The sequence below is a fragment of the Bos grunniens genome, chromosome 12 (assembly GCF_055505025.1).
Source record: "Bos grunniens cultivar Pamir isolate PY7600 chromosome 12, Bosgru_T2T1.0, whole genome shotgun sequence".
Classification (NCBI taxonomy): domain Eukaryota; kingdom Metazoa; phylum Chordata; class Mammalia; order Artiodactyla; family Bovidae; genus Bos; species Bos grunniens.
Window position 1 is genome coordinate 78,598,679 of NC_141176.1, and position 121,896 is coordinate 78,720,574.

The window sequence follows — 121,896 nt, forward strand, 5'->3', positions numbered from 1 at the left end:
CTTTACTATAGTCATTGATTAGTTCTAGTAATTTTCTGGTGGAGTCTTTAGGGTTTTCTATGTAGAGGATCATGTCATCTGCAAACAGTGAGAGTTTTACTTCTTCTTTTCCAATTTGGATTCCTTTTATTTCTTTTTCTGCTCTGATTGCTGTGGCCAAAACTTCCAAAACTATGTTGAGTAGTAAAGGTGAAAGTGGGCACCCTTGTCTTGTTCCTGATTTTAGAGGAAATGCTTTCAATTTTTCACCATTGAGGATAATGTTTGCTGTGGGTTTGTCATATATAGCTTTTATTATGTTGAGGTATGTTCCTTCTATTCCTGCTTTCTGGAGAGTTTTTATCATAAATGGATGTTGAATTTTGTCAAAGGCTTTCTCTGCATCTATTGAGATAATCATATGGCTTTTATTTTTCAATTTGATAATGTGGTGTATTACATTGATTGATTTGTGGATATTGAACAATCCTTGCATCCCTGGGATAAAGCCCACTTGGTCATGATATATGATCTTTATAATGTGTTGTTGGATTCTGATTGCTACAATTTTGTTAAGGATTTTTGCGTCTATGTTCATCAGTGATATTGGCCTGTAGTTTTCTTTTATTGTGGCATCTTTGTCAGGTTTTGGTATTAGGGTGATGGTGGCCTCATAGAATGAGTTTGGAAGTTTCCCTTCCTCTGCAATTTCCTGGAAGAATTTAAGTAAGATAAGTGTTAGCTCTTCTCTAAATTTTTGGCAGAATTCAGCTGTGAAGCCATCTGGACCTGGGCTTTTGTTTGCTGGAAGATTTCTGATTATAATTTCAATTTCCGTGCTTGTGATGGATCTGTTAAGATTTTCTATTTCTTCCTGGTCCAGTTTTGGAAAGTTGTGCTTTTCTAAGAATTTGTCCATTTCTTCCATGTTGTCCATTTTATTGGCATATAATTGATGATAGTAGACTCTTATGATCTTGTGTATTTATGTGTTGTCTGTTGTGATCTACCATTTTCATTTCTAATTTTATTGATTTGATTTTTCTCCCTTTGTTTCTTGATGAGTCTGGCTAATGGTTTGTCAATTTTATTTATCCTCTAAAATAACCTGTTTTTGACTTTGTTGAGTTTTACTATGGTCTATTTTGTTTCTTTTGCATTTACTTCTGCCCTAATTTTTAAGATTTATTTCCTTCTACTAACCCTGGGGTTCTTCATTTCTTCCATTTCTCGTTGCTTTAGGTGTAGAGTTAGGTTATTTATTTGACTTTTTTGTTGTTTCTTGAGGTATGCCTGATTGCTATGAACCTTCTCCTTAGCACTGCATTTACAGTGTTCCACATGTTTTGGGTTGTTGTGTTTTCAGTTTCATTCGTTTCATTGCATATTTTGATTTCTTTTTTGATTTCTTCTGTGATATGTTGGTTATTCAGCAGCATGTTGTTCAGCCTCCATATGTTGGAATTTTTTAATAGTTTTCTCCTGTAATTGAGATCTAATCTTACTGCATTGTGGTTAGAAAAGATGCTTGGAATGATTTCAATTTTTTTTTAGTTTACCAAGGCTAGATTTATGGCCCAGGATGTGATCTATCCTGGAGAAAGTTCCGTGTGCACTTGAGAAAAAGGTGAAATTCATTGTGTTGGGGTGAAATGTCCTATAGATATCAATTAGGTCTAACTGGTCTGTTGTATCATTTAAAGTTTGTGTTTCCTTGTTAATTTTCTGTTTAGTTGATTTTTCCACAGGTGTGAGTTGGGAATTAAAGTCTCCCACTATTATTGTGTTATTGTTAATTTCCCCTTTCATACTTGTTAACATTTGTCTTACACATTGCAGTGCTCTTACGTTGGGTGCATATATATTTATAATTGTTACATCTTCTTCTTGAATTGATCTTTTGATCCTTATGTAGTGTCCTTCTTTATCTCTTTTCACAGTATTTGTTTTAAAGTCTATTTTATCTGATATAAGTATTGCTCTCCTGCTTTCTTTTGGTCTCTATTTGCATGGAATATCTTTTTCCAGCCCTTCAGTTTCAGTCTGTATGTGTCCCTTATTTTGAGATGGGTCTCTTGTAGACAACATATATAGGGGTCTTATTTTTGTATCCACTCAGCAACTCTTTGTCTTTTGATTGGGGCATTCAACTCATTTATGTTTAAGGTAATTATTGATAAGTATGAACCCATTATGAAGGAGATCAGTCCTGGGTGTTCTTTGGAAGGAATGATGCTAAAGCTGAAACTCCAGTACTTTGGCCACCTCATGCGAAGAGTTGACTCATTGGAAAAGACTCTGATGCTGGGAGGGATTGGGGGCAGGAGGAGAAGGGGACGACAGAGGATGAGATGGGTGGATGGCATCACTGACTCGATGGACGTGAATCTGGGTGAACTCCAGGAGTTGGTGATGGATAGGGAGGCCTGGCGTGCTGTGATTCATGGGGTCACAAAGAGTCGGACATGACTGAGTGACTGATCTGATCTGATCTGATCTGATGAACCCGTTGCCATTTACTTTATTGTTTTGGGTTTGAGTTTATACACCCTTTTTGTGTTTCCTGTCTAAACAAGATCCTTTAGCATTTGTTGGAGAGCTGGTTTGGTGGTGCTGAATTCTCTCAGCTTTTGCTTGTCTGTAAAGCTTTTGACAGAGTGCCTGATGAACTATGGATGGAGGTTCATGACACTGTACAGGAGACAGGGATCAAGACCATCCCCATGGTAAAGAAATGCAAAAAAGCAAAATGGCTGTCTAAGGAGGCCTTATAAAAAGCTGTGAAAAGAAGAGAAGCGAAAAGCTAAGCAGAAAAGGAAACAAGATATAAGCATCTAAATGCAGAGTTCCAAAGAAGAGCAAGGAGAGATAAGAAAGCCTTCCTCAGCAATCAATGCAAAGAAATAGAGGAAAACAACAGAATGGGAAAGACTAGAGATCTCTTCAAGAAAATTAGAGATACCAAGGGAACATTTCATGCAAAGTTGGGCTCAATAATGTTGATGTATGACAAAACCAATACAATATTGTAAAGTAAAAAATAAATACATAAATAAAATAAAAAAAATTTTTTAATGGCACAAAGGAAAAAAAATAAAAACAAAACAGTTCTTTCTAAAATAAATAAATAAAAGACAGAAATGGTATGGTCCTAACAGAAGCAGAAGATATTAAGAAAAGGTGGCAAGAATACACAGAAGAACTGTACAAAAAAGAGCTTCACTATCCAGATAATCACTATGGTGTGATCACTTATCTAGAGCCAGACATCCTGGTATGTGAAGTCAAGCAGGCCTTAGAAAGCATCACTACGAACAAAGCTAGTGGAGGTGATGCAACTCCAGTTGAGCTATTTCAAATCCTGAAAGATGATGCTGTGAAAGTGCTGCACTAAATATGCCAGCAAATTTGGAAATCTCACCAGGGGCCATAGTATTGGAAAAGTTCAGTTTTCATTTCAATCCCGCAATCCCAAAGAATGCTCAAACTACCGCACAATTGCACTCATCTCACATGGCTAGTAAAGTAATACTTAAAGTTCTCCAAGCCAGGCTTCAGGAATATGTGAACCATGAACTTCCAGATGTTCAAGCTGGTTTTAGAAAAGGCAGAGGAACCAGAGATCAAATTGCCAACACCTGCTGGATCACAGAAAAAGCAAGAGAGTTTCAGAAAAACATGTATTTCTGCTTTATTGACTATGCCAAAGCCTTTGACTGCGTGGATCACAATAAACTGTGGAAAGTTCTGAAAGAGATGGGAATACCAGACCACCTGACCTGCCTCTTGAGAAACCTATATGCAGGTCAGGAATCAACAGTTAGAACTGGACATGGAACAACAGACTGGTTCCAAATAGGAAAAGGAGTACGTCAAGGCTGTATATTGTCACCTTGCTTATTTAACTTATATGCAGAGTACATCATGAGAAAACCCTGGATTGGAAGAAGCACAAGCTGGAATCAAGATTGCCAGGAGAAATATCAATAACCTCAGATATGCAGATGATACCACCCTTATGGCAGAAAGTGAAGAGGAACTAAAAAGCCTCTTGATGAAAGTGAAAGAGGAGAGTGAAAAAGTTGGCTTAAAGCTCAACATTCAGAAAACAAAGATCATGGCATCTGGTCCCATCACTTCGTGGAAAATAGATGGGGAAACAGTGGAAACAGTGTCAGACTTTATTTTGGGGGGCTCCAAAATCACTGCAGATGGTGATTGCAACCATGAAATTAAAAGACGCTTACTCATTGGAAGGAGCATTATGATCAACCTAGATAACATATTCAAAAGCAGAGACATTACTTTGCCAACAAAGGTCTGTCTAGTCAATACTATGTTTTTTCCAGTAGTCATGTATGGATGTGAGAGTTGAACTGTGAAGAAAGCTGAGCAGCAAAGAATTGATGCTTTTGAACTGTGGTGTTGGAGAAGACTCTTGAGAGTCCCTTGGACTGCAAGGAGATCCAACCAGTCCATTCTAAAGGAGATCAGTCCTGGGTGTTCTTTGGAAGGACTGATTCTAAAGCTGAAACTCCAGTACTTTGGCCACCTCATGCGAAGAGTTGACTCATTGGAAAAGACTCTGATGCTGGGAGGAATTGGGGGTAGGAGAAGGGGACTACAGAGGATGAGATGGCTGGATGGCATCACCGATGGACATGAGTTTGAGTGAACTCTGGGAATTGGTGATGGACAGGGAGGCCTGGCATGCTGCAATTCATGAGGTCGCAATGAGTCTGACATGGCTGAGTGACTGAATTGAACTGAACTGAACTGAGCATTACTTCCCAACCACAAAAGACTCTTGAACTGGGAAGGAATGGATCTGCGACCCATCTGTGAATAAGCCAGGTGAATCGAGTTTGTTTGTGCTAGAAAGGGAATCAACTTGTTGAGATTGTAAATTATGATGACCTAAAAAGTATGTTTGAGACAACTTCAAATTTCTATATGTTCTGGATTAAAGTCAAGGCAGAATATCCTGAGATTGCCACAAAGCACTGAAAATCCTGCTTCCACTTCCAATAAGCTATCTTTGTAAAGCAGAGTTTTCTGCAGTGACAGCAACCAAAAGAAGATCACAGAGTAGATTAGACATAAGCAACACACTTCGGGTGTCACTCTCTCCCATCAAACCCTGGATGAGACCATCTAGTTGTAGAAAAACAAGCTCAGGGCTCCCTGATTCTTCAGTATGGTGAGTTGTATAATTATTTCATTATATATCAAAGTGTATAATAATAGAAATAAAGTGCACAATAAATAAAGTGATTGAATCATCTCAAAATCATCCCACTCTCCCTGGTCCGTGGAAAAATTGTCTTCCATGAAACTGGTCCATGGTTCCAAAAAGGTTGAACGCGACTGATCTACAGGATCTCTTTCAAATAGTCAAAGCTTTAAGTTTTAAATCTGCAGCAGGTATAAGAGCAGTACTAAAATGTTTCAGCTGAAATAATGCTGGTCCTCAAGCGTTTTCAACCAAGACATATAGGAAAATGGGATTCACAATTTAAACATAATCCTGTGGCTATCCATAGTTCTGAATATAGTGAAAATTTCTCTATCACTCCTCCTAGTAATATATCCACCTCTGTAAACTCAGGAGTGGGCACCTAACTGAAATCTAGCCAATCATATGCCATGTCTTGTCCAAAGGGCTTGGCTGACAGATAACCTCATGGCTAACCAAGCCAACTGGATTTCTTCCTTGAGAATGTTGAGCGGTGGTGGTAGGGGATGGGGGAGGTGGGGTGATTTTTGTTGTGTTTTGTTTTGTTTTGCTGGAGCTAGAAAGGGAAAACCTCTCTTTCCTTTCTGATGAGGGAGTTTCAAGGACATGACCCATGATTGTAACCATGTGCCCCATTTACATGGAGAGCCTGAAATAATAAAGCAGGCACTCAGGGAAAGTCATACAGTCAACAACTATTTATTAAATATCTACTCTTCCAGGAGCTAGGGAAACATGAGTGAACAGGATGAGTGCTATAAAGTAGAGTTTAGTAAAATCAAGTCCCTAGGGCTCCTGAGGCTAACAGGATCCCTCCTTGTGAAAGGTTGTTGTTGAATCACGCGAATACACAGGGATTCTTGGCCCCTGGAGGAGAAGAATTCAATCCAGGGCCAGAGTCGAGGCTTGATCGCTCAGAGCTTTTGTGTAATAAAGTTTTATTGAAGTATAAAGGAGATAGAGAAAGCTTCTGACATAGGCATCAGAAGGGGGCAGAAAGAGTACCTGCCTGCTAGTCTCCAGCTGGATGTTAAGTAATCACTAGCAGTCTGTTAATGAAAGAAAGGAATGTCTTAAAATTCAGAACGGCACCAGGCCCCTCAGCCATAAGATGCATTTTGGGATAGTCTTGGCGCCAAATGGTTTATCCTGGGCCATAAAATGATTAACTTGAATCTTGAAGAAGGACAGATCACCATACAAATAGTTTCATTTACATGGATTAGGAGAACAATATCCATACTGGTTTGTCAAGTAGGTTCTGGGCCAAGAGGCGGAACCAACTTGGAGACAGAGTTTGGGGTAAAGGCATAGTACATTAGCATAGCTTAAGACAAACATTTCCATAAGAAAAAGGCATTGGTTATCTCTAGGCTCAAGAATAGCTAACTTCAGGCGCAACCAGGTGTCATTATGGCCACACAGTATTTTAAGAGAAACCTCCCTTTAAATTTGTATAGAGAAGGAAAAAAATATTGCTAGTTTGTTTCCTCCTGCCGCTTAAGAGAGATAAAAATGTCTGACACTTGCAGGCTATTTCCTCCATTTGGAGAACCCTGGCCTTCCTGCCTGTTACCCTCTCATTCCCCTCTTTTCTTTTAGGAGAATTATGTTGCCTAGGGAAAAGGGGCATCGTTCTCATTCCATAACTACTTCTGAGCTGACAAGGGGCGTTGTCCCTAAATTGGTGAGGCAACATATTCTCCTAATCCTCATATTGAGGATATCTGATCCAGGGGCCCCAAATAGTAGTTGGAGGAAGCTACAGCAGTAGCAGGATTTTGAGCAACCATTTGTAACTTAAAAGCTTTCATGCGGCTAGAAACAAATCCAGTTATACAATTACAGATGCAGGGAGCAAACAGCAAGAACAAAACAACCAGAATTATTGTAATTAAGATAGTTGTCCACCATGGGGAACTAGTTAACGTTTCCCAAAGTGAAGCAATTGAGGCTTCAGGAGTATCCATGGCCCTAATCATCTTGTTCATGTGGTTAGTAAAATAAGTAACATTCGTGCTCATATCAGGTATATATGTACAGCATTGGGTATGAATAATGGCACAAGTTCCTTCTTGTGCAGCTGTCAGAATATCTAGAGCCAATCTGTTTTGTAAAACCACCTTTCTAATTTGTGCTTGTTCAGCATTAAGAGCTGAAAAAGCCTTTTGAGAATCTTGTAATGCCTGTTGAGTAAAATTAGTCAAAGCATCCACTCGTAACATAACATCTGTAGTTCCCAAAGAGGGAACAAACGCTGTAGCCAAATAATCATACCAATAAAATACAGACCTTGCCCACCGAGTTTTAAGGTGGGGTAAATTAGCAGGCTTTTCTGGAAGCTCTGAAAATATAAAGCCATGAGTAAAGGCTAGACCCAGGGTGCATCTCCTTATCCAACCAGGGGGAAGCCATGCCCATAGGTAAGAGCCACATATCCAGTAAGTCCCGTTTGGAGCAAGCCAGCGCGACTGAGATATCCAGTCCCAATTCGTGCCTTGCCAGACAAAGAGAGAACCTGAACTGGGATTGGAAAACACGGGAATGATTACATTGCATGTTTCCTGAGACAAATACCCCACTTGTTTCCAATCATTGTAATTAAGTTGTTGGCTAACTTTTGGGGACGGCTCTGTTTGTTCCCAGCATATAGAGGCAGTAGATATTAAACGTCCTTTTTCAGGAGTTAGCCATGTAACCTCATCCCATATTTGATAAACGTCAGGTAAAAAACCATTAGATCTAGACCTATTTACCTTATATGTGGCAAAATAGTCATTGAACCGAGACAATGTATAAGCAAAATTAAAAGTCACATTATGTCCATAGTTAGAGTACAAAGTGTTTCACCAGTCCATTTTAGGGTTGGTAGATGTCATCAGATGAAGAAGAGGCATCGCATGTGATTGTTGTCAAAGGTATTCGCAGACTTGGAGAAAGTCTTTTCCTTGAAGTGGGGATGTCCACCACGGGAAGCCTTCCACTGACGAAGAGGGGAGTGCTCCACAGACCCAGCAGTTAGACCGATTGTGGAATGCAGCATAAGAGTGAGCCCAGGACAGGATGACATTGTCTTGAGGATCCAACGGCAGACTCAGGATATTTGGAGTCAGCAGAAGTAAGCTCACATAGGTTATCAGGCCCATCTAAAAGGTACAAAGTCAGAGCATAGAAAGTAAAGACATAAAATGAAGTCACTTAATTTTGGTCAGGGTGCCACCTCTTAACTCGAGTATGATGTACCCACGAATCAATTCCTGGCACTTTGACAGCTGTGGGAGAAGAAAGAATAACCTGGTAAGGACCTTCCCAGAGAGGCTCGAGGGATGGGCCCCCAGATCCCAATGTTTTTATGAGGACCTCGGTTCCTGGCTCAAATAGAGGCTTGCTTGTCTGGGAGGCTGGGTCAGAAGTAGTCTCCCGGAGTTCTGTTAATGCCTGCTGAAAAGCTGAGAGCTGAGTTACGTAATTAGTTAATTCCAAGGCTTCAGGGTCTATAACAATGTCTGTGCGTAAGAAAGGCCTTCCATAAATACATTCAAAGGGGGACAGTCCCTTCTTTTTGGGGGTAGTTCGAGCCCTCATTAAAGCTATGGGTAGGACTTTAATCCATTTGTCCTGCGTCTCTTGAGTTAATTTGCGCAGATGTCTTTTGATAATGTCATTAGCTTTTTCAACTTTTCCGGAGGATTGGGGTCTCCAGGAACAGTATAAGTGATATTCTACTCCTAGAGCTTTAGATACCCCCTGAGTTACAGCAGCTTTAAAGGAGGAGCCATTGTCACTCTGAAGGCTCCGTGGCAGCCCAAACCTGGGGATAATTTCATGGATTAAAATCTTTATAACCCCCTTAGCCTGTTCACTATGACAGAGAAAAGCCTCAATCCATCCAGTAAAGGTATCTACCCAAACTTGTAAGCAAGAATATCCATTAGCTTTTGGCATATGAGTAAAATCAATTTCCCAATCCTCTCCAGGATACTTCCCACTTCGTTGTAATCCAGATTTTGCTAGCTTTTCAGTCTTTGGGTTATTTATTTGACAAATCTCACACCTTTTGATAATATTCTTTAAAGTTTTCATTACATTTTTACCTTCAAACAAACGAGAAACCATTTGGTAAGTACTCTCGGCACCCAAATGAAAACTCTGATGTAAACCCTTAAGAATTTTCCACTGAGCATTTTCAGGAATTATTAATCGTCCATCTTCAGACTGTAACCATCCTTTATCAGTAATCTTTGCTCCTCATTTCTCACATCTTTCTAATTCTTCCTCAGTATATTGTGGTCTTTCCTGTTCCACAGGACCCGTCCAGATCAAAGGCGTCTGTAGTGAAGGGGTTTCGTAAAGTGCCGCTTTCCTAGCTTGACAGTCAGCCAGATGATTACCTTCGGCTATTTTACTCCCATCCCTGCTGTGCCCTTTGCAGTGCATAACAGCTACTTCTTTAGGACAATATATAGCAGTTAAAAGTCTCTCGATTTCTCTGAAATGCTTAATAGGTTCTCCTGTTGCTGTTTTAAAGTGTCTCTGTTTCCATATTGCAGCATGAGCATGTAAAGTCAAATAAGCATACTTAGAATCTGTGTAGATATTTACCCGCTGCCCTTTGCTTAACTCTAGAGCTCGGGTCAGGGCCACAAGCTCCGCTAACTGAGCACTGGTTCCCTGGGGGAGAGATTTTGCTTCCAAAACCTGTTCAGCAGTCACCACGGCGTAACCTGCTTTACGCTTTCCATCCTGAACAAAAGAACTGCCATCTGTAAATATTTCCATGTCAGGATTGTCTAATGGGGTATCCTTTAGATCCTCCCGAGCTGCATAGTTCAAAGTTAGGAATTGAGAACAATCGTGATCAGGTGTTTCATTTTCCTTCTCAGGAAGGAAAGTGGCAGGATTTAAATTTCCACAAACTTTAAGCTTAGTTACTGGTCCTTCTAACAACAATGACTGATACTTAAGAAGCCTACTGTCTGTCATCCAAATATTAACCTTAGAATTTAAGATTCCACTCACATCATGAGAAGTCAGTACAGTAAGGTTTCGTCCATTAATTATTTTTAAAGCTTCAGGTGCTAATAAAGCCGCTGCCCCAATTACTCTTAGGCAGTGGGGCCACCCACATGAAACTACATCTAATTCTCTGCTTAGATAAGCAATAGGTTGCTGGTGAGGCCCTCGGGGTTGTGTCAAAACTCCCAATGTCACACCTTTTCTTTTTCTTTTTTTTTTAATTTATTTTTTTTTAAATTTTATTTAATTTTTAAACTTTACATAATTGTATTGGTTTTGCCAAATATCAAAATGAATCCACCACAGGTATACATGTGTTCCCCATCCACACCTTTTCTTTCAGTGACAAACAAATTAAATTCTGACCCTGTGGGCAAGCTCAGAGCTGGAGCTTGCAGGAGAGCAGTCTGAAGAACCTTAAAAGCCTTTTGAGTTTCTGGAGACCAAACCAGTTTGTCGGTTTGGGCCTGCTGAGTTTCAGCTATAAGTTTATATAAAGGTCAGGCAAGTTCCCCGTAACCTGGAATCCAAATGTGACAGTAACCTGTGATTCCCAAAAATCCTCTCAATTGTCTTAAAGTCATAGGTAGGGGGTGATTTAGTATAGGTTTAATTCTCTCAGGGCCTATGGCCCTAGTCCCTTCTGATATGATTAGGCCCAGATATCTAACCGATTGTTGACAAAGCTGAGCCTTTTCTCTTGATGCCTTGTAACCACAGTCTGCCAGAAAGTTTAAGAAATCTTCTGAGGCTCGCAAACAAGCTTCCTCTGTCTCAGCACAGAGCAAAATATCATCTACATATTGTAACACCACTGCTTCAGAGCTATTAAAGTTTAGTAGATCCCGTGACAAACTGTCCGAATAAGTGAGGACTGTCACGAAATCCCTGGGGCAAAACTGTCCAGGTTAACTGAGAAGCTGCCTGCGTAGGGTCTTCAAAGGCAAATAGGAATTGACTTTCTTCCGCCAAAGGCACTGAATAGAAGGCATCCTTTAAATCAATTACTGAGAAATATTTGGCCCGTTCAGGAATTTCAGATAATAGAGTATAAGGATTAGGCACCACGGGGTGTAAAGGAACTACAGCTTCATTTATTATCCGTAAATCTTGAACTAGTCTCCATTTACCATTCGATTTCTTTATACCCAAAATAGGAGTGTTGCAAGGACTGTTACAGGGAATTAATAGTCCCTGCTCCTTTAAATTTTCCATGATGGGTTTTAACCCTTCCTTAACTTCAGGTTTCAGTGGATACTGCTTTTTATGTGGAAATACGTGTGGGTCTTTGAGCTTAACAACTACAGGAATAGCATTTTGTGCTCGACCCACAGATTTTCCATCAGCCCCTACTCTAGGATTTACATTTTGTTCAACTAAAGGGAGAGAAAGGGAAGGCTCCATATTCATGAAAACAGAGGCATGGACCTTGCTCAGTATATCCCTTCCCAAAAGGGGTGAGGGAGATTCTGGCACAATCAGAAACTCGTGTGAAAACAGCACAGAATCCCGGTTGCAAGATAAAGAATAACTGAAATAATACCTTTTGGCTCGTCCATACAGTCCCATTATGGAAGCGGATCGGGAAGAAAGTGGGCCAGGGGCTTCAGTAAGCACAGAATAAGTTGCCCCAGTATCTAAAAGGAAATCGACGGATTGGCTCCCCACAACTATTAATACCCAGGGTTCCTCAGGTGTAATTAGGACGGGAGCTTGTGTGGGCACCCCCGGGCACCTTCAGTCCTGATTGTCTTGAGAGTCCGACCCGGGAGACCTACGCCTCTGGGGGCAGTCTCTCTTCCAGTGTGGTCCTTTGCAGACCGGACATGGAGCCGGGGGCGGCTTAAATGCCTGAGGGCAATCCCGCTTGAGGTGCCCCTCCTTTCCACAGTACTAGCAAGCCCATCCCTTTTCACCTGGGCCCCTCTGGGTATTTTTCTCAGGCTGTTTAAGAACGTTTTTCATAGCCATGGCGAAGGCTTCCACCTTTTCCTTTGTCTTTTTTTGCCTTTCTTTCTTTTCCTCATATTCCCTACCATAATAGACTGTCTGAGCCAGTTGTAACAGAGTATCTAAAGACTGATTTGGTCCATACGCCTGTTTTAATAGCTTATGGCAGATATCTGGAGCCAACTGAGTGAGAAATCTATCCTTTAAGATCACTTTTCCCTCTTCACTTTCGGGATCAATCTCAGTGAATCTGCGAAGGCCTTCTCTCAGTCTATCTAGGAATTTACCAGGAGCTTCTTTCTCCTCCTGTTCTATATCTGCCAATTTGCCATAGTTTAAAGGCTTAGAACGCGCCTGCCTAAGTCCCTCAAGAATACATCTAACAAAATGACTCTGATCCCATCTTCCTTTAGCTGTGTTGTAGTCCCAGTCTGGTTCTATAGTTGGGACCACCTGATTCCCAGTGGGGAGGGCCGCTATCTCATTCTCCCTCTTCCCTACTGATTCATTACCAAGCCACTCATCTCCATAAGCAACCGCTTTTCCCAAAACTCGAGTCTTTGACTCAGGAGTCAGCTTTTGTCCCAAGATATACATCACATCCTTCCAAGTGAGGTCATAAAGCAGAGTAACACCTTTAAAAGCTCTAATATATTTTTCTGGGTCCTCTAAATAGTCTCCCAGATCCTCCTTGATTCTTTGTATTTCTTGATAAGAAAAAGGCTTATTAACTCTCACAGACTGATTATTTCTCCTGGTGGGTGTTTCATAAAGAGGCAACAGCTTGTGTGGCTGTTCCTCAGTCTCTCTGGCTGCTCTGCGCATATGATCCCAGGGATAGATTGGAGAAACCTGTTTTTCCTCTTCTCTTTGTCTCCTGTCCTCCATCTCCTCTCTTACTTCGATGGTCTGAGTTTCTACTGAAACCAGAGTAGTCTGAGGTTGTACTGAGACAGGAGTTGTTTGGACCTCCATGTGGGCAGTTTGAATCCCAGTTTGGAGTCCCAGGTACAGGGGCAAAGTAAGAGGACAGGAGGGAGCTGAAGGTTTCACGCCCAAATCTATACCCTTAGGACATAAGTCTGGCATATTTCGCAGAGAGAAAAAGGGCAACACATATGCTACTTCTACCCATTTCCCTTGTTCCTTACAGAACCGGTCTAATTGTAGAACAGTATTATACTTAAGAGACCCTCCAACTGGCCACTGTTCGCCATCCTCCAATGGATACCGTGGCCATGCAGTATCACATAGGAAGACCAGGTGTGTCTTCTTTAAGCCCTGGGGATCAAATCTATCCCAGTTTTTCAGGATACAGTTCAAAGGGGTGAGGCTGGAATTGTTAGCTCCTATCTGTAAGAGAGAAAAAAAGCGACCAGCGCCATTTTTTCTACCAGAGGCGTCCCTCCCTGCTCTAGATGGGGGTGTAGACAGACGTTACACCAAAAGCTTTTCCTTCCTGGTCGGACTTAGTCTGTCCCTTACTGACACAGGCGCCGTACTCGTCCCCCCCGGTTCTACCACCAAGATGGGGTGGGGATGTACCAGGGGTAGACTTGATAGCATCCCTACTTGACGTCCAGCTCTTCACCCTTAACCTTGCTTGCCTCTGATGTCACCCAGGGTGAATCAGAGTAACCTTCCGGGATGCCTCCCAAACTAAGACTTCCGGGGGAAACATTCGTCACCTGAGTACCTGTGCACGACCCTGAGTATTTCCTGACCACAATAAGACCGACGCGAACATAAAACTGAGATGTTCTTTCCAAGCATCACCACACCAGTATAACAGCCTCCTCTGATCCACTAAGAGCCGGCGTTACCAAAGAAAAAAAAAACCCATTGCAGTCCCAATCTGAGTAACCTTTAACCTCAGAGATGTTCTGGGAGCTAGAGCTCCATCTAGCTTCCGAACTTTTGATTCCTAGTGAGGCTAGACACTTTCTTGACTACCAATCCAAGTTTGGGACCTAAGCCACAGTACACAATAACAGTATAGATCACAAGTCCCTTGAAAGTCTATGATCCGATAGATTAGGTTAGTACTTCTAATTCCCAAGGAGTTATGAAATGGTCAAAGAGACAGAAAAGTTTGACGGAGAAAGGAGAGTTCGGTCCACACGCTTTGCCCATTTCTGGTCTGTTCCTGAAGGAGACATTGGGTGCCTCTTGGCATTGGCAGGTCGGTATAACACCCCGACAGGTTTCTGCCATAAGCCGTATGAGATCACCGTGGAACCGCAGAGCAGGGCCCCTTACTTGCTTCACGCAGGGCATGCCATTCATTCACACAAGCACACTGTAGAGTTAGTAAAGCATGGCAGAAAACGTGTTCGCTAAAAGAACAAAGAACTAAAGCTCCAAGCATCCTTACCTTGTCCTGAAGGATCCTGGACGAGCCCCCAAGATGAAAGGTTGTTGTTGAATCACGCGAATACACAGGGATTCTTGGCCCCCGTAGGAGAAGAATTCAATCCAGGGCCAGAGACGAGGCTTGATCGCTCAGAGCTTTTGTGTAATAAAGTTTTATTGAAGTATAAAGGAGATAGAGAAAGCTTCTGACATAGGCATCAGAAGGGGGCAGAAAGAGTACCCTCCTGCTAGTCTTCAGCTGGATGTTATATAGTCACTAACAGTCTGTTAATGAAAGAAAGGAATGTCTTAAAATTCAGAATGGCACCAGGCCCCTCACCCATAAGATGCATTTTGGGATAGTCTTGGCGCCAAATGGTTTATCCTGGGCCATAAAATGATTAACTTGAATCTTGAAGAAGGACAGATCACCATACAAATAGTTTCATTTACATGGATTAGGAGAACAATATCCATACTGGTTTGTCAAGTAGGTTCTGGGCCAAGAGGCGGAACCAACTTGGAGACAGAGTTTGGGGTAAAGGCATAGTACATTAGCATAGCTTAAGACAAACATTTCCATAAGAAAAAGGCATTGGTTATCTCTAGGCTCAAGAATAGCTAACTTCAGGCGCAACCAGGTGTCATTATGGCCACACAGTATTTTAAGAGAAACCTCCCTTTAAATTTGTATAGAGAAGGAAAAAAATATTGCTAGTTTGTTTCCTCCTGCCGCTTAAGAGAGATAAAAATGTCTGACACTTGCAGGCTATTTCCTCCATTTGGAGAACCCTGGCCTTCCTGCCTGTTACCCTCTTACTTGGACGGTGTGACCTGCTGGAGCAGAAGCTGTCATTTTCCAGCTCGTGTCCTCTGACTCTTGTCCAGGACTAGGGAGTTCACGGCTTATCACCAACTCTCCACTTAGGGCCTCTTTCTAGCTATGGAAGCATACTGGGGCCATATGAAAAGCAAGCCAAAAACCTTGGATTCAACCCTTAACCACTAATGGATGAGGAATGGGTAGATAAATGACCCAGTGCCCTTGCCTGTGAGTTGGAATAATTCTGTCTCCCAAGGTGACTCCGAGAGAAGGAGCCCAGTTGCAAAAGCAGTAACTTTCTTGCTAACACACTTTTTATTGGTTTCTTTCCTATTTTTGTCTCACTTCACTCCCTACATGTGTTTTCCTAGGATCTCTTCTAGAATAAACCAATTTCACTCAAATGTTTGCCTCAGGGTCTGCAACTGGGGAACCCAAACTATGAAACCTATGAGGAACATCCTCCCAATTATTGAAAACACATTGACTCCCTTGGCCCATGAAAATCCATATTAATATTATAAACCCTGGGTTTCTAAATACAGTAGCACTATTCACATGATGATTTTGAGAACTTTAAATGTATCTGATCCAAATTGAGGTGTGCTTTAACTGTACAATACACCACAGATTTCAAAGATAGAATAAAACTTTTGTCTCAAAGATTTTTTTACATTTATTACATGTTGATAGAGTATTTTTGACACACTGGTTTAAAAATGTCTTACTAATTAATATTATTTTTCCCTATTAACTTTTTCACATGGCTACTACAAATTCATATTTATAGATGTGGGTCACTATATATTTCTATGGACAGTACTGCTGTAACCAGTGGAAAGGCTTTAGCACCAAAAATTTCTCTCCCACTCAAGAAAGCAAATAAGTAAGAATCATGTTAGTATACAAATCTTGCTGCTGCTGCTGCTGCTTTGCTTTAGTCGTGTTCCACTCTGTGCGACCCCATAGACAGCAGCCCACCAGGCTCCCATCCCTGGGATTTTCCAGGCAAGAACACTGGAGTGGGTTGCCATTTCATGGAAAGAAGTCACACTCACATTTCAGAACTTTGTTATTAGTGATGAGTTCCCATGTCACTTTCCACTGGCCCTCAGTCATATTTGCATTATTTCTCTATCATATAGAGCCCTGATGTAAAAAATTAAGCAAATCTTCTCAATTTGGGCCAATGGCTTCCCTGGGGGCTCAGTGATAAAGAACCTGCTTGCCAATCAGGAGACCCGGGTTTGATCCCTGGATCAGGAAGATACCCTGGAGAAGGAAATGGCAACCCACTCCAGTATACTTGCCTGGGAAATCCCATGGATAGAGGGGCCTGGCAGGCTACTGTCCACAAGGTTGCAAAAGAGGATGACTAAGTGACTAAGCAATAACATTAAGATATTATAATAATACTGGGAGCTTCAGTTATTTTGCTTCAGCCTTTTGGAAAACTAGTCCATTACTGAGATAAGTTGTCCAGAAACTGCTGAGTTAATAAGGGTATGCTCAGAAAAGAATACACCTAAAAAAGATGAAAACCCTGCTTTCATTAGGCTCATAATCTAGAAAAAGAATAGGTAAAAAGAAAATTACAGCAAAATAATATAAACATATGAATGTATTCATTCTCACCTGTAAAATTAACAACACTCTTTAAAAACCAGAATACCCCATGCTAATTAAAAGTGTGCTAGGCACTGTAATTTATTATTGGTAAATTATAAATTAGAAAAGCCTTTTCAGAATATAATCTGCAATATTTATTAAGAGCTTTAAAAATGTTCATCTTCTTTGACTAAATAGGAGTTTTACTTATAAGATAATCAAGGCAAAAAAAAAATTCATTTATAGAAAACTGTTTATGTACAACTTTATTTATATACAAATGTTCCTCAGAGCAGTGGTTATTATTAAATTGTAATAACATTTAGAAATATCCTAACTTCTAAGTTTAGCAATAGCAACATGATTAAACAACTTATAAATTATTTTTAAACAAGTGCTTTTGAATGTCTACCATACATCTACCCTTCAAAGAAATGAGAATCAATGGCCACAAGATATGTAAGGTTTATCTTCTCATGGTGTTTACATTGAAGTAGTGGGAGATAGATGGTAAAAAACTAAATGGATAAACAAGATAACACCAAGTTGATGAGGAATATGAAGAATAGGAAGTGAGAGTGGCTGGAGATGGCTGGCAAGCCCTGATTAAAATTGGGTAGTCAAGAAGGCTGCTCAGAGGAGAAACTTAGCCAAAACCAGGGAGTCAGTCTTCTGTAAACCTGGGAGAAAAAAAAAAACAAACCATGGTATTGGATAAGACAGCTTAGATGAGTGTAGATTAAAAAAAAAAAAAGGAAAGGGAGACCTCCTCTTGCATCTGTAAGTGGAGACAAACTGCCACCGACAAGACTGGCAAGGCTCACAGGTGAACAGAGGAAGTTGAGGCTTCTTTATGGTGAAAACCACCATGGGAACCTGAGCTTGGGGAGAAAACCAGAGCCATAACTGACAGACTGCTGGAGGCTCAATGTGAACAATCTGAGAGTAAAAACTCTGGGGGATGCAGTCATGCGGGGACTCACAATATAGTGAGGTTTACCTCCAGAAACTTCACCAGGATCCTACAGGAAATACCATGGAAAATCCCCTCAGCCTTCCTGCTGGGAGTGGGGCAATGAGGGAATAGCCAATTTGAAATAGATCAGAACACCCTCTTAAGAAGTCCTCTTGAAATGTGACTCCTGCAAATGGAGATGTGCTCAAAGTACAAATTACACACCAGATCGCGAAGGCTTTGTGTGAAAGAAAAGGAATGCAAAATCTCAATTTTGTATATTGATTATATGTTGACATAATAATATTTGAATAATTGGGTTAAATGAAATCTATTCATAAAATTAAAAAAAAAAAAAAAAAAAAAGAAGTCCTCTTAAGAAGGCCTCCCCTAGAGGAAAACTAGTACTCTAACCCTCTAGCATATTCAGTTCAGTTCAGTCGTTCAGTTGTGTCTGACTCTTTGGGACCCCATGAATCACAGCACACCAGGCCTCCCTGTCCATCACTAACTTCCAGAGTTCAACCAAACTCATGTGCATCGAGTTGGTGATGCCATCCAGCCATCTCATCTTCTGTCATCCCCTTCTCCTCCTGCCCTCAATCCCTCTCAGCATCACGGTCTTTTCCAGTGAGTCAACTCTTCGCATGAGGTGGCCAAAGTACTGGAGTTTCAGCCTCAGCATCAGTCCTTCCAATGAACACTGAGGACTGATCCCCTTTAGAATGGACTGGTTGGATCTCCTTGCAGTCCAAGGGACTCTCAAGAGTCTTCTCCAGTACCACAGTTCAGAAGAACCAATTCTTCGACACTCAGCTTTCTTCACAGTCCAACTCTCACATCCATACATGACCACAGGAAAAACCATAGCCTTGACTAGACAAACCTTTGTTGGCAAAGTAATATCTTTGCTTTTGAATATGCTATCTAGGTTGGTCATAACTTTCCTTCCAAGGAGTAAGCATCTTTTAATTTCATGGCTGCAATCATCATCTGCATATTAACTGAGCCCAAATGACCTAGGAGAAGGAAAATACACAGCTCCAGCTGGCTCAGGCCATTATATCCAACATAAGGGATGGGGTAGGGGAGAGAAAAATTAGAAACAATTGTGTGATTCACAGTCCAGAGGAAGATGCTCACTGAGGGGCCGAGACCTAATCATGGGAATCTGCCTGCCTTCACACCTCACCTCATCATTACTAAAGCCCTCGTACAGTAGTGCCTTTAATCCAGGACATCATGTCTGAATTTCAAGAGAAATTTACAAGGCACACCAAAAGGCAAAAGAAAAATGTTTTTGAAGAGACAAAGCGTCATCAGAATGAGGCATGTCAGCAATGTTGGAAATATCAGATGAAGATTCAAAAGCAACTATGGCTTCCCTGGTGGCTCAGTGGTAAAGAATCTGCCTGCCAATGCAAGAGACCTGGGTTTGATCCCTGGGTCAGGAAGATCCCCTGGAGAAGAAAATGGCAATCCACTCCAGTATTCTTGCTTGGGAAATCCTATGGAGAGAGGAGCCTGGCAGGTTACAGTCTATGGGGTCGCAAAAGAGTTAAACACTATGGAAAGACTAAACAACAATGACAATAACATGATTAATATGGCAAGGGCTCTAATGGATAAAGTATACAGCATATAAAAATAGATGGGCAATAGAAGCAGAAAGACGGAGATTCTAAGAAAGAACCAAGAGTAAAAGCTAGAGATGAAAAGCAGTGTAACAGAAATGAAGAAAAAGAACCCTTACAGCTGGGCTTATTATTTTCTTTTTTTAAATATAAATTTATTTATATTAATTGGAGGCTAATTACTTTACAATATTGTAGTGGTTTTGCCATACATTAAAATGAATCTGCCACAGGTGTACATGTGTTCCCCGTCCTGAAACTTTCTCCCAACTCCTTCCCCATCCTATCCCTCTGAGTCATCCCAGTGCACCAGCCCAAAGCACCCTGTCTCATGCATCGAACCTGGACTGGTGATTCATTTCACATATGATAATATACATGTTTCAATGCCATTTTCCCAAATCATCCCACCTCGCCCTCTCCCACAGAGTCCAAAAGACTGTTCTATACATCTGTGTCTCTTTTGCTGTCTTGCATATAGGGTTATCATTACCATATTTCTAAACTCCATATATATGCTTTAGCATACTGTATTGATATTTTTCTTTCTGGCTTACTTCAGTCTATATAATAGGCTCCAGTTTCATCCACCTCAGTAGAACTGATTCAAATGTGTTCTTTTTAATGGCTGAGTAATACTCCATTGTGTATATGTACCACTGCTTTCTTATCCATTCATCTGCTGATGGACATCTAGGTTGCTTCCATGTCCTGGCTATTATAAACAGTGCTGCGATGAACATTCGGGTACACGTGTCTCTTTCAATTCTGGTTTCCTCGGTGTGTATGTCCAGCAGCGGGATTGCTGGGTCATACGACAGTTCTATATCCAGCCTTTTAAGGAATCTCCACACTGTTCTCCATAGTGGCTGTACTAGTTTGCATTCCCACCAACAGTGTAAGAGGGTTCCCTTTTCTCCACACCCTCTCCAGCATTTATTGCTTGTAGACTTTTGGATAGCAGCCATTCTGACTGGCGTGAAATGGTACCTCATAGTGGTTTTGATTTGCATTTCTCTGATAATGAATGATGTTGAGCATCTTTTCATGTGTTTGTTAGCCATCTGTATGTCTTCTTTGGAAAAATCTATGTTTAGTTCTTTGGCCCATTTTTGATTGGGTCGTTTATTTTTCTGGAATTGAGCTGTAGGAGCTGCTTATATATTTTTGAGATTAATTCTTTGTCAGTTGCTTCATTTGCTATTATTTTCTCCCATTCTGAAGGCTGTCTTTTCACCTTGCTTATAGTTTCCTTTGTTGTGCAGGAGCTTTAAAGTTTCAGTTCAGTTCAGTTCAGTTCAGTAGCTCAGTCGTGTCCGACTCCTCGTGACCCCATGAATCACAGCACGCCAGGCCTCCCTGTCCATCACCAACTCCCGGAGTTCACTCAAACTCACGTCCATTGAGTTGGTGATGCCATCCAGCCATCTCATTCTCTGTTGTCCCCTTTTCCTCCTGCCCCCAATCCCTCCCAGCATCAGAGTCTTTTCCAATGAGTCAACTCTTCGCATAAGGTGGCCAAAGTACTGGAGTTTCAGCTTTAGCATGGTCCTATTTGTTTATTTTTGCTTTTATTTCCAATACTCTGGGAGGTGGCTCATAGAGGGTTATGCTGGAGAGTGTTTTGCCTATGTTTTCCTCTAGGAGTTTTATAGTTTCTGGTCTTATATTTAGATCTTTAATCCATTTTGAGTTTATTTTTGTGTATTGTGCCAGAAAGTGTTCTAGTTTCTTTCTTTTACAAGTAGTTGACCAGATTTCCCAGGACCATTTGTAAAAGAGATTTTCTTTTCTCCATTGTATATTCTGGCCTCCTTTGTCAAAGATAAGGTGTCCATAAGTGTGTGGATTTATCTCTGGGATTTCTATTTTGTTCCATTGATCTGTGTTTCTGTCTTTGTGCCAGTACCATACTGTCTTGATGACTGTGGCTTTGTAGTAGAGCCTGAAGTCAGGCAGGTTGATTCCTCTACTGCCATTATTCTTTCTCAAGATTTCTTTGGCTATTCGAGGTTTTTTGTATTTCCATACAAATTATGAAATTATTTGTTCTAGTTCTCTGAAAAATATGGTTGGTTGCTTGATAAGGTTTGCATTGAATCTATAGATTGCTTTGGGTAGGATACTCATTTACACCATATCGATTCTTCTGATCCATGAACATGGTGTATTTCTCCATCTGTTTGTGTCCTCTTTGACTTCTTTCACCAGTGTTTTATGCAGACTTCCCTGGTGGCTCAGAGGATAAAGCATCTGCCTGCAATGCGGGGGACCTGGGTTTGATCCCTGGGTGGGAAAGATTCCCCTGGAGAAGGAAACAGCAACCCACTCCAGTATTCTTGCCTGGAAAACCCCACGGATGGAGAAGCCAGTATTTTATAGTTTTCTATATATAGGTCTTTTGTTTCTTTAGGTAGATTTATTCCTAAGTATTTTATTCTATTCATTGCAATGGTGAATGGAATTTTTTCCTTAATTTCTATTTTCTCATTGTTAGTGTATAGGAATGCAAGGGATTTCTGTGTGTTAATTTTATATACTGCAACTTTACTATAGTCATTGATTAGTTATAGTAATTTTCTGGTGGAGTCTTTAGAGTTTTCTATGTAGAGGATCATGTCATCTGCAAATGGTGAGAGTTTTAGTTCTTCTTTTCCAATTTGGATTCCTTTTATTTCTTTTTCTGTTATAATTGCTGTGGCCAAAACTTTCAAAATTATTTTGAATAGTAGTAGTGAGAGTGAGCACCCTAGTCTTGTTCCTGACTTTAGGGGGATTGCTTGCAATTTTTCACCATATAGGTTAATGTTTGCTGTGGGTTCATCATATATGCCTTTTATTATGTCGAGTTATGTTCCTTCCATGCCTGCTTTCTGGAGGGTTTTTTAATCATAAATATATGTTGAATTTTGTCAAAGGCTTTCTCTGCATCTATTGAGATAATCATATGTTTTTTTATCTTTCAATTTGTTAATGTGATGTATAACATTGATTGATTTGAAGATATTGAAGAAATCTTGCATCCCTGGGATAAAGCCCACTTGGTCAAAATGTATGAGCTTTTTAATATGTTGTTGTATTCTGTTTGCTAGAATTTTGTTGAGGATTTTTGCATCTATATACATTATTAATATTGGCCTGTAATTTTCTTTTTTTGTGACATCTTCGTCTGGTTTATGTATTAGGGTGATGGTAGCCTCATAGAATGAGTTTAGAACTCTACCTTCCTCTGCAATTTTCTGGAAGAGTTTGAGTAGGATAGGCATTAGCTCTTCTCTAAATTTTTGGTAGAATTCAGCTGTGAAGCTGTCTGGCACTGGGCTTTTGTTTGCTGGAAGATTTCTGATTACAATTTCAATTTCCGTGCTTGTGATGGGTCTGTTAAGATTTTCTATTTCTTCCTGGTCCAGTTTTGGATAGTTGTACTTTTCTAAGAATTTGTCCATTTCTTCCAAGCTGTCCATTTTATTGGCATATAGTTGCTAATAGTAGTCTCTAATGATCTCTTGTATTTCTGTGTTGTCTGTTGTGATCTCTCCATTTTCATTTCTAATTTTGTTGTTTTGATTCTTCTCCTTTGTTTCTTGATGAGTCTGGCTAATGGTTTGTCAATTTTATTTATCTTCTCAAAGAACCAGGTTTTGGCTTTGTTGATTTTTGCTATGGTCTCTTTTGTTCTTTTTTTTTTTTTTTTGCATTTCTTTCTGCCCTAATTTTTAAGATTTCTTTCCTTCTACTAACCCTGGGTTTCTTCATTTCTTCCTTTTCTAGTTGCTTTAAGTGTAGAGTTAGGTTATTTATTTGACTTTTTTCTTGTTTCTTGAGGCAAGCTCATATTGCTATGAACCTTCTCCTTAGCACTACTTTTACAGTGCCCCATAGGTTTTGAGTTGTTGTGTATTCATTTTCATTCATTTCTATGCACATTTTTATTTCTTTTTTGATTTCTTCTGTGATTTCTTTGTTATTCAGCAGCATGTTGTTCAGCCTCCATATGTTGGAATTTTTAATAGTTTTTGTCCTGTAATTGAGATCTAATCTTACTGCATTGTGGTTAGAAAAGATGCTTGGAATGATTTCAATTTTTTTGAATTTGCCAAGGCTAGATTTATGGTCCAGGATGTGATCTATCCTGGAGAAGGTTCCGTGTGCACTTGAGAAAAAGGTGAAATTCATTGTGTTGGGGTGAAATGTCCTATAGATATCAATTAAGTCTAACTGGTCTGTTGTATCATTTAAAGTTTGTGTTTCCTTGTTAATTTTCTCTTTGGTTGACCTATCCATAGATGTGAGTTGGGTATTAAAGTCTCCCACTATTATTGTGTTATTGTTAATTTCCCCTTTCATCCTTGTTAGCATTTGTCTTACATATTGTGGTGCTCCTATGTTGGGTGCATATATATTTATCATTGTTATATCTTCTTCTTGACTTGATCCTTTGATCAGTATGTAATATCCTTCTTTGTCTCTTTTCACAGCCTTTATTTTAAAGTCTACTTTATCTGATATGAGTATTGCTACTCCTGCTTTCTTTTGGTCTCTATTTTTGTGGAATATCTTTTTCCAGCACTTCATTTTCAGTGTGTATGTGTCCCTTGTTTTGAGGTGGGTCTCTTGTAGACAATATAAATAGGGGTCTTGTTTTTGTATCCATGCAGCCAGACTTTGTCTTTTGGTTGGGGCATTCGACCCATTTACATTTAAGGTAATTATTGATGAGTATGATCTCATTGCCATTTACTTGGTTGTTTTGGGTTCGAGTTTATACACTCTTTCTGTGTTTTCTGTCTAGAGAAGATCCTTTAGCATTTGTGGGAGAGCTGGTTTGGTGGTGCTGAATTCTCTCAACTTTTGCTTGTCTGTAAAGCTTTTGATTTCTCCTTTCATATTTGAATGAGATCCTTGCTGGGTACAGTAATCTGGGCTGTAGGTTTTTCTCTTTCATCACTTTAAGTATGTCCTTCCATTCCCTCCTGGCCTGAAGAGTTTCTATTGATAGATAAGCTCTTATCCTTATGGGAATCCCCTTGTGTGCTATTTGTTGTTTTTCCCTTGCTGCTTTTAGTATTTGTTCTTTGTGTTTGATCTTTGTTAATTTGATTAATATGTGTCTTGTGGTGTATCACCGTGGGTTTATCCTGTTTGGGACCCTCTAGGTTTCTTGGACTTGGGTGGCTATTTTCTTCCCCATTTTAGGGAAGTTTTCAACTATTATCTCCTCAAGTATTTTCTCACGGTCTTTCTTTTTGTCTTCTTCTGGTACTTTTATGATTCGAATGTTGGGGTATTTAACATTATCCCAGAGGTCTCTGAGGTTGTCCTCATTTCTTTCTAATCTTTTTTCTTTTTTCCTCTTTGCTTCATTTATTTCTACCATTCTATCTTCTACCTTACTTATCCTATCATCTACCTCCTTTATTCTACTGCTGATTCCCTCCAGAGTGTTTTTTTTATCTCATTTATTGCATCATTCATTATTGATTGACTCTTTTTTATTTCTTCTAGATCCTTGTTAAACATTGCTTGCATCTTCTCAATCCTTGTCTCCAGGCTATTTATATGTAACTCCATTTTGTTTTCAAGATTTTGGATCATTTTCGCTATCATTATTCTGAATTTTTTATCAGGTAGATTCTGTATCTCTTACTCTTTTGTTTGGTTAGGTGGGCATTTATCCTGTTCCTTTGCCTGCTGAGTATTTCTCTGCCTTTTCATCTTGTTTATATTGCTGTGTTTGGGGTGGCCTTTCTGGCAGTTTGTAGTTCCTCTTTATTGTGGAGGTTCCTCACTGTGGGTGGGGTTGGATGGGTGGCTTGTCAAGGTTTCCTGGTTAGGGAAGCTCGTGTTGGTGTTCTGGTGGGTAGAGCTGGATTTCTTCTCTCTGGAGTGCAATGAAGTGTCCAGTAGTGAGTTTTGAAATGTCAGTGGGTTTGGTGTGAATTTGGGAAGCCTGTATATTGAAGCTTAGGACTATGTTCCTGCATTGCTGGAGAATTTGCATGGTGTGTCTTGCTCTGGAACTTCTTGGCCCTTGGGTGGTGCTTGATTTCAATATATGTATGGAGGCTTTTGATGAGCGCTTATCGATTGATGTTCCCTGGAGTCAGGAGTTCTCTGGTGTTCTCAGATTTGGGACTTAAGCCTCCTGCCTCTGGTTTCCAGTCTTATTCTTACAATAGCCTCAAGACTTCTCCATCTATACAGCACCTATGATAAAACATCTAGGTTAATGACGAAAAGTTCCTCCACAGTGAGGGACACCTGGAGAGATACACTGATTTACATGGAGAAGAGAAAAGCAGGGAGAGAGATAGAGGTGACCAGGAGGAGAAGAGGGGGAATCAAGAGGGAAGAGAGCAAGCTAGCCAGTAATCATTTCCCTATGTGCTGTCCACATCTGGACCCCTCAGAGATGTTCACAGAATTACACAGAGAAGAGAAGAGAGAGGAAAGAGACAGAGGTGGCCAGGAGGATCAAAGCCAGAATCAAAAGGAGAGAGACAGATCCAGCCAGTAATCAGGCACTGATGAAGCATTCACAAGCAAAGCCCATCAACAATTCCCTGGAGTAGAAGTAGAATCTGAGACTTCCCAGGTGGCTCAGTGGTAAAGCTCCCACCTATATTCAGGAGACACAGGAGATGAGGGTTTGATCCCTGGTTGGGAAGATACCCAGGAGAAGGAAATGGCAACCCACTCCAGTATTCTTGCCTGGAAAATCTCAGAGACAGAGAAGCATGGTGGGCAACAGTCACAAAAGAGTTGGACTTGACTGAACAACTAAACAACAAAAAGTAGAATCTGGGTCATAAAATAAAAAATCTTTTTTCTTTCTTTCCCTTCCTTCTTTCTTCCTTCCTTCCTCTTTCTTTCTTCTCTTACCTTTTTTTTTCCCCCTTGTGCTGAGTCAACATTCACTTGCTCACAGGTCACCTCCTGCAGAGGCCTCGCATCCCTGACCCTTCAGTCCAGACTCCCTGGGGAGAAATCACTCCACTGACACCTCAGTTCTGAGGGCCGTGTGCAGAGATGCTGCTCCCGGGGCTGTGATTCAAGATGACGGCCAGGGGGCCTTGGGAAGAGATGATGCACCTGGCACTGTGATCTAGGTACACAGCTACACAGCTGAGCCCCGCCATCTCAGCTCACATGAGCCACAAGCAGCAGCCCTGCAGAGGGCTTTTAGGGAAGAGCATGTGGTCCAGAGCAAGTTCTATTGAAACAAGCCACACCTGGCAAAGAATGCTTGTGGTGTCTGACGTGGCAGGGGCATAACAGAATAGGAAGAAATCAAACCCTCTTCTGCTCAATAACAGAATGTGATTCTCCTAGAGACCTAGATAAGGGAAAAGCAGAAGACTAGTTAAGAAAATTATTTAATACCAGTGTAGTCTGCATCGTTCCCTTTAAAAATGATGTTTACTCTTGGAAATCTGTACCTCCGCTCCTGATAGAAGCCAGGTGAGACTTGTAGATCTTTCTGTTCCATCAGGTCAAAGACTTAAAGAACCAGAAACTCAGAAACCTATCAGAGTGGGATTCTTGAGGGAAATCCATTGTCCAAGAGACCCAGAGACACACTAGACCCAGAAGTCAACAGCATCAGAGCATTTTCTCCTTCAGACACCACACCCTTCCTGACCTGAGCCCCAGGAAAAGCCCTGTCATGCTAAACTGAGGATTTAAACTCGAGATTTGGTGACTGGCCAGGGAATGTAGCCTGATTCAAGTGATGAGACCTTCATGGGGATGAGGTTTTCCTATGAGGATGAGTCTCCTGAAGGAGGCAGGTAGAGGTTCATGTGAAGAGAGAGGAAGGGGGCCCTCAATAAAGAAACAGGTTCAAGAGGGATGGTGTTGCCATGGGGAGTTATCCCAAAAGAAATGAAGAAAGTGTAGTCTCTCAGTCGCATCCAATTCTTTGCAATCCCATGAAATATAGCCTTCCAGGCTCCTCTGACCCTGGAATTCTCTAGTCAGGAGTACTAGAGTGGGTTGCCATTCCCTCTCCAGGGGATCTTCCCAACTCTGGGATAGAACCTGGGTCTCCAGCATTGCTCGCAGATTCTTTACCATCTGAGCCACAAGGGAAGCCAAAAGACTCACTTGTTTTAAGTGATTTCCCCTTTAGAATATGGGAAAAGACAAGCTGTGAAAAATTTTAGCTATTTCTCTGCCTACTGAAATGGATACCTACATTTTTTAACTTATTCTGGGGAACATCTCTGCCCAGTGCAGGGCTGCAGTTCCATGGAGGCTGATGGGACAAGAAGGTGAGATGGAAATGGGACCAGTCTCCCCACCTCCACTCACTGACATACTGTAGAGAGAGCATCATCCTGTCAAGTAGACCATGATTCAGAAACTCAGGTCCTGAGAGCAGTTCTGGGAAAGGGACAGAGCAGGAGGTGAGGGGGGAATTCCCTACAGTAGCAGGGAGTTCTCTTTATTGCACAGTCAGAAACACCAGGGAGAATGAATCTGCTGTCTGTCACTACATCAGCCACCTGATACGTAAGTGGCTTAAAACAGTGGTTACTTATTACTCAGTACAGTTGTGAGGACAGACTCTTCTGTCCTTCACTGTCTCCCAGAGTTTGCTCAAATTCATATCCATTTAGTCGATGAAGCTATCTAACCATCTCATCCTGTGCCACCGCCTTCTCCTTTGCCAGCATCAGTCGTTTCCAATGAGTTGGCTCTACGCATTAGGTGGCCAGAGTATTGGAGTTTCATCAACAGTCCGTCCAATGAATATTCAGGGTTGCTTTCCTTTAGGATTGACTGGTTTGATATCTTTGCTATTCAAGGGATTTGCAAGAGTCTCCTCCAGACCACAATTCGAAAACATCTGTTCTTTGGCCCTCAGCCTTCCATACCCGGCTATGGGAAAAACCCTAGCTCTGACTATACAGAACTTTGTCAGCAACGTAATATCTGCTTTTTACTACACTATCTAGTTTGTCATAGCTTCCCTTCCAAGGAGCAAATTTCTTTTAATTTCAAAACTGCAGTCATTGTCTGCAGTGATTTTGGAGCCTAAGAAAATAAAATCTGTTACTGCTTTCAATTTGCCTTTTCTGTTTGTCATGAAGTGATGGGATCATATACCACAATCTTAATTTTTTGCATGTTCAGTTGCAAGCCAGCTTTTTCACTCTCCTCTTTTACCCTCATCATGAGGCTCCTTATTTCCTCTTCACTTTCTGCCATTAGAGTGGTATTATCCACATGTCTGAGCTTGTTGATTTTCCTTCTGGAAATCTTGATTCCAACTTGTGTTTCATCCAGCCAGGCATTTTGCATGATGTACTCTGCATAGAAGTTAAATAAGCAGGGTGACAATATATAGCCTTGACGTACTCCTTTCCCAAATTTGAACCAATCCGTTGTTCCACATCTGGTTCTAACTTTTGCTTCTTGACCCTCATACAGGTTTATCTTTACATAATGAATAGTAATTCTCTATCCTGTGCCTGACGGTTAAGGAAGTATCATGAGGAATTATGAGTTCCCAACCCTAAAACACTGGGAGTTCATCTGATCAAAGACCCTGACCTTAGTTCTTATTTGTTCATATCCTATCATGGGAAGTAGGTGTTTAAACTTTTTATTATGGAAATTTTCAAACATATAGAAAAGTAGAATACCACATTGAACTTCCACAAAACAAGCTTCAACAATTATCTACATGTTGTCCATCTCATTTCATTAAACTCTGCTTTTTTTGCAGCAGAGCCACCAGTATTTAGCATGATTCCCAGATTCATATATTTTCACCCACTGATACCCCAGTACACATTTCTAAAAGTTAAAAACTAGGATCTCGGAAGATGGCGGAGGAGTAGGACGGGGAGAACACTTTCTCCCCCACAAATTCATCAAAAGAGCATTTAAACGTCGAGTAAATTCCACAAAACAACTTCTGAATGCCGGCAGAAGACATCAGGCACCCAGAAAAGCAATCCAACTCTTCGAAAGGAGCGCGACTGAACAAAGAGAAGAAATACAGCTTCACCCATCAGAACACCGACACAAGCTTCCCTAACCAGGAAACCTTGACAAGTCACCTGTACAAACCCATACACAGCGAGGAAAAGCCACAATAAAGAGAACTCCACAAACTGCCAGAATACAGAAAGGACACCCCAAACTCAGCAATTTAAACAAGATGAAGAGACAGAGGAATAGCCAGCAGATAAAGGAACAGGATAAATGCCCACCAAACCAAACAAAAGAGGAAGAGATAGGGAATCTACCTGATAAAGAATTCCGAATAATGATAGTGAAATTGACCCAAAATCTTGAAATTAAAATGGAATCACAGATAAATAGCTTGGAGACAAGGATTGAGAAGATGCAAGAAAGGTTTAACAAGGACCTAGAAGAAATAAAAAAGAGTCAATATATAATGAATAATGCAATAAATGAAATTAAAAACACTCTGGAGGCAACAAATAGTAGAATAACAGAGGCAGAAGATAGGATTAGTGAATTAGAAGATAGAATGGTAGAAATAAATGAATCAGAGAGAATAAAAGAAAAACGAATTAAAAGAAATGAGGACAATCTCAGAGACCTCCAGGACAATATTAAACGCTACAACATTCGAATCATAGGGGTTCCAGAAGAAGAAGACAAAAAGAAAGACCATGAGAAAATACTTGAGGAGATAATAGTTGAAAACTTCCCTAAACTGGGGAAGGAAATAATCACCCAAGTCCAAGAAACCCAGAGAATCCCAAACAGGATAAACCCAAGGCGAAACACCCCAAGACACATATTAATCAAATTAACAAAGATCAAACACAAAGAACAAATATTAAAAGCAGCAAGGGAAAAACAACAAATAACACACAAGGGAATTCCCATAAGGATAACAGCTGATCTTTCAATAGAAACTCTTCAAGCCAGGAGGGAATGGCAAGACATACTTAAAATGATGAAAGAAAATAACCTACAGCCCAGATTATTGTACCCAGCAAGGATTTCATTCAAGTATGAAGGAGAAATCAAAAGCTTCTCAGACAAACAAAAGCTGAGAGAATTCTGCACCACCAAACCAGCTCTCCAACAAATACTAAAGGATATTCTCTAGACAGGAAACACAAAAATGGTGTATAAATTCGAACCCCAAACAATAAAGTAAATGGCAACGGGATCATACTTATCAGTAATTACCTTAAACGTAAATGGGTTGAATGCCCCAACCAAAAGACAAAGACTGGCTGAATGGATACAAAAACAAGACCCCTACATATGTTGTCTACAGGAGACCCACCTCAAAACAGGGGACACATACAGACTGAAAGTGAAGGGCTGGAAAAAGATTTTCCATGCAAATAGGGACGAAAAGAAAGCAGGAGTAGCAATACTCATATCAGATAAAATAGACTTTAAAACAAAGGCTGTGAAAAGAGACAAAGAAGGTCACTACATAATGATCAAAGGATCAATCCAAGAAGAAGATATAACAATTATAAATATATATGCACCCAACACGGGAGCACCGCAGTATGTAAGACAAATGCTAACAAGTATGAAAGGAGAAATTAACAATAACACAATAATAGTGGGAGACTTTAATACCCCACTCACACCTATGGATAGATCAACTAAACAGAAAATTAACAAGGAAACACAAACTTTAAATGATACAATAGACCAGTTAGACCTAATTGATATCTATAGGACATTTCATCCCAAAACAATGAATTTCACCTTTTTCTCAAGCGCACATGGAACCTTCTCCAGGATAGATCACATCCTGGGCCATAAAGCTAGCCTTGGTAAATTCAAAAAAAAAAAAAAAAAATAGAAATCATTCCAAGCATCTTTTCTGACCACAATGCAGTAAGATTAGATCTCAATAACAGGAGAAAAACTATTAAAAATTCCAACATATGGAGGATGAACAACACCCTGCTGAATAACCAACAAATCACAGAAGAAATCAAAAAAGAAATCAAAATTTGCATAGAAACGAATGAAAATGAAAACACAACAACCCAAAACCTGTGGGACACGGTAAAAGCAGTCCTAAGGGGAAAGTTCATAGCAATACAGGCACACCTCAAGAAACAAGAAAAAAGCCAAATAAATAACCTAACTCTACACCTAAAGCAACTAGAAAAGGAAGAAATGAAGAACCCCAGGGTTAGTAGAAGGAAAGAAATCTTAAAAATTAGAGCAGAAATAAATGCAAAAGAAACAAAAGAGACCATAGCAAAAATCAACAAAGCCAAAAGCTGGTTCTTTGAAAGGATAAATAAAATTGATAAACCATTAGCCAGACTCATCAAGAAACAAAGGGAGAAAAATCAAATCAATAAAATTAGAAACGAAAATGGAGAGATCACAACAGACAACACAGAAATACAAAGGATCATAAGAGACTATTATCAACAATTATATGCCAATAAAATGGACAACGAGGAAGAAAAGGACAAATTCTTAGAAAAGTACAACTTTCCAAAACTCGACCAGGAAGAAATAGAAAATCTTAACAGACCCATCACAAGCACGGAAATTGAAACTGTAATCAAAAATCTTCCAGCAAACAAAAGCCCAGGTCCAGACGGCTTCACAGCTGAATTCTACCAAAAATTTAGAGAAGAGCTAACACCTATCCTGCTCAAACTCTTCCAGAAAATTGCAGAGGAAGGTAAACTTCCAAAATCATTCTATGAGGCCACCATCACCCTAATACCAAAACCTGACAAAGATCCCACAAAAAAAGAAAACTACAGGCCAATATCACTGATGAATATAGATGCAAAAATCCTAAACAAAATTCTAGCAATCAGAATCCAACAACACATTAAAAAGATCATACACCATGACCAAGTGGGCTTTATCCCAGGGATGCAAGGATTCTTCAATATCCGCAAATCAACCAATGTAATACACCACATTAACAAATTGAAAAACAAAAACCATATGATTATCTCAATAGATGCAGAGAAAGCCTTTGACAAAATTCAACATCCATTTATGATAAAAACTCTCCAGAAAGCAGGAATAGAAGGAACATACCTCAACATAATAAAAGCTATATATGACAAACCCACAGCAAACATTATCCTCAATGGTGAAAAATTGAAAGCATTTCCTCTAAAGTCAGGAACAAGACAAGGGTGCCCACTTTCACCATTACTATTCAACATAGTTTTGGAAGTTTTGGCCACAGCAATCAGAGCAGAAAAAGAAATAAAAGGAATCCAAATTGGAAAAGAAGAAGTAAAACTCTCACTATTTGCAGATGACATGATCCTCTACATAGAAAACCCTAAAGACTCCACCAGAAAATTACTAGAACTAATCAATGAATATAATAAAGTTGCAGGGTATAAAATCAACACACAGAAATCCCTTGCATTCCTATACACTAATAATGAGAAAACAGAAAGAGAAATTAAGGAAATAATTCCATTCACCATTGCAACGGAAAGAATAAAATGCTTAGGAATATATCTACCTAAAGAAACTAAAGACCTATATATAGAAAACTATAAAACACTGGTGAAAGAAATCAAAGAGGACACTAATAGATGGAGAAATATACCATGTTCATGGATTGGAAGAATCAATATAGTGAAAATGAGTATACTACCCAAAGCAATTTATAGATTCAATGCAATCCCTATCAAGCTACCAACAGTATTCTTCACAGAGCTAGAACAAATAATTTCACAATTTGTATGGAAATACAAAAAACCTCGAATAGCCAAAGCGATCTTGAGAAAGAAAAATGGAACTGGAGGAATCAACCTACCTGACTTCAGGCTCTACTACAAAGCCACAGTTATCAAGACAGTATGGTACTGGCACAAAGACAGAAATATAGATCAATGGAACAAAATAGAAAGCCCAGAGATAAACCCACGCACATATGGACACCTTATCTTTGACAAAGGAGGCAAGAATATACAATGGATTAAAGACAATCTCTTTAACAAGTGGTGCTGGGAAATCTGGTCAACCACTTGTAAAAGAATGAAACTAGAACACTTTCTAACACCATATACAAAAATAAACTCAAAATGGATTAAAGATCTCAACGTAAGACCAGAAACTATAAAACTCCTAGAGGAGAACATAGGCAAAACACTCTCTGACATACATCACAGCAGGATCCTCTATGACCCACCTCCCAGAATATTGGAAATAAAAGCAAAAATAAACAAATGGGACCTAATTAAACTTAAAAGCTTCTGCACATCAAAGGAAACTATTAGCAAGGTGAAAAGACAGCCTTCAGAATGGGAGAAAATAATAGCAAATGAAGCAACCGACAAACAACTAATCTCAAAAATATACAAGCAACTCCTACAGCTCAACTCCAGAAAAATAAATGACCCAATCAAAAAATGGGCCAAAGATCTAAATAGACATTTCTCCAAAGAAGACATACAGATGGCTAACAAACACATGAAAAGATGCTCAACATCACTCATTATCAGAGAAATGCAAATCAAAACCACTATGAGATACCATCTCACACCAGTCAGAATGGCTGCGATCCAAAAGTCTACAAATAATAAATGCTGGAGAGCGTGTGGAGAAAAGGGAACCCTCTTACACTGTTGGTGGGAATGCAAACTAGTACAGCCACTATGGAGAACAGTGTGGAGATTCCTTAAAAAACTGGAAATAGAACTGCCTTATGATCCAGCAATCCCACTGCTGGGCATACACACTGAGGAAACCAGAAGGGAAAGAGACACGTGTACCCCAATGTTCATCGCAGCACTGTTTATAATAGCCAGGACATGGAAGCAACCTAGATGTCCATCAGCAGATGAATGGATAAGAAAGCCATGGTACATATACACAATGGAGTATTACTCAGCCATTAAAAAGAATACATTTGAATCAGTTCTAATGAGGTGGATGAAACTGGAGCCTATTATACAGAGTGAAGTAAGCCAGAAGGACAAACACCAATACAGTATACTAACGCATATATATGGAATTTAGAAAGATGGTAACGATAACCCTGTATACGAGACAGCAAAAGAGACACTGATGTATAGAACAGGCTTATGGACTCTGTGGGAGAGGGAGAGGGTGGGAAGATTTGGGAGAATGGCATTGAAACATGTGAAATGTCATGTATGAAACGAGATGCCAGTCCAGGTTCAATGCACGATACTGGATGCTTGGGGCTGGTGCACTGGGACGACCCAGAGGGATGGTATGGGGAGGGAGGAGGGAGGAGGCTTCAGGATGGGGAACACATGAGAAATAAAGGAATATTAAAAAAAAAAATAAAATAAAACTTTCGCTAGAAAAAAAAAATAAATAAAAGTTAAAAACTAGAGAAAGAGAAGCACAGTACCATCATTCCTTTAATAATCACCTTAACATTAATGTGGGCTTCCCTGGTGGTACAGTGGTAAGGAATCTGCCTGCAATGTGGGACACCCAGGTTCGATTCGTGGGTTGGGAAGATCCCCTGGAGAAGGAAATGGCAACCCACTTCAGTATTCTTACCTGGAGAATCCCATGGACTGAGGAGTCTGGCAGGCTGCAATCAATGGGGTCAAAAAGAGTGACTAATCCTTACCCTAACCCTAATATTAATATATGTGTGTGTGTATATAATACAGATACATAATACACTCACACTCAGTACTGTATCTCAAGAAACTGACATCTTAAGATGCATGCCAATATCTTAATGCTATGGTTTCACTAAAGTTTCCTTCAGATCTATCAGCCTTTATAAGTATATGCATTTAATTCAGCACTACAATCCTTTATTTACGGAACCCAAGAGGTTGTTCTAATGATCCCTGCTTCCTTTTCTAAACCATCACAAGCCATTGATTTATTACTGCACTTTGGAATTTTACTTGAAGGCAGTTTCTGGAATGGTTTATTTCTTCCCATTGAAACACTGAATAAGCAGCTTCAGTCTTTATACCACTCTGTTTCTTTTGTCATTATTATGCAATAAGCTAAAGACATAATTTTCCACCCAACAACTGTAATCAGATATTAAACATGAGTTTGAGGGCTTCCCTGGTGGCTCAGATGGTAAAGAATTTGCCTGTAATGTGGAAGACCTGGATGTGATCCCTGAGATTCGGAAGACCCCTTGGAAAAGGGAATGAATATCCACTCCAGTATTCTTTCCTGGAGAATCCATGGGCAGAGGAACCTGGAAGGCTACACTGCATGGGGTCACAAAGAGTCGGACATGACTGAGCAGCTAATACTTTTACTTTCACTTTGAGGAGAAGTAGGAACAGACTAAAGACCTGGAGTGTTGGGAGGGGCTGCTGGTGACATGGAGGTCACGAGCCAACAAAGGTAACTTTTCTGTCACACTTGTAGGGGATCTGGTTCTGGTGAAAATGCTGTGATGTTTGCCTTTGCAACATGTTATGTGCCTCACCCTCTAGTTTAAAAGCTGAGAGAAGAACCCAATCAATACCTAGACCCTCTTGCCTTTTCCATCCTTCCGCCTCCCACCTTGTCCTTCTGAGTGAAGTCACTCAAATATCAAGGGCTAAGCTTTTAAACAACAGAGAAGATGGTTTAAGAAATATTTCAGCTCTGAGTCAGAACTCTGGGGAGCCCTGAATGCATGTGAGGGGAAGTCCAATGGCAGAGGGAACAGAAGGGTGGAGGTGGGGGGTTTGTGGGGGGGGACTGGCTGTGGGGTCAGAGGATGCTCATTCATCTCACCCTCCTCCCCACCTCTCAGTCACGGGCTCACTCGCAGTCAGGGGGCTGGGGATGGAGACACAACAAGCCTTCTCTTGGCCTCAGCCCTACTTTTCTGAGGAAGATGAGGAAAGAATTTGCAGAGGCTGAAGGACAGGACTTAGTGATATCCATGTCCTTCCTACCCTGGGAGGGGATGCTCGATCTGGACACTATAAAATGTGTGATGTCCATACTAAAGTGGCTTCTTTGGGGGGTGGAGAGTAGCAACTATTTATGTAAGGAGACATGTGTTTCACTCAAGTTCAGTTTTCATTCACAGCTTTGACCTCAGAGCCTCAACATATCAGAGAACCAGCCAGAGTGATCCTTTAGGGAATGTCTGCATGGCATGTTCATCCTGAGAGCCCCCTTCACACACACAGGACAGTCTTTGTACAAATCACAGCAAATGGCAAGCAAGTTGCTTCCTGAACTCACAAGTTCTTTTTTCCCTTCCCTTTCCAACTGTCTTTTATTTAAATGAAACATGTGTCCTTACTCTGATGCCCTCCCCCCACCACACCTGAAATGTATTAGCCACTAAGTCCCTAGTTCAAGGGGAAAGAGAAGCGTTTGGGACTGGAAAGTTATTCACCTACAGCCTGGGCGCTTTCAAAGTCTAGCTGAACTAGCTGAGCCCTCCTGTGCTCCAGGTTCCCAGTTAGGTGCTGGGGTCAGTGGAAGAGACACAGCTGTTGCTCTTCCAGGCTGAAGGAGGAAGAAGATAAGAAAGGAGAGGATACAAGAGAGTCAGGAGAGGGGACAGGGAAGTGGGGGTCTCATCTCATGGAGGAGAAGTCCTGCTTGGTAGACCCATGTTTCACGTGTGACCTGAGAGTAAGAGTCAGTCAATAAAAGACAGAGGGGAGTTTCCAGGCAGTGGAAAGATGGGCCCAAAGATCCAGAACAAAGGAGAGGTTGGTGAATTCGAGGAACTGAAAAGGATTAAGACACATTGGAGCTCAGGCTGGAGAGAAGAGAGAAAGTCTGGAGATGCCGACCTAGGGATCAAACCCAGGTCCCCTGCGTTGCAGGCAGATTCTTTAATGTCTGAACCACCAGGGAAGCCCTAAAGAACTGTACCTGGACAAAGAAACAGTAAACGTGATCAGGTGATTCTGCAGGAGCAGGAGTGTGTGTTTCCGTGTGTGGAGGCTGGGGTAGATGGGGAGGGTGAGGCTAGGGCCCCCCCACCCTTCTAGTTGCCTATGTGGCCTATGGGGCCCACATTCCATGGCCTTTCCCCTTTGTTCACCTGGATGCCTGGATTCTGCTGCTCACTGGTGGTAGTTTTCAGTATGGCATAGTTATCCCTGGAAAGAAAAGTGAAAGTGAGTCACTTAGTCCTGTCTGACTCTTTGGGACCCCATGGACTATAGCATCCATGGAATTCTCCAGGCCAGAATACTGGAGTGGGTAGCCTTTCCCTTCTCCAGGTTATCTTCCCAACCCAGGGATTGAACCCAGGTCTCCCACATTGCAGGTGGATTGTTTGCCAGCTGAGCCACAAGGGAAGAGTTTTCATAAAACCCTGGTCTTAGTTCAGCACAACCCTAAGAGCATGAGTCCCAAGCTGTGGCTTGCTGGGAGGGAAATCCTGGGAACTATATGTGATGATCATCTTGGCAGTAACTTCAGGAATCACTACTGAGCAGAAAAGCTCAGGAAGCCTTAGGTCACTGGCCAAGCACGTGTCTGGCACATGCCTGTGATTGGAGCCTTCTGTGCCTGCAGTTTGAGGAAATAGGTCTTATGATCCAGTGACAAGTGCCTAAGATATCAAGCATCAGGAAGTGCAGAGGTGTAAGGTGACAAGCTTCACAATAAATAGCAACAGCCCCTATTCTGCTCTGTGTAGCAGGATGTGCTTTAACTTATCACATTTAATTTTAACACAAGCTTAGAGGGTACTAGGATCCCCATCTCAGAGACAAGGAAACAAGCCTATAGAGCTTAAGTACCTTGATCAATGTCATAGACTCTTAACTGACAGATGCAGCTTCTGAGCCCCCGTAGGACCACACAGGTCTCCCTGCCCAAAGATCTGCTCAGCAGCTTCAGCCTGACCCTGTGGGTGGGTCCGTGTGGTCTCTCCAGGCGCCCACAGCCCCTTTGCTCCTATTGCCCCGATTTGGATCCTTCCTTCTGCAGGGCAGCCCCCGAGAGCCCCACGGTCAGCAGGAAGACACCTTTGCCCCGTTCTGGCAGTTCCTCCTGCAGTCAGCTCCCAAGGGTGGGGTCAGGCCAGGTTTCAGGCCAGGTTGTGAGGAGAATCAGGAGAGAAGCAGGAAGGTGTGAGCTGGTGGTCGGCACCTTCCTTTGACCTGAGACCTCCTTCTCTTTCTCCTGATGCTTCCTGCCCCTTGGGGGAGCTCCTCTCCACACACACCCCCATTACAAGTGCTCTTGTAGCTCTGTTGCAGATCAAAAGTCAAAAGGAAAGGGGTCAGAATGCAGAGTCCTAGGCACCAGCCCCAAAGATCTGATCAAGGGGGCCTGGGAATTTAAATTTTTGATAAACAACCCAGTGGATTCCAGCAGGGGTTCCGGCAGGAATTCTAAGGTCTAGGTGCTCAGAGCACGGCCTGGAGGGGGTGGGGCTCCAGGTGACCACACCCCCTGGTCCTCTCTGGCTGCCTGCATCTGGGGGAGGATGCAACCACAGGATGACCCGAGCAGGGCCTCTAAACCAGCGCTTCTCAAACTGTAATGTGAGCAGAACTCACCTGGGATTTGGAGATTCTGAGTCAGTGGGTCTGCGGTAGAGACAAGATTCCATGTTCCCAATAGCCTCCCAGGGCAAGCTGATTCTGCTGGTCCACAGGCCATGCTTAGAACAGCAGAGCCCTAGGGCAGGGTGGGCAGAATTTTCCTATAAAGTGCCAGGAAGTCCATTAGGTCTCTACTCAGAAAAAAACATCTACTTCTGCTTTATTGACTACACTAAAGCCTTTGAATGGGTGCATCACAACAAACTGGAAAATTCTTCAAGAGATGGGAATACCAGACCATCTTACCTGACTTCTGAGAAACCTGTATGCAGGTCAAGGAGCAACATTAAGAAGCAGATGTGGAACAACTGACTGGGTCAAAATTGCAACAAGAGTATGACAAGGCTGTACATTGTCTTGCTTATTTAACTTATATGTAGAATACATCATGTAAATGACAGGCTGGATGAATCACAAGTGGGAATCAAAATCTCTAGGAGAAATATCAACAGCCTCATATAGGCAGATGATACCACTCTAATAGCAGAAAATGAAGAGGAACTAAAGAACCTCTTGATGAGGATGAAAGAGGAGAGTGAAAAAGCTGCCTTGAAACTCATCATTAAAAAATCTAAGATCATGGCATCAGATTCCATCACTTCATGGCAAATACAAAAGGAAAAAGTGGAAGCAGTGATAGACTTTATTTTTTTGGGCTCCTAAATCACTGCAGATGGTGACTGCAGCTGTAAAATTAAAAAGACACTTGCTCCTTGGAAGGAAAACTATGACAAACCTGCTGCTTCAACTGCTAAGTCGCTTCAGTTGTGTCCGACTCTGTGCGACCCCATAGATGGCAGCCCACCAGGCTGCCCCATCCCTGGGATTCTCCAGGAAAGAACACTGGAGTGGGTTGCCATTTCCTTCTCCAATGCATGGAAGTGAAAAGTGAAAGTGAAGTCGTTCGTTGTGTCTGACCCTCAGCGGCCCCATGGACTGCAGCCTACCAGGCTCTTCCATCCATGGGATTTTCCAGGCAAGAGTACTAGAGTGGGGTGCCATTGCCTTCTCCGATGACAAACCTAGATAGCATATTAAAAAACAGAGACATCACTTTTCCGACAAAGGTCTGTATAGTCAAAGCTATGGTTTTTCCAGTAGATATGAACGGATGTGTGAGCTGGACCACAAAAAGGGCTTATCACCAAAGAATTGATGCTTTTGAACTATGGTGTTGGAGAAGACTCTTGAGAGTCCCTTGGACTGCAAGGAGATCCAACTAGTCAATCCTAAAGGAAATCAACCCTGAATATTCATTGGAAGAACTGATCTTGAAGCTGAAGCTCCAATACTTTGGCCACCTGATGCAAGGAGCTGACTCATTAGAAATGACCCCAGTGCTGGGAAAGATGGAAGGAGAAAGGATAAGGGAGTAACAGAAGATGAAATGGCTATATAGTATCACCAACTCAATGGACATGTATTTGAGGAGATAACAGAGGACAGAGGAGCCTGGCATGCTACAATGCAGGGGGAGTGACTGAACAAGAATTCATTGGAAGGACTGAGGCTGAAGCTGAAGGTCTGATACTTTGGCCACCTCATGCAAAGAGCCAACTCATTGGAAAAGACTCTGATGCTGGAAAAGACTGAAGGCCAAGAGAAAAAAAAAAAAAGGTGGCAGAGGATGAGATAGCATCACCACCACAATGGACATGAATCTGAGCAAACTCCAGAAGATAGTGAAGGACAGAGGAGTCTGGCTTACTGCAGTCCACGGGGTCGCAAAGAGTTGGACATGACAGTGACTGAACAACAACAAATTCTTTCTTCTTCTTCATGGGGCCTGGGAGATGGGTGGCAGGCAAGAAAACAAGAAACAATATACTGTTGTCATTATCTCACACATCAAAATCCATGAGGATCAGCAATGAACTTATCAAAGAAACAGAAACAGACTCACAGACGTAGAAACAGATTTGTGGTTGCCAAGGGGGAGGACATATAGGAGAGAGATAGATTGGGAGTTTTGGATTAGCAGACACAAACTATTTATATCTAGAATTGGTAAACAATAAGGTCCTACATTATAGCACAGGGAACTATATTCAATATCCTGTGATACATCATAACAGAAAAAAATGAAAAAGAACCTATGTATGCAGATGGTGATTGCAGCCATGAAATTAAAAGACGCTTACCCCTTGGAAAAAAAAAGTTATGACCAAACTAGATAGCATATTCAAAAGCAGAGACGTTACTTTGCCAACAAAGGTCCGTCTAGTCAAGGCTATGGTTTTTCCGGTGGTCATGTATGGATGTGAAAGTTGGATTGTGAAGAAAGCTAAGCGCCAAAGAATTGATGCTTTTGAACTGTGGTGTTGGAGAAGACTCTTGAGAGTCCCTTGGACTGCAAGGAGATCCAAACAATCCATTCTAAAGATCAGTCCTGGGTGTTCTCTGGAAAGATTGATGCTAAAGCTGAAACTCCAATACTTTGGCCACCTCATGTGAAGAGTTGACTTATTGGAAAAGACTCTGATGCTGGGAGGGATTGAGGGCAGGAGGAAAAGGGGACAACAGAGGATGCGATGGCTGGATGGCATCACCGACTCAATGGACATGAATTTGGGTGAACTCCGGAAGTTGGTGATGGACAGGGAGGATTGGTGTTCTGGAATTCATGGGGTCGCAAAGAGTCAGACATGACTGAGCGACTGAACTGAACTGATATGTAAACTGAATCACAGCAGAAATTACCACAACATTGTAAATCAACTATAGTTCAATGAAATAAATTTTTAAAGAAACAAGAAAAAAAAAAAAAAAAAGCCAAGGTGTCAGTAGGTTCATTATTAGTAACATTAACTCTGGTCATTTGCTTAGCCTGGAGTCTACCAGATTTTTCCAGTTTAAAAATGCAATCCTTCTCTAAAGAATTAATCTGGGAAGATACTTTGAGTCTATGAAAATTCCATGTCTTCCCCAACTCACCAAATATTCACCATTCATTCAGTTCAGCTAATGATGAATTTTTTCTTAATTATTTATAACAACGATGGCTGCTATATGGTGCTATTCTGTCAATAGTTCTACATTTGTGAGTTGGCATTCTATTGCAAAAAAGAACTTTCCCTTTCAATTTTACATCTTATCAGAATCAGTATAAACTCATGGATCTTTAAAAATTTTATTGTTGTAAAATTTAGGGTTTAAAAACCCTCAATCCTCTTTTGCTACTTACTTAAAACACATCTAATGTGATATGAATGGATAAGAAAGCTGTGGTACATATACACAATGGAGTATTACTCAGCCATTAAAAAGAATATATTTGAATCAGTTCTAATGAGATGGATGAAACTGGAACCTATTATACAGAGTGAAGTAAGCCAGAAAGAAAAACACCAATACAGTATACTAACGCATATATATGGAATTGAGAAAGATGGTAACAATAACCCTGTGTACGAGACAGCAAAAGAGACACCGATGTATAGATCAGTCTTATGGACTCTGTGGGAGAGGGAGAGGGTGGGGAGATTTGGGAGAATAGCATTGAAACATGTATAATATCATGTATGAAACGAGTCGTCAGTCCAGGTTCGATGCACGGTACTGGATGCTTGGGGCTGGTGCACTGGGACGACCCAGAGGGAGGGGAGGGGAGGGAGGAGGGTGGAGGGTTCAGGATGGGGAACGCGGGTATACCTGTGGCGGATTCATTTCGATATTTGGCAAAACTAATACAATATTGTAAAGTTTAAAAATAAAATTAAATTAAAAAAAAATAAACTCCATCTTAGAGACTCATTGCTTTTCTAGGTAGTCTGCAAAATTTAATTAAAAAAATATTTTTCCAGTAATGCCATCCAAATTTAAATATGATTAACCATTGGATCAAACACTGGTTTGGAATACCCAAAGCCTTCAACTATTGGGATGGATAATTGTGAGCATGATTACTGAATGAAAGAGTGTATTTAGTCAGAACCATCCAATGTAAGCTTTGTGTAAAACATTCTTAGTGTGTCTAAGTCTTAACCTTGGTTTTTAAAATATCACACAATCCCAATTTGACTCCTAAGGCAAGTCAGATGGGCCTGGTGTATAGATCGAGGTCTCATAGGGCTGGGGCATCTTATTCCTTCTGGTAATGTTATTTTTTTAGTTCTAAGTTTGAATATATATATATATATATATATATATATATATATATATATATTTCTCCCATCTTTCAACCCATTGTTGTTTTAGTTTTTGAAAAAAAAAATTCCTTTGGAACATTAGGTTTAAAAAGCAAAATTTCAATTAATCCATATTCTTTCTATCTTTAAAGGAAAATTAACAGCTTCCACATAAAACCTTGTGCATTAAAAAAAAAAACAACAACAACCTCTGGAGCGTTTTAAAGTGGCCAGTTGTGTTTCCAGAGACCTTCCTCAACATTAAGCCCATGCTGCTGATTAAAGAGTAGAATCAGTATAAATATATGCATAGTATTGTTTTTAGACTTGAAAAAAAAAAAAAAAACTCTAAACTTGAATAGTAATCTAATTATTTCTAACTTTTAAATTCTATTAAAAATATTGATAATGTATAATAGAGCCTTTTGAAAGCCTATATGTTCCTATTTTAAACATAAATATAATGGTAACAATTAATAAAGAAGGTAGCGCTAGAGAGGGTAGTACTGACTGACAGCTAATCACACATTAAGCATTGTTCAAAAGCAGTGTTTCTCACCTATCTAGAGAGGGTAGTACTGACTGACAGCTAATCACACATTAAGCATTGTTCAAAAGCAGTGTTTCTCACCTATCTGGGGTTAAGAATCAGTTTTATTTAATTTTACATTTTCAGCCCACTGCCATCTAATCACTGATCCACTGAGCATGGCTATGTGCAGCTATCTGCCCCTCTCCCTGCAAGTGCAACACACACACTGGTTTCTGGGCTGTTCAGGATTCCACCCATCCTGAGTGTGGCTGTCATAGCAATAGCTGATGGCTCTGAGTTTCCAGCTTTCTTAAATTTCCTGTACTTCTTTAAGACCTAGTTGCAGAGTTCATGGCACTAGTGCACAGACCCCACTGTGAGCGTCACTGTCATAGTTAATCTTTGCCACAGGGCTCTGAGAATTGTACTATCCCCACCACAACCTTCAGATAAAGACCCTGAAGCATGGTGCACTTCCCAACCTTAAGAGCCCATGATTAGCAGGTAGCAGAATATGTATCCAAACCCAGTCAGTGCCCAGAGGAGCCAGTATTTGTCCCTGGAAGGCTGACTCCAGAACTTGTGCTCCTTCCTGTGTGCTTGTGTCATTTTAACTACATGTGAAGGAAGAGCAGTTTGGTTTAGGCCATCAGATGAGGACCTTCTCAAATACACCTTCTACAGTCTACAAACCTCCTTCATCCATGCCCATCCTGCTCTCCTCTCCTGGTGATTAGGAATCACCAAGGTCAATGATTCCACCCTGTGTCTTTGGATGCTCTTGGCCCATCCATCATCCCAACCAAAGCCACTGTTCAAGAGCAGGAATTAGATTAATTTCTCAAAGAAGCTGAGACTTCAAGGGTAAGACACTTACCCAAGCATGTAACTATGGTTACATGACTGTAGGGTGTGTCCAGAGCCCATTTTGTTAAGGATGGTGCCAGTTTATTGTCTTGGAACCTTGGCTGATTATCACTTTCCTTTCACTCGCAAGTGTCCCACTCTAGACAGTACATTCTCTGGGTACCCACACTACTAGTGAGGAGTAGAGAAAGACCTGACAGGCATATCAGTGTGGCTGACTACAAAACCAGGGCTTTCTGTTATCCCAGGCTACTTCTTAAAATTTCAAAATTATAATGTTTAGAAGGAAAGTTTGTTCTTGGTCATCATTTATTCATTCAGTAAACATTTACTGAGCAACCCCTGTGTGACAGACACTATGCTGGAAGATATAATTAAAAAGTGACTAGGGCACAATTCCAAGTCTTTTTCTCACTTGGTTTAGTGAGGAAACAGATCATGTGTGAACACTCACAGTCAGGGCAGACTCCATGATTTAGATGGCCCAGTACACAATGGAAAGAACAGGGCCCTTGTTTACAAATGAAGTATCTCAGGATGGTGACAATGGGACACTAACCAAGAATGGTTCAGTTTAACAAATTAGAGGTGCTCAGGGTATTACAGAAATATGAGTTACCTAGGATGATGACTGATCTTAAGATGACTTCTTAGAAGAGGTGACAACTGGGCTAACCCTTGAAAATGAGGATTTCTGTCCTATATGGACCTTCTCCCTTGTTTTTTGACCATAAGATAGTGAGGAGAATCACTAAGTCACCATTTTTACTTACACATCAGTCAAGAGTTTTCCCCACAGTACACCCTCATCACCTACCTCTGGAGCTGTGATACATGCTGTGGGGGGAACATGGAGACGTGCTGTCCTGACCTCCCTTCAAGGACTTTTTGTCCAACTGCTGTAAGTGCTACCAGTGGGCAACATTAAACCACCAGCCCCTCTGGGGTCAGCCTATGTGCAATGGTCCATCCAGGGAGAGGTATAAAGTCCTGGCCAGTGGATGTGTCAGGAAACCCTGAAGGGCCATCATCACTCCAGATCCACACAGGGTCAGCTCAGGTCATCTGGCCAGTGATGCAGATTGATCCTTCCCTCTGCCCTACCCTATTTCTTCCCTCCTGATTTCACAGTGTTGACCCCAAGGGCACCCCTGATACACATCCCAGCACTAAACTCCATCCAAGTCCGCAGCCCAGAGAGCCAGCCTGCAACACGTATCAGAAAGCATTCCAGTACTCAGGGAGGATTTTTATTTGAAAATTACTAATTACACACATATTTATAACATTTTAAAACCCCCAAATAAAACACAAAATGGTAGAAATAAAGACTTTTTGTGTGAATGTGGTTACCTTTGGTTTAAAATCCACAATCTAACATTGTCTGATCAAAATGAAATTAAGTTATGTGGTAATAAAAGAAAACTATTATGTTAGAATATATGAAAGTGCCATTTTATAGCTTATAAAAAGACTGAATGTTAGCAGTTTGACATAATTCATTCTAATAGAAAAAATCCATTAGCATTTAAAATTTAGAGAACATTATACTTCTGAATAACTCATAGGTAAAAGATATAGTTAATTAATCAGGAATTAGGAATTAGAAAATACATAATACTATGGCTAGTGATTGGTGGTAAGTATCAAAACTTGCAGGTTGCAGCTAAAGTGGATCTCAGAAAAATATGTCGGCTTTATATACTTATATTAGAAAAATAATGATGTTATTAATATGTTTCCAATTTAAGAATTTAGAGAAAAAATTATGAAAGTAAAGGAAAAGTTTAAGGAAAGAATGATATGATGAGCTAGGGAAAGAAAAACAAAATAGAAAGCATCCATCAAGCAAAAAGCTAATTCTTTGAAAAAAGGAAAAAAGTTATGCAAGATTATTAATAAAAAATAGAAGGCTCAAAGAAAATTAAAAAGCCCAAAGAACACAGAGATGCTGTAGTTTAAATATATAAGGTATTGTGAATACATTTATGCCAATCAAGCTCAAAACACAGGAAACAAATCCACTCCTACAAAAATGAAACTTACCAAAATGACTCTGCAGAAATAACGCACTTAATAGGAAGCACATAATTACCAAAAGTTACCCAGACAATGTGGCTGCACAACACTGTGAATGTGATTAATGCCACTGAACTGTATGATCAAAAATGGCTATATGGCAAATTTTATACTATATATACTTTACCACAATTTTTTAAAAATGTAAAAAAATAAAATCTTCTATCTAGAAGACAGTCTAGAACATGGCTGTCCTTCATTAGCAAATACCCTGGAAGAGTTCCTACTTTGATAAAACATATTTTCCCTTCCTTCTCTTTTAGAGGACTTCCCCAATGGCTCAGCGGTAAAGCATCTGCCTGCAATGCAGGAGACACAGGAGAAGAACACATAATATTGTCCCTCTGTATTTTAAACATATTTCTTTTTGGAGGGTGATACCTCTCTCTTCTATAATGTCATTTAAACTACAGGTATGTTTTTCCTATTAGTTTTTTCTGTAGTATTTTAACTAGAGGTCTTTGAGTGGAAAAATGGACAGTAGGTCTGTTAAAGGAAGTGGTTACACAAAACGGCAACTTCACACAGTCTTCAAGTAAACAGAATCCCTGATGCAATTGGAAATAACATGTAATTCTGGGAATATTAAAAAAATAATCTGTGACAACTTTGTCTCAAATCTTAGAAAATCAATTTGGCTCTGGAGTCTCTCAAGACACAAAACCTGGGAGACAGCTTTTATTGATGACCTGCAACTTCTGATTTGGATAAGAAAGAAAATAGTTTAACATATAAATAAACATAACAAATCATTTTGCAAGAGCTTGAAATCACTGAGTGAAGTTGGAGGAAAAAATTATAGATTAACATCTTGGAATATGTAAATATTTGTTGCTAGTGTAAAAAATGTATAATATAATTTATGCAGTGCAAAAACCTATTGGAAAAATGCCTTTGGAATAGACATGAACTCATGGTAGAAACAGAACATTGACTCAAAAATTGTTGAGGTTGAGGGCTGTCCACTGGAAATATTCATAATCACACGGTCACTGTAATATCTGGCTATTTCCTTTCAGTGTGCACCTAAGGGGGGAAAAAGACAAAAACAACATTGTTAAGAGTTTTAAAGTCCTTCTAAGGCAACACATTTCTAGGTTAACTTCTTCATGTGAAGCAAATCATACTGAAGGAGGAGTCAGAACAGGCTGTCTTGAAAGCAGGACTCCATCTTGGGCCGAACTGTGGACTTTGAGCTATATGCCCAGTATCTATGGAAACGACATACCAACCGGAAAATCAGGTCCTCAGAAGGAAGAGCCCCAGGGCTCTCCATCACCTAAAAGAATACCCTAATTATCTGTGTGACCGAATAGAATCATAAATTCTATTATGCTTATTGGGGTATGACCACAAGCCTATTGATAATTGTTCACTGTTTAACTACCTAGGCTTAAGGCTTATGAATCACGGGTTAACTTTGATTGTATCTTTCTTTTTATTTTGTTCAGGGAATTTTGGGGAGGTGGGTTTGGGTGAGAATGCTTAGGATATATAAGGTTTTCACAAAAACTGGTCGGGGTTCTTGGCTAAGAGAAGACTCTGCCTTGGGCCCGCCAGTTTAATAAACAGCACTCCTCTATCTGCATTGTCTTTCTGAGTGAGTTTGTTTCCCGGAAGGCATGGCTACAACAATATCACTAGTGGAGGCACAATTTAAAAAACCAGGGGTATATTTATTCTATGGAGAAACTAGCCTCACTAAAATATAATCCCTCAGTGGGACTAGACTTAATGCCAAACAACCTGTAGATAAACTTGAGTTCTGATCATTCAGTTTTGTCACTAGGGTAAACTGATAAGTAAAATCTTACTGACTCAAAGCCTGGAGATAAATTAAAAACAAGGTGACAAAGAGGCTGGGAAATCTATTAATAGTGCCTGCCAAGGGTTTCTCATCTTCACACATAAAATGAGCACAACAAATTTGGATGTTAATATCAGGTTGTAATCTCTACATTTTATAAACTCTGATTGACAAGCACTGAAAATAAGGAGTAGAAAATGGAAAAAGCATAACACTTTTTCATGTAGCCATGAAAAAGAATGAGACAACTGTATGAACTAATATAATGAGATACAATATGGAAAGAACAACTATCATTTGTGCTTAAAAATCAAAAGACCACATATTCACAAGTTCTTCCTGATACACAGAACAGTCAGCAGTGGTGCAGGGGCTCCACCTGGGGGAGGAACTTGTGATGACAGGAATGTAAAGTGATTTACTTTTTGCTCATAATTTTTTTTTAAGTATTTTTAAAAGTGTTTACATTTTCTAGCAGTAGATGTATCATTTGTTTTAAAACTTATTAATAATAATACATTTTAATTATTTAGAGCAGTGGCCCCCAACCTTTTTGGCACCAGGGACCCAGTTTCATGGAAGACAAGTTGTCCACAGTGAGGACAGGGGTGGGAGGGGAGTGGGGGAGGTTCAGGTGTAATGTGAGTGATGGGGCAGCAGATGAAGCTTTGCTCCTTTGCCCACCACTCACCTCCTGCTGTGTGCTCGTGGACCAGTACCAGACTGCAGTCCAGAGGTTGGGGACCCCTGATTTAGAGTCTCTAAAGTTACTTAGAAGAACTGTGGGTATATTTTTTATTATTGAGATGCAAGGCTTCTGTCTATGGCCTTTTAAAAAATGATCACACTTTTACACTGTAAAATGCTCTACAGTCTCAAAGTACGTAAGCATGTGCTCTATCATCTGATCCCCATAATAAACTGAAGAAGCCCGCAGGACTGTAATCCCTGCTTTACACACAGGTGAGGACCTGAGGTTCAGAGACCTGGGGGACACAAGGCCACATGGATGCTAAGTGCCTCCTCCATCAATTCAAACTGGTCCAGGCTCCTCGAGCTAGGATATGAGGATTATATAACTTCTGCGCTCTATTAGGTGATTTCATGAATAGAAAAATTGACACCTCTGTTACACACTGGGAACAAAGAAACTTCAGAAAACCTCAACCAGATTTGCTTCATCATAGAACAGAATGGACAACAGGCATTCATACTTTGAGGTGAACTGTGTCCCCTCCAATTTTACATGTTGAAGTCCTAAACCCCCTAGTACCTCAGAATGTGACTGTATTTGGAGACAGGGTATTTAAAGAGGAAATAAAGTTAAGATGAAGTTATACAGGTGAGTCCTAACCTAACAGACTGGAGCTCTTATAAGAAGAGGAGATCAGGACACATACACACAGAGGGAAGACCATGTGAGACAGAGAGAAGATGGTGTCTCCAAGCCAAGTAGAGAGACCTCAGAGGAAACCAACCCTATTGACACCTTGACCTCAGACTTCCAGCCCCCAGAGCTGCGAGGAAAAACATTTCTGCTGTTTAAGTCACCTACTCTGTGGTCTTTGTATGGCAGCCCTAGCAAACTAATGCCCCCTTCAGCTTTATGTATCTTAAAAGTACTTTCTCTACTATTTCATAGACCATCAGATCATCTGAAAGGGTCAATTAAACAGTGATCAGCTCAGCTGATCTATGCATTTAAAAAAAATGTGACTTGGAAGCACCTTTTCCCAGATGTTGAGTTTTCTTTTCAAATGAATGAATCTTGTTCTATTAGAGTGAAAAGCTTGCTGATTTAGGCTAATGCTTCTAGTGTTATAACTCTGAAAAATGCATTGGTATCTGATGCTTGCACATTCAAAAAATTGATAATCTGACAGCTTACCTAAGAGGATGCAGAGTATGCAGAAATAATGCCAAGAAAATATTCCACTGGAATGGGAATCAAGAAACGCCTTTCTGTATAGGTGACCTGACCCAGGTGTAGGACTGAAATCCAAGATTGAGGTTCTGCCACTCTGTGAACTTGGGTGATGGCCCCACCTTGGCTACTATGTGAAAGGAGCAGTGTTCTCAGACTCAACCCAGAACATAGTACCTAAGGTGGCACTCAGTCTCCCCCAGCAATTCCCCCTTTGTGCACCCCGAATCAGCTCTGTGACCTTAGGTCAGCCCTGGACCCAATCTCCTCATCCATGACATGAATAAAAATGGACCATCATGAGATTAAGTGAAATCTTATATGTGAGAACAATGTAAAAGAAATGATAAAGAACTTTACAAATGTAACTTACCATTAATATCGTTAGAGTAGGTGCAGGATTACTAGACCAGGAATCGCAAGATTTCTAATTCTGTGACCTATGTCTGCTTCCATATATATGTTAAACTTGATTTAAAACATTCACTGAAAGAACAGATTTCTAATTCTGTACCTGCTGCAAACCAGCTTAACAGTAGTTATATACATAGGGAAACTGTGGAAAATTCTTCAAGAGATGGGAATACCAGACCACCTGATCTGCCTCTTGAGAAACCTATATGCAGGTCAGGAAGCAACAGTTAGAACTGGACATGGAACAACAGACTGGTTCCAAATAGGAAAAGGAGTATTTCAAGGCTGTATATTGTCACCCTGCTTATTTAACTTATATGCAGTACATCATGAGAAACGCTGGGCTGAAAGAGGCACAAGCTGGGATCAAGATTGTCGGGAGAAATATCAATAACCTCAGATATGCATATGACACTGCCCTTATGGCAGAAAGTGAAAAGGAACTAAAAAGCCTCTTGATGAAGGTGAAAGAAGAGAGTGAAAAATTTGGCTTAACACTCAACATTCAGAAAACGAAGATCATGGCATCTGGTCCCATCACTTCATGGGAAATAGATGGGGAAACAGTGGAAACAGTGTCAGACTTTACTTTTTGGAGGGGGGGGCTCTAAAATCACTGCAGATGGTGACTGCAGCCATGAAATTAAAAGACGCTTACTCCTTGGAAGAAAAGTTATGACCAACCTAGATAGCGTATTGAGCAGCAGAGACATTACTTTGCCAACAAAGGTCCATCTAGTCAAGGCTACGGTTTTCCCAGTGGTCATGTATGGATGTGAGAGTTGGACTGTGAAGAAAGCTGAGTGCTGAAGAATTGATGCTTTTGAACTGTGGTGTTGGAGAAGACTCTTGAGAGTCCCTTGGACTGCAAGGAGATCCAGCCAGTCCATTCTAAAGGAGATCAGTCCTTGGTGTTCTTTGGAAGGACTGATGCTAAAGCTGAAACTCCAGTACTTTGGCCACCTCATGTGAAAAGTTGACTCGTTGGAAAAGACTCTGATGCTGGGAGGGATTGGGGGCAGGAGGAGAAGGGGATGACAGAGGATGAGATGGCTGGATGGCATCACCAGCTCAATGGACGTGAGTTTGAGTGAACTCCGGGAGATGGTGATGGACAGGGAGGCCTGGCGTGCTGCGATTCATGGGATCGCAAAGAGTTGCACATGACTGAGTGACTAAACTGAACTGAACCTTCTTTCTAAAGGGCCTTAGTTTCCGCACCTTAAAATGAGGGTGTTGAATCCTATTATCTTATGATATCTGGACCTATCTAAAGTTCTGTGATCTATTTCTCATTACTCAATGGCTTAATAATATATAATGATAATATAGTTTCTAAATGAAGACTTTGACACATAGGTGGGTACAACTCTTTTTGGTGTGAAATGCATGAGGTCAAAAGCACAAAAGGGTTTGGGAGGTTCCTGGGTCTCTTGATCTCAGAAGGGAAGCTCTGACTGGGAGATACTCTAGTAGATGAAAGCACTTTGTGAATTTCAGGCAGAAAAATACAGAGTTCTTTGTTCAGCTTCTCAACATTTGCACACAATATAAGTACTTATGAAAAGTTCAGAACACAGAATTCCTTGTACCTAAGTCTAAGTATGAACTCCAATTCCGCCACCTCTTCAGCCAGCTCTGCGAACCAGGCAATTTCCTACCTGTGAACAGTGGAAGGTCCTGCTTGGCATTTCCTCATTTCTAAGGAGGACTGAGATGAGACAGTGATAGAGGGAACTTAGACAACATTTCATATAAAGCTTTCATATAGAAGTACTTAAGATATTGGGACATGTTTTCTTTAAGAAATATTTTAGTAAACTTCTTTTACTTACAAATGAAAATCTAGGAAATGCAGAAAAGTATGAAAAAGGGAAAATATATCCATAATTTAACAGCGATAAATTTTCAATGGAAAACCTCACCACAGGCAGCTGGAAGTCTCATCCCATCCCAAGCCACGCATGATAAGGGTCAAGAAGACCAGACCTTCCTTCTCTCCCTCCATCTTCTCATCAACCCTATTCCCACTCCCACCTTGTTTCAAGTTACAGATGGCTGTATGACAATGGCTAAGTCTCCTAAACCAGACCCCAGTTACCATCTCACCATTGTTAGGAAGATGTCATGTGACCTGAATGTTACCCATGCACAGAGCTTAGTGCTTCATACACCTCATCTCTGTGAAAGTGCTTTGTAAACCTTCAAGCATCATTCAGACTACAGTGTGAAGCTATTGTAAGTTCTTGATTTGTCCTGATGACAATTACATCTTCTAGAAGGTAAAGGAAGCATGGGAGGCAAATGGACCTAATTCTAAACAACAAAGAATTAGGGAGAAAGTGACAGTATTGGGTTGGCATTTTCTTTACAGATTAGAAAACAGAACAGGCCTACACCTTTCCCTGGAAGATCTTCTTAGAACCAAAATATTCCAAAATTTTCCTTAAACTCTCAAATTTCCTGGATATTCTTTGACAGCAATCAGAATGAACGTAAAGGGTCTGCAAAATGAGTGTTCTGTTCTCTATGAGAATCTGAATCCAGGGTCCAAAATATGGAAAGTCCAATTTGACATCTCTCTCTCAGGCACAGGTGTGGTCACACAGAACAGCACACATCCTGACCCCACTCACAGCACTGCTGCAGATTCTCAGCAGACCTGCCTTCTATTTGCCATGTGTTGTTAAGACCAAGTCATGAAGCTTCCTCTCTGGAGTCTTATAAGGGCACAGAGTGCTTGTTATCAGACCCCTGGTGGAACTCATGTGAAGGATGAACCCTGGAGATGAACTTTAACTATAACTTCCTGCAGCAGGCTCACCTGTTTTGCCCTTTCAGTGAGGGCAGCAGCCTCCGCCTTGCCCAGTTGTTGCACCTTCTTGTAAAACAGACTGTCTCTATTTTGCAGCAAAACAAATGGTTCATCATGTTCTTCCAGTCTCCCTGAATCCAAAACCTGTTAATCAGCAGAAACAAACCCATTAATGCACAAGGTTTCTCAGTAACATATTATAACTCAGACAGTATTTTAAAAAGAGGCAACACAAGGAGAATAGAGAGAATCTGTTTAGATGGTAGGACTGGCTGGTGTTTAAATGGCTTGATTATCTTGTTTGACTAGGCAAAGGCCTAAGCCGACCTTTTAATATTATAATGTTATAGGAAAGGAAGAAAACAGAAGTTTTAGAATAGGATTACTGGCACTCAGTAGCATCTTATATTCTGCCCAGGGCATTTGGTGTTATCATCTTTACCTAGTGCTCTTAGCTCTCAGGCTCTGAGCTTTCAAGCAATTTATACAGATACACAGAGTTGGAAAATAACTTGATTCAAGAAAATCAAAGTCCATTTATCTAAAAAGTAGGTTGATGTCATACAAATGAAAGGGCAGTGCCCTGACATTTTAATGGCCAAGTTGATTTGGAAATTCAAGCAATATTTGAGGAAAAGAGTAAGTGCTTCTGGGATTTCTTTAGGGTCCTGGATTATGTCAGCTGCTAAGAGGAGCAGAATCCCTTGTTTGAGAGGTTGAGATGCTTCTTGAAGTTGGATGTGGTGTAGTTTATTTTTCCAAGTGAAAGCCTCGAAAAAAGATCTGGTACATAAGCAGCTTTTGCAGGACTGCTCTGCACAGAAGAAATTTCTAAAAACCATTTTTCTCTTTGGATAAGACTAAAGAAGCAAGTAAGAAATTGAGCTTCAAATTCCTGTGATTATGGCCTGCAGAGCACACAGGGCCAGCCCAACATGAACTGCCTAGGATCTGAATCTGTTTTCACAAACTATCTTTCTTCCCCTTTCTTTCCTCAGCTGCCTGCCTTTTACCCCTTTTATTGCTCATTAGTAAGTCTGCTAATTTGAAACTGAAAGAGAGAAGAAGGGGCTTTCAACTCTTCCTGCTTACTAGTGACTTTGGTTAATGGTTCTGGAGGGGAAAAAGTTGTCTGAAACAACCGACCCAAATGATACAACTTTAAAAATAGTTTTGATGTTCAGTGGTATTTAATTCATTTAGGTCATATTTAGAGTAAATGTATCTTAAGAGAATATGCTGGATGGGCTTCCCTGGTGGCTCAGTGGTAAAAAGAATCTGCCTGCCATTGCAGGAGTCATGAATTTGATCCATGGTCCAAGAAGATCCCACGTGTCACAGAGCAACAAAGACCATGCTCCATAACTATAGACCCTATGCTCTAGAGCCTGGGAGCCACAACTACTGAGCCCACATACATAGAGCCTGTGTTCTGCAGCAAGATAAGCCATACAATGAGAAGACTGCATACTGCAATGAAGAGTAGCTCCCACTCCCTGCAACTAGAGAAAAGACCACACAGCAAGGAAGACCCAGCACAGGGAAAAAATAATAAATAAGATTAATTTTTTAAAAAAGAAGAGAATATGCTGGAACGCTAAACAAGACATGGGTTGTTTTTCCACATCTAGATACTGCAGCTAATTTCATCCTTTGTATTTAATTGGAAACATTTATTAAGTGGCATAAAGGCCATTTTCCTGTTAATCTTTTGTTTACTACTGTGAATCATTGCTAAGGGCAGCTTTCACTAAAGAGTTCAAAAATACCTGAATCTGTCTCAGTTCAGTCACTCAGTTGTGTCCAACTCTTTTCAACCCATGGACTGCAGCACACCAGCCCTCCCTGACTATCACCAACTCCCAGAGTTTACTCAAACTCATGTCCAGCAACTCGGTGATGCCATCCAATCATGTCATCCTCTGCTATCCCCTTCTTCTCCCGCCTTCAATCTTTCCCAACATCATGGTCTTTTCCAATGAGTCAGTTCTTCACATCAGGTGGCCAAAGTATTGGAGTTTCAGCTTCAGCATCAGTCCTTCCAACTAATATTCAGGACTGATCTCCTTTAGAATGGACTGGCTGGATCTCCTTGAAGTCATGGGGACTCTCAACAGTCTTCTCCAACACCATAGTTCAAAAGCATCCATTCTTCAGCATTCTGCTTTCTTTATAGTCCAACTTTCACATCCGTACATGACTACTGGAAAAACCATAACTTTGACTAGGCGGACCTTTGTTGGTAAAGTAATGTCTCTGCTTTTTAATATGCTGTCTAGGTTGGTCATAACTTTTCTTCCAAGGAGCAAGCGTCTTTTAATTTCATGGCTGCAATCACCATCTGCAGTGATTTTGGAGCCCAAAAATTCTGTTACTGTTTCCACTGTTCCCTATCTATTTGCCATGAAGTGATGGGATCAGATGCCATGATTTTAATTTTCTGAATGTTGAGTTTTAAGCCAACTTTTTCACTCTCCTCTTTCACTTTCATCAAGAGGCTTTTTAGTTCTTCACTTTCTGCCATAAGTGTGGTGTCATATGCATATCTGAGGTTATGGATATTTCTCCCTGCAATCTTGATTCCAGCTTGTGCTTCTTCCAGCCCAGCGTTTCTCATGATGTACTCTGCATATAAGTTAAATAAGCAGGGTGACAATATACAGCCTGAAATACTCCTTTTCCTATTTGGAACCAGTCTGTTGTTCCATGTCCAGTTCTAACTGTTGCTTTTTGATCTGCATACAGATTTCTCATGAGGCAGGTAAGGTGGTCTAGTATTCCTATCTCTTTAAGAGTTTTCCATAGTTTGTGAAATTATAGAGTAACTAGAATTATAGAGCAGCTATAACGATTGTGGAAAAGTTTGACATATAGTGAGAATTACCAAAAGGTGAGACAGAGACATGGAATGAGCAAACACTGTTGGGAAAATGATGCCCATAGACTTCAATGCAGGGTCATGATAAGCTCTCAAATTGTAAAAAATGCAGTTCTGGGAAGTGCAATAAAACAAGGTACATCTGTATTTCTAAAGCAAACAATACTAATAAGGTTCAAAATTGGGAAAGGAGCATGTCAAGGCTGTATATTGTCACCCTACTTAATTAACTTATATGCAGAGTACATCATGCAAAATGCTGGGCTGCATGAAGCACAAGCTGGAATCAAGATTGCTGGGAGAAATATCAATAACCACAGATATGACACAGATGACACCACCCTTATATCAGAAAGCAAAGAGGAACTAAAAATCTCTTAATGAAGGTGAAAGAGAAGAGTGAAAAAGCTGGCTTAAAACTCAACATTCCAAAGACTAAGATCATGGCATCTAATCCTACACATCATAGCAAATAGATGGAGAAGCAATGGACATAGTGACAGCTTTTATTTTCTTGGGCTCCAAAATCACTGCAGACCATGACTGCAGTCATGAAATTAAAAGACGCTTGCTCCTTGGAAGAAGAGCTATGACCAACCTAGACAGCATATTAAAAAGCAGAGATATTACTTTACTGACAAAGGTCCACATAGTCAAATATATGGTTTTACCAGTAGTCAAATACGGATGTGAGAATTGGACCATAAAACAGAGTGCTGAAGAATTGATGCTTTTGAACTGTGATGTTAGAGAAGACTCTTAAGAGTCCCTTGGACTTCAAGAAGATAAAACCAGTAAATCCTAAAGGAAATTAACCCTGAATATTCATTGGAATGACTGCTGCTGAAGTTTAAGCTCCAATAGATTGACCACCTGATGTGAGGAGCCTACTCATTGGAAAAGGCACTGATGCTGGGAAAGTTTGAAGGCAGGAGGAGGAGGGGATGACAGAGGACGAGATGTTTGGATGGAATTACTGACTCAATAGACATGAATTTGAACAAACTGTGGGACATAGTGAAGGAAAGAGAGGCCTGGCATGCCAAAGTCCAGGGGGTCGCAGAGAGTCGGACACAACTGAGAGACTGAACAGCAACAATTTTCAGGAATGAGAGGAGAAACTAAGAGAAAATTAAATTACTGGAGGTTCCTATCAAGTTTTACAAGGATGGATATGCTGAAAAACTTAACATAAATGAAAAAAGCTAAAATGGTGAGGGTCTTACCATTATCTGTGTACAGTCAATGACGTTGCTCAAACTGTGTGTGATGGTTAGCACAGTGCACTGGGCAAATTTCTCGTGAATTGTTTTTTGTATTAACTCATCAGTTCTATATTTAAAAAAGTTAATTTAGTTCAGTAAAGACATGACAAGCAGATTTGACTTAAAAATATATGATATTTTTATAATGTTTCTAAAAATCAGTATGTTAACATATAATCTTGTTCCTAAAAAACTAAGTATAAAAATCTATTTAGAAATTTACTCTTTTTCATAAAATGATGGAAAATAATATTCCCTCAAAATTGCTTGAAACTATAAGGAGCTGGATTTAGGAATATAGCTCTCTCAGGATGCCTCATAACAACATTAATGCCATACAAAATGTCTTGGTTTTTCCTTTGTTTTCTGGAATTGATATTATCAAAAGATATCCATTGGACTAAGAGAGCACTTAGAAACATTTCTAAGCATCACTAAATGTTTTCCATTTACCACACTGACAAGTCAGATTCAAGGTTTCCTGGTCTCAGCTCCATACCTTGGATCCACATTCGATGTAGCTTTGTCAATAATCAATATTCGATTTTCTCTGAGGATAGCCCTAGCAAGACACACCAATTGTCTCTGTCCAGAACTCAAGTTCAACCCAGATTCTGCTAATTCAGCATTCATTTTACCAGGAAAACCTTCAATGGCTTCTTTAAGTTGCACCTGTAGGTACAGAAAGAATGATTTTTTCCTAAGCAAACTATTACTAAAGTAGACAAACCTCTTAGACATTAGAGCTTTGATGTCCTCAGGACTTCTTACACATATTGCATGTACAGCCAGGGTGATAGGAAGAGCTCTTTCCAATGAGCATTCGCTGAGAAAGATGGTGGAGTCAACTAAGGACAGAAAGATCTCAGTGTCCTCCATCCCTGCTACAGGATATACACCAGAAACCCTGCCTAGGGATTAGTTAAGTAAGTCTCTCAAAAAATGAAGCCATTTCTCCCAGTGTGGTTTCAACAGAAAAGTTAAAATTATCTTTATGGTTGAGTCAAGTTTCCCAAAGTTCACTTTGCATAGGAGTTGGTACACTAAAGAAAAACTTTAAAAATATTTACAGTAAGTCTTTTTCTCTGAAGATATAATCTTACCAACACTTTACCATTTGGTGAAGTTTACAATATGCAAATTCAAACAATGGCAACTTGAGCCTATTTTGATAACAGCTCTTTCCCAAGTTTAATTCTATAAATAGTGGACCAATCAAATGCATTTTCCTCAGTGTCATAAATGTCTTACAGTGAATGAAAACTCATTCACGGAGTTTCATATGAAAACTCATTATATGAAAATAAGACACAACACCTTATTTCCCCCAGAATATGGATATAGGTGGTGTTTTTATTAATCTATCTTCATAAAATTGTACTTATTAGAGGAAAAACAAATTTTTGACTACCACAGATACTTGAAAAGTACGTTTGGTGGTAGGGGTCAATTAAATAAATATTTACTTTGGAAAAATATTATACAGCATGAACCAAACTCAGGCTATACTTGAAGGACAAAGACAAAATACACTTCAAATTAAGAGACCAACAGATTGATGAGTGATGGCCGATAAGTTATCTGACACATTATAATGTCAGATAATAACACACCAAGGGTTAGTGAGGAGTATTTTCATTTTTTTATTTTCAGGTATCCTAAATGATGGAACACATCTATGAATGCAAACCTGAATTGTGCTATTGATGGAGTCCAATCCCAAGAAAGGGGAATTCTGAGTTAGAATTAAATATGGTATTGTTATGCAGCATTATCCTGAGAAGTACACACAATCTAAAGGGTAAGACTTGGACTGTGGTACAAGTGGTTGGACTTTCTTAAGACACATCCTGACTCACACTTGCCCCTGACTTGGATGACATCTCATCACTAATTTGGTTTTCTACTTTCCTTTGATTTTGTCCATATCCACTTTATGAGGAAAAAGGGTTGTTAGAGGAAATGTTTTCAGAAAATGATGTTTTCTGAGACTCTGTTTTCATTTATAAATCAGGGATGGCTATGAGAATATATGAATATAAAGGTTTTCTGTAGTGTAATCATAAAATAAAGTTATAATTAAGTATTAAAATGGGAAAAAGGACAGTAGAAGGGGTAAACAAAAATAACTAGGAATTATAACTAGTGAATCTGAAAATATTCTGGATAACAGTGTAATATTACTATTAAATTTATTGATTGAGATAACTGTATTAGGACGTATAAGAGAATGTCCTGTTCTCACAAGGTATATATTTATATGTTTAAAGCCAGAAAGAAAAACACCAATACAGTATACTAACACATATATATGGAATTCAGAAAGACGGTAACAATAACCCTGTATATGAGACAGCAAAAGAGACACTGATGTATAGAACAGTCTTGTGGACTCTGTGGGAGAGGGAGAGGGTGGGATGATTTGGGAGAATGGCATTGAAACATGAATAATATCATATATGAAACGAGTCGCCAGTCCAGGTTTGATGAAGGATACTGGATGCTTGGGGTTGGTGCACTGGGACAACTCAGAGGGATGGTACAGGGAGGGAGGAGGGAGGAGGGTTCAGGATGGGGAACATGTGTATACCTGTGGTGGATTCATATTGATATATGGCAAAACCAATACAATATTATAAAGTTAAAAAATAAAATTAAATTTTAAAAAGTGATTCTAACTTTTAAATAAACATTTCTTCAACTTACAAACAATTCATCAAAATATAGATTTTTAAAAGAGAGGAAGAAAAAACAGGAAGACATAATAGCTGATGAATCCAGGTGAAGGTGTATATGTGTTCATCATATTATTCCTTTCATGTTCCTGTAATTTGAAATTTTTAAAACAAAAAATTGGAGGCTTGGTACTTCCCTGGTGGTCCAGTGGTTAAGAATCCACCTGCCAATGCAGGGAACATGGGTTTGATCCCTGGCTCAGGAAGATCCCACATGGAATGAAGTAAACCCATGTGCCACAACTACTGAGGCCACATTCTAAAGCCCACAAGCCTCAACTACAGAGCCTGCATGTCGCAACTACTGAAGTCTGTGTCTCTAGAGCTAAAGAGCCACAACAAGGGAAGCCATGGCAATGAGAAACCCATGCACTGCAATAAAGAGATAGTCTGCCAGGGTCAAGCCCCGGCTGATCCAGGGTATTCGAAGGAGAGACGGCATAGGCGAGGTATCAGGAAATAACTGCTTAATTAAACGTTAATTAAGGATATAAAGAGTAATAGAATGAGGATAGCTCAGTAGGAAAATTCAGTGGAGAAAAGAGGCTGAGTAGCTTGGTTTACGCGGGAGACCAATAAAACTTCAAGACAAGAAGTTTGCACCACTTACGTAGGCCGCAGGCGTCCTTCCGTTCTCCCGAAGGAGAGGAGACACTGAGGCCTCCCCGGTCGGATCTTAGAAGCCCAGGCATAATTATCAAGCATGGCGGGTTCTGCGCTCCAGATGGAGACTCAGCCAGAATTTGAGAGAGAGAGTGACATGGGGAGACCAAGTTTCGGTGAACAAGGCCCGCACTTTATTTTCCAAAGTAGTTTTTATACCTTAAGTTGTGCATAGAGGATAAGGGGGAAGGGGTGGAGTCACGCAAGGACAACAGTTCCTGGTCCTAATCGAAGCCAGGCTTTCAAACTTATCATATGCAAAAGTTCAGGTGAATTACATCATCTTCTGGCCAGAAGGCCTGTTAACATTTTAAGAAACTTATTTTTCTCTAAAGGTGATTATTCCAAAGTCAGGCGCCAGCCTCCAAAAAAGCATTGGACAGAGTTGCATTCCTATAGAGCAAAGGTGAAGTGGGCTCAATCAAGAAAAGAATTAACTCAAGGGTCCAAGGTTACAAACATTGAGGCTACTACTTACATTTCTATACACCCATTATATCAATCAATACACTGCCAAGGACACAGTAGGTAAGGAGTATGGAGACTTAGCAGCAAACATTGGCCCAATAAGTGAAAAACCCTTCACCAATACAATTTCTAATCAATCTTTTAACTACTCAAAGGAATCTGTGTTTAGACCGTTTAGAACATCTCCTGCCTCTCACAGTTGGGAAGCTCTGAACAATCACATGTGGCCGGAAAAACCTATTCAGGCAGGCTAGAGGATATCCAAAGGAGTTTGTAGGTTAAACACTGTCACACCCAGGAATTATTAACTGGAGCTGTAAGCTAACTCTTTTTTCAGAGAGAGGTAGTGGGGGACAGCCCCCCATAAAGTCAGAGGTGTAGGTGAAAGCACAAAGCAGAAAGTAGGCAGACTCTGGTTTTGGGGGTAGATGCTTGAGAATTTCCAGGGGGACTCCTGAGGCTCGATCCCACCTTTGCGTATGCCAAGCCTCCTTCCTCATGACCTTTGCCATGGGCGGAGCTCCTGTTCCCGGCAGTGATAGAATTCTAGTTGAGCTATTCCAGATCCTGAAAGATGATGCTGTGGAAAGTGCTGCACTCAATATGCAATATGCAATATGCACTCAATATGCAATATGCTGGCTCCCAGCAATAGTCCATTTGCTGCAACTAGAGAAAGTCTGGGAGAAGGCAATGTCACCCCACTCCAGTACTGTTGCCTGGAGAATCCCATGGATGGAGGAGCCTGGTAGGCTGCAGTCCATGGGGTCACACAGAGTCAGACACGACTGAAGTGACTAAGCAGCAGCAGCAGCAGAGAAAGTCTGCAAGCAGCAATGAAGAACTAGCACAGCAAAAAAAAAAAAAAAAAAAAATGGAGGATTAAAGACAGGCAGCCTGGGCATAAGTCCTACCTAGCTCTGCCAACTGGGCAAGTTACTAAACTTACTCTGCCTTAGCTTCCTAAATTCTCAGACTATAATACCATAATTATAAAGGTGGGTACCTCATAACATTGATAGAGTACAAAATAAATCAGTACATGTAGAATTTACAGCAGATCAATAGATATTACCCATTATTACTAATGCTTACAGTATGCTACTGGGGAAGAGTGGAGAAGAATTACCAATAGCCCCAGAATGAATGAAGCAGCTTGGCCAAAGCAAATATGATGCTCAGTTGTTGATATGTCTATTGATGAAAGTAAAATAAAATGGTGCAAAGAACAGTATTGTATAGGAACCTGAAATGTTAGGTCCATGAATCAAGGAAAATCAGACATGGTCAAGCAGGAGATGGTAAGAATAAACAATGACATCCTAGGAATCAGCAAACTAAAATGGTTGAGAATGGGCGAATTGAATTCAAATAGCCATTATATTTACTACTGTGGGCAAGAATCCCATAGAAGACACAAAGTAACCCTCATAATCAACAAAAGTCTGAAACACAGTACTTGGGTGCAACCTCAAAAATGAGAGAATGATCTCAGTTTGTTTTCAAGGCAAGCCATTCAACATCACAGTAATCAAAGTCTATGTCCCTACTACCAAAGTTGAAAAAGCTGAAGTTGATCAGTTCTGTGAAGACCTAGAAGACCTCCTAGCAGCTAAGTTGCTTCAGTCGTGTCCAACTCTGTGCAACCCCATAGACGGCACCCTACCAGGCTCCCCTGTCCCTGAGATTCTCCAGGCAAGAACACTGGAGTGGGTTGCCATTTCCTTCTCCAATGCATGAAAGTGAAAAGTGAAAGTGAAGTCGCTCAGTCATGCCCAACTCTTAGCGACCCCATGGACTGCAGCCTACCAGGCTCCTCTGCCCATGAGATTTTCCAGGCAAGAGTACTGGAGTGGGGTGCCATTGCCTTCTCCAAGACCTCCTAGAACTAACACCTAAAAAAGATATTCTATTCATCATCAGAGATTGGAATGCAGAAGTAGGAAGTCAAAATATACCTTGAGTAACAGGCAAGTTTGGCCTGGGAGAACAAAATGAAGCAGGCAAAGGTTGACTGAATTCTGCCAAGAGAATGCACTAGTCATAAAAAAAAAATACTCTTTTTCAACAACACAACAGACAACTTTACACATGGGCATCACCAAATGGTCAATACTGAAATCAAAACGATTACATTCTTTGTAGCGGAAGATGGAGAAGCTATATACAATGAGCAAAAACAAGACTGGGAGCTGACTGTGGCTCAGATCACCAACCTCCCATAGCAAAATTCAGGCTTAAACTAAAGAAAACCATGAAAAACACTAGACAGACATTTATGACTTAAATCAAATCCTGTACGAATTTGCAGTAGAGATAACAAATAGATTCAAGGGACTAGATCTAGATAACAGTGTGCCTGAAGAACTATTGACAGAGGTACATAATATTGTGCAGGAGGTGGCAAACAAACCATCCCAAAGAAAAAGAAAAGCAAGAAGGCAAAGTGGTTATCTGAGGAGGCTTTCTGAATAGCAGAAGAACGAAAAGAGGTGAAAAACAAGGGAGAGAGGGAAAGGTACATCAGATTAAACACAGAGCTTTGAAGAATAGGTAGGAGAGATAAGAAGGCCTTCTTCAATGAACAAAGCTTAATAACACAAGAAAACAACAAAAGGGGAAAGACTAGAGATGTCTTCAGGAAAACTGGAAACATCAAGGGAGCATTCTGCCCAAAGATGATCACAATAAAGGATAAAAATGGCAGAGACCTAGTAAATGCTAAAGAGATCAAGAAGAGGTGGAAAGAATACACCAAAGAACTATAAAAAAAAAAAAAAAAAAAATCTTAGTGAACTGGATTACTACGATGGCGTGGTTAGTCACCCAGATCCAGACATTCTGGAGTGCAAAGTCAAGTGGGCCTTAAGAAGCACTGCTGTTAATAAAGCTAATGGACGCAATGGAATTCCAGAAGAACTATTCAAATCTCTAAAGGACGATGCCATCAAGATTTTGCATTCATTATGTTGGCAAATCTGTAAGACTCAGCAGTGGCCACAGGACTGAAAAAGGTCAATCCTCATCCTAATTCCCAAGAAGGGTAGTACCAAGAATGTGCCAGCCATCAATTGTACTCATTTCCCAAGCTGGTAAGGTCATGTTTAAAATCATCCATGCTAGGCTTCATCATTATGTGAATCAAGAACTTCCAGATGTCTAAGATGGATTTAGAAAAGGAAGAGGAACTAGAGATCAAATTGCCAACATTCACTGGATTATAGAGGAAGCAAGGGAATTTCACAGAAACATTTATCTTTGTTTAATCAACTATGTTAAAGTCTTTGACGTGTAGATTATGACAAACTGTGGAAAGCTTTTAGAGAGATGGGACTATCAAACCATCTTACCTGTCTCCTGAGAAGCCTGTATGTGGGTCAAGAAGCAACAGTTAGAACCCTGTATGGAATAACTGATTGGTTCAAGATAGAGAAAGGAGTACGACAGGGCTGTCTGTTGTCACCCTGTTTGCTTAACCTACATGCTGAGCAAATCATGAAGAATGCCGGGCTGGATAAGTTACAAGCCTGAATCAAGACAGGCTAGAGAAACATCAATAACCTCAGATATGCAGATAATACCACTCTAATGGCAGAAAGCGAAGAACTAAAGAGCCTCTTGATGAGGGTGAAGGAAGAGAGTGAAAGAGCAGGCTTAACACTAAATACTAAAAAAAGAAAAAAGAAAAAAAACAAAACTAAGATCATGGCATCACATCCCATTACTGCATGGTAAATAGAAGGGGAAAAAGTGGAAGTAGTGACAGATTTCCCCTTCTTTGGCTCCAAAATCACTACAGATGGTGACTACACCCATGAAATCAGAAGATGATTGCTTCTTGGCTGGAAAATGATGACAAACCTAGACAGTGTGTTGAAAAGCAGAGACATTACTGTGCCAACCAAGATCCATATAGTGAAGGCTATGGTCTTCCCAGTGGTCACATATGGTTGTGAGAACTGGACCACAAAGAAGGCAGAATGCGAAAGAATTGATTCCTTCAGTGTGGTGCTGGAGAAGATTTCTGAAAGTCCCTTGGATAGCAAGGAGATCAAACCAGTCAATCTTAAGGGAGATCAAGTCTGAATATTTACTGGAAGAACTGACGCCGAAGATGAAGCTCCAGTCTTCTGGCCATCAGACAACTCACTGGAAAAGTCCCTGATGCTGGGAAAGATTGAGGGCAGAAGAAGAAGAGAGTGTCAGAGGATGACAAGGCTGAATGGCTTCACTGATGCAATGAACATGAACTTGGGCAAACTCCAGGAGATGGTGAGGGCCAGGAAGGCCTGGCATGCTGCAGTCCATGGGGTAGCAAAGAGTCAGACACAACTGGGCAACTGAACAACAGTAACAACCTCCTAACATTGATAGAGTATAAAATGAATCAGTACATGTAGAATTTATAACAGATCAATAGATATTGTCCAATATTAGTAATGCCCTCAGCTAGCACCTCTTCCAGAGAAGGCAATGGCAACCCACTCCAGTATTCTTGCCTGGAAAATCCTATGGACGGAGGAGCCTGGTGGGCTGCAGTCCATGGGGTTGCGAAGAGTCAGACACGACTGAGCGACTTCACTTTCACATTTCACTTTCAGACACTGGAGAAGGAAATGGCAACCCACTCCAGTGTTCTTGCCTGGAGAATCCCAGGGATGGCAGAGCCTGGTGGGCTGCCATCTATGGGGTCGCACAGAGTCGGATACGACTGAAGCGAATTAGCAGCAGCAGCAGCAGTACCTCTTCACGTTCTGCTCCATTTTCTTCCTTTGCATGTATCAGCATTGAGACCTTGTTACATATGCACAGGCTTGTTTTCCATCTTCTCCAAGAGAAGCTCCAACAGGGCAGAGACTTTGTCTCTTGATGACTGTGATAGCCCCAGAATCTGTAACACTGCCTGTCTAACAAGCTCTCAGAAGATATTTGTTGGCTGTATGAATGAAGGCATAAGTGAATCTCCTTGTGTGACATGTCCGTTCCTATAAATTAGAAAATAAATCCATATAGATAAATAATTTTATATAACACTATTTTCTTATTAAGAATAAGTGTAAAAGGAATGTATTGTTATAACAATTAACTGGCTCCAAGATATCATAACATCACACTTTAAACAGTGGAAAGCACTGAAAAAGTTATTATTTAAGGAAAATGGATCAAATAATATTATGACTCAGGGAATTAAAACAGGGGCTCTATAACAATCTAGAAGGATGGGATGGGGAAGGAGATGGGAATGAGGTCCAGGAGGGATAGGACATGGGTGTGCCTATGGTTAATTCTTGTTGATGTTTGACAGAAAACAACAAAATTCTGTACAGCAATTTTCCTTCAATTAAAAAAATAAATAAATTAAAAAAACTATAATCTCAGTACAGAATACTTCAGATTGTTTTTGAACTTGGGAAAAAATAGAATATAGCAAAATTGAAAAATAATAAACTGAAATGTAAGGCACTCTATCACCTTAAACATTTTCAAAATAATCTACTAAATGTACTGTATATACCAACCAGGCACCAGCACCCCTCACAGGCAGTCAACATAGATGTCAGATAGTTTCTATATTTTGTGGAACCTTCTTACTTTTCAAAAAGAAAGGCTGGTGTGGGCTAGAATGAGACAGGGAAATGCAATAAACAGACAGGGAAGAGGTTTTACTAGAGCAGGACCAGCAGTAAAAGAAATTGAGGGAGAGCCCCTTCACCAAAACATAAGGCCCCAGGAAATGGACATATAAACTGTCCCACAGCAAGGACTGATCCACGTGATTCCTAATGCACGTGCTGCTGATGCCCAGATTTCTGTATCTTGGTTTTCCTCTGTGATGAGACATTTTGTTGTTCAGTCGCTCAGTCATGTCTGACTATTTGTCAGACTGTAGCACACCAGGCTTCCCTGTCCTTCACCATCTCCTTACTGGATGCTTGGGGCTGGTGCACTGGGACGACCCAGAGGGATGGTATGGGGAGGGAGGAGGGAGGAGGGTTCAGGATGGGGAACACATGTATACCTGTGGCGGATTCATTTTGATATTTGGCAAAACTAATACAATATTGTAAAGTTTAAAAATAAAATTAAAAAAAAAAAAAACTAATGCCCATTGAGCTGATGATATCATCGAACCATCTCATCCTCTGTCTCCCTCTCCTCCTCCTGCCCTCAATATTTCCCAGCATCAGGGTATTTTCCAATGAGTCAGCTCTTTGCATCAGGTGGCCAAAGTATTGCAGCTTTAGCTTCAGCAGCAGTCCTTCCAATATATATTGAGTTGATTTCCTTTAGGATTGACTGGTTTGATCTCCTTGCTCTCCATGGGACTCTCAAGAGTCTTCTCCAGCACCACAGTTCAAAAGCATCAATTCAGCCTTCCTTATGGTCCAACTTTCACATCCATCCATGACTACTGGAAACACCATAGTTTTGACTATATGGACATATGAGACATACTTCTGTCCTAATAAAGATACTATCAATGTTGACCATTCGACTGTATGCTTTCTTCCCAGTTTTGATGTAATAGCCCATATACTTAATTCCATATCCTAGAATCTAAGCTGTTTTGTTTTTGTTTTTAGAAGCAAGACTTCAATGATTCATTTTGAGAGTTTTATCTACTGTGATCTTTTAACCTTTGATAAAGTGCTTCATTTTCAGGTACAGTCCTGTTACATTTGTGGAGTTGCCTTTGCACCCCAATCAGCACTAATTTCTGATGAATTTTTGTCAGTTTATAGTAAGTTATTTAGTTTTCAGTATATGAAAAATGTATTTTCAGCATATTTTGAAAAGTAACCAAGATGAGACAGGCAGCATCCACAGGACTGTTTCCCTTCTGAATGTCCACCTCTCCCAAGGAAGAAGGAAGAAATAGAACTAGAGGACTTTAAAAGAGGAAACATAGTGGTTTCCTCCTACTCACTCTCAGGCCAACTCTGTGAGTTTGGGTTCACATGTCCAGTTTGGCATCATTTATAAACTAGTAACTAGGGTTTTGATTTCACTTAAAAATTGATCTCACTGATTTAGTGATACCTCTTAGAGTGATGGGCTTCCCAGGTGGTGCAGGGATAAAGAATCCTCCTGCCAGTGCAGGAGATGCAAGATACGTGAATTTGATTCCTGGTTTGGGAAGATTCTCTGGAATAGGAAATGGCCATCCACTCCAGTATTTCTTGTCTGGAAAACTCCATGGACAGATGTTTCTGGCGGAGTATAGTTACATAGGGGGTCGCAAAGAGTCAGACATGACTGAGCATGCACATGCATGCACTTAGAGTGATTAATCATCCCATTATTCTTTTTCTCTAGGAATGATTTATCACATTTGTATGTTTTTCAATGAAAGATCTGGTAGGTTTTCTTTAAAACAGTCATAAAGAAGCAATTCCTAGAGAAACACAATGATGGGATGATTTCTCCAAGCATTATCACTAAAGCTAACATGGTCAATCCCAGAAGCAATACATCTAAACCACACACTTCACTTTTGAAATAAACTCATATTTATTTCTTTTTATAGAAACCTCCAAATGTACTTTAAATAAGGGTAGATCTTAGTATTATCTACCACTTGTACCACCTCATCATTTTTAGAATTTAGACTAGCATTGACCCTTTGTCCATGGAACAATATGTTCTGAAATTCTAGACTAATTTTGCTACCTGAGAATCCATGAAAAAAAGATCTCAAACTTGGAAACAAATAGGAAAATAATTAACTAGTACTTCCTTTTTTTTTAAGATGTCATAATTTCACCATTAAATAGTCCTGTGAGTTCAAGATCAGCAGATCATCCTCTCTTTTTTTTCACATTTGATGGTTAACTAATCTCCCCACCTCTTCTCTTTAGAATTGCACTGTAAAAGACTCACAAACTTAAATGAAATCAGAGGTGTAATTCTTTTCAGGCAGGAAAAAGTGAAGCAATTGGCCCAACTTAGGAAAATAAAATCCCCACAGTTGCTGGAAAGCAGGGTGGGTGTGTAAAGACTGTGTGCTTACATCCTTCAGAAACCAGAATTACTGGATGGAAATTGTCAGACTTCCAAATCTGCCTGCTCATAGTCAAGGCTCGCCTACATATTACAGGTTTCAGAGCTTCCCTGGAAGGGTGACTCTAAATGGCACACACAACAACTCAAAACATCACGAACAATTGGTCACTCAGATTTGCACAATAGAAATGTTTTTAAAAGAAATACACCGCACTTCTCTGAAATGAAAAGATCAATAAAACATCTAGCAGTTATTTTTTCATGTCAAAAAGTATTTTTCCTATTTTCCTCTAAGAGTAGTATAGTGTCTGGTCTTACATTCAGTCTTTAAATCATTTTGAGTTTATTTCTGTATATGGTATTAGGGAGTGTTCTCATTTCATTCTTTTACATGTAGCTGTCCAGTTTTCCCAGCAGCTGGGAAGAGGCTGTCTTTTTGAAGAGACTGTCTTTTCTCCATTGAAAAGAGAAGAGACCGTCTTTTCTCCATTGCATATTCTTGCCTCCTTTGTTATAGATTTGGTGACTATCTGTGAGTTCATCTCTGGGCTCTCTAGCCTGTTCCATTGATTTATGTTTCTATCTTTGTGCCAGTGCCATACATCTAGAGTACTGCAGCTCTGAAGTGAGTTGACCAAAAAATTCATTTAGGTTTCCCCATAACATTTTATGTAACAAACTTTTTGGCCAACTCAGTATCTTAAATCAGGGAACCTGATTTCTCCAGCTTAATTTTTCTTTCTCAAGAGTGCTTTGACTATTTGAGGTTTTTTGTGTTTCCATACAAATTGTAAAATTTTGGGCTCTAATTCTATGAAAAATGTCATTGGATTTTTCTGATAGGGATTGTACTGAACCTGTAGATTGCTTTGGGTAGTATAGTCATTTTCACAATATTGATTCTTCCAGCCCAAGAACATGGTATATCCCTCCATCTGGTTGTGTCGTATTTGGTTTCCCTTGTCAATATCTTATAGTGTTCTGAGTACAGGTCTTTTGCCTCCTTAGGTGGGTTTATTCTTAGGTATTTTATTCTTTTTGTTGCAATAGTAAATGGGATTATTTTCTTAATCTCTCAGACCTTTCATTGTTAGTGTATAAGAATGCACATGCTTATTTTTTAAAAGCACAAGACTGAGCTAGGTTCTATGAGAAATTAGAAGTCTGTCTACTGTTTAGATATCTAGACTTTCTGCCATCAGTAGAACTGATTTGTAAAACAAGGGAAAATATACAAAGTACTTTGTATTAAAATACACAAGGCAATGGAAACTTAATAGTCAATTTTTTTTTTCATTCAATGGTAAGGAAATTCAAAGAAGTGGGGAAAGGGGGAACATGATACAAATAACAGAAAATTCTCTAGAAATGAACCTGTCCATGTAAAAAGTAAGCAAACACTCTAGGGTTCTGTTAGCTGCATTCATGCTACAGCATTAAAATGGCATAATCACCAATAAATAATCATTAGCACATTCCAGTTATATATTCTATCTTTATAAACACTTTCCTGTGAAACTGCATAGCATTTTATTGGTATAATCTGTCACATTTTTAAGTTAATAATGAAAAACTACTATTGTCTCCACATCATGGATGTTTCCTAAGACCAGAGGAATAAAATGAACACTGGAGGGTAATTAGGGTAATTAATTCACCAGGTCACTAGTGGAATTTGATCCCACAGCTTTAACATCTAATTTAGTGTTCTGCTAAGGACAAGATAATGTATCTAGTTGCTCACAGTATTAGGAAAAAAGCAAAAATAGAAACATGAAGCATTATATTGTTGGTTTTCATCACCATCATCAATACACACATTTTAAGTGCACTCATGTCATCAGAATTTTCCTAGGAGGTAAACAAAGTCAGTTAAACTGATAAGCTCCCTTTAATTACCTGCAATGTTAAAAATGTATATACACATATACTCATACTTACACATTACATTTAATAAATTACCTCTTCTAAGACTTTCCACAGTTCCACATCCATATGCTCATTAAAGGGATCCAGATTTTTCCTCATTGTTCCAGTAAATAAAACAGGTTCCTAAATGCAACAAAATAGTGAATGTTTTTACTTTAACCTCTTTTCATTTTATTCCAGTGCTTACAGGACAGAAATAAAATATAAAATATCAAAATTCACTGTGATCATTAATAATAAGGTTTCAAATGTATATTTACAAAATAGTATCTCTAAAATAATTTTCCATTGTACAAAGCATGCTACAAAATATCCTCTGGACTATTGAACACTAACAGAAGGTAGTGTTGAAGAAGCTTTTTCATATTAAGAAAGAAACTGAAGAATAGAAAGGAAGATCTGTTTGTTTGTTTGTTTTAAATACCTTCCTGGTAATGAATATCTACTTAAACACACACACACAATGATGATATAATTATTTGAGAAACTTTACATCAAGATCTACATAAATTAACTGTCAATCCTGCTGTGATGCTGGGAAACATCAAAAGCATGATTAGTTGAGGTTTGTGCCTCAAAGCAAAATTGTGAACTATTTTCACATTGCAATGAAGAATAAACTAGGCTATTTTCTCCATTTGGTAAAACAGTATTCTGGGATGGGGACTCTCTCAATAGGTGTGAATGAACATCCCCACACATGCAAAGAGAAGTCAGCTCCTGGGGCCTGTGGCTCCTCTGTCCATGGAGAGAGATTCTGTGATCCTGCACCAGCTGGTCCCACATTCTCTCACCTGTACATCAGCACAGAACACCTCAGAGAGCCTCGTTACTAACTTCAAAGCCAGGAGGACCTAAAACCCACTGTGACCTGTGTCATAATAATATTATTTTAATTTAATAGCTCCTTTTATTCATCTATTTTAGGAGGAGCCACAGGTAAATTACTCTGGAAATGCATCCCTCTTCTTGTGGCTCAGATGTTAAGAGTCTGCCTGCAATATGGGAGATCTGGGTTCAATTCCTGGGTTGGGTAGATCCCCTGGAGAAGGAAATGGCAGCCCACTCCAATGTTTTTGCTTGGAAAATCCCATGGATGGAGAAGCCTGGCAGGCTATAGTCCATGGGGTCACAAAGAGTTGGACATGACTGAGTGACTTGTTTTCTTTCTTTTCTTTCATTCTGTGTTTAAGAGAGAATCTTGTACATAAGCTCATGTAGGCCATTTAAGTTTCTTATGGAAGGCTCTAGTAAGTGAGGACATAAAATATGAGCAGCAGAGAAGAGCCCAACTGGCTCTTTTCAACGAAGGGGGCAGAACAAGGGGATGCACATGTGTAGGAATAAGAGGAGACTTGATTCTTCCACAAGTGCCTGGGAACTGGTCAGAATCACCATGTTCAATTCCTGCCTGGACTTAGAGCTGTTCTGTTCCTCATCATTTCACAAAAGCCTGAGAAGGAAAATGAATATAGATATTTCTTCACTCCAGCCATGAAGAAGAATGTCACTTGGAGCGCCTCCCACATCGTCTTTCCCTATTGTCTTAGTTTTAAGTCTTGTAAGAGAGAAATGGATGCAGAAAACACATGGTAGGCCATCAAAAAAAGACGTACCCCTAAGTAGAATCCAAAATTAAAAAGACATTATAAGGGGAGCTACATTTGCACATTGTTGAGCAAACAGCCAATATGCTTCTAAAGCACTGAAAATCACTGGTCACAGGCTGTTTCAAAATGGTTACTGAATTGAACTGAAAAATCACAAGAACCACATTTAAGGCCTCCTTTAAAACTCTGGAATTTAGGATCAAAGACTAAATAACCATCTAAGCAATGGTAAGAGTTCCTTGTCAGGGAATAATCATCATTCTACTTCAGATTTTTAGAAAACATTTTATTCTTTGTAAGATTGCAACATGCAGGCAATTTCTCTTCCTTTAGCTGTTTCCATTAGATTTACACAAATGACGTCACCAGGAGAGAGGAGACTGGTCTGTGATATTCCTCCCTTTCCTCTGACTCTCTTCCACCTTCCCTCCAAGGCTCTAAACTATGGCAGGATTTTACTCTGGGACCCAAAACAAGAGACTCTTCAAGCATTTGTGTCTGAGGAGATAAAGGGCTTGAAAAAGGCCAGCTTACGTAACCAGCTTTGAGCTCAATTGGGAAAAGTGAGATGGGGTCTCTCTGCTTACAATGATGACAAGAATGCTTCTTTGCTCATCCTGGCTTACACGACCTGAACACTTTTTCTCTCAGGTTCCTCTCATAAAGCAAATTCACATCGTGTTAAGACGTCTAAGGTATGAAGCATCCACCTGGTTTTCAAAATATAGTCTATTAAAGTGCTATCTAAGATAGTCTATGAAAAAAATCAGCTTATTATTTTTTTAAGTTCTTATTATTTATCATTTTTATTTTTATATATTTTATTTTTTTTTACTTTACAATGTTGTATTGGTTTTGCCATACATCAACATGCATCCGCCACGGGTATACACATGTTCCCCATCCTGAACCACCCTCCCACCTCAGCTTATTTTTTAAAGACCTTTCTTCCTTCCTCAAACAATGAAAAGTGTCACAGTATTAGCACATTTGTGGAGGGCAGTTTTGGTGATTCAGGAGAACAGGCACAGTGTCCTCATTTAAAATTCAGTCACCAATTACATAATTAGAGCCTCTTTTTATTGTCACCTCCCTCATCTTCTTCTCTTGGGAACACTCTTTGAAGGGGATGAAGTTCTTTAAAGACTAGGGGACTAAAGCAGGATTCTTTGCAGAAAGAGGAGTCCCTCACTTCTGAGCCCCTGACCAGCGCCTGTAGCTGCTTCAGACTGAGCTTTTATCAGAGCCCTCAGACACTACGTAGGCCTTAAGGAGGTTCTGCTAATTATCACCAAACCACTGCTGAATGTCATACAAAAAACAGAAATTAAGCATTTCCCATTGTAATAAGGGTCCCCACTCAAGTCTATACCATCAATCTAAAAGGATATATTGAGAATTATGAATGTTTATTTTGCAGTATTAAATGGAAGATATAGTTTAGTAAATAAGACTATTTCTCTTTGCTAAGACATTTCAAAATCAGTAAAGTTTTAATCGAAACTTGCTGAATAAAAAGAATGACTAATTAAAAGTTTAACTGATTGAAGTTATATTTTTCTTTAAAGCTGGCAGGCAATTTTTGATCAATCTGTTTTAATATGTCAGTGTTTTATGCATAGTGTTCATTTCAGTTTCTACTCATTCTACTTCCAATATGTGCCAAATAAGAAACCATTATCTTCAAAAGGTAATAAATGTGCCCACAGTAAACATATACCACAAGGGCAAATAAGGGTCAAATGAATGATCATTTCTGATAGATATTATTAAATTACCCACCTCTAAGCAATAAAGTTAAGAAATTAATCTTATAAATAAGTGCAGGCGGAACAGTGTAGAGATTTATGGTAGGACACACAACCTACATGTAAATATACACTATTTATTGTCTCTTGCATTTTTTCTGAAGGTACACAATTAAACCTCATATAATAAGAGTAAGCAGCTCAACAGGTAAAGAATCCACAATGTAGGAGACGTGGATTGGAACCTTGAGTCAGGAAAATCCCCTGGAGAAGGGAACAGCTATCCAGTACTCTTGCCTGGAGAATCCCATAGACAGAGGAGCCTGACAGGGTACAGTCCACGGGGTCACAAAGAGTTGGACACAACTGAGCACACTCTTGCACAACTGGCACCACAGAGTCAGGAAAACAGACACTTATTCAATGTAATATTTTAAGTGGAGCATTAGATTCAAAACTGTTTTTCATCATGGTTTAAAGTTTACACTATTTAAATTTATCATTTGTGCTATATTCCGTAGTAATTGTTTCCTTTGTTACTAATATAATACAAGTTCATATTGGATGTGCGTAGAGAAATTAACTGACAACACGGCATCACTCAGGCTCTCCTGCCCCACTCTCTCCCCACCTCTTACCTTGTGCTCTGTAAAAAAACCATACTACTGACATTGGTAGTACTGGGCCTGAGCACCCACTTGGTGATGGGCCACTTTTGTCTGTTTTAGTATATCAGTAGACTTTGAAGACTCCTGGCTGCTGCTGCCCAGAGAGAACAAAACTTTCTGTAGTCCCCACAGCTCCTCAAATCTTCTTCTAGCTTCCCCAGTGGCACCTTATCTACCCTGGGTCTAGTGAACCATATGAGTGGAAAGACAGTGTGTGACCCAAAAATGGCCACTCTGAATCAGAACATTTAATGTAGTACAGTGATCATACTAGACCCTTTGTAGAGGGTGCTAGAAGACGAACCTCTCATTATCTTACAAAGAAACCTAACCACTAGCCTTCACAGGCTTAAAAAGACCTGGGATGAAGGCAAAAAACATACAAGTGGTTACAAACAAAGCAGATGAAGCACAGCACTGTACCCTGATCATGTCAGTCCCAAATCAGGAAACTGCATTCCACTGAAGTATATTTTCAAGTGTATCTACCACTGTGGCTTCCTTTGTGAAATGTATAAAGGCTATGTTCTCATTTTTAATCTGAGTAGAAAGGCTACATTTTCATTTCTAATCTGAGCACCTTATTTAAGGGGTAGAGTGAAAAAGTTGGCTTAAAGCTCAACATTCAGAAAACGAAGATCATGGCATCTGGTCCCATCCCTTCATGGGAAATAGATGGGGAAACAGTGGAAACAGTGTCAGACTTTATTTTTTTGGGCTCCAAAATCACTGCAGATGGTGACTGAAGCCATGAAATTAAAAGACGCTTACTCCTTGGAAGGAAAGTTATGACCAACTAGATAGCATATTCAAAAGCAGAGATATTACTTTGCCAACAAAGGTTTATCTAGTTAGATCAGATCAGATCAGTCGCTCAGTCATGTCCGACTCTTTGTGACCCCATGAATCCCAGCACGCCAGGCCTCCCTGTCCATCACCAACTCCCGGAGTTCACCCAGACTCATGTCCATCGAGTCAGCGATGCCATCCAGCCATCTCATCTTCTGTCATCCCCTTCTCCTCCTGCCCCCAATCCCTCCCAGCATCAGAGTCTTTTCCAATGAGTCAACTCTTCACATGAAGTGGCCAAAGTACTGGAGTTTCAGCTTTAGCATCATTCCTTCCAAAGAAATCCGAGGGCTGATCTCCTTCAGAATGGACTGGTTGGATCTCCTTGCAGTCCAAGGGACTCTCAAGAGTCTTCTCCAACACCACAGTTCAAAAGCATCAATTCTTTGGCGCTCAGCCTTCTTCACAGTCCAACTCTCACATCCATACATGACCACAGGAAAAACCATAGCCTTGACTAGACGAACCTTTGTTGGCAAAGTAATGTCTCTGCTTTTGAACATGCTATCTAGGTTGGTCACAACTTCCCATCCAAGGAGTAAGCGTCTTTTAATTTCATGACTGCAGTCACCATCTGCAGTGATTTTGAAGCCCAGAAAAATAAAGTCTGACAGTGTTTGCACTGTTTCCCCATCTATTTCCCATGAAGTGGTGGGACCGGATGCCAGGATCTTTGTTTTCTGAATGTTGAGCTTTAAGCCAACTTTTTCACTCTCCACTTTCACTTTCATCAAGAGGCTTTTGAGTTCCTCTTCACATTCTGCCATAAGGGTGGTGTCATCTGCATATCTGAGGTTATTGATATTTCTCCCGGCAATCTTGATTCCAGTTTGTATTTCTTCCAGTCCAGCGTTTGTCATGATGTACTCTGCATATAAGTTAAATAAACAGGGTGACAATATACAGCCTTGACAAACTCCTTTTCCTATTTGAAACCAGTCTGTTGTTCCATGTCCAGTTCTAATTGTTGCTTCCTGACCTGCATACAAATTTCTCAAGAGGCAGATCAGGTGGTCTGGTATTCCCATCTCTTGAAGAATTTTCCACAGTTTACTGTGATTCACACAGTCAAAGGCTTTGGTATAGTCAATAAAGCAGAAACAGATGTTTTTTTGGAACTCTCTTGCTTTTTCCATGATCCAGCGGATGTTGACATTTGATCTCTGGTTCCTCTGCCTTTTCTAAAACCAGCTTGAACATCTGGAAGTTCACAGTTCACATATTGTTGAAGCCTGGCTTGGAGAATTTTGAGCATTACTTTACTAGCCTGTGAGATGAATGCAATTGTGTGGTAGTTTGAGCATTCTTTCGAATTGCCTTTCTTTGGGATTGGAATGAAAACTGACCTTTTCCAGTCCTGTGGCCACTGCTGAGTTTTCCAAATTTGCTGGCATATTGAGTGCAGCACTTTCACAACATCATGTTTCAGGATTTGGAATAGTTCAACTGGAATTCCATCACCTCCACTAGCTTTGTTCGTAGTGATGCTTTATAAGGCCCATTTGACTTCACATTCCAGGATGTCTGGCTCTAGGTCAGTGATCACATCATCGTGATTATCTTGGTCATGAAGATCTTTTTTGTACAGTTCTTCTGTGTATTCTTTCCATCTCTTCTTAATATCTTCTGCTTCTGTTAGGTCCATACCATTTCTGTCCTTTATTGAGCTCATCTTTGCATGAAATGTTCCTTTGGTATCTCTGATTTTCTTGAAGAGATCCCTAGTCTTTCCCATTCTGTTGTTTCCTCTATTTCTTGTCTAGTCAAGGCTATGGTTTTTCCTGTGGTCATGTATGGATGTGAGAATTAGACTGTGAAGAAGGCTGAGTGCTGAAGAATTGATGCTTTTGAACTGTGGTGTTGGAAAAGACTCTTGAGAGTCCCTTGGACTGCAAGGAGATCCAACCAGTCCATTATGAAGGAGATCAGCCCTGGGATTTCTTTGGAAGGAATGATGCTAAAGCTGAAATTCCAGTACTTTGGTGACCTCATGCGAAGTGTTGACTCATTGGAAAAGACTCTGATGCTGGGAGGGATTGGGGGCAGGAGGAGAAGGGGATGACAGAGGATGAGATGGCTGGATGGTATCACTGACTCGATGGACGTGAGTCTGGGTGTACTCCAGGAGTTGGTGATGGACAGGGAGGCCTGGCGTGCTGTGATTCATGGGGTCGCAAAGAGTCAGACACTACTGAGCGACTGAACTGAACTGAAATGAGTGTCTCTCTTTCAAGAATGTGGGAATCACATGAAGTTGCTTTAATCTTGTTTTCTTTTTCTTCTTTTTTAATCGTAAACCCTCTGAATGAACTTATCATCACCCATAAAGTGAGTGAAGGTCACTCAGTCATGTCTGACTCTTTGCGACCCCATGGACTATACAGTCCATGGAATTCTTTAGGCCAGAATACTGACTGGAGTGGGTACCCTTTCCCTTCTCCAGGGGATCTTCCCAACCCAGGGATCTAACTCAGGTCTCCCACAATGCAGGTGGATTCTTTACCAGCTAAGCCATAGGGAAGCCCAAGAATCCTGGATTGGGTAGCCTATCCCTTCTCCAGTGGATCTTCCTGACCCAGGAAGCAAACCGGGGTCTCCTCCATTGCAGGTGGATTCTCTACCAACTGAGCTATGAGGTAAGCAGCTATAATCATCACCCATATTCAGACAAAAACATTCTTTTCCAAGAAATGAAAAAGAATTTAAGTCCCTAAGGTCCTCCTTCAGGGGTTCCAGGAAGCAGTTCCATGGGATTTAATGGAGTCTTCAGTGTCAGGAACAAAGGGCCAACCGCATTAGGCTAGATTCCAGCGTATATCTTAACAACAGTAAAGAAATGTATAGTACATCCACCTATTTTCTTTTTCTTTTTCTCTTTTTCTCAACAAGAAACAATGGAAATAAAGCCAGGTAATCACAGAGAAGTCAGAGAGACAGCTCTACCTTCACCTTCGACCTACTGCAGAAAACTCACAGAATGGAAATAAGAAAGAGCAGAGAGGGCTGTTTAAAAACTACCAAGTTTTTGCTTTGATTTTTAAAAAAACTATTAAATATAAAAATGAATCTGATTAATCAGGATAAAGATGATAGCTGCTGATCTGTGCCAACACTTGCAGTGCAAACATAAATACTGATTGTGTATGGAATCCCTCTTAAACTGCAAATATTTCCTTTGTGCCAACAGCATAACGGGCTCTTGGTGCAGAGAATCATCTGAAGAGGGTCTGAAATCCATTTTCCACATCCTTTCAGATAAGCAGCTAATCCAGAATATAATCTCCCCTTGATATTCTTTATGGGGAGCATACTTAACTAAATACTTCAGGTTGTGAGCACAAAGGATACATACACTTCATCTACCTGTTATGTTTAAGGAAATTATTTAGGAAAAAGTTTCATTTTTGCTTTTCCTGAAACTGTGAACACAAAGTGAGGAGTACTTTCTTGAGAATACAGTATTTGTCTCTGAAAGTTCCCTACCAGACTCCAGGACTGATGGTCTATATCACCACTACCCTGCCTCTGGTTCCTATGCAGGTCCTTGATGATGTCACACCTCCCTCACTTCTGACCTGCTCATGGTGGAGTCAACAGTGATGGGGGTGAGCCTGGGGGAGAGAGAGATGACACTGGAAGCTCACTGCTACTCCCAGGATCACAGGGAGTGGGGAACCAAGTAGGATGATGCAGGCCTGGATCACCTAAGTGGGGCAACTCACAGAAACAGCTCCCCCTCTACAGAGTCTGCTCTCAGCTTCCCAGGTTCCCTAAATCAGGATATTGAGACACAGGCATCATTGCTTCCTATTGGTACTTAAACAAGTAGCTTAATTAACCAAAGCAACAGATTTTCTTCACTTCCACAGCCAGCTAGACATTGTAAAGAGAAAGGGCTCTTGGCTGGGGAGGAGTGAGATTTTGAGTATCTTTCCCTGACACTTATTAGTCCATGGTGTATAAGTGAATAAATCTGTTTCTAAACAGATACTGTCCAAATAACAGACATAACATTAGAAGTAGTATCTTCCAGTTTTGCTTTATACATATTCATGTTTGTTATGGTTAGGGGAATCCTTTTTAGTGGGTTGGTAGGAAAAAATGGGAAAATATCTGATGAGAATATCATTCAACAAACATATTTTTTAAAAAAGACAATTCTTTTTTTTTATTTTATTTTTAAACCTCAAACACTGTATTAGTTTTGCCAAACATCAAAATGAATCCACCACAGGTATACATGTTACTGTTTATTAGCTATTTGGTTCAGAGTACGTTACAAATCTCCCTGAGCCCTAATTCCATTACTGGAAAATAGGCTCTGCTGTGAGAACCTGAAACACCAATGAAGCTCCTAAAGTGATGCTAACACAGACCAGTGAAGCCCAGCCCAACGGGATGACAATGAGGAGCCATGTTTGGAAACTGCAGGTGCAGTCAGTGGATCATGATATCAATTTGGGGCTTGTGACCATCATTTTGTCTTTTGTATGAACTAAAATATAACATATATAATAGAAAATATTGGAGCACAGTGCAAGAATAACATTGTTTCATAAAATTTTTGTTTCTCGTGTGTGTGTCTGTATGTGTGTGTATGTGTGTGTGTGTGTGTGAGAGAGAGACGTTTGCACAAGCATGAAATCATAATACGAAGCAGTTTTACTGTGGATCACAGTCAACAGCATGTTGAAGTCACTAATAGAACAGTTAGCTACTCAGGTTCTGGAGTTGGGAATCTCCTCAAATTTGAACAATGCTTATGTATTTTGTAAATTGATTCCTTGTTGGTCACATCGTTTGTAAGTATTTTCTGCCTTTCCATAGGTTGTTTTTTGTTCTGTTTATGGTTTCCTTTGCTGTGCAAAAGCTTTTAAATTTCATTAGGCCTCATTTGTCTATTTTTGCTTTTGTTTCTTTTACTGTAGGAGATGGAACCAAGAAAATATCACTGTGATTTATGTCAAATAGTATTCTGCCTGCATTTTCCTCTAGGAGTTTTGTAGTACCTGGTCTTACATTTAGGTCTTTAATTCATTTTAAGTTTATTTTTGTATATGGTGTTATAGAATGTTCTAATTTCATTCTTCTACATGTTGTGTCCAGATTTCCCAGCATCACTTATTAGAGAGACTGTCATTTATCCATTGTATTATATAGTCTCAACTTCTTTGTCTTAGATGAATTGACCATAAGTGTGGGGTTTATTTCTGAACTTTCTATGTTATTTCACTAATCTATATGTCTGATTTCTGTGCCATTATCATACTGTTTTTATTAAAGTAGCTTTTGTAGTATGGTATGAAGTCACAGCATGTGATTCCTCCAGGTCTGTTCTTCTTTCTAAAGACTGTTTCTAGTATTCAAGGTTTTCTGTGTTTCCATAAAAATTTTAATTTTTTTTGTTCTTGTTTTATGAAAAATATTATTGTTAACTTGATAGGAATTGCACTCAATTTTTAGGGTACCTTAACTAGTGTGGTCATTTTAACAATATTGAAACTTCCAATTAAGAACATGGTATATCTTTCCATGGACTTCCCTGGTGGCTCAGATGGTAAAGCGTCTGTCTACAATGCAGGAGACCTGGGTTCCATCCCTGGGTCAGGAAGATCCACTGGAGAAGGAAATGGCAACCCACTCCAGTACTATTGCCTGGAAAATCCCATGGACAGAGGAGCCTGGTAGGCTACAGTCCATGGGGTTGCAAAGAGTCGGACACGACTGAGCGACTTTTTCATTAAAGTAGCTTTTGTAGTATGGTATGAAGTCACAGCGTGTGATTCCACCAGGTCTGTTCTTCTTTCTAAAGACTGTTTCTAGTATTCAAGATTTTCTGTGTTTCCATAAAAATTTTAATTTTTTTTGTTCTTGTTTTATGAAAAATATTATTATTAACTTGATAGGAATTGCACTCAATTTGTAGGGTACCTTGACTAGTATGGTCATTTTAACAATATTGAAACTTCCAATTTAAGAACATGGTATATCTTTCCATCTGTTCACGTTGTCTTTAATTTCTTTAATCAGTGTCTTACAGTTTCCTTTTGCCTCCTTAAATAGGTTTATTCTCAGATTTTTTGTTCATTTTCTCATGCAATGATAAATGGGTATTTCCCTTAATTTCTCTTTCTGTTTTCTTGATGATAATGCATAGAAGTGCAACAGATGTCTGTATATATAATAGCTTATAAATCTCAATATCAAAAGAACAAACTACTCAATCAAAAAATAGACAGAATGCCTAAGAAGAAATTTCTCCAAATAAATACATATGCCAAGAGGGACATGAAAAGATGCTCAATATCACTAATTATTAGATAAATGCAAATCCAAACTACAATGAGGTATTGCCTCACATCAGACAGAATGGCCATCATTAAAAAGCCTACAAAAAATAAATAGTGAAGGAGGTATGGAGAAAAGAGGACCCTTATACACTGTTGGTAAATTGGGAATGTAAGTTGGTACATTATGGAAAACAGTATGGAAGTTTCTTTTAAAAAAAAACAAAAAAACAAAAAAAACAAGAGTTATCATATGACCCAGAAAACCCACTTCTGTCCACGTATCCAGAAAAGACAAAAACTCTAATTCAAAAGATACATGCTCCCCGATGTTCACAGCAGCACTACTTACAAGACATGGAAGCAACCTAATTGTCCATTGACAGATGAACTGATAAATCAGTTGCTTCCATGTCTTGTTAAGTAGTGCTTATAAGACATTAAGCATCTCTTTATCTGTTCAACTGATATAAGCACCTCTTTATCAGTTCATCTGTCAATGTATATTTAGGTTGCTTCCATGTCTTGTTAAGTAGTGTTTACAAGTAGTATGCATATATATATATATATATATATATATATACACACACACACACACATATATATATACATATAGCACTATATATATATATATATACACACACTATATTTATATATACATACACAGTATATACACACAAAGACATACACATAGAATATTACTCAGTCATAAAGAAGAATGAAATAATGCAATTTGTAGTAACATGGATGGACCTAGAGATTATCATACCAAGTAGGTCAGAGAAAGACAAATGTAGTATGATATCACTTATATGTAGAATCTAAAAAAGATGATATAAATGAACTTATTTATAAAACAGAAATAATCTCACCAACATAGAAAACAAACTAGATTAACAAAGGGCAAAGCAGGAGGAAGGGATAAATCAGGAATTTGTGATTAACAGATACACACTGCTGTATATTAAAAAAAAAAAAGAACAAGGATCTATTGTATAGCACAGGTAACTATACTCAGTATTTTGTAATAACCTATAATGGAAAAGAGAATGAAAAAGAATATACTTGTTCACACACATACATACACACACACACACACAAAATTGAATCACTTTGTTGAACATTTGAAACAGTGTAAAGAACCATACTTCAACTTAAAAAAAAAATAAACAGACATACACAGAATTCAAACCCTGACTTCACTGCTTGCTGCTTACCTGGGCAGTGGGTTAAGCTCACAGTTGTTGTTGTTTAATCACTAAGTCATGTATGACTCTTTTGCAACCCCATGGACTGTAGCTGTCAGGCTCCTCTGTCCATGGGATTTCTCAGGCAAGAATACTGGAGTGGGGTGCCATTTCCTTCTCCAGGGAATCTTCCCAACCCAGGGATCAAACCCACATCTGTGCACTGGCAGGAAGATTCTTTACTGCTGAGCCACCAAGGATGCCCTAAACTCACATGTTGTGGTTTTTAAATCTGTCAGATAAGGAAAACAGGAGAATTGTGAGGATTAGCTAGGACATGGTAGGGATAAAGGCTAAAACCTGTTAGGGATTCCACAAACTTTTGAAAATATTACTAATACCTGTGTAGCTTGTAAGAGTCTGCAACAAGCACTGGAACAACAGAAATGAGAGACACAGGCCCTGTCCTCAAGGACAGGGAGACAACAGTTAAGAATATGGGGACAGCTGAGAAAAAGGCCAGAGGTCTTGGTGGGGGACTGGAAAGTAAGAGTGTACAGGGTGGTAGTCAGGAAAGAAGCTGGTGGAAAGGGAATATGAAATCAAAATGAAATTAAAAGTGATATTCTCTCCTTTTGTTCCTCATAGAAAAGAGGTTAGACATATTTTTCTGGTTTACTTTTCCCCAAAACTCCTATTGTGTATGTTGGGTTGGTGGGGGGTGTTTTTCTGGTTTTTATTTTTTGCTTTACTGTTTAAACTTATATAAATAATTTGGTTTATAACCAATAAATATAAATAAAATCATACAAAAAAACATAAATAGAAATTGAAAAGCAAAATTGTTTCAGAATGTATTACTCTTTTTATTTAAGTAGAAACAATCTCTGAAAGTCCAGTGCCCCAATCCTTAAGAATAAAGATAATTACTACTGACTGAGCATTCTCAAGAACCAGACATGGAACACAAACATTTTCTCACCCAGCTACATCTTCACAACACATCTGTGCAGCAGTAATTCCTAGATCTAGTTTAAGGATAAGGAGTCTGAAGTTTGGAAACCGAGTGACTTCATCAAGTCTCAACAGTTGTAAGAGGCACAGCAGGAATTAAAATGTGGGTCTTGGTAACACTTGGTCTAAATTCTTAAATATTCTATCCCTGGCTGCCTTCTGTATGATTTCCTGAGACCTTTCACATTGCAGGGTACCAGGGTCTAGTCCCGGTTGGATCCAGGAATATCTTCAGGAGGACGGCTTTGGTGAAAGAGTAGCAAAAGGGGAGAGACAGAAGCTTGATCTGACTGGTTTACACGGGAAACCAATAAAGTTCGTGACACCGAACTTGCTCTGACCACGGAGGCCGCAGGCGCCCTCTCGAATAGCTGAAGATACCCCACCTTAGGTACCTTCTCAAGTGGGTCTTAGAAGCCCAGGCAGGTAAGTGGTCTCAGAGAGCCCCCACGCTCTGATCAGTCATCCTGAAGGAAGAACAGAGAAGGAGAGAAAAGGAAGCAAGAACGACACGGGGAGACCAAGCCTGATGAGCAAGGCCCATAGCTTTATTTTTAAAGGGAGCTTATATACCTTAATTTGTGCATAGAGGATAATAGGGGGTGTAAAGTCAAGCGAAGTCGGCAGTTCTTGATCCTTATCGAGACCAGCCTTTCTTTTCTGTAAACTTATCGTATACAAATGCTTTAGGTGATTTACATCATCTTCTGGCCAGGAGGCCTATTAACATTTTATGACTCTTTGTTCTGATAAAGGTTAGTTAACCAGAAAACTTGTTTTTTCTAAGAGTAATTATTTTAAAGTTTGGCGCCATCCTCCGAAAGTGTTAGATAAATTTGCATTCCTATAGGGCTTGCAACAAGGAAAGAATTTATTACCTTAAGGATCTAAACTTGCTAACACCAAGGCCACTACTTATTTTTTTCTATATATCAACTATATTAATTATACTCCCAAAGACACAATACAGGGAATGTGGAAACTTGGCAGCAAGCATTGGCTCAACAATGAAATCCTCCACCAGTTCTATTCTAATAATTTCTAACTCTCTGAGAGGCTGTATATTATTTGAATATCTTAAGCTTCCCATGCCTCTCGCAGTTAGGAGGCTGTAAACAATCGTATGCGTAGCTGTAGGAGTCCAGATAAACCTGTCAGGCAAGTTAGAGAGCCATCTGAGGGGTTTGGATTGAAACACTCCTACTATGCCCAGGAGGCTAATTAACTAGAGCTCTAAGTTGATTTTCTTCAGAGAAAGGTGGTCGGGGATAGCCCCCCATTAATGTCAGAGGAGTTGGTGAAAGTCGTAAAATAGCAAAACAGACAGATTCTGGTTCTGGGGGTAGATGCTCAAGCAGATCCAGGGGCCCCCTTGAGTCCTGGCTTGCCTTTGCATATCAGGCCTCTCCACATGACCTTTGTCATGGGTGGGAACTCCTGTGCTGGCTCCCAGCAGTAGGGTCTCTGTAGAAGCTCTCTCTTTAATCAACCAACATTGTGCCTTGGAGACAAAGGCATATAAAGTGGAATTATAAGTTCTGTAGTTATAATGGTTGGTGATCATTATTTACCTGAATACAAAGTTTAGCACTGCTTTGTAATCATGTTCTCCTCCTCCTCCAGAGTGTGTACACAGAGCATGATCAAAAGTAGGGTAGAGACTGATAGAACAGAACCAAAACCTGGTGATGCCAAGGGATGTTTAGTCTTCGCTCAGATGTGATTCCAAATATTACCAGCAGGGCCAAGAATCATCCCATGTTTTTTTTTATTGATAAAGTTCTCTTATATACACAAGCGTACAACCTTTTTTTTAAATTAAGAGATATTAAAATTAATGCAGGGCACATTTATAGATTCTTTCATCTGAGGATATAAAAGGACTTAGACACATCCACTATTTCTGCTAACTAGTCTCATTTGATTCATTTCAGAGATTGGTATAATCAAAACTTGGGAGTCTAAACTCCTTGCATTCTATTGAAACTACTAAGTCATGAATCTGGTAGCCAGAGGAAATCTTTAAATATAAGGGTTACAGGTGCTGAAAATTTCTTCCCATTTTTCCTGAAAGGGATATCTTTTAAAAAAAATTGTTTTTAAACTGTGGCAAAATAGTGTGGCTCAGCAGTAAAGAATCTGCCTGCCAATGCCTGCAATGCAGGAGATGTGGATTTGATCACTGGGTTGAGGAGCTCTGGAGAAGGAAATGGCAATGCACTCCAGTATTCTTGATTGGAAAATCCAATGGACAGAGGAGCCTGGTAGTTTATAGTCCATGTGGTGCAAAAAGTCAGACATGACTTAGTCACTCAACAAGACATAATATTTACCATCTTAATGACTTTTAAGTGTACATTTCAGTAGTATTAAATACACTCCCATTATTGTACAGCCATCACCACCATCCAGCCACAGACTCCTTCCATTTTGCACAAGTGAAACTCTATAGCCATTAAACAACTTCCCTCCCTGCAACTCTAGGTACCACCATTCTTCCTGTCTCTATGAACTGACTAACCTGGGTACTTCATATTAATAGAATTATACAGCAATTATCATCTGTGACTGGCTTATTTCACTTAATATAGTTTCCTCAAGGTTCACCTGTATTGTAGCATGTATCAGAATTGGCTTCCTTTATAAGGCTGAACTATATTCCATTGTGTATGTGTGTATAAACACACACACAGACACACACACACACACACACACACACACATATATATATATATAAAACAGAGTCGGACATGGCTGAAGTGACTTAGCAGCAGCAGCAGCAACCATTTTTTGTTTTTCCAGTTATCTATCAATGGGACCTTGCTGCTGCTAAGTCACTTCAGTTGTGTCCAACTCTGTGCGACCCCATGGACTGCAGCCCACTAGGCTTCCCTGTCCCTGGGATTCTCCAGGCAAGAACTCTGGAGTGGGTTGCCATTTCCTTCTCCAATGAATGAAAGTGAAAAGTGAAAGTGAATTTGCTCAGTCATGTCCGACTCTGTGCGACCCCATGGACTGCAGCCCACCAGGCTCCTCCGTCCATGGGATTTTCCAGGCAAGAGTACTGGAGTGGGGTGCCATTGCCTTCTCCAAATGGGACCTTAGGTGACTCCATATTTTTGCTATTGTGAATAATGTTGCTATGAACACACATATATAGAGATCTACTCATAAAGCTGCTTTCAATATTTGGGGTTTATACCCTAAAATAGAACTGCAGTATCATATGATAATTCTGGTTCCAAATTGGGAAAGGAGTATGTCAAGGCTGTATATTGTCACTTTGCTTATTTAACTTATATGCAGAGTATACAGGACTGCAAAAGGTCAGTTTTCATTCCAATCCCAAAGAAAGGCAATGCCAAAGAAAGTTCAAACTACTGCACAATTGCACTCATCTCACACACTAGTAAAGTAATGCTCAAAATTCTCCAAGCTAGGCTTCAACAGTATGTGAACCATGAATTTCCAGATGTTCAAGCTGGATTTAGAAAAGGCAGAGGAACCAGAGATCAAATTGCCAACATATGCTGGATCATCTGAAAAGCAAGAGAGTTGCAGAAAAATATCTACTTATGCTTTACTGACTATGCCAAAGCCTTGGACTTTGGACAACAAACTGTGGAAAATTCTTACAGAGATGAGAATACCAGACCACCTGATCTGCCTCCTGAGAAATCTGTATGCAGGTCAAGAAGCAATGGTTAGTACTGTACCTGGAACAACAGACTGGTTCTAAATCAGGAAAAAAGCACATCAAGGTAGTTTATTGTCACCTTGATTATTTAACTTATATGCACAGTACATCATGCAAAATGCTGGCCAGGATGAAGCACAAGCTGGAATCAAGATTTCTGGGAGAAATAACAATAACCTCAGATATGCAGATAACTCCACCCTTATGGCAGAAAGGGAAGAAGAAATAAAGAGCCTCTTGATGAAAGTAAAAATGGTGAGTGAAAAAGTTGGCTTAAAACTCAACATTCAGAAAACTAAGATCATGGCATCTGGTCCCATCACTTCATGGCAAATAGATAGGCGAAACAATGGAAACAGTGAGAGACTTTGTATCCTTGGGCTCCAAAATCACTGCAGATTGTGATTGCGGCCATGAAATTAAAAGACGCTTGCTCCTTGGAAGAAAAGTTATGACCAACTTAGATAGCATATTAAAAAGTAGAAACATTACTTTGCCAACAAAGGTCCATCTAATCAAAGCTGTGGCTTTTCCAGTAGTTATGTATGGATGTGAGAGTTGGACTATAAAGAAAGCTGAGCACCAAAGAATGTATGCTTTTGAACTGTGGTGTTGGAGAAGACTCTTGAGAGTCTCTTGGACTGCAAGGAGATTGAATCAGCCCATCCTAAAGGAAATCAGTCCTGAATATTCATTGGAAGGACTGATGTTGAAGCTGAAACTCCAATACTTTGGCCACCTGATGCAAAGAACTGACTCACTTGAAAAGACCCTGATGCTGGGAAAGATTGAAAGCAGGAGGAGAAGGAGATGACAGAGGTTAAGATGGTTGTATGGCATCACTGACTTGATGAACATGAGTTTGAGCAAGCTCCAGATATTGGTGATGGACGGGAAAGCCTGGCGTGCTGCAGTCCCTGGGGTCTCAAAGAGTTGTACACAACTGAGCAACTGTACTGAACTTAACTGATGATAATACTATTTTTAACTTTCAGGAGTTTCTATTGTGCATATTTATATAATCCAGCCTCTAAAACACTCCCTAAAAATCATATTTCTTTAGCAAGAAGAACAAAAACAACAAACCAAAAACAAACCCACACGAAACAAACAAAAATAAAGAATCAGAACAAAGGAAAACAGAATCAGAGCCCAGGAAGAGATCAATTCAAAGCTTCACCATCACAACCAGCACATAAGGGGTCTACATGAAGCACCGCACATGCACTGGCCCGTTTAGCCCTCACAACAGCTCAATGAGTTGGACTGTTAGCTGCCTTATAAGGGAGAAAAAACTGAGGTACACAAAGAGGGAATTCCAAGTCCCCTGTTCTAAGTCATTATTCTGTACTGCCTCCCTGGTTAAAATAATTTACTAATAGCTGAATTCTAAAAGGCTCCCCCAAGCACCTATATACCCTATAATTTTCAAAGCCCCACAGTTTCACAGAAAGTCCTCCAGGAGGTAATCACCCTTGAAAAGGTGGTTTTATTTCCTACAACAAAATTCCATCATTAAAACACAAAATTCAGGTTTCCCTATAGGAATCTCTCCAGTGCTGCACAAACCAGTTATCATTTTGTCTTAGAATTATGTGGTTATTAATAGACAAAATCATGACACCTAAAAAAGTCTAAGTCCAGAAATCTGTCCGAGTCAGTTATTAAATAACACGCACACAAAAGAAACAAATGAATGAATAAACAAACAGAGTCTGGTATCTGATAAAATGCCCATTGAAAATACCTGCTGCCAAATATATTCTCTACTGGGAGAAAAAAGATCAACCTTTCATGCAATTTGGAAAAAAAAAAATCAAATTAAAAGCAATTAAATCAAGTGCCTCATAAAAAGAACACGTGAGAATAGTCTGATATGCATACCTGAGGTGCAACTGTCATTTTCTTCCTTAAATCGTGAAGTCCAATTTCAGTTGTCCAGATGTCATCAATTAGAATTCTACCTCCAGGCTCTGACAGTCTAAGAAGGGCAGCGATGAGGGAACTTTTTCCAGCTCCCGTTCTTCCCACGATGCCAACCTGTGAAGCGATCCAGGAAGAATTAAGAATTAACAGTATGCAACCAACCTAGCAGAAAATCTGATTGCTGAAGATGATTTTAGAAAGTTCTATATAAAGAGTAGTCTCTAAGTTTCTCAAACATGGATGGCACTATTGATGTTTTGTTGAGGGGATGGGGGATTACCCTGTGTATTTCTGAAGGGTTAACAGTAGCCATGGACTCTATCCACTGCATACCAGAAGCACCCCACAAACTATAGCAACCAAAAATTTCAGACATTGACAACTGTCCCCTGGTTGGGACCCCATGGTCACAAGACAAGTTGAAACTAATAGAATCAATACACTAGCAGTGAAAAGCCAGCAGTCTTCTAAGTGGTCCATAAGAAGTCAGCTTATAAATTAGCTTTATCCCTACTTGTCCAGGTATTTTGACTTTTAGAATTATATGGGTAATTGTACAGAGACGTCAAGTCTAATCAGAAGTGTGATACATAACCAAATACTCACTTTTTCAGGGATCTGTTATTTAATAGGAATTATTCTTTGGTAGAGAAAATAAATCACTTATGTTAAATATTTTGATTATATTCTATCTTGAAAGGAAACACCTTAAAATTATAAAATGCAGTTCTCAGTGTCTTAAAAGACAATGGCCAATAGACAGAATACACATAATGAGTCAACAACACAAACAACTTTTGCTATTTATATGGGGCCTTTAATTTGAGCAGTTCAAAAGGCATTTTATAACAAATTAATACTTACAACTGAATCTTGGAAAGATACATGTCAAGTGTCAGTCTAGTTATTAAAACCAAAACAGAGATAGGGAGTTTGGGATTGACATATACACACTGCTATATTTAAAATGGATAACGAACAAGAACCTACTGTATAGCACAGGCAGCTCTGCTCAATGCTATGTAATAATCTAAATGGAAAAGAATTTGAAAAAGAATACACACATGTATACGTATAACTGAATCACTCTGTTGTACACGTTAAGCTAACACACCACTGTTAATCAACTATAATATAAAATTTAAAGATTTTTTTAAAAAGCAGAGAAAAATTAAGTGTACTAACAGTAAGATTAAAGAATCTGTATAATACAGGTAAAAATGTTGGGGGGGAATAAAACTATACTGTAAAGACTGGCTTTTAACTGTGTGCATTCAATATGTATGCAGAGACATTTTTTTTTTCCCCTGACCAATGAGCTTGCTCAACTGCAAATTCCCTGGTGAGAACTTCCCAAGAGATGATTTCAATTTCTCTATTTAAGGATTTGGAATTGATGAGGGGTGTAAGATATGCATTCAATCATTTGTAAATTAACTCAGTAAATTTTTAAAACTCTTGGATTTGAACAGAGAACTAAATTTTTCTGAGCACTGTTATCAGAATGCCCATGCTCAGAATCTTTCATATTTTCTCACTTGAATATCTCCAAAGTATCGAATCTTAGTCTGCAAAATCAGTCATGGCATTTCAAAAAATAATTTATCATTACAGAGGTTAAATGTAAGAAAAGAGGGTTTACCTAATTTTATTATCTTTGAGGCCATTTTGTACCTTATATTATACCCTAATTTATATAATATAGATGGACCAGTCTCTGTACATAGGCAGGTCTAGGGTATGTATGGATGTGTGTGTGTGTGTGTGTGTATAAAACTCATGTATTCTGTGTACAGACAGACCTCAAAGATATTGCAGAGTTGGTTCCAGACTACCTCAATAATATAAATATCACAATATTGACACTATTTTATAGTCTACATTATGTCTACAATGTACATACCTTAATTTTCAAATATTTTATTTCTATAAAAACACTAACCACTATCTGAGCTTTTATTGGGTTATAGTAACATTAAATTTCAGATCACCACAACAAAAGCAAAACAAAAAAGTTTGAAATTTTGCAAGAATCACCAAAATGTGAGAGATACAAACTGAGCAAATGCTGTAGGAAAAATGGTGCTGATCCATTTCCTCGATGCAGGGCTGCCATGAATGCTCAATTTTTTTTTTTTTTAAAGCACTATCTGTGAGGCACAATCAAACAAGGTATGCCTGTATTTCTGGCTGTTCCCATATATAAATTAACACAAATCAGGACACAGGTGAGAACTGTGTCTATGAGAATGTTACTCTCAGTTCCACTAAAACTGATCTACCTGTTCAAACAGGAACAAACTCTTGGTAAATGGCCAAGATTCTCAGGGGCACCATAGGCTGCTCACAACAGGACTGTGAGCTCCAAACCCCAGTGAGGAGAGTAAGAAAAAGGCTACTCAAAGAAAACCAGGCTCTGGCTATTTCTACCATTCAGCAATCAAAGCTATAGTCTCAGGTCTTTCCCAGGTCATCAATGTGTTTTACCAATTGGCCATGCAGAGTGTCACCAGCATGAATAAGTTTGCATTCCTAACAAAAAGATATTTGGAGACAATCTTATTTTAGCTGCTTTGTGATGGCCCCTTGCTGTTTTCCCAGACCGCAGAGGTGTTGGTTTCTGATGATCACACCAAATTGTTAGATATTTGCATCTAGATCTCTCTTCATATACCAAACCTAACATGATCAACACCCAATGGCCCACACAAAACAGCTGCTTCCTCTGACTTCCCCACTCTAATCTCATTACTTCTTTCCCAGGCTCATAGGCTCAAAATGTCTACCTTACTTCCAGTTTTCCCAAAGTCCAGTGTAGTGCCAAGCCCTGAAGATTCTTCCCCTGCAATGCTTCATGACTCAATTCCTCATTTTAAGGACCACATTCAGTACCCGAATGCCAGCTGTGCTACTTTTGAAAAACAGAATAAACTCTTTCCTTAATTATGTTGTTGATGTTGTTTAGTTGCTAAGTCGTATCTGACTCTTTTGTGATCCCATGGACTGTAGTCTGCCAGGCTCCTCTGTCCATGAGATTTCCCAGGCAAGAATATCAGAGTGGGTAGCCATTTCCTTCTCCAGGAGATCTTTCTGACCCACAGACTGAACCCATGTCTCCTGCATTGCAGGTGAATTCTTTACCACTGAGACACCTGGGAAGCCTGCATAAGATTACTTCAGTCAGTCAGTTCAGTTGCTCAGTCGTGTCTGACTCTGTGATCCCATGGACTGCAGCATGCCAGGCTTCCCTGTCCATTACCAACTCCTGGAATTTGCTCAAACTCATGACAGCTAGCCCATCTGACCTCAGGTACCCTCTTTGCTCAGTGAAGTCATCCCTCTTGTTCCACCCATGACACTTTATGCATTTATGTTCATGTTATGTTTCAACTCTCCCATCATAAGATCTCTGTTAGACATGTTCCTTTAACTGCAGCTACACCTCTCCCCACTTTCTCTGTTTTAGCTACACAGAGGGATAAGATAAAAGTATCAGGCCATCTAAGTAGCCTGGCAACTAAGGCCATGCCTATAGTGTCAGGCAACTAAGTCTACCTGAAATAATAGAGCCTAAAAGTCACAAGATAGGACTCAAGTCCACATATGTTGGCCTCTTTTCCATCTGCTGATGGTTTTCTTATCACCTAGATGGCCTGACACTTTATTATGTCCCTCTGTGTAGGTAAAACAGAGAAAGTGAGGTCAGGTGGGCTGGCTGTCTGCAGGAAGAACCTGCACCCACAGTTGGTCTGGGAGAGAAACCTGCAGCTAAGTTGGGTACATTGTTCCTGGGGAACAGGCCAAACAGACCTCTTGCCCTGCTTGGGGAGCAAGACTCATTTTGGATCCCATCAGGTGGTGAAAGAGCCACACATATATGCTGCTGGGTGGGGCTGTCTCTGACTCCAGGTCCAGGCAGGGCTAAGCCTGTGGGAAATCCCTCTAGTCCCTGCAAGAGGCTGATATGGGGAAGGCGGGAGCAGGATGAAAACTGCCCATGATGAAGACAGACTCCATGGAAAGGATCAAACAAATGCAGTGGGATCACACAGAATTGGATTATAATGTAAGGGTGTGATTTGCAGAATATGAAAGTAAATAAATCTATAGGGTATTAAGTGCCGTAGAATGTTCCAGAGCCTCACGCTCAAACACAGCAGGCATTTCGGTGATTCATGAGTTTGGTTGCAAACTGTCAAAGGACATTTCTTGGAAATCATGGGTTATGTGTCATCAAAAACTGTCTATGGGAGAGAAAGGACTTTCTTGGAAGGTCCTGTTCAAATGCAATGCTGAGAAAGTGGTCTGGATGAGCCTGAGATTCTGTATAAGAAGATAGAAGATATGCAGGTGATACTGACCCTGGCAACACAGTCTGAGTCACAAGGAATCAGGAAACTTAGAGAGAAAGTGGGACAAACTGGAAGTGAGGGGGGGAGTTACTGAGGAAATATGTAAAAAAAGGAGAAAATGTAGGAAACCAATATTTTTACACATTATAGCAAGCATCTGTTAAATTTCAATTAATACCTCTGAGCAAGAAAAAAATAACAAGCAAAGTCAATCTACCTCTAGAGATGGAAAATGCTTTAAAATTGCCCAAGACTCTTTAAAATTATCAAATCAACCAAAAATCATCTAAATGAGAAATGCAGCCCAAGTTCAAAATCTACCCAGGAAGCCTAGGGTTGCATTTATCTCATTCTGGATCTTTAGATTTACTTGGTGTTTCTTCCATGAAAAAAAACCAGCATAGCACCAACTACACTTTCCTATTAACTTTAACTTCCATGAATCAGGACAGCAGAGGACATGGCAGAAAGACAATAGAGCACCCCTTCTACTGGGTGGGCTCACTCCCAAGTCCTCCCCTCTCCTGCAGCAGCCTTTCTTAATCAAAGCCAACACCAAAGGGGTGTCCTGGAGTGACAGGGCTGGGACAGGTGAGTAGGAAAGGAAAACTGGGTTGTACACTGCTGCTGCTGCTGCTGCTGCTAAGTTGCTTCAGTAGGGTCTGACTCTGTGCGACCCCATAGACAGCAGCCCACCGGACTTCCCTACCCCCGGGATTCTCCAGGCAAGAACACTGGAGTGGGTTGCCATTTCCTTCTCCAATGCATGAAAGTGAAAAGTCAAAGTGAAGTCGCTCAGTCATGCCCAACTCTTGGCGACCGCATGGACTGCAGCCTACCAGGCTCCTCTGTCCATGGATTTTCCAGGCAAGAGTACTGGAGTGGGATGCCATTGCCTTCTCCGTGGGTTGTACACAGGTGGAGGGAAATCATTTCGAGAACACACTGCCTGGGTATCTTCTCACAACACAGAAGTGAAGCTAATGGTGATGCTGAGTGGACCAAGACACAGATCAAAAGTCAGATTGTCATATTTATTAATTGAGTCTCCAAATCAAATGTTTCCTCAAACATTTTAGAATCTCAGATAGTCCTATGATTTTGGGAGATGGAAGAATACAAAACTGTTATGTTCTTAAGTTATATATGAAGTTTCTAAGATAATTCATATTTATGGCTTTGGAAGAAACACACACAAATTAGTGGAGTTATACTGACAAGGTGAAATCTGATGGACACAGAGCTATGAGTAATCAAACATTGATTTGCCTACAGTACTCTCAGGGACAGGGCTGTGTCAAGAGCTGTGGTTAATGTTTCCAAACACAGAAGTCCTCACCTTCTTCCTGACCTACAGTGAGACTAGAAATAATTAGGAGCCAACTTTTGTTCAGTGACTAACTGAAGCTGCTCCCTGAGTCTCTTTGGGGCATTAAGTTGAATGTTTATTCTTTCATGTTACAAGGCTATCATTCATTATATCACAGCTATAGTCTTCTAGGTATGTCTGTGGTGGAGAGTTTTAAAGAGTGGTTATTTAAATGTAATCTATTGCTTACCCAGTTGTCTTGTGAGTATGTTTTGGTTACTGGTTGTTCACATGTGTGTGTTACTCTCCTATCCAGCAGTCCCCAGCACCCTCTATGTACCTGTAATGCCACTCTCTAGGGAACGAGGATGAAAATAAGATGCTCCCTGAACTTAAACCTCAGGGTTCTGTGAGATACAGACTCAAAATTACAAAGGATAGCACAGGTGCTATATCTTTTATGTTAATTGTGGCAAAATACATGTAGAAACCTGTATACTGGTCAAGAAGCAACAGTTAGAACCAGACATGGAACAACAGACTGGTTCAAATTTGGGAAAGGAGTATGTCAAGGCTGTATATTGTAACTCTGTTTTTTTTACTTACATGCAAAGTACTTCATTCAAAATGCCAAATGGATGAAGCACAAGCTGGAATCAAGATTGCTGGGAGAAATATTAATAACTTCAGATATGCAGATGACACAACCCTTATGGCAGAAAGTGAAGAGGAACTAAAGAGCCTCTTGATGAAAGTGAAAGAGGAGAGTGAAAAAGCTGCTAAAATTCAACATTCAAAAAACTAAGGTCATGGCATCTGACCCCCTCATTTCATACCAAATAGATGAGGAAACAATGGAAACAGTGAGAGACTTTATTTTCTTGGGCTCCAAAATCACTGCAGATAGTGACTACAGCCATGGAATTAAAAGACACTTGCTACTTCGAAGAAAATTTATGACCAACCTAGGCAGCATACTAAAAAGCAGAGATATTACTTTGCTGACAAAGGTCCATATATTTAAAGCTATGGTTTTTCCAGTAGTCATGTATGGATGTGAGAGTTGGACCATAAAGACAGCTGAGCACCAAAGAACTGATGCTTTTGAACTGTGGTGTCGGAGAAGACTGTCAAGAATCTTGAACTCCTTGGACTGCAAGGACATCAAACTGGTCAATCCTAAAGGAAATCACTCCTGAATATTCATTAGAAGGACTAATGCTGAAGCTGAAGCTTCAATACTTTGGCACCTGATGGGAAGAGCTGACTCATTAGAAAAGACTCTGATGTTGGGAAATATTGAAGGCAGGAGGAGAAGGGGATGACAGAGGATGAGATGGTTGAATGGCATCACAGACCCAATGGACATAAGTTTGAGCAAGCTCCAGAAGTGGTGATGGACAGGGAAGCCTGGCGTGCTGCAGTCCATGTGAGTTATAGAGAGTCAGACATGACTGAGTGACTGAACACCACCACCAACATGTAACATGAAATTTACTAATTTAACTATATTAAGTGATTATAGTGTCAAGTATATTTACATTGTTGTATAACCAAACCTCAGAACATATATTCCCTTGTAAAACTGAAATTCTGTACCTATTAAACAACAATAGCCCATTCTCCTCCCTCCGTTACTGGGGACCATCATTCTACTTTCTGTCTTTGATTTCTCCAGGAACCTCATAAAAAGTGAATCATATGGTATTGGATCTGTTTGTGTCTGGTTTATTTCATATGTCATGATAACCTCAAGTTTCATCACTGGTCATTTTTTCCTTTTTTAAAGCTACATATCATTTAATGGTAAGCGTATACCATATTTGTTTATCCATTCATCTGTCACTTTCATCATGGACATCATCATCTTGGGTTGCTTCCAACTTTTGTCTGCTGTGAACACAGGTCTACCATAAGCCCTATCTTAAAAGAATATATAAGATGCTATGGAAGCAGAGAGGGGCCTGAAGAGGCAGATGCATTAGAGTTGACTGTGAAAATCAGGAGACTTTCTCCATCCAGACGACAGAAGGGAAGTGTCTCTGAGGTGGAGCGGCAGTGTATGCACACCGGAAGCAGGCAGGACATGGTGCTTTGGGAGAATCTACACATGACCTGAGTGTAGAGGGTGTGAGCATGTTAGGACTCAGTGCTGGACAGGTAGGTGGGGAAGAGCTTCCTACCACCTTGTGTGTCATGGTTTATTCTCTTCTTCAAGATCCTGCCCTGGTCCCAGTCGAGGGCCCCAAACTGAGTGTAAATAGGAACATCACCTGCAGACATGGACGCTGACAGGACCAGATCATAAACCTCTCTGCCGTCTCCCAAGTGCATCTTCCTCTGCTCCCTTCAATTAGCTCTCATCTACTCTGAGTGAATCTCTGGGCCCTGACTCCATCTGGGAGCTCTGGTTCCTCACCCCTGACTGAGTCATGCTTCTGGGCTCCTCAATTTTCACTACAAGCTCATCCCATGGCCCCTGCTGAAGTGGACTTAGGGCTGCACTATGCTTCTAGCAACACGTCAACTAGGCCGGTAAGGATTAGATCTGTGCTAAAGAAAGAAGTCTTTTGCTGTCTTGCATACAGGGTTATCATTACTATCTTTCTAAATTCCATATATATGCTCACTGGGATGACCCAGAGGGATGGTATTGGGAGGGAGGTGGGAGGGGGTTTCAGGATGGGGAAGACGTGTACACCCGTGGCGGATTCATGTTGATGTATGGCAAAATCAATACAATATTGTTAAGTAATTAGCCTCCAATTAAAATAAATTAAAAAAACAAAAGAAAGAAACAAGTAGTCTGTGGGAGGGAAGGCAGGGAGATGACAGCTCAGTGTAGGTGAGTGGAGGACAAGTTTACGGCAAGGGCCATGGGAGAGAGGAGGAGGCTGCAACTAGCGAGTAACATAGGAATAAGAGAATATTTCAGAAATACAAAAAAGAAAAGATGGAAAGGAAGAAAGTGGAGAGATATTGGGAGAGTTCATGACAGGGAGATAGGGCTCACTTCCCAAACTATGAATAATCAGGTGTCATATATAGTGTCCTGGGTCAGGTTAAACTCCAGCTCCAGATCCCAGGGCCAATAACCACCATGAGTGAGCTCATGACCCAGGGAAAGAAACGCTGGGATCCCCATCCCATGGTCAGTTTCCAAGAAGGATTCTCATGTAATGTCATTGATCTAATCTGCATCCAAGAGAATCCTCTGGACTCACTGACAAGGAAACCAATAGTGGATATAGCACTAAATCTTTAGCTCGATTTTAAAGAGGCAAATGGCTTAAACAAACCTTTTCACTTGAGAATATGCATGGTATCAGGTCCTTCAATATCAGAGGCTCATCTAAGCTGTATCTGAAGTTCACATTGTAAGAGTCAATCACTCCTCTATGGGGCCAGGCTGGTGGTGGTCGAAACTTGTATTCCCAGAGCGCTTCTTTCTCACACTCTGTATATTCAATCCCCCTTTCTACTGAAATCATCTGAAATACATAAGACATCACAGGAGTTAGGAAAGGAGGGTGTTGCTTATGGATGTTCAGAGACTATAAATGAAACCTTCTGCTTTTATATCTTTACATCAGCTTTTCCATGGTTCAGAAGATCTCAGGTCTTAGCATCCACAAAGGAGAGAAGTAGGAGTTTTATGAGGCCTTTGACGATTTGCAAACTTGTTCATGGTCTTATAACATTGTCATTTACAGATACTTTCTTCAATATTATATGAAAACTAAAAGAATTAGAGAAATGAATGCAAAGCTTTTATTGATCCAGTTTTCACACCTGAATTAAAAAAATAAGGGAATTTTGTTTAAGAAAAGAATACTTATGGACACCAATCAGTAATGTGCAGCTACAGAAGGGCCATCTGCTATAGATGAGCAGAACTGGAAGGTTATCAAACCTCATTTTAATAATTAGTCACTCTCTGCTTTATTAAAAGCAAGAAGTGGAAAGTTTTCATTTTCATTTGTTTTTCTCCCTTTGGGAGAAGGTGCAAATATTCAAAAGAGATTACAATTTACATATTGACTAAGGTCTCTTAAGGTGGCAAAACTCTACAACTCTGATAGTGCATTCTGAGTGGGAGCTTATTTGACCAGAAAGAAGAGACACCAGCAAATTCAGGTGTTCAGTACACATAAGAACAGATGCTAAAATGGGAGTGGAGGAATCTACTAATTAAATAAACAAATCTCAAAATGCTGAATCCTTTATCTTAACCAACCATGAGGAATTATCTATTAAGAAACAAAGATAAAAAAGCCACTAAGAAATTAGCTTTTATTCTCTCCAGGATTTCAGAACATTTCTCCTGCAGAGATATTTATTATATTTGAAGACAGTTTGTGATGAATATAAAACTTGCTGACACAGCACACAAAAGACTGAGAAAAACACATATATATTTTATTTTATATTAACTTTAAATAGATGGAAGAGGATGCAAAAAAAAAAGAAAGAAAGAAAACTCTGTTAATCATGATGTAAAAGCAAGAATTTTATGGTTCAACCTAAGAATTGCTTTTATGCCAGCTAATGGCCAGGAGATTTGAAAAGGCTAAGAAAAATAAGGTAAACATCACCATATTCTCAGCTTCGATGCTTTGCCTGACACAACACTGGAACATCCCCGTGAGTGTGAGCGTGAGGGCGAGAGAGAGCACCAGGCCAATCTTCCCGGGGTTCAAAGCTAAACATGGAAGAAGAGGAATGAAGTCAGAATGGTTCTTAAACCCTTGTTCAGCTCCTTCTGTAACTTTACAAAGGAGATTCCTTTATCATATTTCAATTATTCATATGTCATGATCGTATTATTCACACTTTTACTATGTGGATTGAGATCATAATACAGTGGGGAAAATGACTATGAAATACTGTGAGATGTGTTTATTAATCCCATCAGGACTTACATATATGTGACAATATCATATAGGTGAAGAATCAAGTCATTATTCAGACTTCCATCTTTATGTCTGCAAGAACCATTAGGTAATATAACTTTCTACATATCCAATGCAGCTGCAGTTGAAACCACAAAAAAAAAAAAAAAAAAAGGCAATAGGTTTTAAGAGCAAGTGCTTTTAAATGTAAAATACTACTCTCATTGTTCCATATTAAAGATTCAATGCAGTTAGTATGGAATCATTAGGGACGGTGAATTCATGCCACACACACCAACAATAGCTCATCTGGTACCCACACAGTTGGACAATGTTCTTCGCTGCAGAAAATCTTTCTCAACCCAGTGTACCAGGCATCTACAACCAAGAGATTTGAATAGCCCTAAAGCTAAAACCTAACCTCTAAGCTGAAGGAAAAGCTTAATAGTAAACTTGGTTCTCTCCTCCCAACTACAGGATACTACCAAGAATGTTCAGCCTGCTACAGTTGTGTAGACTTCAACCATTCAACAAAAGATGAAATGATTAAAAGTCTCATATTAAGACACAAATGACTTCATATAGACCACACTGTGGAATCATATGCTGCAAACACTTTAATATAGTTCATTAGAACCAAACAGTATATGATATTAGATGAGGTGGCAGTAATTTAATAACTGTAAACAAGACTATAAACTGTAAGCATACCACAAACCATTATTCACATCTGTACTTACTTTCTGCCAGAGTCAGGGCCCCAAAGGCAACAACAGTGACAAAGATGGCACAGATGACATCTAGATACACAGCGAGCCATCGGGACGTCATCTGCGGGGAGCGAGCTCCGCCCCTGGCAAAGGTCATGAGGAAGGAGGCTTGGCATACGCAAAGGCGGGATCAAGCCTCAGGAGTCTCCCTGGAAATTCTCGAGCAATCTACCCCCAAAACCAGAGTCTGCCTACTTTCTGCTTTGCACTCTCACCTACACCTCTGACTTTACGGGGGGCTGTCCCCCACTACCTCTCTCTGAAAAAAGAGTTAGCTTACAGCTCCAGTTAATAATTCCTGGGTGTGACAGTGTTTCAACCTACAAACTCCTTTGGAAGTCCTCTAGCCTGCCTGAATAGGTTTTTTCCGGCAACATGTGATTGTTCAGAGCCTCCCAACTGTGAGAGGCAGGAGGTGTTCTAAACTGTCTAAACACAGATTCCTTTGAGTAGTTAAAAGATTGATTAGAAATTGTAGTGGTGAAGGGATTTTCACTTGTTGGGCCAATGTTTGCTGCTAAGTTTCCATATCCCTTACCTGCTGTGTCCCTGGAAGTGTATTGATTAATATAATTGGTGTAAGTAGTAGCTTTAATGTTTGTAACCTGGGACCCTTGAGTTAATTCTTTTTCTTGTTATAGCCCACCACACCTTTGCTCTGTAGGAATGCAACTTTATCTAATGCTTTTTGGAGGCTGGCGCCTGACTTTGGAATAATCACCTTTAGAGAAAAATAAGTTTCTTAAAATGTTAACAGGCCTCTGGGCCAGAAGATGACGCAAATCACCTAAACTTTTGCTTATGATAAGTTTGCAGGAAGAAAGCCTGGTTTACTGCATGACTCTACCCCTTCCCCCATTATCCTCTATGCATAACTTAAGGTATAAAAACTACTTTGGAAAATAAAGTGCGGGCCTTGTTCACCAAAACTTGGTCTCCCCATGTCGTTATTTCTTTCACCTTCAGGCTGAATTATTCAGCCTCTTTTCTTCACTGAATTTTCCTGCTGAGTTATCCTTATTCTATTACTCTTTAACGTTTAATTAAGCAATTGTTTCCTGATCCTCGCTGATGCCATCCCTGCTTTGAATTCCCTGGATCCACCGGGGCTGGACCCCGGCATACTACCCAAAGCAATCCACAGATTCAGCACAATCCCTATTAAACTACCAATGGTATTTTTCACAGAACTAGGACAAATCATTTCAGAATATGTATGGAAACACAAAAGACCTCAAATAGCCAAATTAATCTTGAGAAAGAAGAATGGAACTGGAGGAAACAACCTGCCTGACTTCATACTACACTACAAAGCTACAGTCATCAAGACAGTATGGTACTGGCACAAAGACAGAAATATAGATCAATGGAACAAAAGAGAAAGCCCAGAGATAAATCCATGCATCCATGGACACTTTATTTTTGATAAATGAGGAAGAATTATACAATAGAGAAAAGACAGTCTCTTCAAGAAGTGGTGCTAGGAAAACTGGTAAACTGTAAAAGAATGCAACCAGAACACTATCAAACACCATACATAAAAATAAACTCAAAATGAATTAAAGACCTAAATGCAAGACCAGAAAGTATAAAATTCTTAGAGGAAAACATAGACAGACTCTCTTTGACAAATTACAGTAATATCCTCTATGACCCACCTCCCAGAGTAACAACAATAAACAAAAAGGACCTAATTAAACTTTAAAAATTTTGCACAACAAAGTAAACTATAAGCAAGGTGAAATGACAGCCTTCAGAATAGGAGAACAGCAAACAAAACAACTAACAAAGAATTAATCTTCACCATATACAAGCAGCTCATGCAGCTCAATATCAGAAAAACTAACCCAATCAAAAAGTGACCAAAAGACCTAAACAGACTTTTCTCGAAAGAAGACATACAGATGGTTAATAAACACATGAAAATATGTTCAACATTACTCACTGTTAGAAAAAGGCAAATCAAAACCACAATGAGGTATCATCTCACACTGGTCAGAATGGCCATCATCAAAAAATTCTACAAACAATAAATGCTGGAGAGGGTGTGGAGAAAAAGGAACCTTCTTATACTGTTGGTGGGAATGCAAACTGGTACAGCCACTAATTTTGGAGAACAGTGTGGAGATTCCTTTAAAAACTGGAAATAGAACTGCCATTTTGAGTGAGTTAAATTGAGTGAAGTCTCTTAGTCATGTCCAACTCTTTGTGACCCCATGGACTGTAGCCCACCAGGCTCCTCCATCCATGGGATTCTCCAGGCAAGAATACTGGAGTGGGTTGCCATTTCCTTCTCCAGGGGATCTTCCCGACCCAGGGATCAAACCCAGGTCTCCCACATTGCAGGCAGACACTTTAAACTCTGAGCCTCCAGGGAAGCTGAGCAAACTGCCATACGACCCAGCATATCCCACTGCTGGGCATACACCTCAAGGAAACCAGAATTGAAAGAGATACATGTACCCCAATGTTCATTGCAGAACTGTTTACAATAGCTAGGACATGGAAGCAACCCAGATCTCCATCAGCAGATGAATGATAAGGAAGTTATGGTACATATATACAGTGGAATATTACTCAGGTATAAAAAGGAACACATTTAAGTCAGTTCTAATGAGGTAGATAAAGCTGGAGCCTATTATACAGAGTGAAGTAAGTCAGAAACAGAAAGCCAAATCCTGTGTATTAACACATATATATGGAATTTAGAAAGATGGTACCAATGATCCTACATGCTGGGCAGCAAGGGAAACACAGATGTAAAGAACAGACTTCTGGACTCAGAGGGAAAAGGCAAGGATGGGATGACTTGAGAGAATAGCATTGAAACATGTATACTATCGTATGTAAAACAGATGGCCAGTGCAAATTCGATGTATGAAACAGGGCACCCAAAGCCAGTGCTCTGGGACAACCCAGAGGGATAGGGTGGGGAAAAAAAGTGGGAGGTGGATTTAGGATCAGGGGGACACACGTGTACCTGTGGCCAATTCATGTTGATATATGGCAAAAACCATTATAATATTGTAAAGTAATTATCCTAAAATAAATTTAAAAAATAATTACATACGTGTTTACACACACACACACACTCATATGTATACACCCTAATTCTATACAATGAGAGACCCTGGAGTAATGACATATTGGTAGCAAAGAGCATTCCAGTCCTTAGATCTTGGGGTTCTGTTTTTTCAACATACACAATTACATTTCCTTTCTTGTGCTGAGAGTCTTTAAGGTCTAATTTCTTAGCAGCTTTCAAATATGCATAGAGTATTACTAACTATAGTCACCACATCAGACATTATATCTCCATAGCTTATTTATTTTATAACTGGAAGTCTATGCCTTTTAGGACCCTTCACCCAGATCTTAACTTTCTGATACCCTTCTTCTCTACAAGGAGCCAAGGCTCCTTTAAGAAATAGCTGGTTCCAAGGTTAGGGCAGTTTATGTAAGCACCTGATAATTAGCTTTTTTGATTATAATATAAATGCCAGACATTAAACTCTGGAGACATCCTTGTCCAAGAGAGCCACATCCAATGAACATGTGCCACCTACACAACTAGATAAAGAGCCAGGCCACCCCACCCATGAAGTTCCCGCTTGGAAAAAGCTCTGGTTGACTTGATAACAGACTATCTTGCTGACTGCTTGGTTCTCCCTTCTCACACTTTATTTCCCAGTCTTGTGTTTTAAATTCACCAATAAAGAGTGACAGAGAAGGCAATGGCACCCCACTCCAGTACTCTAGCCTGGAAAATCCCATGGATGGAGGAGCCTGGAAGGCTGCAATCCATGGGGTCGCTGAGGGTTGGACACGACTGAGCGACTTCACTTTCACTTTTCACTTTCATGCATTGGAAAAGGAAATGGCAACTCACCCCAGTGTTCTTGCCTGGAGAATCCCAGGGACGACGAAGCCTGGTGGGCTGCCGTCTATGGGGTCGCACAGAGTTGGACACGACTGAAGTGACTTAGCATACTTAGCAATAAAAAGTGAACCATCAAAATCCTAGACACCCCACCCTCAACCCCCAAAAGGCAGAATCTCAAGTCCAGACTTACTCACCTGCCCTCTCTCTATTCAGGACCTGCCTGTGTCACCCCAGGTGTGTCTGTTACCCTCCACAACACGTGAATGAGTGATACACCTCATCATTTCAAAGTCCCCTGATGGTTGTTGCTGACACGTGTCTCACAATCGTAAGAACCACAAGAGCCAGTCAAGCCACAACACTGGCTCCAAAAGGAGAATTTCTGTGAGGGCTGCTCATAACTAGTACGAGCCCTGGTAAGCAGAGCCCCAGGCAATCCCGGCAAAAGCCTCACTGTCTACAGCCTAAGACCTACAGGCAGAGAAAGTCCAAGAAGGAACAACTTGCACCATAAAATAAGGAAGCCCTGAAAGAGTCATGAGGTTGTATGGAAAGCACAGAGAAGCCAGCTTGAATGACTTTTGCTAGACAAATCTGGGATACATTGAGAATCAAAACAAATAAGTGGCAATGAATAACAACAAATTAAATAAAGAAAGGATGTCTGAATCCATGTTGTTACATTAACAGGAAAGAAAGGAATGCTCTTGCAAACAGAGGCAAACAAACACAAAAGGAGTGATGGAGTCAGAAAATTATCAATGGAAGTTAAAACCAGTGGGTGAAAGTTTGATGTGGAAGACGGTATCCATATAATCTCAAATTCTCTCTGCAAATTACTTATTATAAAAAGGAAAAAAAAAAACAGTTAACTATACACAAGATACCCCTCAAACCCTGTTCAAATCCATTAGGCATTATTTAAATGATAATAAAATGTAGAGATAGCCCAAAGATTAACACTATTTTCCTGACCTTGCCACGGTAAGGAAAATTTCAAGGCAAGACAATAATAACCAGTGAAAGCAGAGATCAAACTTTTTATTCCATTATTCCAAGGACAGTATGTATACAGAATTGATGCTCAAGAATTATTTATTGAATGCATGAATGTCCATGAATCATTAAAGAAGCAATAAGAGAAACTGGGCTTCAGCTTTTACAAACTCTGGTAGGTTGGCACCTCCAAAGAACCCCATTCCAGGAGACAGAAGACTGGATCCTAATCCCAACAGCGGCCCTGAGGACCCAGGGCCTCAATTGTGCCCCCTCCTCCACTTCTCCTCTCCAGGTCAGCATCCCAGTGACCCTTACTATGTCTTACTATGTCTCAATTTCCTTCCAAAACAAAAGTATAAGTCTGTGAGCTTTACCACTAAACAGGTTTGAAACATGTTAGGCCATTTTCCCTACAGTCGTTCCCCACAGAAAACACTCAGAATTAGCACTGGGATGTGCCCAGATGATGACACTTTCCCCCACACTAGTGCAGGAAGAAAAGAGTTCTGGAAATTGTTTGCAAAATTACATGAATGTCCTTAACAATGCTAAACCATATGTTTAAATATGGTCAAGATGGTAAATTTTATGTTTTGTGCATTTTTCCACAATTTAAAATAATGTAATGAGAAAAAAATTGCACATGATGTGCCTCAGCTAGAAATCTTCCTGTGTTAGAGTCTAGACTTTGTCACTTTCTGGTTGAATGACCACAAACTAGCCACATAACATCTCAGTATTGGCCTCTGGAAACTGAGGAGAACATGTGGAGATAACAACCTCCCAAGGCTGCTGAGGGGATCACCTGAGAAGACAGTGTTGCTCTAAACAGGAAAACATCTCACCAGAAAAAGAGCAGCTGTCACCATGACAGAGATCCTGAGTAATCCCACTGGGCCCCAGTAGAAAATCTCTGATAACTTTGACAGATGCAGTTACAATGACAGAGCCCAACAGGAAGAACAAAGACTCTGCTTCTTTCCTGGCAAACAGTCAGTGAAACGCCATGGAATCTTTGTTTAACAGACCTGCCAACTTTCTTTCCCCTCTATAATAGTGATCTCTTTCCCTGGCCCTTTGAAGACTTGCATGTAGCTCTCCATAGTTGTAAACCTCGAACTGTAATTCTCTGCTGATCCCATAAGCCTATCTTTGCCAGAGAAATATCTGATACCCTCTTTGTTTCATGTCAACAGAGAGAAAGGGGGTCAATATGTTTGGGGGACCCCTGGAAGACTCAGGCAACTTATTCCCTTGACACATCTGAACGGACTCTAATTGACACCTCTCAGGATGATGAGGTAGGATGATCAAGATCCCAAAAAATCAAGAAAAAACTACAAGAGATAAAAATTTTTAGGCAGATTAGTTTTCTACAAGGACACACCACACCTATGGAATGTTCTACACCTTGCTTGAGACTGTAGTTATTGTATAAAATTACCAAAACTCAACAAACTAAATGCTTACAGGAAACAGGTCAAGGCCAGAAAAGCACCTGGCAGAGCTCACCCAGCCTCCATCTACAACATGTGGATCTCTCACTGTTAATGAGGAACAAGTGGTATTCTGGAAATGGTGCAAAGAATCCTAGCTTGAAATTAAACATTTCTATGTATTCACAATCAGTAGTTACTGAGGGCCTAACAGCCCCAACCTCCCTAAACCATCTCAGCACTAGGCCAGTTCACATCCCCCCTCATGTCATCAGCTTCTTTGACAAGAGTCTCTGGAGAGTCTGACTTGACGCTAGTGGCAGTTTCCACACCCACACTCCCTTTGCAAGGGGACAGTTTACTGACTGAGACGTGGCCAGTGTCAGTGCAGTGAGGATGCAACCATTCCCTGAAGGCCAAATGCATCAGGTCCAAGACCCAGCTCCACCTTCATCTCTGGGGATAGGTCCTGCACTAACCCCCAACCTGCTGCTTCTGGGATGGGGGGATGGGGGGAGAAATGCAGAGCACAACCCCAAGGCTACAGTGCAGGACAGCAGGGACATTGCCAGGGAGAGTCTCAACAGACTGGGCATGGTTCAAAAATTGTGCCACTGATTTTCAATAATGGGAAAAAGGAAGAATCATTCAACAAATCATGATAGGAATATGGGCTGTTTGGGAAAATGAGGTCTATCTTATACCAAATACTAATATATATATAGTTGTTTTATATATATATATAATATATATAAATACATATGTATAGTTTATTGTTAGAAATTAAATAAGAAAGGAGAGCCAAAATAGAATGCTTACAGAGATACAGAGGATGCTAGGATTTTAAAAAAGACATATTACAAAAGCAATAGGAGAAGCTAAAAGGAAAGTTCAATATAATTAATTATATCTAATTTAAAACCTCTAAAGGACAAAGGACAATCTGAAAAAGTATTATATGTGCTATTGCAAATTATTCAAATATAAAAATGCCTCATAGGAAAAAATGTCTATGAAGAGACAATTCCAAGAAAGAGACAATTCAAAGAAAGACAAATAGTCAATAAAGTTCCAACTCTAAAAATCAAATAAATTCTTATTAAAACTGATACTGGACTTCCCTGATGGTCCAGTAGTTAAGAATCCATCTGCTAATGCAGGGAACACAGGTTTGATTCCTGGTCCAGGAAGATTCCATGTGGCATGGAGCAACTAAGCCCATGAGCCACAACTACTGATGCCCACTCGCCCTGGAGCCTGTGCTCCATAAGAAGAGAAGCCCGTGCACCACAACTAGGGAGGAGCCCCCCGTCACCACACAACTAGAGAAAAGCACGAGAGCAGCAATGATGACCCAGCATGGACAACAATAAATAAGTAACTGTTTGACATTTTTAACCTCAGTCCCATTAGAAATGTAATTCAGGTACTCACAAATAGCAGTGAAATAAACACACAAGCAGTTTTTAAGAGGGCAAACCTGATGGAACAAAATTCGGCTTTCACCAGTTATTCTAAGAAACAGCCAAATTATCAGTGAGTGTACGTGGCTAATAGAAATAAACTTTTATTCACTTCTTCTTCTATAGTTTTAATTTTATTGCAGAAATTTCTAAAATCCACAATAATTACCTATAGCCATAACGTATGCCTTCTCTTTGACTCTAAGTCCCACCCGTGCTGTGAAAACACTAAAACTCCAGTGAGGTCATTTGTATAAAGACAATAAGCTAGTTACTGGCATCATTTGCAAGTTTAGAAAGCAGGTGAAATATGAGAAGAAAAGCAAACACCCAATGAGAAGATGAAAACTCAGTTTTTCTCTACAAGGCGGACTTTGTCTCTGGGCAGTACTTCTTGCCTGGGCTCATGTCAGCTTTCCCCAGGGCAGCGAGTGGGGAACACAAGAAAATCACGAGGGTACCTCAGAATTTACATACAGGCTGGAAATTGTGTTCAACAACTAACTTCACAAAGTCTGGACCCCTTTTAAAAGTTAACATTGAAGTAGTAATGCCAGTGGGAGGGGTGGCTGAAAGCAGAAGCCAGTCTCAACCTTCCATCAGAATCACCTGGAGCTTATTTAACTCCCACCCCCAGAATTTCTAACTTTACACAATTGATCTAGAAAGAGTGCGGGGGTGGGGTGGGGTGGGGTGGGGGGGTGGGGTGGGGGGGGTGGGGGTGGGGGGCGATTTGCATTTCTAACAAACTCCCAGGTGATGAGGATGAGCAGGTCTGAAAGCTCTGAGAAGAGCTGCCCTAAAGCTTGATTATAGAGACGTTTCAAATGCATCATCTCCAACAGCAAGAACTTTAAGAACTTGCCTTGAGAGACTCGTGCCAATAAGACCAAAGGTGTGTTTGGAATCAGCTTCTCTGTGCATTTACAAACAAGTACACAAATAGAACCTACTCGATACACCAGTTACATACACAGGGAGCCAGATTGCCTGATTTGGGGTCCAACTCTTTCACTTTCTAGCTGTGTGTTGATAGACAACTCACTCAACCTCTCTTCTTCAGCAACTTCAAGTGTGAAATAAGAGGTAATAGCTTCTCTCCTTCCAGCAGGAAAACTGGAAATGGGTGTCTACCAAGATCAATGAGAAGTCTTTATCTTCCCATTTCCACACACACATTTTGAAAATCCACAGACAGAAGGTGCCTGGAGAGTTTCTTGCCCTGCCTTAAGCAGATGTTTGACTATTTCAGTATTATTTAGAGTAACCACACCCACATTCCTTCTTCTAAGCCCCCCTTTCCTTAAGGGCCACCAAATGACCAAGAGACGTAACTACACACTGAATACACCACCATCAGAACAAGTATAGGAGCTCCCATTCCCTGGAGCTAGGTTCCAGAAACAAAAGACCTAATAATCACCAAAGAGTGATTAAAATCCAGCAGTTCAGGCCTGCGTAGTTAGTTCAGTTCAGTTCAGTTGCTCAGTCGTGTCCGACTCTTTGCAACCCTATGAATCGCAGCACGCCAGGCCTCCCTGTCCATCACCAACTCCCAGAGTTTATTCAAACTCATGCCCATCGAGTTGGTGATGCCATCCAGCCATCTCATCCTCTGTCGTCCCCTTCTCCCCTTGCTCCCAATCCCTCCCAGCATCAGGGTCTTTTCCAATGAGTCAACGCTTCTCATGCGGTGGCCAGAATAAAGTATTGGAGTTTCAGCTTTAGCATTAGTCCTTCCAATGAACACCCAGGACTGATCTCCTTTAGGATGGACTGGTTGGATCTCCTTGCAGTCCAAGGGACTCTCAAGAGTCTTCTCCAACACCACAGTTCAAAAGCATCAATTCTTCAGTGCTCAGCTTTCTTCACAGTCCAACTCTCACCTCCATACATGACCACTGGAAAAACCATAGCCTTAACTAGATGGACCTTTGTTGGCAAAGTAATGTCTCTGCTTTTGAATATGCTATCTAGGTTGGTCATAACTTTCCTTCCAAGGAATAAGCGTCTTTTAATTTCATGGCTGCAATCACCATCTTCAGTGATTTTGGAGCCCCAAAAAATAAAGGTCCCAGCTATTAGATGAAGACTTCAGGTAAGAGCTTCAGCTCTCTGCAGCATTTTTCATTGGTGTTTCCTCACAGTTCAGGGACCCTTCAGTGGTTTCAGGACCACATGACTCCTGGGCAGGACCACCTGCATCAAGACCATGCACTGCTTCTCTGAAGGCTAAAGATCTGCATAAGATCCCACAGGTTTCAGGGACCACATCTCCAGGGTTTGGTCCTTAAATGTGGAAGTGGAGATATTCACAGTAGAGAAAGGGGCCGTTCGAATACATATTCCAGTCCTGGCTGTGTGTCCCAGGCAAAAGCAAAACGTGTTCAAGAATAGTATCCCCATTCATTTCATTAAAAACAAGTGTTTTTACACACATGAAACTTGTCACAAATAGATACCAGGAAATGCAGTGAGAGATGTACAGGGAGAGAGGGAGGGAGGAAGGGAGACATTGTCATAGGCACAGTGACGAGGGAGCCCGGTGCAGGCGGAACTCAGCTGTCACCTAAGGAATATGGGGAAAATGGGGACGTTCTTGGACGATGAGAACAGTGCAGGGCACTAACTGGATAAAGGAAGCTGTTCATAAACTGCTTGCTTAGGGGAAAAATAAGGATGCCGCTTTAGTTCAGAACTGCGAATTCCTGAGCAGTACTGGGGAAGTCGGCTAAGAATGGAGTGTGGCTGTGTGGTATTGGGTGTGTGGGCGGCAGGGGTTGGAGAGGGTGGTCCAGTCCTTCTCCCGCTTGTCGGCTTGTCGGGAGACTCCCCTTGGGCAGCCTGGGTTCTCAGCTTCCCTGCCTCCTGCTTCACTCGCCGCCCCACCTACTTTACCCGTTTCCCCGTCCTACTAGGGCCTACGGAGTTTGCTGGTGGAGCAGCGAGCTACAAGTCAGGGAGCCTCACCACGATTTCCCTCTCCCGGGCTCCCCAGATGCCAGGGACCACGTGGCCCCAGGGGCTACAAGCAGCCAGGTGCCCAGGGCGCCCTCGGAAAGCTCTCCCTCGCCCCGACCACCCCCCTCCTCGGTCCCCAAAAGCGCAGCGGCGGCGTCAAGCACCCGCCCCACGACGGCGGAGGTGTCACAGCCCAGGCGGGCTCTCACCAGAAGAACAGGCGCGAGCAGAAGTTCGCGTCCTGCAGCGGGTTGGGCTTCCGCATCTTGCAGGTGGAGGCGGCCGCGGGCCGGGGTCGCGCTGCTCTGGTGATGGAGCTGCTCCTGGAGGCGCCGGCGGGGAGGCTGGAGGCTCAGACACAGCGCGGTCCTCTCTTGGGGAGACAGAACTACCTGCTTCAAGGAGTGGAGCACCGGGGGGCCGCCCGCGCCTCTGCCCCTGGGGCCTGGAGTCGGGAGCGGTGGGGGCAGCAGGACCAAGGGGCAGCCAGCCGGGCTCTGCCGGGGGCCGCGCAGGTGTGAGGCGAGGCTGCAGGCGCGCTTGATGGAGCCACTTAGGGAAACTGCGGCACCCAAGGCACGGGACAGAGGCGCCTACGTTTGGGCACCGGGCTGCAAATTCTACCAAAGGGCGCGCTCTGAGCCCAGGCCCCCACCCAGAAGACGGAGAGGGAGGGGCAGGCTGCATCAGAAACGTTCCCTCAGCTGTGATGAAGACCCGGAGAAAGCTGGTACAAGGAGATAGCAGCCCTTGCTCTGGGCACTCTGCCCTCATCAAGACCAAATAAGGGTGCTATAGGAGGGTGTCCAGCTGTAATGGGGCAGGGACCTTCCTGAGATAGACCCCACCCCACCCCATGCCCTCTGCCTGCCTATTGTTTGTGCATGTGGTGCTCAGTCACTCAGTCCTGTCCGACTGTTTGCGGCCCCATGGACTGTAGCCCACCAGACTCCTCTGTCCATGGGATTATCTAGGCAAGAATACTGGAGTGGGATGCCATTTCCTCCTCCAGGGGATCTTCCTGAACCATGAATCTAGCCTGCATCCTGCTTCTCCTTGGATTGGCAGGTGGATTCTTTACCACTGAACCACCTGGGAAGCCCCTCTTGCTTGGAGAAAAGCTTTAATCTCCCAGGCCTCCTCTGAACCACAGAAGGCTGGCTCAAGAATTAATGATTGAAAGAATGTAAATGTGTAGTAACAACAACAAAATATTAAACAATAAATCAGCCATATAGCAATCACAAAATCTTTAGTCCTTCCCTGAAGGATTTAGATCATATAGATGACAGTGTCTGATGCACATTCCTGAGTTGTTCTGCAGATACTAAAACCCTCACCAGATGGAAGAAGTTAACTGCATGACGACCACGAGCAGGGAGCCCCCACACCAGCTGGAGCCTGAGGACTGAAGATGTTAAACCCCATGACATGACCCTGTTACCTCATCATCAACCAATCAGAGAATAATGATGGAGGTGATCACCTACACTGCACTTTCTCCCTCACCTTCCCTATAAAAACTCTCCCCTGAAATCCATCACGGAGTTTGGATTTTTTTGAGCATGAACTCCTTGCTTGACTCTTTCAATAAACCTTTGTTTCCTCCAAATTCCAACAGATTTTTTGACCTCGGACAACAACAGGGTTTAGCACAGATTATGTTTGTAGAGCTGCAAGACCTAATGAAAAGTAAAAGAAAGTTAGAGGAACTCAGATGATTTTGGAAGATGAATGCATGGTGTTAATGGGGGCAGCTTTCTGGCATTGTGCAGGGAACTTCTGTGAGCTTGTTGCTGCCCTCTTAGACTGGGAAAGGGAAATCTGAGGAGAGAGATACTGTCTCATGATTTCTTTCATCATGAGCTCAGGGTCTAGACAAGTAACAGTGGCATATGTTACAGAACACAGGTCATGCATATTTCTGGGGAACTCCCCTTACTTTTAACTGTAACAACACCCTATTCAACAATGTATTATCCCTATTTTATGGATGAGAAAGATGAGGCTCAAGGACAGCACTTATCCAGAGTCTTCAAAGATGTATTAAATGATGACTCCTGATTTGGACTCAAGTCCAAGTCCAGCATGACGGTCTCACTGGTGGATGGACAGTGAGCATCAAAACTGCCTAGAATGTGTTATTTGAGTGAATGAATGACTGCAGGACTGAATGAACAAAATGTTGGGCTCCCACCCATAAGTATGTAGCTATTTGTGTGGCCATCTTACCAGCTCGGCAGTTTTCTTCCCTTCCACCCTAAATGAAGAAAGGTCAAAATTTGTGGAGCTTATCACAAGATCATGTTGCTATTCTTTGATAATTTCCCTTTTTAATAATGACTTTAGGCTTCAATTACAAAATACAAGTAAGTTCTGGAGAACTGGTATACAGAAATGTGGCTCCAGTCAACAATTATGTACTGTGAAATTTCAATTTTCTACAAGAAGAGATCTTGGAAGTTCTCAACATTAAAAACAAAAAAGGAAAATGGTTAAGGTGGGAATTGACTGCTATGTTGATTGCCTTGGCTGTGGTGAGTAGTTTCTATAGTCCATAGGTTGCAAAGAGTCGGACGCGACTTAGCAACTGAGCATATATGTGTATCAAGTCATTAGGTTGTATCTTCAATATTTACATTTTTAATTGTCATTTATACCTCAATAAAGCTGGAGGGAAAATGATTTTAAGGAAAGCCTTAATGTATTCAAATATTTTTATAAGTCAACTTGTAAGAATGATAGAATGTTGATTATGTTCTATCAATGGGCATTGTGAGGATTTATTATACATTTTTTGATATTCCATGCATGTTTAAAATCTTCTGTTGCAAAAAAATGAAAACAGAGCTGAAATTTGTAACAATTACCTACTTTCTGGCATTAGGTCTTTCTGAGATAATGCAATCTACAGTTTACATAACCCAACTTCACCTGATTTACAGTCCTCTTAAATCTCTTGCTGAAGTTGGAAGCCTAGTGACTTCCCTTATCAGGCTTCCCCAGACTATTCTCTCCAGTCCCCACAACTATCTCAGAACCATAATTAGCATCTCCAAACTGTCAAATACACTCTGTCCCTTCAGCTTCTGCTGTCTTTTTTGCTTTTAACTAAGATCTTTTGAAACTTCTCAGCATTCTTTTCTGAACATTAATATGATACTTAGAAGAGATGTTAAAATCCAGCATTGAACTGTGTAGAGAAGACTCAACATGAAGCCAGGGGACCAGAGCTTTAGATGCTTCACTTATTACTTAACCTTTCCGACCTAGCCCATCTAAGGTCTAAAATGGGAAATTGCCACTCTTTGTACTCCCTGTAGGTTTATTGTGAGTCTCATAATGCGTAAATGTACTTTTTAAAACCTAAAGCAACATACAAACAAAAAGATTTCCATTCACTGGAATGGAAATTCCATTCATTCCATTCATGTTTAGCTACATGACCACAAAGCCATGTGTGGAGCTTACAAACAGAGAAGATGTATTAAGGTCTATATCTGCATGTCTTTTCTGATCTTAAATGTTCAGTACTATAACTAAAGGCAATAATAACAAGTGTTGGAAAGGATGTCGAGAAATTGGAACTCTCATACATTGCTAGTGGGAACTTAAGGGGGTACAGCCACAAAGTTACCACATAATCCAGCAATCCTACTCCTAGGCAGATAAATGAAGCCCATGTACACATGAAAACTTACATATGAATGTCATAGTGGCACTATTCATAAAAGGAAAAAATGTATTGGAGGCAGGGCGATCCAAGGGTACATAAACTGATAAATGGACAAATAAAACATGGTATTATGGGCTATGGAATATTATTTGGCATTTTATAAAATACTGATACATGCTATAACATGGATGAACACTGAATACATTATGCTGAGTTAATGCAGCCAGCCATTGATTCTAGTGGAAATGATGAGACAGCATCCAACAAGGGATTCAATCTTGTCAGACTTGATTCATTCCCAAACCTCAGGGACATATGATGCAAATTTATAACTGTGTGAAAACTGATGTTGAAGCTGAAACTCTAATACATTGGCCACCTCATGCGAAGAGTTGACTCATTGGAAAAGGCCCTAATGCTGGGAAGGATTGGGGGCAGGAGGAGAAGGGGACAACAGAGGATGAGATGGCTGGATGGCATCACCGACTCGGTGGACATGGGTTTGGGTAGACTCCAGGAGTTGGTGATCGACAGGCAGGCCTGGCATGCTGTGATTCATGGGGTTGCAAAGAGTCGAACACGACTGAGCGACTGAACTGAACGGAACTATAAATTATTAAATGATCTATAGTATCTCTGTCAAATAGTCAAAGCATCAAGCATTAAATCTGCAGCAGATATAAGAGCAGTACTAAAATGGTTCAGCTGAGACAGTGCTGGTCTTCAAGCATTTTTCTATCAAGACAAAAGGGATTCACAATATAAACACACTCCAGTGAGTAGCCATAGTCTGTATGGTTAAAATTTCATTGTCACTCCACTCTCCCATAATATATCCACCTTCATAACCTCAGGAATGGACATCTCATTCAAATCTAGCCAATAATAGTATGCTACGTCTCTGTTCAAAGGGTTTGGCCCAGAGATAAAGTGAAGACCCATGTTAGGCCAATTGGCTTTCTTTCTTGAGGATATTTTTGTTGCTGTTCTTTTTTGTTTTTGTTTTTCCTGGAGTTAGAAAGGGGAAAACTTCACTTTCCTTTCTAGTGAGGGAGTTATAAGGACATGACCCATGATTGTTGGTAGCTATGTGCCCCATTTACATGGAGAGGCCTGAAAGAATAAAGAAGCTTCCCAGTGGCGCTGGTGTTAAACAAACCACCTGCCAATGCAGGAGACATAAGAGATGGAGGTTCAGTCCCTGGCTTGAGCAGATCCCCTGGAGGAGGGTATGGCAACCCACTTCAGTATTCTTGCCTGGAGAATCCCATGGACAGAGGAGCCTGGCAGGCAACTGTCCATAGGGTCGTAAAGAGTCGGACATGACTGAAGTGACTTAGCATGATCACACATGCCTAAAAGAATAAAGCTGGTACCCAAAGGAAAGTGAACAGCTATTTACTAAACACCTACTGTGTGGCAAGACTGATCCAGAAGCCAGGGATAGGATACATAAGTAGGATGAGTGATGTAAAGGACAGTCTTGGCATCAGGCCTCCAGGGCTCCTGAGACTAGCAGGATCCCTCCTTGGACAATGTGACTGCTGGGGCAGAAACTGCCATTTCCAGCTCCTATCCTCTGACATTCCTCCAGAATTAAGGCAGCTCACTGTTTTGGGAGCTCTATGCTTGTAGAGCACATTGGGGCCACATGCAAGACAAGCCAAAACCCCTGGATTCAACCCTCAGCCACCGATCAATGGGGAGTTGGTAAATAAATGCCCCAGTGCGTTGCCCATCAGTTGAAGCAATTCTCTCTCCCACGGTGACCCAGCAAGAAGAAATCCAGTAGCCCAAGCTGTAACTTGTTTGTTAACACACTCTTTATTGACTTCCTTCCTTCTGTATATCACTTTTCCACTCCCTAAATGTGTTTTCCTGGGATCACTTCCAAAATAAACTACTTCCACTCAAATCCTTGTCTCAGAGTCTGCTACTGGGGAACCCAAACCAAGACACCTACCAAAACCGTCCTTCTAATTACTGAGAAATGTATTCACTCCCTTGCATCCATAGAAGTCCTAACTAATAACACTGTAAACCTTGGGTTGTCCAACACATTAGAGGACTTCAAATGCATCTGGTCAAAACTGAGGTATGCTATACGTATACAAAACACAATAAATGTCAAAGACAGTGTAAAAATATTTTTCTCTCATTAATGATTTATCACATTGATTACATGTTGAAACAATATTATTGTGAACATACTGGTTTAAAAATATCTTACTAATATCCATTTCACCTGTTCCTTTTTACTTTTTAACATGACTATTACAAAAATTTTAAGTTATAGTTCATGTCATATTTCTGTGGCTGCAAGATAAGGCAGTAGCTTTGGATAAGAAGCAAATGAGAAAGGGCAGCTGGCCTTTGGCCCAAAGCTGGGAGTTTCGGTCAGAAAACCCGAGGTGCTTCCTCTTCAAATGAGCTTGTCTGCAAGCTCATTTAACCCCATGTCGTGTATCCATGCAAAGTTCAGAATTAAACTACATGGTAAAACTTGCTTGTATCCTGTGAGAAATGCCTCTCTGTAAACAAAGACCAAATTCTGGGCCAAACGTTTTCTCCCTTTTACCAATGGTGAGTATGTGTGTGTCAGTTATCATTTTTCAATGTCCAGGTGACAAGGTTTTACTGTTTAAACAAACAGCCAGACTATTTCTAGTACACATCTGTGTGTCCTATAGGATTGCAACTTTTCTTCAGCTACCATCAAATCACTATTCTTATTTCAAATTTAGACTTTCATCCAGCAACTGAATATCAAGCATTGCCATCCATCTCTGCCTATCAGTCAACTTGTTCAGTTTCCATAGAACAACCATCTCTGTATTGTGATGGCACTTCTTTGTAGATCTATTTGTGTGTTTTATTACACTTCCCTGAATTGTTCAAAGTAAATGGAAGATGGAAAAACTGAATATGTTAATATTAAAAATAATGTAACTAATGTAAATATAGAGAAAGCATGAAGTAAATGAAAGGAGGTAACTATTCAGTCTGGTTTGCATGCATATTAGAAGTAATGGTTCATTATATGTTTAACTTTGAAGGAAGAGAAACAAAAATTTTAAATCTGTAAAATACATATAGCAGGTTTAATCATAATTACCAAAACTTGGAAGCAACCAAGATGTCCTGCAATAGGTGAATGAATAATTAACCTAGTTCATCCAGACTATGGATAATTATTCAGCACACACACACACACACACACACACACACACACACAAAATGTGCTACCAACCCATGAAACAACGTGGAAGAATCATAAATGTTCATTACTAAGTGAAAGAAGTCAGTATGAAAAGGTTATATGCTGTAAAATGCTAATTGTATGACAAAAAGGCAAACTATGGAGACAGTAAAATGATCAGTGGTTGCCAGAGAGTGGAGATGGGCGTAAGGGATGAATAGGTGGAGCATAGATGATTTTTAGGACAATGGAAGTACTCTGTATGATACATGATAATGAAAATGTCATACATTTGTCTAAACTCATAGAATGCACACCAGGAGTGTATCCTAATGTAAACTATGGACTGTGGGTGACTATGATGTGTCAGTCTAGATCTGTCAGTTGTAGCAAAGGAAGGGATGTTGGTCGTGGGGAGGCTCTGGAGTGTGAGGGCAGGGGGTATATGAGACACCTCTGCAATTGCTACCCCCCATAAAAGAAATGAGCTCGATAAAGGACAGAAATGGTATGGCCCTAACAGAAGCAGAAGATATTAAGAAGAGATGACAAGAATACATGGAAGAACTGTACAAAAAAGATCTTCACAACCCAGATAATCACGATGGTGTGATCACTGACCTAGAACCAGACATCCTGGAATGTGAAGACAAGTGGGCCTTAGAAAGCATCACTAAGAACAAAGCTAGTGGAGGTGATGGAATTCCAGTTGAGCTATGCCAAATCCTGAAAGATGATGCTGTGAAAGTGCTGCACTCAATATGCCAGCAAATTTGGAAAACTCAGCAGTGGCCACAGGACTGGAAAAGGTCAGTTTTCACTCCAATCCCAAAGAAAGGCAATGCCAAAGAATGCTCAAACTACTGCACAATTGCACTCATCTCACACACTAGTAAAGTAATGCTCAAAATTCTCCAAGCCAGGCTTCAGCAATATGTGAACTGTGAACTTCCTGATGTTCAAGCTGGTTTTAGAAAAGGCAGAGGAACCAGAGATCAAATTGCCAACATCCACTGGATCATAGAAAAAGCAAGAGAGTTCCAGAAAAACATCTATTTCTGCTCTATTTACTATGTCAAAGCCTTTGACTACTTTATCCCAATAAACTGTGGAAAATTCTTCAAGAGATGGGAATACCAGACCACCTGATCTGCCTCTTGAGAAATTTGTATGTAGCTCAGGAAGCAACAGTTAGAACTGGACATGGAACAACAGACTGGTTCCAAATAGGAAAAGGAGTTCATCAAGGCTGTATATTGTCACCCTATTTATTTAACTTATATGCAGAGTACATCATGAGAAACGCTGGGCTGGAAGAAACACAAGCTAGAATCAAGATTGCCGGGAGAAATATCAATAACCTCAGATATACAGATGACACCACCCTTATGGCAGAAAGTGAAGAGGAACTCAAAAGCCTCTTGATGAAAGTGAAAGTGGAGAGTGAAAAAGTTGGCTTAAAGCTCAACATTCAGAAAATGAAGATCATGGCATCCGGTCCCACCACTTCATGGGAAATAGATAGGTAAACAGTGGAAACAGTGTCAGACTTTATTTTTCCGGGCTCCAAAATCACTACAGATGGTGACTGCAGCCATGAAATTAAAAGATTCTTACTCCTTGGAAGCAAAGTTATGACCAACCTAGATAGCATGTTCAAAAGCAGAGACATTACTTTGCCAACAAAGGTTCATCTAGTCAAGGCTATGGTTCTTCCTGTGGTCATGTATGGATGTGAGAGTTGGACTGTGAAGAAGGCTGAGCGCCAAAGAATTGATGCTTTTGAACTGTGGTGTTGGAGAAGACTCTTGAGAGTCCCTTGGACTGCAAGGAGATCCAACCAGTCCATTCTGAAGGAGATCAGCCCTCGGATTTCTTTGGAAGGAATGATGCTAAAGCTGAAACTCCAGTACTTTGGCCACCTCATGCGAAGAGTTGACTCATTGGAAAAGACTCTGATGCTGGGAGGGATTGGGGGCAGGAGGAGAAGGGGACGCCAGAAGATGAGATGGCTGGATGGCATCACTGACTCTATGGACGTGAGTCTGAGTGAACTCTGGGAGTTGGTGATGGACAGGGAGGCCTGGCGTGCTGCGATTCATTTTCATTGGGTCGCAAAGAGTCAGACATGACTGAGTGACTGATCTGATAAAAGAAAAAAAGTCATTGAAATACTGACAAGATATTGATGAAAATGATGGAGACCCAGGTTCAATTCCTGGATTGGCAAGATCCCCTGGAGAAGTAAATGGCAACCTACTCTAGTACCCTTGCCTGGAAAATCCCATGGACAGAGGAGCCTGGTAGGCTACCATCCATGGGGTCGCAAAGAGTCAGATATGACAGAGAACTTTACTTGCTTATATATCTAAATGGTGAAATGTTATAAGAAATATAGAGGTTTTAAGTTATAGACCTAATAG

General features: G+C 40.5%; 1 protein-coding gene and 2 long non-coding RNA genes across 6 annotated transcripts; all 3 read right to left on the reverse strand.

Annotated features, from left to right (window-relative positions):
* Window positions 1-8,009: 8,009 nt before the first annotated feature.
* LOC147361952 (uncharacterized) lies at window positions 8,010-14,761 on the reverse strand. Its single transcript, XR_015138404.1, has 2 exons — window positions 14,556-14,761; window positions 8,010-8,361 (listed from the first exon to the last, which is right to left on the reverse strand). It is a non-coding gene; the product is annotated as an uncharacterized LOC147361952 (long non-coding RNA).
* An 8,501-nt stretch (window positions 14,762-23,262) lies between these two features.
* On the reverse strand, window positions 23,263-26,804 carry LOC147361953 (uncharacterized). The gene is made up of 2 exons (XR_015138403.1): window positions 26,436-26,804; window positions 23,263-25,760 (listed from the first exon to the last, which is right to left on the reverse strand). It is a non-coding gene; the product is annotated as an uncharacterized LOC147361953 (long non-coding RNA).
* Window positions 26,805-45,800: 18,996 nt separating this feature from the next.
* LOC147361954 (ATP-binding cassette sub-family C member 4-like) lies at window positions 45,801-113,224 on the reverse strand. 4 transcript variants are annotated; one of them, XM_086330263.1, is made up of 9 exons: window positions 101,827-102,044; window positions 100,790-100,896; window positions 99,494-99,685; window positions 90,492-90,647; window positions 71,581-71,670; window positions 58,248-58,420; window positions 57,710-57,815; window positions 53,615-53,749; window positions 45,801-47,671 (listed from the first exon to the last, which is right to left on the reverse strand). In XM_086330263.1, the coding sequence occupies exons 1-9, from the start codon at window positions 101,951-101,953 to the stop codon at window positions 47,651-47,653; spliced, it is 1,107 nt and encodes a 368-aa protein (XP_086186389.1). In that variant the 5' UTR covers window positions 101,954-102,044; the 3' UTR covers window positions 45,801-47,650. The 4 variants fall into 4 exon arrangements, with proteins under 4 accessions (XP_086186389.1, XP_086186391.1, XP_086186390.1 ...); XM_086330265.1 differs by lacking the exons at window positions 100,790-100,896; window positions 101,827-102,044 and adding an exon at window positions 112,808-113,224; XM_086330264.1 differs by lacking the exon at window positions 57,710-57,815 and having other exon boundaries at window positions 101,827-102,338.
* Between the last annotated feature and the right edge of the window lie 8,672 nt (window positions 113,225-121,896).

What these genes read in the sequence shown, in the direction of transcription:
- LOC147361954 (XM_086330263.1), bottom strand. Translation starts at nt 101,953, where the DNA reads ATGACCTTTGCCAGGGGCGGAGCTCGCTCCCCGCAGATGACGTCCCGA. An exon ending in GGCCCTGACTCTGGCAGAAA is followed by an intron (nt 100,897 to 101,826) that starts GTAAGTACAGAT and finishes TTCCATGTTTAG; the next exon opens with CTTTGAACCCCGGGAAGATT. An exon ending in ACATCGAATGTGGATCCAAG is followed by an intron (nt 57,816 to 58,247) that starts GTATGGAGCTGA and finishes TTTTAAATATAG; the next exon opens with AACTGATGAGTTAATACAAA.